This window comes from Tetrao urogallus (assembly GCF_951394365.1).
Source record: "Tetrao urogallus genome assembly, chromosome: 32".
NCBI classification, from domain to species: domain Eukaryota; kingdom Metazoa; phylum Chordata; class Aves; order Galliformes; family Phasianidae; genus Tetrao; species Tetrao urogallus.
In genome coordinates, this window is record NC_136845.1 from 477,025 (window position 1) to 619,644 (window position 142,620).

General features: G+C 48.3%; 7 protein-coding genes and 2 pseudogenes across 9 annotated transcripts; 4 read left to right on the top strand and 5 right to left on the bottom strand.

The window, feature by feature from the left end:
• Positions 1-400: 400 nt before the first annotated feature.
• Positions 401-1,363, bottom strand: LOC306956602 (olfactory receptor 14J1-like; the record flags this gene model as incomplete). The annotated part of the gene is made up of 1 exon (XM_079547876.1): positions 401-1,363. The coding sequence occupies one exon, from the start codon at positions 1,361-1,363 to the stop codon at positions 401-403; it is 963 nt and encodes a 320-aa protein (XP_079404002.1).
• Positions 1,364-19,744: 18,381 nt separating this feature from the next.
• On the bottom strand, positions 19,745-35,853 carry LOC306956579 (olfactory receptor 14J1-like; the record flags this gene model as incomplete). The annotated part of the gene is made up of 2 exons (XM_079547855.1): positions 19,745-20,020; positions 35,197-35,853. The coding sequence occupies 2 exons, from the start codon at positions 35,851-35,853 to the stop codon at positions 19,745-19,747; spliced, it is 933 nt and encodes a 310-aa protein (XP_079403981.1).
• LOC306956601 (olfactory receptor 14C36-like) lies at positions 29,336-30,299 on the top strand (annotated as a pseudogene). Its single transcript has one exon. The product of its transcript is annotated as an olfactory receptor 14C36-like (transcript).
• A 10,768-nt stretch (positions 35,854-46,621) lies between the features above and the next one.
• Positions 46,622-83,696, top strand: LOC306956580 (olfactory receptor 14J1-like; the record flags this gene model as incomplete). The annotated part of the gene is made up of 3 exons (XM_079547856.1): positions 46,622-47,164; positions 82,973-83,323; positions 83,658-83,696. 3 exons carry the CDS (start codon positions 46,622-46,624, stop codon positions 83,694-83,696), a joined length of 933 nt encoding a protein of 310 aa, XP_079403982.1.
• Positions 68,309-69,039, top strand: LOC306956607 (protein MANBAL-like; the record flags this gene model as incomplete). The annotated part of the gene is made up of 2 exons (XM_079547879.1): positions 68,309-68,461; positions 68,932-69,039. The coding sequence occupies exons 1-2, from the start codon at positions 68,312-68,314 to the stop codon at positions 69,037-69,039; spliced, it is 258 nt and encodes an 85-aa protein (XP_079404005.1). The 5' UTR covers positions 68,309-68,311.
• Positions 83,697-88,460: 4,764 nt separating the features above from the next.
• Positions 88,461-89,417, bottom strand: LOC306956581 (olfactory receptor 14J1-like; the record flags this gene model as incomplete). Its single annotated transcript, XM_079547857.1, has 1 exon — positions 88,461-89,417. One exon carries the CDS (start codon positions 89,415-89,417, stop codon positions 88,461-88,463), a length of 957 nt encoding a protein of 318 aa, XP_079403983.1.
• A 22,982-nt stretch (positions 89,418-112,399) lies between these two features.
• Positions 112,400-113,359, bottom strand: LOC306956558 (olfactory receptor 14A16-like; the record flags this gene model as incomplete). Its single annotated transcript, XM_079547837.1, has 1 exon — positions 112,400-113,359. One exon carries the CDS (start codon positions 113,357-113,359, stop codon positions 112,400-112,402), a length of 960 nt encoding a protein of 319 aa, XP_079403963.1.
• A 7,027-nt stretch (positions 113,360-120,386) lies between these two features.
• On the top strand, positions 120,387-121,678 carry LOC306956582 (olfactory receptor 14C36-like; the record flags this gene model as incomplete). The annotated part of the gene is made up of 3 exons (XM_079547858.1): positions 120,387-120,688; positions 121,049-121,280; positions 121,604-121,678. 3 exons carry the CDS (start codon positions 120,387-120,389, stop codon positions 121,676-121,678), a joined length of 609 nt encoding a protein of 202 aa, XP_079403984.1.
• Positions 121,679-131,898: 10,220 nt separating this feature from the next.
• Positions 131,899-132,862, bottom strand: LOC306956584 (olfactory receptor 14A16-like; annotated as a pseudogene). Its single transcript has one exon. The product of its transcript is annotated as an olfactory receptor 14A16-like (transcript).
• Positions 132,863-142,620: the final 9,758 nt, after the last annotated feature.

The window sequence follows — 142,620 nt, forward strand, 5'->3', positions numbered from 1 at the left end:
GCTCTTGTGGGGCCCCATCTGCAGCTCTGCGTCCAGGCCTGGGCCCACAGCACAGGAAGGGCATGGAGCTCTTGGGGCGGGTCCAGAGGAGGGCCACTAACATGATCAGGTGGCTGGAGCAGCTCTGCTATGAAGAAAAGTTGAGGGAACTGGACTTGTTAAGCTTGGGGAAGAGAAGGCTGCAGGGAGATCTCATTGTGGCCTTTCAGTACTTGAAGGGAGCTTATAAAGAGGAGGGGGGACAGCTGTTTATGATGGTGGATAGTGATAGAACAAGGGGGAATGGTTTTAAACTGAGAATGGGAGGTTTAGGTTAGATATTAAAAGTAAGTTTTTCACTGAGAGGGTGATGACCCTGTATTCTATGATAACATAGTCACGTTGAGGAAAAGACTGTGAATCATTTGTTGAGACAGATGAGAAGACAATCCCTGCTGAAATTTGTCCATGACATCATTTTCCTCACTGCATTCTTGATGTCCTGGTTCCGCATGCTGTAGATGAGGGGGTTTAGTGTTGGAGGCACCACCGAGTACAGAAATGAAACCACCAGGTCCAGGGATGGGGAGGAGATGGATGGGGACTTCACGTAGGCCAGAAAGTCAGTGCTGACAAAGAGGGAGACCACAGCCAGGTGAGGGAGGCACGTGGAGAAGGCTTTGTGCCGTCCCCGCTCAGAGGGCATCCTCAGAACAACCCTGAACATCTGCAAATAGGACACAACAATGAATATGAAACATCCAAGTATGGCAAGAACACTAACTTCAATAAACACAGTTTCCCTGTAGTAATCTGATGCTGAGCAGGAGAGCTGGAGGATCTGGGGGATTTCACAGAAGAACTGATCTACAGCATTGCCATGGCAGAGTGGCAGTGAAAACGTACTGGCAGTGTGCAGCAGAGCAAAGAGAGCCCCAGTGCCCCAGGCAGCTGCTGCCATGGTGGCACAAGCTCTGCTGTCCATCAAGGTCCCGTAGTGCAGGGGCTTGCAGATGGCAACGTAGCGGTCATAGCACATGATGGTGAGAATGCAATACTCTGCTGAAAATAGAAACAAAAAGAAAAAGACCTGTGCAACACATCCTGTGTAGGAGATGTGCCTGGTGTCCCAGAGGGCATTGGCCATGGCTTTGGGGAGAGTGGTGGAGATGCAGCCCAGGTCGAGGAGGGCGAGGTTGAGGAGGAAGAAGTACATGGGGGTGTGCAGGCGGTGGTGGCAGGCTACGGCTGTGCTGATGAGGCCGTTGCCCAGGAGGGCAGCCAGGTAGATGCCCAGCAAGAGCCAGAAGTGCAGGAGCTGCAGCTGCCGCGTGTCTGCTAACGCCAGGAGGAGGAACTCGCTGATGGAGCTGCTGTTGGGCATCTGCTGCCTCAGGGCACAATCACCTGTCTGAGGAGGGAAAAACAGGAAAATGTTACTTCATACCTCCCCAGGCAAACCCTTCTCAGTGTCTTCTGAAACCTTCCAGGCTATCTTCCTCCATTTTGCCAGATCTTTTCTGCTACATTCCTTGAGCTCTTGTTGCTGCTGGTTGATGTTTCCACGCTGCACACGTTGCTCTGGTGCAGGCTGTGGATGACTCAGGCCTGCTCTGCAGCAATGAAGTAACAGAAATACCGAATGATCTCAGATTAGAAACCTGAGATGTCAAGGAGCTTCCCACAACTTTCTCCAAACTGGTCAGCAGTGCTCTGTGGATATTGTTCTATTTTTTTCTAGTTGCCCCAGCACTCATGAGGAATGTTTTTAAGGTAGAAATCCTTTTGATCACTTTGAGACACTTTAAACAAAGTCTTTTTAGATCAGGGAGGCAAAGGCCATACCCCTCACTTCCAAGTGATCAGTGCTATATCTGTGTTTGTATCACTGGAGGATGGTCACAGTCAGGAGTTACCCTGACAAGACTCTGGGTGCTGGTAAGAGCAGAGCAATCCCAGTTAGATGGGCAGAACTCAAAGTCTCTTGATTTGCTCACTGTCCCAGAGGAGGATCTCAGCTCTCTCTACCTCATCAGGGACACTGCCATCCAGCAATGTTTTCTTGGCCTTAGCACCAAGGCATCTTCTCCATGGTACTGCTGGATAACACAGAACCGCCATGGCAGAGCTGCACCCTTGTGTAGGTTTGACTGCAGCCCAGGAGGAGCCACAGGAGCAGAGTCAAATGCCAAAAGCATGGGGTGTCTTAGAAAGAGCCATCTCATTCCTAGCCCTAAAGACAGTGTTTATCAGAGGGTGTCTAAGCTCCACTTGGATCCCCATCCCACACCCTGCTGAGCACTTAATGCAACTCTTAATCAAGTTCTCATGACACTAGGAATGGATGCCCAGGGTGACAGTGAAAATAGACAAAAGAGTTGCTGCAGGGAAGGTATCTGCACTGCAGGGATGGCAGTGAGGTGCCCATTTCACCCTCCCAGCCTTTGCAGTCAGCACTCTCCTCTCCCTGCCTGCCCATATCTCTGCTGCTTGCAGCTGTCGCTGCCTGCAGCTGCTTCTCGGACCCCACATCCCTTCCCTGGAGCTCACAGAGCACATCCCAGCCACTTTCTGCTCAGCTCTGCCCTGCAGTTCCCTACTGGCCCAGGGCCATCTTGGTGTGAGCTGGTGCCCAGGGCCAGGTCACTCAGACCCTGGTGACATTGGACATACAGCAGTGGTGATTTGTATGCATGGAGAGTCAATAAAGAAATTTTGCTGTGTGTCCTGGTAACCCTCGTTAAATGTGATGACACAGGATGCTTAGTCTGTTCCCTGAAATCACCACCTCTATTTCTATTCCCACAAAGGCAAGTGAAAAGAGAAAGCATAGGCTTATTATTCTCCCTCTTGCAAAGCACCCTTAGAAAAACCCGGTGCAGTATAGCTGTAATCCCCCTGCCCAGGCAGCAGCTGTGGCAGCAGAAGGCCCCTGCCCTGCCCTGCCCTGCCCTGCCCTGCCCTGCCCTGCCAAGAGGCTCCTTCCCCCCACACATCTCCCCGCAGCGCCCTGGGCAGCTCCCCGGGCAGGCTGAGTGCTGAGCCTGGCAGGCAGCAGAGTCCCTGCCCCGGCACACAGCTCCTGGGGCACAGCAGGGACCTGCTCTGCAGGACAGCCCTGGCACCTGGCTGCAGCCCTGGCTGCACAGCCTGCAGCTGTCCTGGGACACGCAGCCCTCAGGGCTGTGCTCTGAAGCTGCAGCAGGAAAGCCCTCAGCTGGAGCAGATCTTAATCCACAATGCAGCCTGAGCTGCAATGCGATGTTCCCAGCATAGTGATCCCTGCAGAAAAAGCCACTACATTGGCTGCAGCAAGAGACTTACCTTCTCAAGGGCTGTGAGCAATGCTCCTCCAGTGAGCTCACAGGATAATGTGACACATAGTCCGTGAGATCTCTTTCATCTGTCCTGTCACCTGCAGATCATGCTCCCAGCTCCAGCTCTGCTGCGTTCTGCACAGGAGCTGCTCTGGGCACAACTGTCTCTCTGCAGTGCTTCCCACTTCTATAAGCTCCTTGTTTCCCAGGAGCCCAGAGCAGCTCAGCAGCCAAGGATGTGATTTCCTACTCTCCCTGGAGATACCCATGTTTCTCCTGACCTGACAGCTCTTGCAAGGCATCAGGGTCGTCTCTGCAGAACGTATTTCAAAGTCAGCTCAATTAATCAACATATCCTCTGGATTCCAAAAGCACTGTTGTTCCTACAAGAAGAATTTTGACCATGAGAGAAACAAATGGCAAATCTGGAAACCTCCTTTCATGACCTCTAAGTGCTGCAGTAGCATTAAAGATTCACAGCACGTCTTAGGTTGGAGGGGGCTTTAAAGACAACCTAGTTCCCAGCCCTCAGCCATGGGCAGGGTTGCCAACCACCAGATCAGGCTGCCCAGCATCCCATCCATTCCAACCTTGAATGCCTCCAGGGATGGTCATCCACAGCCTCTTTTGGCAACATTTTCCTGTGCCTCTGTGTAAAAAATGTCTTTTTAACATCTAACCTCAGTCTCCCCTTTCAAATTCAAAAGGCACTTCCATTTGTTCTGATTCTAGCAGGCCATCTCACCATAACTCAGGGGTTATTCATCCCATCTGCTGGTGGAAACCCTGGGGCTGAAATGGGATCAGTTCCTCACAGAACCATGGGAGCTGGGAGTCCTCTTAGCTGAGTTCAGATGTGCACAATGAGGTGTCTGTGTGGGAGCCCCTCATCTGAATCCTTGGTCTCTGTTCAACAGGGCCTGCACTGCTCACACACAGACACTCAGCGATGACCAAGGTGCCTGGGGTGATCCCAGCTGTGTGCTGGTGCTTGTAAGCTGTGGTGGCAAATCTGTGAGACAGACACCTCCTTCCTGAGCATCAGCTGAGGGCCAGAAGGGAGGCATTCGTGGCCATCCTAAATGCCACCACAGCCCTGTGCTTAGGGCACCCAGTGTGCCTTTTGTGCTTGTCCCCATGGGGCATGTGGTGTTATTCTGCTGACCAAACGGATGAGCTCACAAGAGACGAGCCAGATCTTCCTCTCTGCTCCACCTGTGGCATACTCTGGAGTTCAAGGCATTATAAAGCTAGGACACGTCTACATTCTTTCACTGATGACACTTTCTTAGTTTGCTCTGGGCTCTCGTGTCAATGGCATCAGAAGAAGTGTAGGATCGTGCCAGTTCCCAGTTGACAGGAAGCTGGCAATCATTGTTCCAGATTTAAACAAGAGCAAGAAAGAGGACATAGGCAATTACAGAGCTGTCAGTCTCAATTCAGTACCTGGTATATTTATGGAAAAAAATGATGTTGGGAGTTTCTGAGAAACACCTGAAGGACGATTCTCTCAGTGGACACAGCCAACACAAGTTCACGAGGGGAAAGTCTTATTAAACTTAATGTCCGTTTATGACAAGATCACTCATCTAATTGACCAACGGAAGCCAGCTGAGGATATCCTTCAGGATTTCAGTAGAGCTTTTGAAAGGCTTTCTTAGATACTTCTTCTGGACAAATTCTCCTGCACAGGGCTAGACAGAAACATAATGTGATGGGGAAGCAGTTGGCCAGTGGGTCAGCCCAAAGAGCTATGTTAAATGGGGTTCCATCAGGCTGTGGATGGTCACTAGCAGGGTACCACAGGGCTCCATTTGAGGGCCTCTTCTCTATAATGTTTTCATCATGACTTGCATGCAGGGCTAGAAAATGGTTTGAGTTCATTTGCTGACGATACCAAATTGGGTAGAGCTGTTTCCTCAACGGAGGGTAGAGGAGATTTTCAGAGAGGTGTGCTCGAGTTAAAGAACTGGGTAGGCACCAACCACATGAAGTATAACAAGAACAAGTGCCTGACTTTGCACCTGGGTAAGGGCAACCCTGGACATACACACTGATCTGTGAATGAGACACTGGAGAGCAGTCCCACTGAAAGGGATTGGAGGTCCTGGTGAACATGAAATTCAAAGTGACTCAGCAGTGTGCCCAGGCAGCCAGCAAGGCCAACCATCCCCTGGATACACTGGGCATGGCATTGCCAGCTGGGTGAGGGAAGGGATTGTCCCACTCTGCTCTGCACTACTGAGGCCTCACTTGGATCACTGGGTGCACTTCTGGGTGCAACAGAACATAAAGGATGTAAAACTATTGGAGACTTTCCAAAGGAGGGCTCTAGAACTGAGAGATCTGAAGTTCAAAGTTTCATTGGGATTGACTGCTTGTTCAGAGTGGGCCGTTCTCACATCCCACATCCTGGGATGAGACACACTGCCCACATGGGACTTGGGCCTCACAGCATCCTTGCACCCCGTGCAGAGTCTGGCAGCTGCTGTCCCCTGCTCTTTCATTTGACATCACACAAACCTCCATCCCACTGCCCCAGGAAGGGCCCTGAGCAGGCATGAGGGACAGGATCTCCCTGCCAAGGCTCTGGGGATCAGGGCTTGGCCTTTCTGCTTCACAAGACAAAGGAAGCTTTTATCAGCATCACAGCCACCCAGTGCCTTGGGCTGCCTGTAATAATGGCTTCCAATTCTCTGCTCTAACAAGTCTCAGGGGAAGATTTCTTCTGAATGGCCCTCAGTGGGGCCCATTAATACTCCTAGAAACTTCACTGTTTCTTCTGACTTCGTCTTCTTGGGCACTTCATGCAATTTTCTCTGTGCACTGGACAACAACTGAGTTGTTGGACTCAGCAGCAAATGCCCTCTGTGGTCCATTACAACCTCCTGTGCCTTGTTCCTTCCTGTCATCTTCTTCAAGTGTTCAGAACTTGTTCAGCTCACTGGAGAGGTATCTGGAGAGAGCTTAAAGAGGAAGAGAATGATGGGCATTTAAGAAGTCTAGTTATTTATTTATTTATAGTTGTGTTTAAACAAGAAGTTAAAGCAGGACTTTGCAAATGATACTGATCCGGTATGTCCCCTAATGAACTTTGCTCTGTCGCTGTGTGGACAAATGTCCTCCTCAACTTCCCCACCCCATTTCTACTCACTTTCACCTCATGGGACTTGCATCACATCACATCACTCTTCTCCTCTGTAGTCACCCGGTCAGTGTTAAACCTCACTTGAAATAACTACCCTTGCATTGCTTAGAGAACCAGCAGCACATGGGTAACAAAAGATTTCTTTTGCCAGTTTTTTTTTTTTTATTTATTTTTTTTATTTCCCACAGATAGAAGGAAACATGATGCAATCAAATGAGCAATAAAACACAATGATCAACTGTATGCTTTGTCCAAACTGCATCTAATGAGGTTTGTCTTTACAGGGAATATTTGTACAAGAAATGAGTTAGGCAGAGATAGGAAGGGATAGATATAATGACAGCAAAGCAGGTGAGAAAAGAGTCCATTACTCTCCCCGAAGACAAGAGATCAGGAAGATAGTAGGGAGAGAGAAATCTGAGTGAAGAGCAAGGGATGGGGAAATCTGGAGAGCAGTGGGAAGAGCATGTGTCCAGATGGCCTGCTGAAAACATGGCCTGAACCACGGTCATTGATTTAGGAGAGCTAGAGACACCTCGAGGATGAGGGCCATTAAAAAAGCAATTAAAAAATAAAAATAAAAATAAATAAATAAATAAATAAATAAATAAATAAAAATAAAAATAAATAAAATAAAAATAAAAATGAAAATAAAAATAAAAATAAAAATAAAAATAAAAATAAAAATAACAGGCACAATATCCCCTGCAATATGAACATTTTCAGCTGAAAATTAGAGATGACACATGAGAGCATTTGAAGTTGAGAAGTGTTAACACACTTAACTGGATGATCTTTAGGGTCCTTCAATCCAAAACATTCAAAAATCCTACAATTCTTGTCAGCCTCTTCCAACACGGGATTCTGTTTGCTTAGGTATTCCCTGATCACCTCTTCTTTCTCCAACAGTACATCTGCCTTGCACCAACATTTCCCACCTGTCTCTGGCACCCAGGATTCCAAGAAGCCCAGACCAACTAATAAACTGTGAGGTCAGGAAGGAAATGAATGTCAGAGACTTTTCCATGTCCTGTCTCACCAGGTTCCCTGCCCCATTCTACTCTGGGCCCACATTCTCCCTAGCCTTCCTTTTGTAGACTGGACTGTATTTCTACAAGCCCTCCTTCTCTGTGATATGTCTGGGCTCATTCAATTGCGGTTGAACTCTGACTTTCCTAAACTCATCTCAGCAGGAACACTGGACAAAGACTCTGCATTGCTGCCAGGTGACCTCTTCTTGTTTCCACTTCCTGCACGCTTCCTTTCTGTGTTTGGGTGAGTCCAATGCAATCCATTCTCAGTCATGCAGGAATTCTGACATTTTTATTTGCCTTCCTCTTCCTAGGAATGGACTTATTCTGCTTGGAAGCCATGATCCCTATATTGTAACCCCATTTTTTGACCCCATTCCCCTCAAAGCCTTTCCCTGCTGTACTGTATGTCACAGAGAACTGAAGAAGCCAAGGTGTGCTCTTCTGAAGTCCAGGGTTGTGAGCTTGTCTTTTACCCTCCTTCAGACTCCTCAGCTCCACCATTCTAAGGCCACTGCAGCACAGGTTCACTTTCATCTTCACATTCACATTCCCCATCGGCCCTTCCTTGCCAGTGAGTTTGAGATCCAGCAGAGCACCTCTGCTCATTGATTCCTCTATGGCTTGGTCAAGGAGCTGCCATCTGTGCTCTCCAGGGATCTCCTGCATCGTGCATGCCCTGCTGTGCTGTCCCTGCAGTTGACACTGCAGTGAAAAAGGCCTCCAAATGGCCAGACAAGATAAGGCTCCCATCAGTCTGCACAGGGCACCTTCCACTTGCTCTTTCTGATCAGGAAGCCAGGAACAGACACTGCTGGTCTCCTTTGATTGCCATTACCATTTGCTCTGACCTGGCTGCTCTGCCATCCCCAGAAGTTCAGTGCACTCTCCCAGAGCTCAGTCAGCTTTCCTTGTCTCCTCACTCATCCGTCACTAAGTCTCTCTACACACTGTGCTACAGTCCAGTTGTGGAAGCCATTCAACCGTGTCCCTGTGGTCCAAACAAGAGCTCGGGCCTGCAACGGAGCAAAGATTTTCTAGCTCAGCTTGTGTTGGTATTCTTATTAGTGTAAAAGCACATAAAGAAACAAGCACCATAGTTCCTAGCATGGCTGTATGACACATCTATGGTACTTGTGTTCAGAAGGTGGCACACAGGCATTAGACCCACTGTGAGGCTCGGAGTTGTCCCAGCAGCACGGACACTCCTAGGACATGGCTTTCCTGAAGGCCCTGTGCTGCATTTGCCAGCAGCATGTGTGTGTGCTGGACCACCTAGGGAACTGGCCTGACACTAGGCTGCTTCTGATGCCATTCACGTGTGTGCCCACAGAACACTGAGAATTCATCAGTTGAAATAAATAAAGATGTGTGCCAGCTCTGTAGTGCCTTGAGATCCAGAATATTCAGCAGATGGAGAACAGAGAAAGATCCATCTCTTCTTTTGTGAGCTCAGCCATTCAGTCACCTGCGTAACTCTGCATTCACCATGGAGACGGGTAAAGAAGGTAAACTTGGGTGCCCTAAACGCAGGAGTCTGTTGTCATTTAGGATGGCTGAGAATACCTCTATCCTCTCTCTGGCCCTCAGCTGATGCTCAGGAAGGAGGTGTCTATCTCAGGGATGTCCCACAGACTGCACAAGCACTAGCACACATCCAGCAGCACCCTAGGCACCTTGGTCATCACCCAGGGTCTGTGTGTCAGCAACTGCCTCCCCGCTGAAGGACCACGGACTCAGAGCAGGAGCTGACATGCAGGCAACTCCTTGTGCACAACTGAAATGAATTCCAGAGGAATCACTGAAACTCTGGTGGGTCTGTGGGGATCAGAACCCCATTTCAATCACAGGGTTTCCATCCAGGGATGAGATGCTTGCACTGCCTCATCTGGATCACTGCCCTGCACAGGGGAAGTCCACTGTCCTTGTCTGTGTGCCCTTTCTGTTTCAGCAAACACTCTCTGGTAGGACTAACCATATGTCTGCAATCAGTCACTGTCCACTGGACGTTTAGTGGTTAATTCAGCAGATTTAGAAGTGCTATAATGACACTGTGGTCTTTCAGGAGCTGTTGGCCATGGAGACCCAGGGACATCTCAGGGGAGATCACTGGGGAAGATAGATATAACATCCTCTGCTGCTGAGCTGTTCTGGGCTCCTGGGACTCTGGGAGCTCCTACAAGTGGGCAGTGCTGCAGGGAAACAGCTGTGCCCAGAAGCAGCTCCTGTGCAGCACACAGCAGGGCTGGGGACTTGGTCTGCAAGAGACAGGTAGAGGAAATAAGGAAGAGAGCTGACAGGCTCACGTTAGGATTTGAGCTTATGGAAGGAGCATTTCTGCATTTCTCACAGCGCTTGATCAGGTAAGTCTCTCATTGCAGTCAATTTAGTGGCTTTAATCGAGGAATCACTAAATCTGGGACAGCCCATTGCAGGTCAGGGTGAAGGCACTCCATGTTTCTTTATTTTGGATAAAAACCGCCTCCAGCTGAAGGCTTGTGTGCTGCAGCATCAGAGCACAGCCCTGAGGGCTGCGTGTCCCAGGACGGCTGCGGGCTGTGCAGCCGGGGCTGCAGCCAGGTGCCAGGGCTGTCCTGCAGAGCAGGTCCCTGCTGTGCCCCAGGGGCTGTGTGCCGGGCCAGGGACTCTGACATTTGCTTCTCACCATCATGTCCTATGACCGCTACGTTGCCATCTGCAAGCCTTCCAACTTCCAAATCGCAAGGTCCTCCAACGGGACCTTGATGGTCAGCAGAGCTTGTGCCACCATGGCAGCAGCTGCCTGGGGCACTGGGGTTCTCTATTCCCTCCTGCACACTGCCATTACATTTTCACTGCCTCTCTGCCATGGTAATGCTGTGGATCAGTTCTTCTGTGAAATCCCCCAAATCCTCAAGCTCTCCTGCTCACAGTACTTTCTCAGGGAAATTGGGATTCTCCTTGTTAGTATCTGTTTAGCCTTTGGGTGTTTTACATTCATTGTTTTGTCCTATGTGCAGATATTCAGGTCAGTATGGAGGATGCCCTCTGAGCAGGGACGGCACAAAGCCTTCTCCACGTGCCTCCCTCACCTGGCTGTGGTCTCCCTGTTTCTCAGCACTGGCTTTTTTGCCTGCTTGAAGCCCTTCTCCATTTCCGCCCCATCCTTGGATCTGATGGTGGGATTTCACTATCTGTGGTTCCTCCGACACTGAACCTTGTTATCCACAGCATGAGGAACAAGGAGATCAAGCATGCCCTCAGCAAACTGTTGCAGCATGCAATGTCCCTGCTTCAGTTATGTGCACATCTTCCTCACACCGTTCCTTGTGATGGTTCTTTATATTTTACGTATGTATGACTTTTTGTCTGTTTGTGTTAAGTGTAATAGAGTAATCTTGGAAAAAAACATTGCAGTTTATTCCACTTCTTCTTTCCCATCTACTTCCCTTTTTCTCACACCAAGACCTCATGTAAATATGCAACCAGATTCCCCAAATAAATAAAAGACACTATAAAACCTTGCAAAAAAATACTGTTCCTTAGCTTTTCTCCCTTCCTACCTTGTCTGGATCTGGGGGAGGTACAGCCACAGTCAGCAGCACAACGCGCTCTTTTCATTCCGGGTCTCTTTACACTGCCACACTGCTCTCATGTCCTCGCATTTGTGCAGACCTGAAGGTCTTGTGTGTCTCACAACAGTGCTGTTGTCTCTACAGCAACACTCCGGGGCTGCTGCAGTCAACAATATGAACTGCTGTGTCACAGCTGGTCTCCTTGCTGGCACCACCATAACAAGAGGGGCTCATCAGAGCAGGACCAAAGAACTGGAGGCCTCTTCCAAAGCTGCTGTAAAGAATATATGTCAGGAGCTGCTCTATGACAAGACGCTGAGATCTTCTGGTGCTTTCACTGAGTCACGGGGGCAGTTTCAGAGTCCCAAGGTGATCTGTTATGGTCTCAGGGCAACATTGTAGCTTAACATGGAAGGTGGCTCAGCACCACACAGTCGTTTGCTCACTGCCCCCTTCCCAGTTGAATAGGGGAGAAAACTGAACTAAAGCCACAAAGCTGAATCTGTGGGTAGAGATATTATTTTGTAAGACAGAGAAAAAAGAAAAAGATAGTATTTTTAACATATGTATTTATGTATATATGATATATACAGTATATATTCATCTTTGGCCCAAGGAGGCTACGGATGCCTGATCTCCAAATGCATTCAAGGCCAGGCTGGATGTGGCTCTGGGCATCCTGGTCTAGCGTTTGGTGACCCTGCACATAGCAGGGGGTTGAAACTGGATGACCACTGTGGTCCTTTTCAACCCAGAACGGTCTATTCTTCTGTGATTTTATGATTCTAGGATTCCATTATATATATAATATATACTATGGTAACTAGCTCTTGAGTTCTAGGGAAAGAAGAAGAAGTGAGAGGCTGAGGAGCTGCTGGAAAGTGTTCTCCCCAATCTCCTCCATAGCTGGGCTCCCTGAGCACACAAAGCCAGGAGTGTAATTACGAATCATATCCACAGTATTACTTCCAAAACCCAATGACAACTGCAGAGCTGAATGTGCACAGAACGTTAGTTTGTCAGTTGACCACTTTATCTCAGTGCAAGCCAAGGCCAAACAGCACAGCAGAATAAAAACCCTAATCCAGCCCCCAGAGATGACAAACAGTGCATCAGGGAAAACAAGCAGCAAGCAAGGAGCTGTGCAATGCAGTGTCATGAGAAGGCTCAACGAGATCCATCATTAGAGAAAAAATCAGCGTCATGGCCTGCAGTTATCCGACTACCACAGAGCCCTGTGCTAACTTGCTCTGGACAGATCTGCTGCTATCTCAGCCATTGCAGCCCCACATCAGGCACCAAAATGACGGTGGTGGTCTAAACCAGCAGGTGGCTCAGCACCAAACAGGGCTTTGTGCACTGCCCCTTTCCACGGATGGATAAGAGAACTTGGAAAGAAAACAGAGTACAACACGTGGGTTGAAATAAAGCTCTTTACTAAGAGAGATAACAGGACATGTGCGACAGTTATGACAATATGTACCTCCATATAGAATCATAGCATCATAGAATCGCTCAGGTTGGAAAAGACTGGAGTAAGGTGTGTGTAAATCCAGTGTAAAATGCTATTAAAACCAGGATAAAAGTAGGAGTAAACTTGATGTAACATGTGAGTAAAATTTGAATAAAGAGTGAGTGAAATGCAGAGGAAATTGCAAATAAAACCCTGAGCAAGGCGTGGGCACACACGGAGTAAAGTGTGAGAGCACCCAGAGAAAAGTAAACCCGGAGTAAAGTGTGAGGTAACCAGATGTAAAGTGTGAGTTAAACCAGTGTCAAGTGTGCATAAACCCTGAAGTAATGCGTGAGTACACTTGGAATAGAGTGTGAGTACGCCAGGAGTGCAGTGTGAGTAAAGCCTGGAGAAAAGTAAGAGTAAACATGGAGAAGAGTGCGAGTAAAATTGAAGAGAATTCTGACTGAACTTGGAACAAGTGTGAGTAAGACTGCGAATAAAGTCTGATCAAACCTGAAATAAAACCTGTAAAGTAAAACAGTAAAACCTGGATTAAAACCTGAAGTAAGGTGTGAGCACACCCTGAGAACAGTGTGACTAACATTCTGAGAAAAGAAAGAGTAAACTCGGAGTAAACTGTGAGTAAAACAAAGACAAAGTGTGAGTATACCCGGAGTAGAGTGTAAGTACACCTGGAGTAAAATGTGTGTAAACCTGAAGTAAAGTGTGTATAGACCTGGTGTAAAGTGTTAGTAAACCTAGTGTAAAGTGTGATTAAAATCCCGTGATTTTGTTCTTGCCATGGGAATTTCCAGTCACAAGGAAAGCTGCTGAACAGAGTAAGGTTGAGACTGGAGTGTTCCAACATGGGCAGAATTGGCACAGACACTCAGGCAATTATATCAGGTAGGGGAGAGTCTGGAACAGGATAGAATGAGTGTGTTAATTTTTGAGAATATTGCCCTCCTATTGCCATAAAAAATACAGAACATGCCTGAAAACAATGGGTTGGTAACAGGCATTGCGTGGAAATGTAAGGAAGAAGAGTGTTATGAAGATTGTGAGCCTGGGATGCTCAACCAATGAATGCCAGGAGAGGCTTTACCTGCATCGGACTCAGGGTATATAAAGGGATGGATTTCAACGAGTACTTGTCAATTTCTCCCTTGTCAGCAGGGGGGGTGCATCCATTACTGCAATAATGCATAAACTGCTCTTAACCGAGATCTTTGCCTCATTAGAAATTGTTGATCTGGAGCGTGTTTCTCACAATTTGCTGCTGAAACCTGGGAAACAACAACGTCTGTGGTGAGCCTCCACTTCTAAAGCACAGCACAGTGTACCCCGCTCATTTTTCTGCAGCCCTGTGCGTTGGCTTTCATTGGGTTTTGGGGTCTTCCTTGGGCTTATGGTGTCATCTGTTGGGGTACCTGGTTAATCCTTTGATTTTGGGGGTCATGCTAGGAGTTGGGCTATTCATTTTGATGTTGGGGTTTATTGTGGAGCCAGCTGTGGACCCAAGGCTGTTTTTAAGAGGCAACATCTGTGAACAGCTGAGAGATACAAACGGACAGCAAGCACTGCAGTGTTGTATGACCTGATAACTCCTGGCAACTCTGTGCACAGACTAAGATAAGAACAATCCTGTGTGATTAAGTACTGCCTTGGAGGTTGAGGTCTGGGACTCTTATGTTTTATGTGAACATCTTGCAAAAGGGTTGCTTGATGGTACACCTCATTTCCTAGGACCGAGGCTTGGTGTGTGTGACGCTGCAGAAGGGAGGATTCTGCAGCCCTACAGCCATGGGTTGCTGAGAGAAATGGAGAAAAAGAGTTCCAAGTTGAGGGATGGTGAGAAAGCCCCCGAAGTAGTACCTGCTATAAGTCCTATGGGAAATATAGTGAAAAATTGAAAGAGAAATTTGAGAACAAGAGATAAAAAATAACAGAAAAGGATTAGAAACTGTGTGGCTGTGTGGCCTAAATAACCAATTACAGAGCAATCAGAATTTTGGTGAATGATAGGGGATATCATATATCCAAATGCTTTGGCCTAACCATTAACAAGAGAATTTTGAAATGAGTCCCATTATCTGACTCAATCCTTTCTGGGGTGCTATGTAGCCACAGGACTTGTTTCTCCAGACCCAATATGGTGTTTCGGGTGGTAGCATGGGAGATCCCTGTCTGTTTTGTACTGGGGAGCCCAGAACTGGACGCAGTGCTCCAGATGAGGCCTCACCAGGGCAGAGCAGAGGGGGAGGATCACCTCCCTCGACCTGCTGGCCACGCTCTTTGCAATGCACCCCAGGATGCCATTCGCTTTTTGGCCACAAGGGCACACAGCTGGCTCATGGCTGACCTGTCGTCCACCAGGACACCAAGGTCCCTCTCTGCAGAGCTCCCCTCCAGCACCTCATCCCCCAACCTGTACCGCTGCATGCAATTATTCCTCCCCAGATGCAAGACTCTGCACTTTTGTTAAACCTCATCCGTTTTTTTTCTGCCCAGCTCTCAGCCTGTCCAGCTCTCACTGAATGGCAGCACGGCCTTCAGTCAATCCTCCCAACTTCGTGTCATCAGCAAACTTGCTGAGGGTGGCCACCATCCCCTCATCAAAGTCATTGATGACGATGTTGAACAAGACCGGACCCAGCACAGACCTCTGAGGAACACCGCTGGTTACAGGCCTCCAGCCAGAATTTGCACCACCAACAACGACCCTCTGTGCTCTGCCAGTCAGCCACTTCTCAACCCACCTCACTGTCCACTCATCTATCCCACACTTCCTCAGCTTTGTTATAAGGATGTCGTGGGGGACAGCATCAAAAGTCTTGCTGAAATCAAGGTAGATCACATCCACTGCTCTCCCCCCATCAACCCATCCAGAGACAACATCTTAGAAGGCTACCAGGTTGGTCAAGCACGACCTCCCCCTGGTGAAACCGTGCTGACTACTCCTGATAACCTCCTTTTCTTCCAGTTGTCTGGAGATGACATCCAGCACAAGCTGTTCCACAAATCTGCTGTTGTTTTTAATATTCCTAATAGTATATGTATGGTATTTTGGACTAGAAAGCATATTATAGGGTTATTTTGTGTAGATAAGAGACCCTCAGCAAAAGAAAAACAGATTTAACAAACATCAAAGAAGCCAGGGCCTGCACACAAGGCTGGCTTGCCATGCTCTGTGGGTAGGTTGGGATGCAACAGCAGGGATGAAGACAATCCTCCCTATCCTACTTCCAAGTTAATCTGTATGCAAGGACGAGCAGACGCCCAGAAACATTGACCAAGTGTTGAATGAGCAAGCGTGAGAAGTGAAATAACGAGTAGTATATGCTTGGTTAGCAACAGTTGATCTTTAGCCAGTATCCATATGTTTAGTTGAGTGTCAGGAAGACTGTCAAGCACTCAGCCAATGAGGAACCAGGGGACAAAGAGATAAGCGTCAAGTAATAGGGCATAAAAGATGGAATGCTGTTTTCTGTGTGCTCTCCTGCTTGCAGGAGATCTAAGGGGCAGGATGGAGATCTCTGCTTTATCAGAGATACCGTCCTGATAAATTATTTGGATATTTCCTACAGTAGTTTTGTTCCCATTGCTGTAACCACCCCCATAAGGCATTTGTCATCATCTCAGAATCACAGAATCACCAAGGTTGGAAAAGTCCTTCAAGACCATCCTGTCCTCCAACCACCCATCACCAATAGTTCTCACTAGACCAGGTCCCTCAACAGAAATTCCAAACATTCCTTGAACATCCATGACTTGCAGATGACACCAAGTTGGCATGCCAATTTGCCAATTTTGCCAATTTGCCTATCAAAATGTCGATCTGCCTGGGGGTTGCATGGCCATACAGAGGGATCTGACAGGCTGTAGCCAATGGGATGAAGTAGAGAAGGGCCAAATGTTGGGTCCTGTGCTTAGGCCACAGCAATCCCAGGCTACAGGTGTGGGGCAGAGTGTCAGGAAGACTGTGTAAAGGAAATGGACATGTGGGGACTGGTCGACGCTCAGAAAAACATGAGCCAGCTCTGTGCCCAGGTGGCCAAGAAGGTCGATGGCATCCTGGCTTGTATCAGAAATAGCACTGCTAGCAGGAGTAGGGAAGTCATTGTCCCTCTGTACTCAGCACTGGTGAGGCCACACCTTGAGTGCTGTGTTCACTTTTTGGACCCTCACTGCAAGGAAGACACTGAGGCCCTGGAGCACGTCCATAGAAGAGTAACAAAGCTGGTGAGGGGTCTGGAGCACAAGTCTTCTGAGGAGCAGCTGAGGGAGACGGGTTGTTTAGTCTGGAGAAGAGAAGGTTCAGTGGAGACCTTATGGCTCTCTATGACTGAAGGGAGGTTGCAGTGAGCTGGGGGTCGGCCTCTTCTCTCATGTGACAGTAATTGGATAAGAGGGAATGGCCTCAAGTTGCACCTGGGGAGATTCAGGCTGGACTTCAGGAAATACAACATTACTGAAAGGGTGGTCAGGCACTGGAATGGGCTGCACAGGGAGGTGGTGGAGTCACTGACCCTGAAGGTGGGCAAGGAACATTTGGACGTTGTGTTGAGGGATGTGGTTGGGTGAGACCTATTGGTGATGGGTGGACGGTTGGACTGGATGACCTTGTAGGTCTTTTCCAACCTTGGTGTTTCTGTGGTTTCTGTGATTTCTGTGATGCAGCCCAGGATACGGTTGGCTTTCAGGGCTGTGAGGGCACAGTGCTGGCTCATGTCCAGCTGCCATCCACCAGGACCCACCAGGTCCTTCTCAGCAGGGCTGTGCTCCATGCTTTCATCCCCCAGCTTGTACTGGTAGTGGGGACTGTCACAACTCTGCTGCCACACTTTGCACTTGGATTTCTTGAACCTCATGAGGTTCTCCTGGGCCCACTGCTCAGCCTGACCGGGTCCCTCTGAATGGCATCCCGTCCTCCGGGTTTGTGGACCACACCCCACAGCTTGGGGGCTTCAGGACTGACAAAATAAATTATCTCTTTATGTTTGTGAGACCATTTTCTGTTGATATAACCACATGACAGGAAAATCCTCAAGTGAAATGTATGGAATTTTAATCAGATATTCAAGTAAGAAATTTGATCATGTCTCTTTAACAGACTCTCATAATCCCTATCTCAGCCCCTTCACTTCACACTCACACCTTATTCGTGTCATTGCTTATTGGCAGAACACACAGGTTTTGAACAAAGATTGTCAAGAGGGAAGTACAGGAAGAATAAAATCTCATCCGAAGTCTCTGCTGCACACTTTGAGACCTCAGTAAGAATCACAACTGCTGCCATCTGACCAGAGTGGTGTGTTAGCTTCACAAAAACAAGGTCAAATATCCCACTGGTTTTATGGTTTTTTGTTTGTTTGCTTGTTTGCTTTTGTTTATTTATTTTTGTTTGTTTGTTTTAATGAATATTGTAAGAACAATATATTAAATGAAATGTTTTGTTACTTCTATATTAACAATATTACATATTTTATGAGAGTCATAAGACATAGAATGGTTGGGTTGGGAAGGAGCTCCGAAGATCAGCAGGTTCCAATCCCCTGCCGCAGGGAGGGCCGCCGACCTGCAGTGATGAGAGCTGCCTCAAAAGTAATGCCACCATTTTATTAAGTTGGGCCATGAGATCAGAGGCGGATGTTGGAGGTATGGCTGCAGAGGCTGAACCTTCCCACCAGCGTCCCATTACATGTTGCTGCCGTGTGACAGATGGCAGCAGAGGGGCAGTCTGACAGAATGGCATCTGACATGGCAGTGCATATGAAGCAAAGGTGTGCCGCTGAATTCCTCCAAGATGAAAAAAAGTTGCACTCCTTGACGTTCACCAATGCCTGCTGAATGTTTGTGGAGACCAAGCAGTGGATGTGAGCAGAGCGAGGCAGTGGGCGATGTGTTTCAGCAGTGGTGACAGTGGGTCACCTTCGCTGGTGCAGATGGTGATGAGCATGGTATGCAGGCTCTTGTTCATCACTGGCAAAAATGCATAGCTAATGGTGGTGACTGTAGAAAAACAGTGCTTTGTAGCTGAGAATTTGCTCTATCCAATAGTGTTATGGTGCTCTTTGTGTCTGTTGTAGTTCCCATGGAAATAAATAGGAAGCCTTGCTTTTGAAGGAACCTAGGCGTATGCAGCCTGAGAAAACTTCCATTCACTAAATGTGGCCCAGGTGAGCCCAAAGGTTGGACACCCATGGGCCAAGGATGAGAGTGGGCAAGAGAGTAAAGGTATGGCTAGGGTACTGGAGTTCTGAATTTGGGCTTCAGGAGAAGCTTTGAGGTTCAGCATTGTTGCAGTGGATTCCTGTCAGGGTGAGGAATGCACTTCGAGGTACAAAGAAGGCTTAAGGTCTGTGGGTTTTGCAGTCTGAGTGAGTCACAGCAGCACCAACACTGCCTGAACCCCTCTTTCCTTTTCCATATCTTCATTTTTTCTGGCCAATCTCCTCTTCCCTCCCCTCCATCTCCCATCTCTGTTCTCCAGGCTTCTCCTGATCTCCCCATCTCATTACAGGCAGCTTTCTACCTACCAGCCTATGCTCCAGGATGGCTCCTACAGGTCCTGGGTAACTTTTGTCAGATCTTTGTACATGATTTCTCTATCACTGGTCATCCTGGAGACAGTGGAATCCTCTGTGTGCAGAATGGATAAGCCCTTAAAAAAGCCCCTGGAAACTTCTGAGATGAGAACCCATATCCAAGAACTTTTACAATGCCAGGTCTCAAAGGACTGAGGAAGAGGGTATCTCAGAACCAACGTGCAAACCAGGTGCTGCTGCTGGCCTGTCAGAGGCACTGACAGATGTGAGCCTGCAAGCACAGACCCCAGCCAGGAGCCAAGGGATGGCCCGTCAGCTATTGCAGGCTGAAGTCACCGCACAGTTGGATTAACAGCCGTATGCTTCCTGCTGGATTGTGGGTTTCTGAGAACAACTGATCCTGGCAGCTCCAGAAATGTCTCCCAGGAAGGAAGATAGACAAAGTCATTGCATGCCCTTTGTTTTGATAAGGTTCACAGAGAGCCCGGTTCCTAATGTACAGCATATCTGGGCGACACTGCACATGTACAAACTGAGTAGTAATTGATGTGGATAATGATAATTTTGGTGAAAAACATTAGAATGTATAATACAGAGAATAAAACATTCAATAAATTACACTGGCAATGAATACATAAACCAAAAGAAGACAGTTTGATACTTTTAAAATCTGCATTACAATTCCTAGACAGAAAAATTTGGGCAGCTCACTCATTTCAAAACACAATTGCTCAACAGTTTCCACAGTTCATCCTTGAGCTCCTGGTTCCTCATGCTGTAGATGAGGGGGTTCATTACTGGAGGCACCACCGAGTACAGAAATGACACCACCAGGTCCATAGATGGAGATGAGATGGAGGGTGGCTTCAGGTAGGCAAACATCACAGTGCTGTCTAAGAGGGAGACCATGGCCAGGTGAGGGAGGCACGTGGAGAAGGCTTTGTGGCGTCCCTGCTCAGAGGGCATCCTCAGCACAGCCCTGAAGATCTGCACATAGGAGAAAAGAATGTAAACAAAACACCCGAAGATTAAACAAAGACAGAAATCAATAATAATCCCATTTTCCCTGATGTAGTCAGGTTCTGAGCAGGAGAGCTGGAGGATCTGGGCCATTTCGCAGAAGAACTGTTTCACTGTATTGCCTTGGCAGAGAGGCAGTGAAAACGTGTTGGCAGTGTGCAGCAGGGAATAGAGAACGCCAGTGCCCCAGGCAGCTGCTGCCATGCCGGCACAAGCTCTGCTTCCAAACAGAGTGCCGTAGTGCACATGGCAACGTAGTGGTCATAGGACATTATGGTGAGAATAGAATACTCTGCGCCAAAGAAGAATTAAAAAAGAAGACCTTAGCAGCACATCCTGCATAGGAGATGTGCCTGGTGTCCCAGAGGGCATTGGCCATGGCTTTGGGGAGAGTGGTGGAGATGCAGCCCAGGTCGAGGAGGGCGAGGTTGAGGAGGAAGAAGTACATGGGGGTGTGCAGGCGGTGGTGGCAGGCTACGGCTGTGCTGATGAGGCCGTTGCCCAGGAGGGCAGCCAGGTAGATGCCCAGCAAGAGCCAGAAGTGCAGGAGCTGCAGCTGCCGCGTGTCTGCCAACGCCAGGAGGAGGAACTCGCTGATGGAGCTGCTGTTGGGCATCTGGGCGTGGAGTCCTATTCAGAGTACAGAATATAATGACAAGAATTTTCTCAGAGTCGCTCCTGCTATAATGTAAAACTTTTTCTGTTAGGACAAGGTTCGTTAGCTCCATTACTGGAAATTATTTTCATGAATCTCAGCAATCCAAAAGCAGAAGCTTAAGGTGCTTTTGCCTTCCTCTCATTTTCTGATCTTTCCCAATCTTGCTAGATATTTTCTTCTGTTTCCATGTTTCATATCTTCACCCCAACTGCTGTTCAAGTCTCCCGCCCCTAGCTCTGTGCCCTCAAATTTCTGTTAGGAAAAGCAGCCTTTCACAGTATAAGTGCATTATTCATGTATGCAGCAAAGGAAAGGAGAGGCCGAAAGCTCAATCCGTGTGAGTGTACGCAAAACAAATGATAGATGAAAGTACAGTTCAGGACTCTGTGATGTGTTTGATGTTGACAGCCTGTTTTAGATTTCTGCCTATAAAGCTTTTCCCTTTTCTCAGAACAGGAAATGGAAAATCCCCTCCTTTGTCTCTCCTCTTGCAAAGTGCTTCTGGAAATAATAGGGCATGCAGTGTAGCTGTGATTCCCCTGCCCCAGGCAGCAGCTGTGACAGAAGAGGGCTCCTGCCCTGCCCTGCCCTGCCCTGCCCTGCCCTGCCCTGCCGGGGGGCTCCTTCCCCCCACACAACTCCCCACAGAGCCCTGGGCAGCTCCCCGGGAAGGCTGAGTGCTGAGCCAGGCAGGCAGCAGAGTCCATGCCCCAGCACACAGCCCCTGGGGCACAGCAGGGACCTGCTCTGCAGGACAGCCCTGGGCACCTGGCTGCAGCCCTTGAGGATTTAGGGGATTTCACAGAAGAACTGATCCACAGCATTACCATGGCAGAGAGGCAGTGAAAATGTAATGGCAGTGTGCAGGAGGGAATAGAGAACCCCAGTGCCCCAGGCAGCTGCTGCCATGGATGCACAAGCTCTACTGACCATCAAGGTCCCGTAGTGCAGGGGCTTGCAGATGGCAACGTAGCGGTCATAGGACATGATGGTGAGAAGCAAATGTCAGAGTCCCTGGCCCGGCACACAGCCCCTGGGGCACAGCAGGGACCTGCTCTGCAGGACAGCCCTGGCACCTGGCTGCAGCCCCGGCTGCACAGCCTGCAGCCGTCCTGGGACACGCAGCCCTCAGGGCTGTGCTCTGATGCTGCAGCACACAAGCCTTCAGCTGGAGGCGGTTTTTATCCAAAATAAAGAAACATGGAGTGCCTTCACCCTGACCTGCAATGGGCTGTCCCAGATTTAGTGATTCCTCGATTAAAGCCACTAAATTGACTGCAATGAGAGACTTACCTGATCAAGCGCTGTGAGAAATGCAGAAATGCTCCTTCCATAAGCTCAAATCCTAACGTGAGCCTGTCAGCTCTCTTCCTTATTTCCTCTACCTGTCTCTTGCAGACCAAGTCCCCAGCCCTGCTGTGTGCTGCACAGGAGCTGCTTCTGGGCACAGCTGTTTCCCTGCAGCACTGCCCACTTGTAGGAGCTCCCAGAGTCCCAGGAGCCCAGAACAGCTCAGCAGCAGAGGATGTTATATCTATCTTCCCCAGTGATCTCCCCTGAGATGTCCCTGGGTCTCCATGGCCAACAGCTCCTGAAAGACCACAGTGTCATTATAGCACTTCTAAATCTGCTGAATTAACCACTAAACGTCCAGTGGACAGTGACTGATTGCAGACATATGGTTAGTCCTACCAGAGTGTTTGCTGAAACAGAAAGGGCACACAGACAAGGACAGTGGACTTCCCCTGTGCAGGGCAGTGATCCAGATGAGGCAGTGCAAGCATCTCATCCCTGGATGGAAACCCTGTGATTGAAATGGGGTTCTGATCCCCACAGACCCACCAGAGTTTCAGTGATTCCTCTGGAATTCATTTCAGTTGTGCACAAGGAGTTGCCTGCATGTCAGCTCCTGCTCTGAGTCCGTGGTCCTTCAGCGGGGAGGCAGTTGCTGACACACAGACCCTGGATGATGACCACTTCTGGCTCTTCCTGGTCATCTACCTGGCTGCCCTCCTGGGCAACGGCCTCATCAGCACAGCAGTAGCCTGCCACCACCGCCTGCACACCCCCATGTACTTCTGCTTCCTCAACCTCGTCCTCCTCGGCCTGGGCTGCATCTCCACCAATCTTCCAAAGCCATGGCCAATGCCCTCTGGGACACCAGGCACATCTCCTACTCAAGAAGTGTTGCCCAGACCTTTATATTTGCCTTTCTCATGTTAGTAGCAGCAGAAGGCCCTACCCTGCCCAGCCCTTCCCTGCTGGGGGTTCCTTCCCTTCACACATCTCCCCAAAGAGCCCTGAGCATCCGGCTGCACCTCTGTCTGCAGAGCCTGCAGTCGTGCAAGAACAAGCAGCCCTCAGGGCTGTGATCTGATGCTGTAGCACAGAAGGCCACACCTGGATCAAGTCTTCTTCCATGATAACGAAACAGAATGCATACTGCCTGACCTGCACTGGGATACTCCAGACTTAGTGATACTTACAGTAAAATCACTACATCGCTGTTTCTCAGGTAGCGAGCGCAAACGCTCCGGAGCGCTTTGGTGTGAATGCTGCTTTCGAGCCTGAGACCAAGAAGTTGCGACGCCAAGAAGGGGCGAATTCAGCTTACTGCTGTCCCACTGACGGGTGGTTTTTTCTCCGCAGCGCTGAAAGGCTTCCTCTCGCCTTGAGACGGAGACTAGCTCAAGACTCCTTGGACAGTCGGGCTTAGGATCTGGTGGCGCAAGAAGCAAAGTTTATTGTTGTTACAGGGTTTTTATATCTTTTAGCTATAGGAGTATACAATACTTAAATCAGATAACATTCAAGCAGATGACAGCAATACGTCATTATTTAATTAACTCTTTCGTAGATTATGATCAGTACAGTGATCAAAAGGCATTCTCTTCACAGAACATGTTCTGCTCTTGCTCACGGAATGAAGAAGATGTAAGTTACGATTGCCAGTTTCACATGGCAGTCCTTCCCTTTCAGGAGGGCCGCATGTTCCCTGTTTGACCTTTTCAGGCCAGGCAGGACTGTTTTGCTTAACAGTCCTCCTCATTCCACCCTTTTCTATTTTATTAGACCAGGGGTGGTGGTGGTTTGATTATTGTGTTTTCAATTTCCAATTTTTTAAGATTTATACGGAAATTTTGGAATTGATTTGTTGTTATTTTCATCAAGCACAGACAAGCAAGAATTCCTATTATTATCATTATGGCAATGACTATCAGCCCATAAATTCCTTTTCTAAATGATTTGAAAAACTGAAATGCAGATTTTAGAGCGCTTATAAATGTTGTAGTTTGAGTTGCTACTGAAAGATCTATATGGTGCGATGGTATCATATCATGAATGTGCTGTCTCAATTCACTAAGATCTAATGATGTGTTCGCATTATTCCATATGCCTTGAAGACGATCTTGTATTTTGTTCCAAGAAAATTTGATATTATTGTATTCAAGAGGAGTCACACAGATAGCTCGGTACTCTGCATGACACAAAAGAGATTCAAGAGTAGCAATAATTTGTAACTCTCTTCCCAGGGTGTCTAATGTATCCATTAAGGAATTGAGACGCAGTTCAATCTTTTCATCCCATGTAGCTTGATTTTGTAACGCTTTAGATACATTAATTGATAATTCATTACCATAAGCTGCTGTCTGAATACTAGTTATTAAAGAAATAGAAGCTACTGTAGTTACTGCTATGGCAGCAATGAGCGCAGCTATTCCAGCTATTATTAATCCAACCATTCGCTTAGATCTCTCTATTAATTGCAAAGTAGTTTCTTGGAGCATTTCCATTCCCTTGTCGGCATACCAATAATGTGTCAAATTTAGAGGAAGATAGACGTAATCAGGTTGCATTACTAACAAGAAGGAACTACTGCTACTATTAAGACAATTAGAGATTACACAATCGATACAACTCACTACGATATTCACGATTCTTGGCGGTCCGCTTAAAAAGGCATAAGGTTATGGAACACAAGCTCGCATATAAAACTGAGCTGTATAACTCTCTGCAGTCATTGCCCATTTATTATTTATTTGAATCCAAGTCAAGTTTAATCTTTTTGCTTTGATTTTTTCCATGGCTGCGACTGCTCTTCATAAATTAGAATAGAACGTATGATTGATTGTTTGTTGTACAAATTCCTGAAACCAAATTAATTGGTCACCCTTGATTTCCTATCGTATTCCAATCACGAATAGTGGAATCAATGCACACTGTTTCGTTAGCTCAACATGCTCTCCATAAAGATGCAAATTCTGTTTTTTGAGTGATTGTGCTTTGACATAAAGGAAAATTTAATGGAGGTGTTCCAGAATCTCTTGTCCCATTAGCTAAATCTATATAGAGAAAATTCAGAGCCCAATGAATTCCTGTTGAAACATTGGTATCCCAGTCTTGCTGCACTACCACTTTCTCACACAGGGATTGTGTTTGATTCATCTGAAAACATATTACCATATTTACTATAACTATTAACTATATTTAAAAAGTAATGCAAGTTGTAAGAAATAACAAACATTACATGTAAGAAAATGTCGTTCTATTATTTTCTGCTATAGCTGGGGATTTCCCAAAGTTTCCTCAAGGCATCCCTGAGCTTCTGGTTCCTCACACCATAGATAAATGGATTCACCGTGGGAGGTACCACCGAGTATAGAAATGACACCACCAGGTCCAGAGATGGGGAAGAAAGGGAGTGCGGCTTCGGGTAGGCAAACAAGAGAGTGCAGAGAAACAGGGAGACCACAGACATGTGAGGGAAGCACGTGGAGAAGGCTTTGTGCCGTTCCTGCTCAGAGGGCATCCTCAGCACGGCCCTGAAGATCTGCACATCGGACATAACAATGAACACAAAACAACCAAAGATTAAACAAAGACTAAAATAGATATTCACAGTTTCCCTGAGGAAGTCTGATTTTGAGCAGGAGAGCTTGAGGATCTGGGCTACTTCACAGAAGAACTGGTCCACGGTATTGTGTTGGCAAAGTGGTATTGAAAATGTGTTGAGAGTGTGCAGCAGGGAATAGAGAAGCCCAGTGCCCCAGGCAGCTGCTGCCATGCTGGCACAAGCTCTGCTGTCCATCAAGGTCCCGTAGTGCAGGGGCTTGCAGATGACAACAATTCCTGTTGAAACATTGGTATCCCAGTCTTGCTGCACTACCACTTTCTCACACAGGGATTGTGTTTGATTCATCTGAAAACATACAGGCATACCACCAACCTTTCCAGAATAATTAAAACGCTCAGAGAACTCTATTATATATCCATCTGAATATTGCCCCATAAACATTGTTTGATTGTTGTAAACCGGAATGTCCACAGATTCATCCCATGTTACTGGATGGATGATAGGAGGATTGGGTACAAATGCCCAATATGCTTCTGCTTTACAGCCATGATATAGGATCCACAAGGTACTAAGGATTAAGGCCACGAGTTGTATTCTCTCTTGCATCTTTCTTTCCCATGTCTGGTTTAGAGTCAGCCTCAGAATCTTCGTTCGCAGTTTTCCCATCCTTGTTTTCGGCATGACAGACATATCTCTCTGGTAGCCACCATGGTGAGGTTTCATCTGTAGGGAAAACACAAACGTATCCTCTGCCCCAATTTAGTACAGGATAAGGACCATAAATTTTACCGTCCATTGGATTTCTCCAATATACCATAGGTTTATTTCTTGTTTTATTACTCCAAAGTCTATCCGCAGCCGATTTTCTGTCATCATCCATTGTCAAAAAATTTAAAACAAATAATGCATGTGATAACATAGAGGACGGAGTATCTTTAATTCTCCATGTCCCCCTTTTTATTTTCTTTAGTTGAGTTTTCAATAAATGATTAAATTTATCTACTATACCTTGGCCTTCTGGATTATATGGAATTCCAGTTTTTACAGTGAATTTTAAAATAACGACAAAAGGTTGCAAAACCGCTACTTACACAAGCTGTCTTGATATCGGTTTTTAATGATTTCGGTGTTTCCATAACGCTAAAACAATGCAAAAGATTTTTGCATAAATGAGAGTTTTTCACCAGACAAGGCTGAGGCTACGGCAAAGTGAGAGAAAGTGTCAATTGTTACATGGACATAAGAAGATTTTCTAAAAGAGGGTACATGCGTGATATCCATCTGCCATAAATCATTAGGCATTAATCCTCAGGGGTTTACTCCAAAATGAGGATCTGGTAATAAAGGGGCACAAGAAGAACCGATCCGCATATTCTGAAGTCCAAAGCAAATATTCACCTCCGCTTAACACAGCCTTCACCAAACTTTTCCAGTCAGAAGGGGGAAGAATATTAGCAACTTTAAGCTCTTTCAGCTGTTTAAAAGGAATTGGCTCATAATCATTTAGTATGCCACCGTTTGCAAGTTGACGCTGTATGACAGGGAAAACTTGAGACGGAAAAAGTTGCCCAGAAAATTCATTTGTTGTTTCCCCAGCTTTCCTTGCTTCTTTGAGCGCTAATTGCATAGGGGATTGTTGCATAAGAAAAGCATCTACTCCAGGCGGGGGAGGCATTCGCCCTGCTCGAAAGGCAGGCGAAACAGCAAGGGAATCTGATCGAGCCTGATCGACTAACTGATGTGTCTGCACAGCGGCTTTAGCAGCCTTTAACGCTGGGAATACAGCCGCTAAGTCCTTATGGTAATATTCAGCAGCCTCTTTTTCTAACTCTCCCCAATCATCAGGGGGTAAAATATCCTTTGTTATGTTAGTGCCAGGAGGTTTACAAGGCGGCAAGTCGTTTGCTAATTTACAAATCAAAGGTTGCTCATACTGGGGAAGGGAGGGTGGAGGTGCCGATGGCATAGACGAAGGGATATGATCAAGAGATTTTGATCGCGATTAGGCAGGATATAACTTTTCTGTTGAGCGAGTGGTCCGCGGCCACTTCTCATCTCCCGTGTCTCCTCTGAGACATTCTTTTATTAGAGTCCAAAGCGTAAAGGTATCAATAGGTACCTTCTCAGGACCATGCACAGCATAATAGCCCTGGAGTCTTTCACCCATTTTATTCCTTGTTTCAATATTAATAGTTCCATCCCTGGGAAAGCAGGGGCATACTTCCTCTGTAAAATCTAAAAAACGACTAATCTGACCCCGAGTATCTTTTACTCCTCGGGCAACTAATAATGATTTCAGCACTGCAGAAAAAATGCCTCGTTCTGTACTTGCAGCTTGTCCCATTTTATTTAACAATCTGTCGAATTCCCTAGTCCTTACCTCCCTATTTCAACTTACCAACCGCGGCTCATGGGAGGAAGCGACGCCTTTGTCGTTTGGAGACCGAGAGTTCCCGGGTTTCGGAACCAAATGACGGAGACCAGCTCAAGACGCCTGGGACAGACGGGCTTAGGCTCTGGTGGCGCAAGAAGCAAAGTTTATTGTTGTTACAGGGTTTTTATATCTTTTAGCTATAGGAGTATACAATACTTAAATCAGATAACATTCAAGCAGATGACAGCAATACGTCATTATTTAATTAACTCTTTCGTAGATTATGATCAGTACAGTGATCAAAAGGCATTCTCTTCACAGAACATGTTCTGCTCTTGTTCACAGAACGAAGAAGATGTAACTTACGCTTGCCAGTTTCACATGGCAGTCCTTCCCTTTCAGGAGGAGCCGCATGTTCCCTGTTTGACCTTTTCAGGCCAGCCAGGTCTGTTTTGCTTAACAGTCTTCCTCAGCCTTGTTCGAATGTGCTCCCTCACTGCACACCACCTGGCGCGAAACGAACTTCCAGCTGCCTCTTTAGGGAGGCTTCTCCCCTCCACTCCTTTCGTCACTGAACGCAGAAGTAGAGCCACATAGAAGAATAAGGCAACGAACTGCCGCTCCGACTAAAGGCAGAGACATCCCGCTCGGACCCAGGCAGAGTGCATCCTCCACCTCCGTAACCCAGGCGAAGTCAGAAGCGCCCCTATCCGAATTGCGCAGAGAAGCTCGCGACTCAGAAAAAAGACACCGGCGTCAGGTCATTCGCCCTTTCTGGGCGGGCGGGCAACACGAGACTGCGGCTGAGGGCTGGAAGAGGCGTCCGGGGAGAAAAGCTGTTTCTCGGGCAGCGAGTGCAAACACTACGGAGTGCTTTAGCTTGAGTGCTGCTTTCGAGCCGTGCCGTGCAGTTGCGACGCCGAGAAGGGAGCATTAGGTTTGCGGATGTTCCTCGGACGGGTGATTTATTCTCCGCAGCGCAGCAGGGCTCCCTCTCGCCTTGTTCGAATGTGCTCTCTCACTGCCCAGCGACGAACGTCCAGATGCCTCTTTAGGGAGGATTCTCCCCTCCACTCCTTTCGTGAAGGAACGCAGAAGTAGAGAAACATAGAAGCAGACTGCAACGAACTGTCGCTCCGACTAAAAGCGGGAACAACCCGATCAGAGTAAGGCAGAGTGCATCCTCCACCTACGTACGCATGGCAAAGTCAGAAGTGGTGCTCTCCGACGTGCATAGAACAGCCCGCGACTCAGGAAAAAGCCGCCAGCGTCAGGTCAGTCAGGGCGGGCGGGCAGCACGAGACCGAGGCTGAGGGCTGGAAGCGGCGTCCGGGGTGCCTTGACTCATCACTGTCTTCTTTACTCAGACCAGGACACCGTGCCCAGGAACTGCAGATGCCCAACGGCAGCTCCATCAGCGAGTTCCTCCTCCTGGCGTTGGCAGACACGCGGCAGCTGCAGCTCCTGCACTTCTGGCTCTTGCTGGGCATCTACCTGGCTGCCCTCCTGGGCAACGGCCTCATCAGCACAGCCGTAGCCTGCCACCACCGCCTGCACGCCCCCATGTACTTCTTCCTCCTCAACCTCGCCCTCCTCGACCTGGGCTGCGTCTCCACCACTCTCCCCAAAGCCATGGCCAATGCCCTCTGGGACACCAGGCACATCTCCTACGCTGGATGCGTTGCCCAGACCTTTCTGTTTGTCTTACTGATGTGAGCAGAGTATTGCATTCTCACCATCATGTCCTACGACCGCTACGTTGCCATCTGCAAGCCCCTGCACTACGGGAACTTGATGGACAAGCAGATCTTGTGCTAGCATGGCAGCAGCAGCCTGGGCCACTGGGCTTCTTTATGCTCTGCTGCACACTGCCAGTGCATTTTCAATACCATTATGCCAAGGCAATGTTGTGGACCAGTTCTTCTGTGAAATCCCCCACATCCTCAAGCTCTCCGTCTCAGAATCATTGTACCACACGGAAATTGTGAATATCTATTTTAGTCTTTCTTTAATCTTTGGGTGTTTTGTATTCATTGTCATGTCCTATGTGCAGATCTTCAGGGCTGTGCTGAGGAAGCCCTCTGAGCAGGGACGGCACAAAGCCTTCTCTATGTGCCTCCCTCACCTGGCTGTGGTCTCCCTGTTTATCAGCACTGCCATGGTTGCCTACCTGAAGCCCCCTTCCATCTCTTCCCCATCCTTGGATCTGGAGGTGTCATTTCTGTATTCGGTGGTGCCTCCAGCAGTGAATCCTCTCATCTATGGCTTGAGGAACAAGGAGCTCAAGGCTGCAGTGAGCAATACATACTGCTTCAGCATCCATAAGACGCATGCCAACCTAAGAGGAGTCCCAAGGTAATTCTGTACTTTTTAGGACAATGGTTTGTTATTATTTGTCTTTTTTATTATTTTCACTGGTACAGCTTTGATTTAACGTGTTATTCATGGCGTGCTAAATTTTTGTAGTGTTTTAACGCACTCATCTCATGTAAATGTAGAACAAGGTGCTCTGTTGAACAATAAATGCAATAAATAAGACTGTAGTAATTCATTTCTGTCTGTTCTCATGTATTTCCATCTTCTTTGAAAATGGAAGAACAACTCATGCAAGAACAACTCATGTAGTGCATGGTCCAGCCGCCCAGCTGCAACACCTAGCAGCAGCCTCGTTTTCAATGGGGCTGCCTCTCACTGCCCAGTGGTTTCATCCTCTCATCTGTGTTTGAGATGGGGCTGAAGCTTCCCAGGCTCCAGTGACCACAGAGAGCAGCACGATGTGGTCTTTGCAGTGCTGCTCTCTTCTCACTTCCATCCCTCTTCCCCTTCCTCTCTACGTCCTTGTGGACACACGTGGACCAGGAAGGTGGCTCTGGACTTCTGCCACACCAGCCATTTGCAGCACTGACTGCATGTTTATGGCAGAGCTTTTTCCTGACGTTGTCTCCATGCTCCTTGTGGTAAAGCAGGGCTGTCTGCAGACCCCTATGTGGGACACTGCTGGGGTAGCACTGGGTCTGAAAAGCAGGATTACAGAGAAGTGGTGTGGTGCACTGAGGTCTGCCATGGGCACTTGTGCTGGGGAATTCTTCCCCACCCCGAACAACCTGTCCTGTGCAATGCAGGCACGGCAGGGCCAAGGCTGGACAGTGCAGTGATAGGCCACAGATTGGAAAACCAGCACAGTCATCAGGAGGTGGAAGCAGATGCTGTTGGTGCACAAGGAGCTGGACATAGCAGCTAGGGAAGTCTGAGGGTACATCACTACAGCCCGTGAGAGACTATAAGGAGATCTTAGAGGATACAAAGCCAGGGTCTGTGCTGTCATGCACAGTAGGGGGATGAAAGTGATGGGTGAAACTGGAGACATTCCACCTGAAGATAAGAAAAGTTTTTTCACTCAATTCAAGGCTCCTCTTGAGCAAGAAGCTACTGTCTAGTCCTGCTAGGATGAGTGCTTATGGGATGTGCTTCCTGTCCCAAATTGCCGCCTGCTGGACAAGCAGCCTCCTGAGACAAACAAGTCCACACCATCTGCATCACAACTTGTGCCTTTCAAACTCTGCTTTCTAAGAAAAATAGAATCACCAAGGTTGGAACCTTTGCTGTCATCTCCATCACTTTCACTCCGCGGACTGTCAGAGTTCAGGTGGGATATGTTGCTTTAAAGCCCTGTAGTGTTCGTACATAATGCCTGAGACAAAGTGTGCTGAAATCAGACCCTCTTGTGCAGACATGAAAAAAAAAAATATGAAAAAAAAGCGTGAAGATAAGATGATATAAAGCGGCAGCTTTACAGCTGAGAAGTCTGTGTTGGTTTAACAAGTGAGGGCCTCCACACAGCTCAGAAAAGGATCCACTACTGCCTAGATTCTTTTGCTGTTTTGTGCTGTCACTGGCAGAGGTCTTGCAAAGTCTGTTTGCATAGGACTTCACTATCTTGATGCTGGACAGAGGCTTTTATTCCAGAGTCATCTGCATTGGAGTGGGGTTTCCATTGTTCTAGCAGACCCTGGGTGATGATGAACAAGCCTGGGGTGCTCCTGGATGTGTGCTAGTGCTTGTAATCTGTGTGGGAAACATCTGAGATACACATCTCCTTCCTGAGCATCAGCTGAGGGCCAGAAAGGGAACAGAGGCTGTCCAAGAATACCTAACTGTCAACAGACTCCATTATCAAGGGCACCCAAGTGTGCCTTTTCCACACATCTCCATGGAGCATACAGAGTTATTCAGCTGGATACGGATGAGGCCTATGGATGGATGAGGTCCTAAAAGAAGAACTAGATTTTTCTCTGTTCTTCATCTGCTGCACATTCTGGAGCACAAAGCACTAGAGAACTAACAAACATCTTTATTCTTTAGCTGAAGAAACATCAGTTTGCTCAAGGTTCACATTAATAGCAACAGAAGTAATCTAGTATCGTGCCAGTTCCCTGCGGTTCCCAGCACACTCACATAGAATCATAGAATCACAAGGTTGGAAACGACCTGTAAGATCACCTAGTCCAACCATCCTCCCATCATTGTTACTACCACAAGCTACTGTACCTTATCTTGTAGCTCCTCATCCAGACATCCGTTGAACACTGTCAGGGGCGGCGACTCCACCACCTCCCTGGGCAGCCATTCAGTGCCTGACCACTCTCTGAGAAAAAAAAGTTCTTGCTTACGTCTACTCTAAATCTCCCCATGCTTCCAGCTGTTTCCTTCGGGTCCTGTTTGTTGCCGGGGAGAAGAGGCCAAATCCCTCTCCACCACAACCTCCCTTCAGGAAGTTGTAGAGTGCAAGGAGGTCTCCCCTGAGCCTCCTCTTCTCCAGACTAAACTATCCCAGCTCCCTCAAGCGCTCCTCATAATGTTTGTGCTCCAGACCCCTCACCAGCTTTGCGCCCTTCTCTGGACACTCTCCAGGGCCTCAATGTCTTTCTTGCAGTGAGGGGCCCAAAAGTGAACACAGTACTCAAGGCGTGGCCTCAGAAGAGCTGAGTGCAGAGGGATGATTACCTCCCTGCTCCTGCTGGCCATGCTATTTCTAATGCAGGCCAAGATGCTGTTGGCCCTCTTGGCCACCTGGGTATACGGTTGGCTCATGTTCAGCCAAGCATCAACCAACACCCCCAGGTCTCTTTCCTCTTCATTGTCATGCCGCGACTCAGCTCTAAGCCTGTAGCACTGCATGGGGTTGTTGTGGCCAAAGTGCAGGACCCGGCACTTGGCCTTGTTGAATCTCATCCCATTCACCTCAGCCCAGTGATCCAGCTTATCCAGATCCCTCTGAAGGGCTTCCCTACCCTCAGGCAGATCGACACTACTTCCCAACTTGGTGTCATCTGCAAACTTACTGAGGGTGCACTCAATCCCCTCGTCTAGGAAATCAGTGAAGATATTAAACAAGATGGTTCCTAGTACCGACCCCTGGGGGACACCACTTAAAACGGGTCGCCAGCTGGACTTAACTCCATTAACCATTACGTGCTGGGCATGGCCCTCTAGCCTGTTCCTTAACCAAAGAAGAGTATAATTGTCCAGGCCAGTTTCCCCAGAAGAATACTGGGAGAGACCATGTCAAAGTCTTTGCTCCCAAGGGACACATGCTACAAGTGTTCTGAACAGGTAAAAGTAACACTAGGCTGTGGGTTTTCTCACACTTTACTTATGGTTATCTCACAGTTTACTCCAAGTTTATTCTCACTTTACACTGGGTTTACTCACACTTTTTTTGGGGTGTTTTACTCACAATTGACTCAAGGTTTAATCACACTTTTCTTCCAGTTTACACTCATTTTACTTACTTTAATCAAACTTTTCTCCAGGTTTTACTTGCTATGGAAGTGTAACCATATGCATGGAAGTGTAACATAGCTATGGAAGAGTAACGTAGCTATGGAGTGTAACCGTAGCTATGGAAGTGTAACATAGGTATGGATGTGTAACGTAGCTATGGAGTCAGAAGACTGTGAGCCTGAGATGCTCAACCACTGAGTGCCAGGAGAGGCTTTACCTGCGTCGGACCCAGAGTATACAACGGAACGGATTTCACTAACTAGCTGTGCAATTTCTCCCTTGTCAGTAGGGGGTGTGCGCCCCTTCTTGCAATGATGAAGAAACTGCACTTCACAGAGATCTTTGCCTGATTAGAAATTGTTGATCTTGAGCACATTTCTCACAGTATCTAAGCATAAGATAGGCTCGCTACTGCTATGAAGATCTGTTTTGAAGCGTGTTTGTTTTCTAGCCAATTTATTGTTCAGTGGAAATGCCCTGAATACATGTGTTGGACTATAAAAACCTTGCATGGGAAAATAAAGGAGAGTTTTTGCACAAGAACCCTGTGTCATTTTGCTAGCCTGTGACAAGCAGCCCTTGTCTGATGGTGGTGGCAGCAGTGAGACAAACTCTGACACATTGGTGCATATGGCCTGTTCCTGCCTGCCACCTCACTGCCAATGGATGCCACTGGATGCCACTGTAGAGACAACAGGACGGCTGTCAATTCATATGAGACCCGAGGGCTACCGGGAGTGTAGAGGTACAATAGGAAAGCATGGAAGTGGAAAGAGAGCAGCACCTCATCTTGCCCTTGCCCATCACCGTGGCCCCAGCAAAGCAGCAGCCCTGAACTGGAAGGTAGTGAGGTGCAGAAGCCCACTGAGTAGCGAGGGGCAGCCTCCAAGGAAATTTGGGCTGCTGCTCCATTTGGCAGCTGGGCCCTTGGCCCCTGAATCCCTGCTGTGTAAGGGAGTTTCTCTTTCAGCTCTGGAGGAGAAGGGACGAAAAGTGAGCTGAGAGAAATAAATGTCTGCTGTCCTCTTCATTGTGTTTATGCACATGTACCTGCATAGTTCTGCAGGCACTTGAGATGTCTGGGTCAAAATACATACTGAACTATAATAACATAATTAAGATAACTATATTAAAAAGTAATGCAAGTTGTAAGAAATAACAAACATTACATGTAAGAAAATGTCGTTCTATTATTTTCTGCTATAGCTGGGGATTTCCCAAAGTTTCCTCAAGGCATCCCTGAGCTTCTGGTTCCTCACACCATAGATAAATGGATTCACCGTGGGAGGTACCACCGAGTATAGAAATGACACCACCAGGTCCAGAGATGGGGAAGAAAGGGAGTGCGGCTTCGGGTAGGCAAACAAGAGAGTGCAGAGAAACAGGGAGACCACAGACATGTGAGGGAAGCACGTGGAGAAGGCTTTGTGCCGTTCCTGCTCAGAGGGCATCCTCAGCACGGCCCTGAAGATCTGCACATCGGACATAACAATGAACACAAAACAACCAAAGATTAAACAAAGACTAAAATAGATATTCACAGTTTCCCTGAGGAAGTCTGATTTTGAGCAGGAGAGCTTGAGGATCTGGGCTACTTCACAGAAGAACTGGTCCACGGTATTGTGTTGGCAAAGTGGTATTGAAAATGTGTTGAGAGTGTGCAGCAGGGAATAGAGAAGCCCAGTGCCCCAGGCAGCTGCTGCCATGCTGGCACAAGCTCTGCTGTCCATCAAGGTCCCGTAGTGCAGGGGCTTGCAGATGGCAACGTAGCGGTCATAGGACATGATGGTGAGAAGAGAAATCTCTGCACCAAAGAAGAGTAGTAAAAAGAAGACCTGTGCAGCACATCCAGCGTAGGAGATGTGCCTGGTGTCCCAGAGGGCATTGGCCATGGCTTTGGGGAGAGTGGTGGAGATGCAGCCCAGGTCGAGGAGGGCGAGGTTGAGGAGGAAGAAGTACATGGGGGTGTGCAGGCGGTGGTGGCAGGCTACGGCTGTGCTGATGAGGCCGTTGCCCAGGAGGGCAGCCAGGTAGATGCCCAGCAAGAGCCAGAAGTGCAGGAGCTGCAGCTGCCGCGTGTCTGCCAACGCCAGGAGGAGGAACTCGCTGATGGAGCTGCTGTTGGGCATCCGCAGTCCCTGGGCCTGGAGTCCTGTTTAGAGTGCAGAAGATAATTTGAAGTTGAGACCATTCTCATCAACACTCCTCCTGCTACACTTTAAAACCCTTTCTGTCTTTTTCACCAATGTTCATTTAGCTCCATTACTTGAATTTAATATCCTGCATCTCAGCTTCCCATAACCAGAGGAAAGAAATGGAGCTTTTACCCTTCTCTCATTTTTAATCTTGTCCCATCTCCCTGGATATTTTCATCTGTTTCGTGTCTCATTTTTAACCCCAACTGCTTTTTGACTCCACAACCACAACCTCTGTGCCCTCATATTTTTTTTAGAAAAATCTGTCTGATTGCAGGATAAGTATATTATTCATGTCTGCAGACAACAATAATAATTTCAACTGGTTCCATCCTATGACAAATGAGAGGCTGAAAGCCCACTCTGTGTGACTATTCACAAAAGAAGCAATTGATTCAAGAAAAACTTGGGAGTCTCAGAGCTGTGTTCAAATTTGACAGCCCCTTTTAGATTCCTGCCTTCATTCTTTTCCCCTTCACTCAGACAAGGAAATGGAAAATCCTTGCCTTGCCTCTCCTCTTGCAAAGCATCCTTGGAAATACTCTGTGGTACAATGTAGCTGAGCTCCTGCTGCCCCAGGCAGCAGAAGGCCCCCACCCTGCCCTGCCCTGCCCTGCCCTGCCCGGCCGGGGGGCTCCTTCCCCCCACACATCTCCCCGCAGCGCCCTGGGCAGCTCCCCGGGCAGGCTGAGTGCTGAGCCTGGCAGGCGGCACAGTCCCTGTCCCGGCACACAGCCCCTGGGGCACAGCAGGGACCTGCTCTGCAGGACAGCCCTGGGCACCTGGCTGCAGCCCTGGCTGCACAGCCTGCAGCCGTCGTGGGACATGCAGCCCTCAGGGCTGTGCTCTGATGCTGCAGCACAGAAGCCCTCAGATGCAGCAGGTCTATTTTCATGATAAAGAAATGAAATGTATGCAGCCCATTTTTCAGTGAGGTGTCTTATATTTAGTGGTCCCTTCAGTGAAAGCCACTACGCTGCCTGCAGTGAGAAACTTACCTTGTCCAGGGCTGTGAGCAACGCTCCTGCACTGAGCTCACATTCTGCTCACACTGTACACATCCTGTAAGCTTTCTCCTCTTTCTCTCCTCTCCTCCTGTCATCTGCAGGCTGTGCTGTGCAGAAGAGCTGCTCCTGGGCACAGCTGTCTCTCCACAGCACTGCCCATTTGTATGAGCTCCCTGTTTCCCAGGAGCCTATGCCAGATCTGCAGCAGAGTATTTCACTTTCTCTTCCTCACTGCTCTCCCTGGAGATGCCCTTGGAGTTCTGTGGCTGGCAGCTCCTGATAGACAACAGGGTTATCTCTGCAAAACGTAAAGTCAGATGAATTAATCACCAGTAGACAGATTGATTCCAGAAGCATGGTTCATCCTAACAGATCATGCTTGCCTAGAAGCGCTGTGAATGCCTCACCTGGAAAGCTCTGTTCATAGCCCTTTACAAAGAGGACACACAGACAAGGACAGGGACCCTCTGACTTCCCCTGTGCAGGGCAGTCGTTCAGTTGAGGAAATCGGTGCAGGGGTCTCATCTCCAGGTGGAAAAGTGTGGGGTTGAAATAAGGTTCAGTTCCCCACAGACCCACAGGAGATGGGACTCCTGTTGGTTCAGATCAGATGTGTACAATGAGTTGTCTGCATGTGTGAGCCCCTGGTCTGCATCCTTTGTCTTCCTTCAGTGGTAAGTCGCTTGCTCACACACAGGCACTCGGTGATGACCAAGGTGCCTGTGGTGTTCCTAGATGTGTGCAAAAGTGCCTGCAAGCTGTGGTAGACAACCTCTGAGAGAGCCACCTCCTTCCTGAGCATCAGCTGGGGGCCAGACAAGGAATGGGAGTGTTCTTGGCCATGCTTAATGACATCAGATCTGCCAGTAATGGGCACCTGAGAGTGTCATTTTTCACCTCTCCCTATGCAGCATGCAGCATTATTCAGCTGACCAAATGGATGAGCTCACCAGATGAAGAGTCAGATCTTTCTCTCTTCCCCATCTATTGCATATGCTGGAGCTTAAGGAATTACAGGGCTGTGACACACCTGCATTCTTTCACTGATGATACTTCATTTTTTCTGGGCTCTCCTTTGAATGGCAGTTCCCTGGGGTCTCCAGTACACCCCCAGCCAGCTGGCAAACGGAGCTCAGGACCTTCAGGAAAGCCCTGTCCTGGTTGTGTCAGTGCTTGCTGGACAGTTGTGAGCCCCACAGTGGGTCTAGTACCTGTGTGCCACCTTCTGAGCACCAATACCATGGTGTAGATGCAAGGCTCAGCCAGGCTAAATCAAATAATGCTTCTGGCATGGGATGCTTTCTGAAGAGTCTTTACAATAATGATAATAGCACGAATATTAACTCAGTGAGCTGGAAATCCTTGTGCATTTGCAGTCCTGGGGTCTTGTTTGAATCCTCTATAAGCTCTCTCCTGATACCTCTCGGGTTTGCTGAACAAGTTCTGAACACCTGAAGAAGATGGCAGGAAGGCACAAGGCACAGCACGGCTCTTCAGGTTGTAATGGGCCCCAGGGGGGCATTTGCTGCTGAGTCCATCAACCTCCAGTGCACAGAGAAGATTGCACAAAGTGCTCAAGAAGATCAAGTCAGAAGGAACAGTGAAGTTTCTTGGAGTATTAATGGGCCCCACTGAGGACCATTCACAAGCAAGCTTCCCGTGGGACTTATTAAAGCAGAGAATTGGAAGCCATGATTGCAGGCAGACCAAGGCACTGGGATGGTGGCTGTGATGCTGAGAAAAGCCTCCTTTGTCTTGTCAAGCAGAAAGGCCAAGCCCTGATCCCCAGAGCCTTGGCGGGGAGATCCTGTCCCTCATGCTGGCTCAGGGCCCTTCATGGGGCAGTGTGATCTTAGAATCATAGAATCATAGAATCACCAAGGTTGGAAAAGACCTAAGAGATCATCCAGTCCAACCGTTCACCTATTCCCAATAGCTCCCACTAAACCATGTCCCTCAACACAACATCCAGCCTTTCCTTGAACACCCCCAGGCTCGGTGACTCCACTGCCTCCCTTGGCAGTCCATTCCAGTGCCTGAAGACCCTTTCTGAAAAGTAATACTTCCTCATGTCCAGCCTGAATCTCCCCTGCCGTAGCTTGAAGCCATTCCCTCTGGTCCTATCACTAATGACACGAGAGAAGAGGCTGACCCCCAGCTCACTACAACCTCCCTTCAGGAAGTTATAGAGAGCAATGAGGTCTCCCCTGAGCCTCCTCTTCTCCAGGCTGAACATTCCCAGCTCCTTCAGCCTCTCCTCATATGGCCTGTGTTCCAGACCCCTCACCAGCTTCGTTGCCCTTCTTTGAACACGTTCCAGGGCCTCAATATCTTTCTTGCAGTGAGGGGCCCAAAACTGGACACAGTACTCGAGGTGTGGCCTCACGAGTGCTGAATATAGGGGAACAATCACCTCTCTGCTCCTGCTTGCAACACTGTTTCTGATGCAAGCCAGGATGCCATTGGCCTTCTTGGCCACCTGGGCACACTGTCGGCTCCTGTTCAGCTGAGCATCAATCAATACCCCCAGGTCCGTTTCCTCTACGCAGTCCTCCAGCCACACCGCCCCAAGCCTGTAGCCTCGCCTGGGGTTGTTGTAGCCCAAGTGCAGGACTCGGCATTTGGCCTTGTTGAAACTCATCCCATTGGCTTCAGCCCAGCTCTCCAGCCTGTCTAGATCCCTCTGTAGGGCCTCGCTACCCCAGGCAGATCCACGCTTCCAGCCCATTTGGTGTCATCTGCGAATTTACTGAGGGTGCACTCGATGCCCTCATCGAGGTCATCCATCAAGATATTGAAGAGGACAGGCCCCAGCACCGACCCCTGGGGAACACCACTCACGACCGGTCGCCAGCTGGATTTGACTCCATTCACCACCACTCTCTGTGCCCGGCCCTCCAGCCAGCTCCTCACCCAGCCAAGAGTGCACCCATCCAAGCCTCGGGCTGCCAGCTTCTGCAGGAGAATGCTGTGGGAGACAGTGCCAAAGGCTTTGCTGAAGTCTAGGTAGACCACATCAACAGCCTTTCCCTCATCCACCAGATGGGTCACTAGATCATAGAAGGAGATCAGGTTGGTCAAGCAGGACCTGCCCTTCATGAACCCATGCTGGCTAGGCCTGATCCCCCGGTCACCCTGCACATGCCGCATGATCTCCCTCAAGACAATCTGCTCCATAACCTTCCCTGGCACCGAGGTCAGGCTGACAGGCCTGTAGTTCCCCGGATCCTCCTTACGACCTTTCCTGTAAATGGGAGTCACATTGGCAAGCCTCCAGTCTTCTGGGACCTCACCAGTAAACAAGGAGCGCTGACAGATGGTGGAAAGCGGCTCGGCTCTCACCTCCGCCAGTTCCCTCAGCACTCTCGGGTGGATCTCATCTGGCCCCATCGACTTGTGACAGTCCAGTTGGAGCAGTAGGTCTCTGACTGTTTCTTTCAGAATCACAGGGGGTTAGTGTGCTCCCCAGCCGAGATTACCAGGTCAGAGAGAGGAGTATCCTGAGGATAACTGGTCTGACTTTTAAAGACAGAGGTAAAGAAGGCATTCAGAACCTCTGCCTTTTCCTTATCCTCAGTGGTCACATTCCCAGCCTCATCCAGCAGAGTGGATATTCTCCTTTGTCCTCCTCTTAATGTTAATGTATTTATAAAAGAGTTTCTTATTCCTTTTCACCCCAGCGGCTAGGTTAAATTCAAGCTGGGCTTTTGCCTTTCTGATTTCACCTCTACACATCCTAACGACTTCCTTGTATTCGTTCTGAGTGGCCTGTCCCTCTTTCCACAGGCGGTAGATTCTCTTTTTCTCCCGGAGCCTCAAGAATAGCTCCCTATTCATCCACGCCGGTCTTCTTCCCCGCCGGCTCATTTTGCAGCTCAGGGGGACTGCCTGCTCCTGCGCCCTTAAGACTTCCTTCTTGAAGAGCAACCAGCTCTCTTGGACTCCTTTACTCGCTAAGACTGAATGCCAGGGGACTCCCCCTATTAGTCCCCTGAACAATTCAAAGTCCGTCCTCCTGAAGTCCAAGGTAGCAATTTTACTATTCCCCCTCCAGGCTCCACCGTGAATCAAGAAATCTATCATTTCATGGTCACTCTGTCCAAGACAGCCTCCAACCTCCACATCTCCCACCAAACCTTCCCTGTTTGTGAACAGCAGGTCTAGTGGGGCAGTTCCTCTCGTGGGCTCCCTGACCAGCTGTATCAGGAAGTTGTCCTCTACGCATTCCAGAAACCTCCTAGACTGCTTCCTGTGTGCTGCGCTGTACTCCCAGCATATGTCAGGGAAGTTAAAGTCCCCCATGAGGACAAGGGCAGGCGACTGTGCAGCTCGTGCCAGCTGCTTACAGAATACCTCGTCTGTCTCTTCATCCTGATTTGGAGGTCTATAACAGACGCCCTTCAGGGTGCCTGTCTTGTCAGCCCTTCCTCTGATCTTTACCCATAGGGATTCAACGTTATCGTCCCCAGTCATAATCTCAGTAGCGTAAAAGCATTCCCTAACGTAGAGAGCCACACCGCCACCCCGCTTTCCTTGCCTATCTTTCCTGAAGAGTTTGTAGCCATCCATTGCAGTGCTCCAATCGTGGGAGCAATCCCACCATGTTTCCGTTATGGCAACTAGGTCATAGTTTGCCTGCTGCACAATGGCTTCCAACTCTTCTTGTTTGTTGCCCATGCTGCGTGCATTAGTGTAGACGCACCTCAGCTGAGCCCCTTGCCTCTTACCTAATCCCAGTACCACTTCCCCAGTCTGCTCTCTAGCAGGCCTGGCTTTATCCCCTTCCCCCTTCCTATCTAGTTTAAAGCTCTCTCTACAAGTCCCGCCAGCTCCTGGGCAAGTATCCGTCTCCCTTTTGGAGACAGGCAATTCCCATCAGCAGACCCCAGGCCAGGTGCCGAGTAGACCGCCCCATGATCAAAGAATCCAAAATTTTTGCGCTTGCACCAGCCTCTCAGCCACGCATTTGTAAGATGGCTTTTCCTGGTCATCTCAGCGCTCATCCCCGCCACCAAGGGAATACTGGCAAACACTACTTGTATGCCCTCTCCATCAACTAACTTCCCCAGTCTCCTAAAATCATTTTTTATAATCCTCAGGCTTCTAACAGGGATCTCATCACTGCCAGCCTGAACTATCAACAGAGGGTAATAATCAGAGGGGCGGATAAGGCTGGGGAGTTTTCTAGAAATATCCCTGACCCGGGCCGCGGGAAGGCAGCACACCTCCCTATGGGTAGGGTCAGGCCGACATATTGGACCCTCTGTTCCTCTCAAAAGAGAGTCACCTACAACTACCACTCTCCTTTCTTTCTTGGAGGAGGCAGTCCTTAAACGCGGAGCTGACCGCCTCACCTTAGGCAAGCTCCCACGTTATCATCAGTCACCACTCCCTCTGGTTTCAGGGCTTCATACCTATTACAGAGAGGCACCAGGGAAACCGAGGTAGGTCGGGAAACTGGGGGTTACCTGCGACGCCGGGATGAGACCAGCTGCCATTCCTCATGTTCTCTCAAGCTGTCTCTCTGATGGAGGTCTGTGTGATGTCAAATGAAAGAGCAGGGGACAGCAGCTCCCAGACTCTGCATGGGGTGCAAAGATGTCATGAGAACCAAGTCCCATGTGGGCAGTGTGTCTCATGACAAGATGTGGGATGTGAGAGTGACCCAGTCTGAACAAGTAGTCAGTCACAACCGATCTTTGAACTTCAGGTCTCTCAAGTCCAAGGTACACGCACCATTTCCTCACTGGGATGTATGGCTCTGAGGTTGGCATATGTGATGCTAAACCCACATGCAGAGCTCCTTCCGGGTCCTTCACTTTGGATACAATAACCGCACGCAGCGCTACAGGCTTGGGCATGAGTGGCTGGATGACTGTGAAGTGGAAATAGACCTGAGGGTGATGGTTGATGCTTGGCTGAACGTGAGTAGACAGCATGCCCAGGTGGCCAAGAGGGCCAATGGCATCCTGGCCTGCAATAGAAACAGCATGGCCAGCAGGAGCAGGGAGGTGATCATCCCTCTGTACTCAGTGCTGGTGAGGGAGCACCTCGAATATTGTGTTCAGTTTTGGGCCCCCCACTACAAGAAAGATATTGAAACATGTCCAGAGCAGGGCAACAAAACTGATGAGGGATCTGGAGCACAAGTCTTATGAGGAGCGGCTGAGGGACCTGGGATTGTTTAGTCTGGAGAAGAGGAGGCTCAGGGGAGACCACACTGCACTCTACAGTCTCCTGAAGGCAAGTTGTGATGAAGAAGGGTTTGGCCTCTTCTGCCAGGCAACAAACAGGACCCAAGGAAATGGCCACAAGTTGTACCAGAGGAGGTTTAGGTTAGACATAAGGAAGAACTTTTTCTCTCTGAGAGTGGTCAGGCACTGAACGGCTGCCCAGGGATCTGGTGGAGACGCCGTCCCTGGCAGTGTTCAAAAGGCATCAGGATGAGGAGCTGTGAGATCTGGTTTAGTGCTTGTGGTAGAAATGGTAGTGGGAGGACGGTTGGACCAGATGATCTTACAGGTCATTTCCAACCTTGTGATTCTATGATTCTATGATTCTAATCTGCCTTGATCCATCATCACTGCCCTACTGCCCATTGTGACAGAACAGTGCATCTGCCATCACTGTGCTCCTTCTGTGCTCCACTGTGACAGCACACTAACTCTGACATCACAGTGCTCCTGGCCTGCATCCACTGGACAGCACAGTGACCCTGACATTACATTGTTCCTTCTCACTGCCACAGAACAATGACTGCAACACCACTGTGTTCATCACAGTGTGCTGTGACAACACAGTGGTGCTGAAATCACTGAGTTTCTCTCCCCTTTACAGTACAGAGACTCTGACATCACTGTAATACTGACCACTGCCACAACTCAGTAATTCTGACATCACTGCTCTCCGTGTCTCCAAGACATCACAGTGACTTGGAGTCGCTGAGCTCCTATCCACTGTGACAGCACAGTGACTTCAACATCATTGTGCTTGTACCCACTGTCATAGAATCCTGGCATATCCCACAATGGAAAGGACCTGTAAGGATCATCAAGTCCAACTTCTGGCTCCACACATCTGCCCTAAAAACAGACCATATGACTGCGTTGCCTTGTCAAGGAGTTATCTAGAGCAATCTGTGCTCGTGACAGAGGGCAGCAGGCCTGCAGTCCTACTGGCCTAAATAAATAAATAAAATGAATCAAAATAAAATAAAATAGTAAAAATAAAACAGCGAGAATAATCTAAGGAGGAAAGTCGAATTTACTAAATATGATACCAGAATGCAAGACAACACAATATTATAAAATAAAATTGGAATTTAGAGTATTAAATCAAATAAAATGAGAGAGTGAGTGTCTGAAACCAAAAGCCTGACTTTGAACTGAAGGTGCACGGCTGGGGAGCGCTCCCACACATGGGGCAGCAAGCAAGTGAGAGATCCCGGGGCTTCCTCCCTTATCTTCCTTATCTTCCTTATCTTCCTCTCTGAACTCAGAGTCCTCTGGGGTGCGCAGTTCTTCTTCTCTTCTGAGAGCCAGGTGTTCAGAACAGTCAGTCCACAGAACTGGAGTCTTAAATCTGCAATTCCCCGTGCTTTACATGATGTGGAATACCGATAGCAAGAATTGTAAAACCACCAGACCAGATGGAGCATTTGCAGCTTTGCTAGGCACACACCATCTGCTAGGACAAACAATGCTTCGGGAATCAGTCTATCTGCTGGTGATTAATTCATCTGACTTCAAAGTATGTTTTACAGAGATGACCTGTTGTCTATCAGGAGCTGCCAGCCACAGAACTCCAAGGGCATCTCCAGGGAGAGCAGTGAGAAAATGACATCCTCTGCTGCTGAGCTGGGCCGGGCTCCTGGGAAACAGGGAGCTCGTACAAACGGGCAGTGCTGCTGCGGAGAGACAGCTGTGCCCAGGAGCAGCTCTTCTGCACAGCACAGCCTGCAGGTGACAGGAGGACAGAAGGGAAAGGAGAGAGAGATCTCAAGATGCGTACATTGTGAGCAGCTGTGAGCTCAGTGCAGGAGCATTGCTCACAGCCCTTGACAAGGTAAGTCTCACTGCAGGCCATGCAGCTGCTTTTAGTAGAGGGATAACTAACTCTGGGATATCCCATTGCAGACCAGGCTGAAGGCACTCCATGTTTTGTTATCATGGAAAAACTTTGGCTTCAGCTGAGGGCTTCTGTGCTACAGCATCAGAGCCCAGCCCTGAGGGCTGCGTGTCCCAGGACGGCTGCAGGCTGTGACATGCGGAAAATCAAACCCTGTAGCCTGTAAGGATACAGAGAAGGTTATGTTTTATTGGCAATTGCACAAAAGCCCTGGTGCAAGGGGGATAATTCCTCCAAGCTTGCACACTGTCCAGAAAAGTTGTGCTACAGATAAAGGGCGAACTAATAAAAAATCAGTAGTTTCCCGGAATTCGGATGCATATTCATTATACCCCAAAGCATGCAGACCCTCCCCTGTTGCGCTTGCATAGTGGGTCATGAGTTGAAGAATTTGTTGTCTTTTTCCTGAAGGCTTCTGACCTTCCTCGCCATAACTCCTGGCAGAGAAGGGGGGGGGGGGCATCCCCCAAACTAGTTTTGTCTCACTCTTGTGGACATCTAATCACCTCCCTGCCAGACGTCTCAAACCTTATCAGTATGGCCTTCATCCCCCTCACTATCCCAGACCCTGTGCCTGCTATTCCCCTTTCTCTAACAAGCTCTACATTCCTGCTTCTACAAACTATCCCTAACTATCCCCCTTTATCCTCCCCCCTATTCTCAGTTACAGTGAATCCTTCTTTTTGCCTTTTGCTTTTCTTATGCGGCCCCTTTTCCACCTTTCAGGCTGTGCAGCCAGGTCTGCAGCCAGGTGCCCAGGGCTGTCCTGCAGAGCAGGTCCCTGCTGTGCCCCAGGGGCTGTGTGCCGGGCCAGGGACTCTGCCATCTGCCAGGCTCAGCACTCAGCCTGCCCGGGGAGCTGCCCAGGGCGCTGCGGGGAGATGTGTGGGGGGAAGGAGCCTCCATCACAGCAGGGCAGGGGCCTTCTGCTGCCACAGCTGCTGCCTGGGGCAGGGAGCTCAGAGCTACACTGCACCCAGAGTGTTTCTAAGGGCATGTTGCAAGAGGAGAGGCAAGGCAAGGATATTCCTTTTCCTATTCTGAGTGAAGGATGAATGAAGGCAGGAATCTAAAAGGGGCTGTCAACTTTGAACACAGCTCTGAGACTCCCAGATTTTTCTTTCATCAATAGCTTGTTCTGTGTACAGGCACATGCAATCAGTCTCACCTTTCTCAAAGGATTGAACCTGTTGAAATTATTGTCATTTTCTGCAGACATGAATAATGCACTTATCCCACAAACAGACAGATTTCATTAACAGACAGAGCACAGAGGTTAGGGTTGTGGGCTCAAAGAGCAGTTGGGGTAAAGATATGAGACATGAAACAGATGAAAATATCCGAGGAGATGGGATAAGACTAGAAAATGAGAGAAAGATTAAAGCTCCAGATGCTTCCTCTGCTTATGAGTAGTGGAGCTTCATGAAATTAAACGGAGCCAATGGAACATTTGCTAAAGAGAAAGTAAAGGTATTATAATATAGCAGGAGGAGTGACTCTGAGAATGGCCTTGACTTGTCATTATCTCCTGCACTCTGAACAGGACTCCAGGCCCAAAGGAACTGCAGATGCCCAACAGCAGCTCCATCAGCGAGTTCCTCCTCCTGGCGTTGGCAGACACGCGGCAGCTGCAGCTCCTGCACTTCTGGCTCTTGCTGGGCATCTACCTGGCTGCCCTCCTGGGCAACGGCCTCATCAGCACAGCCGTAGCCTGCCACCACCGCCTGCACACCCCCATGTACTTCTTCCTCCTCAACCTCGCCCTCCTCGACCTGGGCTGCATCTCCACCACTCTCCCCAAAGCCATGGCCAATGCCCTCTGGGACACCAGGCACATCTCCTACGCTGGATGTGCTGTACAAGTCTTCTTTATACTACTTTTCTTTGGTGCAGAGTATTCCATTCTCACCATCATGTCCTATGACCGCTACGTTGCCATCTGCAAGCCCCTGCACTATGGGACCTTGATGGACAGCAGAGCTTGTGCCAGCATGGCAGCAGCTGCCTGGGCCACTGGGCTTCTCTATTCCCTCCTGCACACTGCCAGTACATTTTCACTGCCACTCTGCCATGGCAATGCTGTAGATCAGTTCTTCTGTGAAATCCCCCAGATCCTCAAGCTCTCCTGCTCAAAATCCTATCTCAGGGAATTTACACTTATTGTGGTTAGTGCACTTGTGTTTTTTGGGTGTTTTGCTTTCATTCTTTTCTCTTATGTGCAGATCTTCAGGGCCGTGCTGAGGATGCCCTCTGAGCAGGGACGGCACAAAGCCTTCTCCACATGCCTCCCTCACCTGGCTGTGGTCTCCCTGTTTCTCAGCACTGTGGTGTTTGCATACCTGAAGCCCTTCTCCATTTCCTCCCCGTTCCTGGATCTGGCGGTGGCAATTCTCTACTCAGTGGTTCCTCCAACACTGAACCCTATTATTTACAGCATGAGGAACAAGGACATCAAGCATGCCTTCAACAAAGTGTTTCAGCATGCAATATCCCTGCTTCAGTAATTTGCACAACTTCCTCACATCGTTCCCAGTGATGGATCTTTATATTTTATGTATGTATGTGTCTTGCTCCAATTTATAGGAGGGAGAGGAGGTTCTTTTAATATCTGTATACCCAGCGTGAGATTAAGAAGCAACAGTTCAAATGTTGGTCCGACCAGTTTATTACAAATCTTAATCAGGGAAATGGGGAAGGGGAGGACGGACACTATTATGAATTAGGGTAATGGGGAAGGGAAGGAGGGCGATAGAAAAGAGAGAAAAGAAGAAGCAAGGAGTCTTTATAGGAAGCAAGAGGGACATAGTCACCACCATGGATCCAGCGTGGTTCGTAGTTCAGTCTTTGATCTTCAGTAGTGGTGGGTCGTCAGGCATTGTTGTTCTGTTGACAACAACCACGACAACCATGGTGATGATGGCCCCTTTTCCATGCTTTCGAAATGGTTGAGTCAGCTGTCTTTGGAGTGACAGCTCAAATCCAAAGTGGTCGAGTCAGCTGTCTTTGGAGTGGCAGCTTCTGGCTCTGGGATCTCAGCAGAAAGTCCTTTGTTCTCATCTTCCGGGCCTTGCCAGCAGATAGGAGGGAGCAGGGATGCCCATCTGCATCCTGTTTCTCACAGAACACAATGGTATCATTCCCCAATTTTCCCACACCTAGCTGGAGCTGTTTAGGCACAGGACAGATCTTCCGCCAGTGAACACTCCTGAGCACTCTCATCCGCTCTTCTACAGAGCAAGCAGCTCTGGAGGAAGGGGCTTTCAAATGTTCCCAAAGCGATATCGATTGTCACACGGTTAGCACCCATCACTTGCCTCCTTGACAAGTCACTCAGAGTCTTATCACAAGCAATACCTCAGGAAGCAAGCTTTGAGCCAAAAAACTAAGAAGGACTCTCACACCACCCCGTGGTTCAAAGATTGCTTGAAATGAAGCATAAGTGACCTTCCACAGTGGTGAGGAAAAGAAAAGGGAGAAAAAAAAAAAAAAAAAGCAAAGAAGCAGGAGGGAAGGAGGAGGGGGAGAAGGGGAAGCTAATCGTTACACAATTACTAGGAAAGATTTCTGGGCTTGGTTACAAATGTTGCCCTGATCTGCTGGACTTGTCCATCATCAGTTGAAGTGGTTACAAAGTACATGGAGGATACAACACGTTGTAGAAGTTGAATAAAACATGGAATCATACAAAGTACAAACACAAGAGTTGCAACAACATACAGTAGAGAAAATAGGATACGTTTGACCCATGGGCCATCTGGAAGCCAGGAAAAGAAATCAACGTCTGGGCCTTTCCAGCTTTGGACAGGAGCATGGGCTATTTTCTGTATACCCTGGGCAATTTAACAACTTCACCATTGTCATCAATCTTTAGACAACAATTAGAATCATTCAATTTGCCACAGACAACACTCAGTGATACCTCAGGAGTGGTGACACGAATGTTACATGATGAATAAAAGGTGGAAAGTGAAAAGAGTACATTTGACAATGACCATACATTTAACAACAACCAATAATAATAAATAAATTCGTAAAACAAACAGAGGTATTTGTGTCAGCTGCTTTCCCCACCCAGGAACTCCCAGTGTAAGCCAGGATCCAGATGGGAATTCTTCAGTAGAGGCTGTGGTGTTTATAAATAGCCATACAGTATTACACTTCAGTTAATTCACTAAAAGCGTATCTGGATAAATTTGACAATATGTGGACTTGCCATGTAATGTCTTCTAAGATGATTTTAGTGTCTCGAGAACTTTCCACTAGAGCATTTCCAAAGCAATTCAAATGCTGAGAGGCAAGTTCAAGTATTGTTACAGTCCACAGAACTTTTCACAGGATGGTGTGTGCAGGATACCCCCACAGTACAAACCATCAAAGAGGGGCAATCCCAGAAACATACACATCTCTTATGAAAACTTAGGCACTTTCCAACAACCATGTTTTGGATGGAACTCCTGGACTGGTGTGGCACTGAAAAGCATCAGTGCAAAGGGCTTTCTGATAGATTTCTTTTGTGACCACATCTAACAGATATCAGATGGGTCCCTTGATTCATTTCCCAGTTTGTTAGGAATTTGGAAACACTGTGGAGGAGTTACATGCAAATCATAATCAGTTTGGTAAAAAGGGGTGAAAGAAGGGGTCAGAAGAAATGGTATCACTGTGCAGGGAGTACCAGTAAGCCAGGATGACCTGTAAAAACCCTGAACCCAGGTGTGAAGTTTAACAGATCCAGGGACTGATACCAATCACCACCCACACCCACAACAACACAGAATGTAACTCTACTGCAACCAAAAAGTGCAATCAAGAGATACATTCAGTGTTCTAGCATGATTAAATCTTCAGTATTTCTTTCACAAAACACAAACGGTTAAAATCAGTTATTAGCCTTTTTGTGTTCTGTCAAGGTCCCACGGGGATCTTCTGTTAAAATAAAACAAGGCACCAACTTGCCCTTTTGGACTTGGTTAATATGGTTAAAAAATGAGGGAACAATCCAGTAAGTGTTGATTTCATATTCCTTTTTCGGGGTGTCTTTAGCCTTCCAAGCATATTTGTTAAGGGACTCCATTAAGGTTAGGGGAAACTGGCCTCTGGCTAGCTGAGTCAATCGACACAGTCTAGCCAGGGAGGTGAGAGTGTTTCCCTGGCTTATCAGCCACTGGATCGTGACTCACAGGGATAACTGGCAAGAGTGGTGAGGCCTTTGGACAGAAGGTGTTAAATCGAGGATCTTGTTTCCCTTTGTTGTGAGCTTTCTCATGCATCCACCCTTCACCGCCCCACCCCGCTCACATGGGAGGGGCGAAGACATCAGTTTTCTAATGGCTTGGAGAGCCGTTCAGGTTCCCTGGAAGAGACCCTAGGACCTGGGGTTTTGCTTTCCTCAAGATTTTGGAGCTTTTGTCCTGGCCACCAGTTAATTAATTTCTCTAACTTGACAGTGGGTAATCCATTCATCAAATCTCGTGGAACACCCTTTTGCCAGCCCAGTATCCAGAGACAATTACGCTTATGATCAATATTTCTCCTACCTGTTTTTACTGACAGTGAGACCCTTCCAGTCCTACTGAGCTTTGGGCTAGGAGGCCTGGGGGCAAGGCTGACTGCTGCAAGTCTTACTTCCCTTGGCTCAAATTTAGTGGAGGAAGAAACCACTGGCCCATATTTCCTTCCATAGTTAATTAACTCTTGGGCAACTTCTCCCCACATCCATGCTTTGTTTCCTGACTGCAGATGGTTGGGGGTCACAGTTCCTTCTAATGCTGGCTGGGCTCTCTCTCCCTGAGGCATTGCCTGTATTTTTCCTTGCAGTTGAATACCTATAGGTTTTAACGACTCTGGAAGCCCTTTAATTAAAGCAGTCATTCTCTCAGGATCAACAGGCATCATCATAGGTGATTCATGGTGTGGCTGCAGCTTTCTATCATACATCATTTGGAGACAAGCAGCCTTTTGAACGCTTTCTACTAACTGGCCAGTTGTTCCAATAATGGCAAGAGGGTCTCCCCTTTCTAAAGGGTTGAGACCACCTGCCCAATAGGCAGCCCTTTGTGTTAAGGACCAGGGAGCACGACTGTTGCCAGTAGTTAAAAATACTCCTGCTCCCCAATAACCTTCCGCCTCCTTTTCTGTTAGCAGAATCTGGTCTCCACCAGTGAGGCTAACCCTCCATACATACTCTGTTTCAGATTCTTTTGGAGAGCGGCTAAAATCTTTCTTCAATTTCGCTAGTTCAGTGGCTGAGAAGGGAATTTCCTTAACATTCATTTGAGGATCTAGATCTTCACTGTTATCAAATGTGTATTCAGTTTTTATCAAAGGACGCATCTGGGCTGGAGAGGCCTCTAATTTGTCTAACCTTGCCTTCATTTCTTTCAGTCCTTCTAGAGGATAGATTTTTTCTTGACGCAAACTATGAGTGATAATATCGCTATTATCTTTATACCTTAACTGTTCCTTCAGAGCCTCTAGTAAGAGAGCTGTATCATGCTTTTCATTTTCTAATTGCCTTTTTAGTTCCTTTGTTTGTTTCTGCAGAGTCTTGACCAGTTCCTGCAGCGACTCTATAGTTTGGGTTTCTGCCTTAAGTTGCTGGTCTCGGAATTCTGTGGCTGCAACCAGAGCAGAACCTAGTACTGCACAGATAAATGACTTTCCTTTTCCAGCTCGAGTAGGAGCATTCTTTTGCAGGATACTAATACGGTCCGAAACACTCTGCAAGTTATACCAGTTCTGCCGTGCCCAATCCATACCTGATAAAGAGGGTCGAGCATCATGTTTTTCTAAAAGATCAAATAATACATCTTCACTTTTCATGGTGGCAATGCTGTCGCTCATTTTTTCAATACAATGAAAGGCCTACACTAAGAGAAGTGTACGTATTCAAAAGCTCAAGTGACTCCTTATCTCCCCAGGGAAACAGACACTTTCCAAATGCTAATGCTCAAAGCACTCTTCCCTTTCTCTGAGGGGAGCACACAAAAAGGTCCAAATTTCACACTTAAGTTACAAGATACTTAAAATCGCAAAATCCAGAGAGGTCTTCTCGAGGAGGCAAACACGTAATCAAAATTAATTCATACGTCCCCGAGAGGCATACACATAAACAGCAAAGTTTCAGAATGCGGAGCGGTCTTCCTGGAGAAGGACTCACGTCTAAGTTTTCAAAAATATCGCTCCATGCAACTCCAGGAGGTACACACAGAAAAAAAAAAAAAAAAAAAAAAAAAAGTTTCAAACTATATCTGGAAGGACAACACTCACAGCGGAGACCTTCTTTGTTCTTATCCTTCTGGCCTTGCCAGCAGATAACAGGAAGCAGGGAGGCACCAACTTGCATCTTGCCTTCGCAAGATACAATGGTATCATCCCCAGCCTTCCATACTTAGCTGGAGCGGTTTGGCCACAGGCCAGATCTTCCGCCAGTGAACACTCCTGAGCACTCTCTTCCGCTCTTCTACAGAACAAGCAGCTCTGGGGGAAGGGGCTTGCAAATGTTCCCAAAGTGATATCGAATGTCACACGGTTAGCACCCATCACTTGCCTCCTTGACAAGTCACTAAGAGTCTTATCACAAGCAACACCTCAGGAAGCAAGCTTTGAGCCAAAAAAAACTAAGAAGGATTCTCACAGAAAAAAACGCCATATTTAAGGGGAAAAACAGGGATTTCTAGCAGAAAAAGCCATACAGAAGAGAAAAAATCCAGATTGTAGGGAAAAAACATGCATTTCTAGCAGAAAAGGATATATTTAAGTGGAAAAACAGGGATTTCTGGCAAAAAAAGCCATGTTTAATGGGAAAAACAGGGATTTCTAAGAGAAAAAGGCATGTTTAAGAAGAAAAACCCCAGATTGAGGGGTAAAACAGGGATTTCTAAAAGAAAAATCCACATTTAAGGGGAAAAACACAAGATTTAAGGGGAAAAACAGGGATTTCTAGAAGAAAAGGCTCTATTTAAGGGGAAAAAATGCAGCTTTAAGGGGGAAAGCAAGGTTTTATGGTAGAAATCCCCTGATTTAAGGGGAGAACCAGGAATATCTGGGAGAAAACCCCAGATTTAAGGGGAAAAACAGGGATTTCTTGCAGGAAAAGCCATATTTAAGGGGAAGAACCCCAGATTTAATGGGAAAAACAGGGATTTCTATCAAAAAAAGCCATGTTTCAAAGGAAAAAGCCCAGATTTAAGGGGAGAAACAGGGATTTCTAAGAGAAAAAGGCATATTTCAGAGGAAAATCCCAGATTGTAGGGACAAAACAGAGATTTCTCGGAGGAAAAGACGTATTTAATGAGAAATACCCCAGATTTAATGGAAAAACGGGGATTTGTGGTAGAAAACCCCAGATTTAAGGGGAAAAACAGGGATTTCTTGCAGGAAAAGCCATATTTAATGGGAAAAACAGGGATTTCTAAGAGAAAAAGGCATGTTTAAGAAGAAAAACCCCAGATTGAGGGGTAAAACAGGGATTTCTAAAAGAAAAATCCACATTTAAGGGGAAAAACACAAGATTTAAGGGGAAAAACAGGGATTTCTAGAAGAAAAGGCTCTATTTAAGGGGAAAAAATGCAGCTTTAAGGGGGAAAGCAAGGTTTTATGGTAGAAATCCCCTGATTTAAGGGGAGAACCAGGAATATCTGGGAGAAAACCCCAGATTTAAGGGGAAAAACAGGGATTTCTTGCAGGAAAAGCCATATTTAAGGGGAAGAACCCCAGATTTAATGGGAAAAACAGGGATTTCTATCAAAAAAAGCCATGTTTCAAAGGAAAAAGCCCAGATTTAAGGGGAGAAACAGGGATTGATGGTAGAAAAGCCGAGATTTAAGGGGTAAAACAGGAATGTCTGGAAGAAAACCCCAGATTTAAGTTGCAAAAACAAGGATTTTTAGCAGAAAAAGCCATATGTAAGGGGGAAAACCACAAATTTAATGGGAAAAACAGGGATTTCTAAGAGAAAAAGGCATATTTCAGAGGAAAATCCCAGATTGTAGGGACAAAACAGAGATTTCTCGGAGGAAAAGACGTATTTAATGAGAAATACCCCAGATTTAATGGAAAAACGGGGATTTGTGGTAGAAAACCCCAGATTTAAGGGGAAAAACAGGGATTTCTTGCAGGAAAAGCCATATTTAATGGGAAAAACAGGGATTTCTAAGAGAAAAAGGCATGTTTAAGAAGAAAAACCCCAGATTGAGGGGTAAAACAGGGATTTCTAAAAGAAAAATCCACATTTAAGGGGAAAAACACAAGATTTAAGGGGAAAAACAGGGATTTCTAGAAGAAAAGGCTCTATTTAAGGGGAAAAAATGCAGCTTTAAGGGGGAAAGCAAGGTTTTATGGTAGAAATCCCCTGATTTAAGGGGAGAACCAGGAATATCTGGGAGAAAACCCCAGATTTAAGGGGAAAAACAGGGATTTCTTGCAGGAAAAGCCATATTTAAGGGGAAGAACCCCAGATTTAATGGGAAAAACAGGGATTTCTATCAAAAAAAGCCATGTTTCAAAGGAAAAAGCCCAGATTTAAGGGGAGAAACAGGGATTGATGGTAGAAAAGCCGAGATTTAAGGGGTAAAACAGGAATGTCTGGAAGAAAACCCCAGATTTAAGTTGCAAAAACAAGGATTTTTAGCAGAAAAAGCCATATGTAAGGGGGAAAACCACAAATTTAATGGGAAAAACAGGGATTTCTAAGAGAAAAAGGCATATTTCAGAGGAAAATCCCAGATTGTAGGGACAAAACAGAGATTTCTCGGAGGAAAAGGCGTATTTAATGAGAAATACCCCAGATTTAATGGAAAAACGGGGATTTGTGGTAGAAAACCCCAGATTTAAGGGGAAAAACAGGGATTTCTTGCAGGAAAAGCCATATTTAATGGGAAAAACAGGGATTTCTAAGAGAAAAAGGCATGTTTAAGAAGAAAAACCCCAGATTGAGGGGTAAAACAGGGATTTCTAAAAGAAAAATCCACATTTAAGGGGAAAAACACAAGATTTAAGGGGAAAAACAGGGATTTCTAGAAGAAAAGGCTCTATTTAAGGGGAAAAAATGCAGCTTTAAGGGGGAAAGCAAGGTTTTATGGTAGAAATCCCCTGATTTAAGGGGAGAACCAGGAATATCTGGGAGAAAACCCCAGATTTAAGGGGAAAAACAGGGATTTCTTGCAGGAAAAGCCATATTTAAGGGGAAGAACCCCAGATTTAATGGGAAAAACAGGGATTTCTATCAAAAAAAGCCATGTTTCAAAGGAAAAAGCCCAGATTTAAGGGGAGAAACAGGGATTGATGGTAGAAAAGCCGAGATTTAAGGGGTAAAACAGGAATGTCTGGAAGAAAACCCCAGATTTAAGTTGCAAAAACAAGGATTTTTAGCAGAAAAAGCCATATGTAAGGGGGAAAACCACAAATTTAATGGGAAAAACAGGGATTTCTAAGAGAAAAAGGCATATTTCAGAGGAAAATCCCAGATTGTAGGGACAAAACAGAGATTTCTCGGAGGAAAAGACGTATTTAATGAGAAATACCCCAGATTTAATGGAAAAACGGGGATTTGTGGTAGAAAACCCCAGATTTAAGGGGAAAGGTAAAACAGGAATGTCTGGAAGAAAACCCCAGATTTAAGTTGCAAAACAAGGATTTTTAGCAGAAAAAGCCATATGTAAGGGGGAAAACCACAAATTTAATGGGAAAAACAGGGATTTCTAAGAGAAAAAGGCATATTTCAGAGGAAAATCCCAGATTGTAGGGACAAAACAGAGATTTCTCGGAGGAAAAGACGTATTTAATGAGAAATACCCCAGATTTAATGGAAAAACGGGGATTTGTGGTAGAAAACCCCAGATTTAAGGGGAAAAACAGGGATTTCTTGCAGGAAAAGCCATATTTAATGGGAAAAACAGGGATTTCTAAGAGAAAAAGGCATGTTTAAGAAGAAAAACCCCAGATTGAGGGGTAAAACAGGGATTTCTATCAAAAAAAGCCATGTTTCAAAGGAAAAAGCCCAGATTTAAGGGGAGAAACAGGGATTGATGGTAGAAAAGCCGAGATTTAAGGGGTAAAACAGGAATGTCTGGAAGAAAACCCCAGATTTAAGTTGCAAAAACAAGGATTTTTAGCAGAAAAAGCCATATGTAAGGGGGAAAACCACAAATTTAATGGGAAAAACAGGGATTTCTAAGAGAAAAAGGCATATTTCAGAGGAAAATCCCAGATTGTAGGGACAAAACAGAGATTTCTCGGAGGAAAAGACGTATTTAATGAGAAATACCCCAGATTTAATGGAAAAACGGGGATTTGTGGTAGAAAACCCCAGATTTAAGGGGAAAAACAGGGATTTCTTGCAGGAAAAGCCATATTTAATGGGAAAAACAGGGATTTCTAAGAGAAAAAGGCATGTTTAAGAAGAAAAACCCCAGATTGAGGGGTAAAACAGGGATTTCTAAAAGAAAAATCCACGTTTAAGGGGAAAAACACAAGATTTAAGGGGAAAAACAGGGATTTCTAGAAGAAAAGGCTCTATTTAAGGGGAAAAAATGCAGCTTTAAGGGGGAAAGCAAGGTTTTATGGTAGAAATCCCCTGATTTAAGGGGAGAACCAGGAATATCTGGGAGAAAACCCCAGATTTAAGGGGAAAAACAGGGATTTCTTGCAGGAAAAGCCATATTTAAGGGGAAGAACCCCAGATTTAATGGGAAAAACAGGGATTTCTATCAAAAAAAGCCATGTTTCAAAGGAAAAAGCCCAGATTTAAGGGGAGAAACAGGGATTGATGGTAGAAAAGCCGAGATTTAAGGGGTAAAACAGGAATGTCTGGAAGAAAACCCCAGATTTAAGTTGCAAAACAAGGATTTTTAGCAGAAAAAGCCATATGTAAGGGGGAAAACCACAAATTTAATGGGAAAAACAGGGATTTCTAAGAGAAAAAGGCATATTTCAGAGGAAAATCCCAGATTGTAGGGACAAAACAGAGATTTCTCGGAGGAAAAGACGTATTTAATGAGAAATACCCCAGATTTAATGGAAAAACGGGGATTTGTGGTAGAAAACCCCAGATTTAAGGGGAAAAACAGGGATTTCTTGCAGGAAAAGCCATATTTAATGGGAAAAACAGGGATTTCTAAGAGAAAAAGGCATGTTTAAGAAGAAAAACCCCAGATTGAGGGGTAAAACAGGGATTTCTAAAAGAAAAATCCACATTTAAGGGGAAAAACACAAGATTTAAGGGGAAAAACAGGGATTTCTAGAAGAAAAGGCTCTATTTAAGGGGAAAAAATGCAGCTTTAAGGGGGAAAGCAAGGTTTTATGGTAGAAATCCCCTGATTTAAGGGGAGAACCAGGAATATCTGGGAGAAAACCCCAGATTTAAGGGGAAAAACAGGGATTTCTTGCAGGAAAAGCCATATTTAAGGGGAAGAACCCCAGATTTAATGGGAAAAACAGGGATTTCTATCAAAAAAAGCCATGTTTCAAAGGAAAAAGCCCAGATTTAAGGGGAGAAACAGGGATTGATGGTAGAAAAGCCGAGATTTAAGGGGTAAAACAGGAATGTCTGGAAGAAAACCCCAGATTTAAGTTGCAAAACAAGGATTTTTAGCAGAAAAAGCCATATGTAAGGGGGAAAACCACAAATTTAATGGGAAAAACAGGGATTTCTAAGAGAAAAAGGCATATTTCAGAGGAAAATCCCAGATTGTAGGGACAAAACAGAGATTTCTCGGAGGAAAAGACGTATTTAATGAGAAATACCCCAGATTTAATGGAAAAACGGGGATTTGTGGTAGAAAACCCCAGATTTAAGGGGAAAAACAGGGATTTCTTGCAGGAAAAGCCATATTTAATGGGAAAAACAGGGATTTCTAAGAGAAAAAGGCATGTTTAAGAAGAAAAACCCCAGATTGAGGGGTAAAACAGGGATTTCTAAAAGAAAAATCCACATTTAAGGGGAAAAACACAAGATTTAAGGGGAAAAACAGGGATTTCTAGAAGAAAAGGCTCTATTTAAGGGGAAAAAATGCAGCTTTAAGGGGGAAAGCAAGGTTTTATGGTAGAAATCCCCTGATTTAAGGGGAGAACCAGGAATATCTGGGAGAAAACCCCAGATTTAAGGGGAAAAACAGGGATTTCTTGCAGGAAAAGCCATATTTAAGGGGAAGAACCCCAGATTTAATGGGAAAAACAGGGATTTCTATCAAAAAAAGCCATGTTTCAAAGGAAAAAGCCCAGATTTAAGGGGAGAAACAGGGATTGATGGTAGAAAAGCCGAGATTTAAGGGGTAAAACAGGAATGTCTGGAAGAAAACCCCAGATTTAAGTTGCAAAACAAGGATTTTTAGCAGAAAAAGCCATATGTAAGGGGGAAAACCACAAATTTAATGGGAAAAACAGGGATTTCTAAGAGAAAAAGGCATATTTCAGAGGAAAATCCCAGATTGTAGGGACAAAACAGAGATTTCTCGGAGGAAAAGACGTATTTAATGAGAAATACCCCAGATTTAATGGAAAAACGGGGATTTGTGGTAGAAAACCCCAGATTTAAGGGGAAAAACAGGGATTTCTTGCAGGAAAAGCCATATTTAATGGGAAAAACAGGGATTTCTAAGAGAAAAAGGCATGTTTAAGAAGAAAAACCCCAGATTGAGGGGTAAAACAGGGATTTCTAAAAGAAAAATCCACATTTAAGGGGAAAAACACAAGATTTAAGGGGAAAAACAGGGATTTCTAGAAGAAAAGGCTCTATTTAAGGGGAAAAAATGCAGCTTTAAGGGGGAAAGCAAGGTTTTATGGTAGAAATCCCCTGATTTAAGGGGAGAACCAGGAATATCTGGGAGAAAACCCCAGATTTAAGGGGAAAAACAGGGATTTCTTGCAGGAAAAGCCATATTTAAGGGGAAGAACCCCAGATTTAATGGGAAAAACAGGGATTTCTATCAAAAAAAGCCATGTTTCAAAGGAAAAAGCCCAGATTTAAGGGGAGAAACAGGGATTGATGGTAGAAAAGCCGAGATTTAAGGGGTAAAACAGGAATGTCTGGAAGAAAACCCCAGATTTAAGTTGCTAAACAAGGATTTTTAGCAGAAAAAGCCATATGTAAGGGGGAAAACCACAAATTTAATGGGAAAAACAGGGATTTCTAAGAGAAAAAGGCATATTTCAGAGGAAAATCCCAGATTGTAGGGACAAAACAGAGATTTCTCGGAGGAAAAGACGTATTTAATGAGAAATACCCCAGATTTAATGGAAAAACGGGGATTTGTGGTAGAAAACCCCAGATTTAAGGGGAAAAACAGGGATTTCTTGCAGGAAAAGCCATATTTAATGGGAAAAACAGGGATTTCTAAGAGAAAAAGGCATGTTTAAGAAGAAAAACCCCAGATTGAGGGGTAAAACAGGGATTTCTAAAAGAAAAATCCACATTTAAGGGGAAAAACACAAGATTTAAGGGGAAAAACAGGGATTTCTAGAAGAAAAGGCTCTATTTAAGGGGAAAAAATGCAGCTTTAAGGGGGAAAGCAAGGTTTTATGGTAGAAATCCCCTGATTTAAGGGGAGAACCAGGAATATCTGGGAGAAAACCCCAGATTTAAGGGGAAAAACAGGGATTTCTTGCAGGAAAAGCCATATTTAAGGGGAAGAACCCCAGATTTAATGGGAAAAACAGGGATTTCTATCAAAAAAAGCCATGTTTCAAAGGAAAAAGCCCAGATTTAAGGGGAGAAACAGGGATTGATGGTAGAAAAGCCGAGATTTAAGGGGTAAAACAGGAATGTCTGGAAGAAAACCCCAGATTTAAGTTGCAAAAACAAGGATTTTTAGCAGAAAAAGCCATATGTAAGGGGGAAAACCACAAATTTAATGGGAAAAACAGGGATTTCTAAGAGAAAAAGGCATATTTCAGAGGAAAATCCCAGATTGTAGGGACAAAACAGAGATTTCTCGGAGGAAAAGACGTATTTAATGAGAAATACCCCAGATTTAATGGAAAAACGGGGATTTGTGGTAGAAAACCCCAGATTTAAGGGGAAAAACAGGGATTTCTTGCAGGAAAAGCCATATTTAATGGGAAAAACAGGGATTTCTAAGAGAAAAAGGCATGTTTAAGAAGAAAAACCCCAGATTGAGGGGTAAAACAGGGATTTCTAAAAGAAAAATCCACATTTAAGGGGAAAAACACAAGATTTAAGGGGAAAAACAGGGATTTCTAGAAGAAAAGGCTCTATTTAAGGGGAAAAAATGCAGCTTTAAGGGGGAAAGCAAGGTTTTATGGTAGAAATCCCCTGATTTAAGGGGAGAACCAGGAATATCTGGGAGAAAACCCCAGATTTAAGGGGAAAAACAGGGATTTCTTGCAGGAAAAGCCATATTTAAGGGGAAGAACCCCAGATTTAATGGGAAAAACAGGGATTTCTATCAAAAAAAGCCATGTTTCAAAGGAAAAAGCCCAGATTTAAGGGGAGAAACAGGGATTGATGGTAGAAAAGCCGAGATTTAAGGGGTAAAACAGGAATGTCTGGAAGAAAACCCCAGATTTAAGTTGCAAAACAAGGATTTTTAGCAGAAAAAGCCATATGTAAGGGGGAAAACCACAAATTTAATGGGAAAAACAGGGATTTCTAAGAGAAAAAGGCATATTTCAGAGGAAAATCCCAGATTGTAGGGACAAAACAGAGATTTCTCGGAGGAAAAGACGTATTTAATGAGAAATACCCCAGATTTAATGGAAAAACGGGGATTTGTGGTAGAAAACCCCAGATTTAAGGGGAAAAACAGGGATTTCTTGCAGGAAAAGCCATATTTAATGGGAAAAACAGGGATTTCTAAGAGAAAAAGGCATGTTTAAGAAGAAAAACCCCAGATTGAGGGGTAAAACAGGGATTTCTAAAAGAAAAATCCACATTTAAGGGGAAAAACACAAGATTTAAGGGGAAAAACAGGGATTTCTAGAAGAAAAGGCTCTATTTAAGGGGAAAAAATGCAGCTTTAAGGGGGAAAGCAAGGTTTTATGGTAGAAATCCCCTGATTTAAGGGGAGAACCAGGAATATCTGGGAGAAAACCCCAGATTTAAGGGGAAAAACAGGGATTTCTTGCAGGAAAAGCCATATTTAAGGGGAAGAACCCCAGATTTAATGGGAAAAACAGGGATTTCTATCAAAAAAAGCCATGTTTCAAAGGAAAAAGCCCAGATTTAAGGGGAGAAACAGGGATTGATGGTAGAAAAGCCGAGATTTAAGGGGTAAAACAGGAATGTCTGGAAGAAAACCCCAGATTTAAGTTGCAAAACAAGGATTTTTAGCAGAAAAAGCCATATGTAAGGGGGAAAACCACAAATTTAATGGGAAAAACAGGGATTTCTAAGAGAAAAAGGCATATTTCAGAGGAAAATCCCAGATTGTAGGGACAAAACAGAGATTTCTCGGAGGAAAAGACGTATTTAATGAGAAATACCCCAGATTTAATGGAAAAACGGGGATTTGTGGTAGAAAACCCCAGATTTAAGGGGAAAAACAGGGATTTCTTGCAGGAAAAGCCATATTTAATGGGAAAAACAGGGATTTCTAAGAGAAAAAGGCATGTTTAAGAAGAAAAACCCCAGATTGAGGGGTAAAACAGGGATTTCTAAAAGAAAAATCCACATTTAAGGGGAAAAACACAAGATTTAAGGGGAAAAACAGGGATTTCTAGAAGAAAAGGCTCTATTTAAGGGGAAAAAATGCAGCTTTAAGGGGGAAAGCAAGGTTTTATGGTAGAAATCCCCTGATTTAAGGGGAGAACCAGGAATATCTGGGAGAAAACCCCAGATTTAAGGGGAAAAACAGGGATTTCTTGCAGGAAAAGCCATATTTAAGGGGAAGAACCCCAGATTTAATGGGAAAAACAGGGATTTCTATCAAAAAAAGCCATGTTTCAAAGGAAAAAGCCCAGATTTAAGGGGAGAAACAGGGATTGATGGTAGAAAAGCCGAGATTTAAGGGGTAAAACAGGAATGTCTGGAAGAAAACCCCAGATTTAAGTTGCTAAACAAGGATTTTTAGCAGAAAAAGCCATATGTAAGGGGGAAAACCACAAATTTAATGGGAAAAACAGGGATTTCTAAGAGAAAAAGGCATATTTCAGAGGAAAATCCCAGATTGTAGGGACAAAACAGAGATTTCTCAGAGGAAAAGACGTATTTAATGAGAAATACCCCAGATTTAATGGAAAAACGGGGATTTGTGGTAGAAAACCCCAGATTTAAGGGGAAAAACAGGGATTTCTTGCAGGAAAAGCCATATTTAATGGGAAAAACAGGGATTTCTAAGAGAAAAAGGCATGTTTAAGAAGAAAAACCCCAGATTGAGGGGTAAAACAGGGATTTCTAAAAGAAAAATCCACATTTAAGGGGAAAAACACAAGATTTAAGGGGAAAAACAGGGATTTCTAGAAGAAAAGGCTCTATTTAAGGGGAAAAAATGCAGCTTTAAGGGGGAAAGCAAGGTTTTATGGTAGAAATCCCCTGATTTAAGGGGAGAACCAGGAATATCTGGGAGAAAACCCCAGATTTAAGGGGAAAAACAGGGATTTCTTGCAGGAAAAGCCATATTTAAGGGGAAGAACCCCAGATTTAATGGGAAAAACAGGGATTTCTATCAAAAAAAGCCATGTTTCAAAGGAAAAAGCCCAGATTTAAGGGGAGAAACAGGGATTGATGGTAGAAAAGCCGAGATTTAAGGGGTAAAACAGGAATGTCTGGAAGAAAACCCCAGATTTAAGTTGCAAAACAAGGATTTTTAGCAGAAAAAGCCATATGTAAGGGGAAAAACCCCGGATTTAAGGGGCAAGACAGGGATTTCTAGAAGAAAAAGCCATATTTAAGGGGAAAAATCCCAGATTTAATGGAAAAACAGGGTTTTCCAGCAGAAAAGTCCATATTTAAAGAGAAAAACCCCGGATTTAATGGGAAAAACTGGGATTTCTGGGAAAAAAAAACCCAGATCTAATAAAAAATCAGGAATTTCTTGCAGGAAAAGCCATAGTTAAGGGGTAAGAACCTGAGATTTAATGGGAAAAACAGGGATTTTTGGCAGAAAACCCCAGATTTAAGGGGAAAAACAGGGATGTCTTATAGAAATATTTTGTTTGTATATATTAAGCATGATGTAGTGATGTAGAATAAGTGGGGGATTGTCATGGTTTTGTGCTTTGGGTTATCAGCATTCCACACCATCTCATCATGGCATGCACTGGCGGTTTGGCTGCTGATGCTCAAGTTGCGGGTGCCTGTCTGGAGGAGAAGAAGAACCACGTTTCCCCAGGGGGCTTTGCGCTCAGCAAGGACACACAGCTCCTGGCCAAGTCCCCTGATGTTCTCGTCTTCGCCTGCACTTCTCCGCCTGCTTTTCTTCCTGGGCTCAACTGGACCGCAGTTCTCACCTCAGCACTGTGGTGAGGCCTATCCACCTTTCAGACACACTCTCTCTCTCTCTCTCTCGCTCTCATTCTATTTTGCTGATACCATATTTAGTAAATTAGTTTGTTGCACCTCAGATCGTTGCCACTGTTTTTAATCATTTTGGGATCCCGTTTCCCTTTTCCGGACCCGCGGATCCCTCCGCCCCGCTGGTCATGGAACCGGGCCGAAGCAGCCCATCAAGCACTGACATTGAGGCATCTCCACTTCAGAGCTGGATAGAGAGCGGGCAGAGAAAGAAAAGGGAAGGGAGGGGAGAGGAGGAGAGGGGAATGGAGGGGAAGGAAGGAAGAAAGGGAAGGAAAAGGGCACTGTGAAGGGGAAGAGAAGGAAGAGAAAAGGAAAGGAAAAGCCAAGAGAAGAAAGGAAAAGAAAGGAAAAGGAAAGAGAAGAGAAAGAAGGGAAAGGAAAAGGGGGAGGAAGGAGAAGGAGAAGGAGAAAAGTGGCACGGCTCCGGCGCCATCCGAGAGGAAGCCGGCCCCACTCCACCCTCAGGCCCCGGCCGCCCGGCCACTCCACCCTCAGGCCCCGGCCGACCGCCCGACGCGGCAGGCGGTTGCTAGGGCCCGGGCCGGAAGTGCTTCCTGCCGGCGGAGAGCACTTCCGGGGCGGGGCGGCGCGGAGCGGTGAGCGGGGCCGGGAGGAGCGGCTCCGTGCCGGGAACCGGGTCGGGCCTCGGCGCGGGGGCATCGAGGGGCGCTCGGGGGGGGAGCTGGCGACTTTGCGGGCCGCGCGGCCTCGCGGGGGCTGCGGGTGCCGGAGCGCAGCCCGGGGCGAACGGGGCGGCTCCCGGGCGGCGGCAGCGCCGCGCTCCGTCGCGCGGTGGGAGCCGTCGCGCTGCGATCCGGTGCCGTCGCTCTTCGTTTGGACGTGGCGGGGAAGCCGGCGTCTCGCTCGCTCTCGCTGAGCGTCGTTTGCGTGGCGGTGGTCCTTGGAGATGGCGGCGGGGAAGCGCGGGGCTCCGTCCGGATGGCGAGTTTGGCTTTTGGCCTCGCTCGGTGGAGTTTTGCTTTCGGCCCGGAGTGCGCCGGCAGGAGGCTGTGGGTGGCGGGGCCTGATGGTGCGGCAAGGATGGCGACGGGCTCCTGTGGCTGCGGCGTCGGCCGGCCGGAAAAGCGTGACTGGAGGCTGATTCCTTTTCTGATTGCCTTTTCTGATGCGTTGTTGTGCGTTGGTGTTTCAGGTGTGTGAATGAGGACTCCCCGCTGGAATTTGTGCCGAGCAAAGCTGGACGAGGAGTGGATCCACACGCCTGGTGCTTCTGTTTGAGTGGGGGAGGAGCGGGCACGGCTGAAGGTTTGTCCCTGGCTCTGGATGTCAGTGAGCGGGACGAGTGCGGGCTGAAGTTCTGTGTGATTGTCGGGCTGCGTGCAGCCAAGGAGCTGGCTGCAAAGGAGGGAAACGGAGTATTGAGGAGCGGTTAGTGTGTGTTAGGTTTGGGTGTGGATGCAGCGGGGGCTGAGTCAGCTCCATCAGCTCCTGGGGGCTGGGGCCGAGCCCGGTGCGTGGGGCTGCGCTGGCTGCAGGAGGGCTGCGGGGCCGGGGCAGTGGTGTGGGTGCAGCACATGGGGCCGTGAGAGGGCGTGCAGCAGGGAGGGCGTTGGGCCCGAGCCGCGCTCGTGTTTGTCGCAGCACAGGGGCTGCAGGGGATGGCAGGAGCGCAGAGCAGAGCGGGGAGAGCCGGGCTGTATGAAGGCCAGGGCATGAAATCTTGCCTTGGCAGCTACGTAGCTGCTGAGCTTTTGCCCCAAGTCTTCAGACTGTGGGCTGATAAGGCTCCGCAGCAAAGGCAGCCGGGCCCTCCTGATACTTGGGGGTTAGGACAGGGTCTGTGTCTTTCAAGTCAGTGTCAATCAGTGTCTTTCAAGAGCACAAAGCAGTGAAGCCATTTATTGCCTGCGTAGGTGATCTTCTCCAGGCATGTCCATTGGAGATGTGCAGAATGAGTGTGGACAGAAAGCAAACGGAAGGAAGGGGAGGGGAGCGGAGGGGAGGGGAGGGGAAGAAAGTAAGAAATGAAAGGAAAGAGAAAGGGAAATGTGAAGGGGAAGAGAGAAAGAGAAAAGGAAAGGAAGAGAAGCGAGAAGCAAGGAGAAGAAAAGAAAGGCAAAGGAAAGCAAAAGGGGGGAAAGGGAAAAGGCAGAAAAGGAGAAGAAGACAAGTTGCGTGAGGCCGGCGCCACCCGAGGGGAATCCGGCAGCGGCCCCCCCCAGCTCCCCCCCCGCCTCGTCCAGGCCCCGGGCCGCCCCCAGGCCGCCCTTAGCAACGTGACGCCGCAGGCGGTTGGAAGGGCCGGGGCAGGAAGTGCTTCGTGCCGGCGGAGAGCACTTCCGGGGCGGCGCGGCATGGCGGCGCCGGGCCGGTGAGCGGGGCCGGGAGGAGCGGGCTGTGTGTGCTGGGAGCGGGGTCGGGCCTCGGTGCGGGGGCATGGAGGGGCGCTCGGGGGCGGAGGTGGCGGTGCTGCCGGCACGCAGAGGCGATGCGTGCGGCGCCGGCGAGTGGTGCGGGGTCGGGGGGCAGCTTCCTCTCAGGGAAGGCCGTGCGAGTGCGGAGCTTTGTTGGTGTTTCGGGCGTGTGAAGGAGGAGGCCCCGTCGGGCCTAGTTGTCGCCAGCAAAGCCCGGGCGGGCAGTGGAGCAAGGCGCCCGGGTGCTGTGTTGGCCGGCGGGTGCGGAGCTGGAAGAAGGTTTGTGAAGACGTGCTTGCTGTGGACGTCCGTTGTCGGGACGAGCCAGGGCTGCAGTTGTGTGTGATTGTGTTTGTTGCTTGGGAGAGCTGCTGCCTTAGTAGGCTGGGGGGGGAGGGAGAGGGAGATTTGAAGAGTGGCATCAGTCAGGAGCACGGCACGTTTCTGCGTGCTTTGCTGATGCTGTTGTGTGGGTCCCCGCGAAGCATGGGTGAGCCAGGGTGGCCCCGTGTGTGTGTGCCAGCATTGTGCGCGGGTTTGGAATGGAGTCAGAGTGATTGTAATGCAGATGCAGCTGGCGGTATTGATGGTAGGGAATGGTTGAATCCCCAGGCGTGAGGCGCAAGAAGAGGCGCTGGGTGCTAAGGTGGAAAGCGGAGCTTGTGTGTGCCAGGAGGCAGGCGTGGTGAGGTGCGCTTTGGAGCGTGCTGTTGTTGGCGCTGGGCTCGGGAGGCCCCTGAACATGGCGCTGTGTGGTGCGTGTCCCAGCCCCAACAGATTTGCGTGTGGAAGAAGGGAGAGGATGAAGGAGGCCGAGGGCCCTTTTCTCGGGGCCGGCTCCTCTGTGTCCTCTTGCTTGCCGGAGAGAAGGGCTGCCCGCTGGGCACAGGGAGTGCCTTCTAGCTGCCGTCCCGTGCCCTGTCCTCCAGCCCCCTCCTCATGCTATGTGGAACGCCATTGCCAGCAGTGCGGCTGCCATTTTAGAACCTTCGCCTCATCACAGCCGTCACCTTGGTCACCGCTGCCCCAGCCAGCGCACTCGCTCTGAGAGCTCTGGCAGCCATGCCAGCAGCGAAGAGAGCGAGGGGCGAATTTTGCCCAATTTTAAATGGGAAGAGGGAGCTTGGCTTCCCAGAAGCGAAGAGGAGGAGGGGGGCCGCCTTGAAGATCAAGCGGAGGAGGGGGCAGAGAGTACGTTTCCATCGCGCCTGGACCAGCGCTGTGTCCACCTCCGTGGAGCCCATGGAGGTGGATCCCCCTCCGGATGAGCCCATGGAGGTGGATCCACCTCCGGATGAGCCCATGGAGGTGGATCCGCCTGCGGCACAGCTGGCCTGGCACCACACCAGCGTGCCAGGCCCCGCATCGGCGCCGTCCCACCGCCGCTGGTCCAGGCGCTCGGCTCCCTACCCGCTGCGCGGCCCCCGCCCCCAGCATTAGCTGGGTGGCATTAGTTTCCATCAGCTCCTCCTCCGAGCCTCCTGTGGAGCCAAGTTCTCCTCTTCCCATTTAAATGCTGCAGGAGTTCTAGTTTAGTTGTTGTTTTTCTTGTTGATTTTAGTGTTAAGGTTAGTGTTAGTGTTAGGAGTAGGTTATTGTTCATGTTTTAGAGTTAGGCATAGGTTACTTGTAGTCTTTTAGTGTTAGGCATAGGTTCCTGTTCATACTTGACAGTTAGGGGTCGATTGCTCGTGTCAGGTGGAGGTGAGCAGCGCTCACTCGGTAAGCACACGCCTGATTGCTCATGCGAAGACATGAGTGCGAGTGCCGTGAGCACGGAGGCGCGATGGCATCTTGGATGGATTGAATTTGCAGCTTGTGACTTTTGTGTTGCAGACCGTCGAGGAGCAGAGTGTGAGTGGCTGCGACATTGCGTTGGGCCTGAGGAGAACAGTGTGTGCCTGTGTCTCGAGCATCCTGCGTGGCCGTTGCCAGGTAGGTGTGCCTTCCTTTGCAGTAAGCAGTGCTTAGGCGTGAGCCCAGCTCACCCCCCTGTCCTCAGCAGCTGGGCTTTCTGCGTGCTTTATTGCTGTGCTTGGTGCCGTACGGCACAGCAGCAGCAGGAAGGCCGTGAACACGTACGTACCCAGGTAGATGCAAATGTGCAAGTGATGGTATGAATACTGTTGTTGTTAGTGTTGGTGAGACAGTGGTCGTGCGTGTGTGATCAAGCTGAGGGAGAAGTTGATTCTTGCCTGTTCAGCTGTTGCTGAAATGCAAGTTTGGCGTCCCTCCTTGTGGTTGGGTGGGAAGAGCAAGGATATCTTGAGAGCACGTCTCTGAGTCAGGCTGGGAGTTTTTGCTAGCAGGAAGTCACAGCGTCGGAGCGCAGGAATGGAATGATGGCTCTCGTTTCCCCCTTGTAGAAAGCAGCCTCCTGGAGAGCAGCAGAGCAGCAGGCTGTGTGCGCTATGGCCGCTGAGCTGCATTTCTCGCCCCCTGAGATCCCTGAGCCCACGCTGATGGAGAACGTGCTGCGCTACGGCCTCTTCTTTGGAGCCGTTTTCCAGCTTGTGTGCGTGTGGGCCATAACCCTGCCAGTTCCCAAGTGCCCAGAGACAGTAAGTAGCGCTCTGTTTGATAGAGGTTGCTAGCAATGCTGAGGAAATGGGCTGGGAGGGAACCAGCTGGAGCCGTTGCCTACGGTAGCGCGCCCCGGCATTGCTGAGAGTGCGGCAGTTTGTTCTGTGCTTCCTTGGGCGTGCGTGCTGTTGCTGGTGGCACGCAAGGAGCCTGGAGGTGCAAGCTCATCTTATCGTCGTGCTGCTGCGGCTGCTTCTGTGGGCTGTGAGTGGCAGGCAGGGCGTCCCCCTGTGCAGGGACTGCCTTGCAGGCAAGGCCTGCAGACTGTAGCTTCCGTGGGATTTTGGGGAACGAGAGAGAGGTGGAGTTTGTGTTGTGCCCTGATGTCAGGAAGGCAATGTGCAGCACTGGCAGCCCAAGCTGCCCAGTCAGGTGACTTGAGCTCCCAAGCGAGCTGTCAGGCAATTGTCAGAAAGTTCCCTGACTGTTTGTGAATTGATTCCTGTAGGACTGGGACGGCTTGGAGTCTAAGACTTGGGAGACGGTGAAGAAACCAAAGGCAAGTGCTGCACAGCTAAGCAAGAAAGCCAAGAAGGAAAGCACAAAGCAACGGTGAGGGCTTGAGCGATAAGCCTCCAAGGCCAAAGGAAGCAGCGGGAATGCTTGCTGAGAGGTGCTCCAAAGGCAGCGGACGGTACGTCTGGTTTTGTGGCGTGGCCGTGCTTTCCCTTGCACGGACATTGGAGAGGAACTGAGGAAGCTGGAAGGGCTTCTGATGCGTGCCAAACAAATGGGACTTTGCCTGTGCGGGATTTCATGTCTGGCAAGAGCTGGGCACGCCGCATTCCTTCAGGGTCCTTCAGCTCGATAGCTGTTTCAGAATGTTGATGATGAGGTGAACTTACCGCATGTGGTTGGTCATGAGCGGTGTCCAGGCTATTTTATTTTCTGTTGACATATCTACAAAATGCAACCGAAATCCGTTTGTTTAAAATAAAAGGGAAAGAAACCTTTTACACCTGGTGCTGCCTCTTTCAGTAGCTGGTCCAAACATGCCTGGCTTGGGCTGGCAGTGGCAGGGCGATGAAGCGGCCGGCTTCACGTCCCTCCCTGGAGATGGAGCTGCTTTTCCCGCGTTTCCATGTTGGTCTTGCCAAGTGGTGGCCTTTCAGCCCAAGCGTAACTGCTAGCGAAGCGTGTGAGCATCAGCTTGCTCTGTGAGGACTGAGAGAAAGAAAAGGAGAGGAAGCAGCGCGCAAGGAAGACAGGTGTCCCTGCACTCAGCCCCTTGAGCTTGTCTCTGCAGCTTGCCTGGTGTCTTTTTCAGCCTTCGGTAGCACTGACTGTTCCTGCTTGCCTGCCCCTGCGGGCAGCCGTGGCCTGCACGTCAGGCTCCCGTTGAGCCGCGAGGAGTTCGAGTGCGGGTGGGCTGGTGTGAAGAGCAGCGCTGGGAGTGGGGCAGGAGGAGAGGGCAGGGTTGGAAGGGACCTCCAGAGATCATCGAGTCCAACCCCCTGCCAAAGCAGGTTCCCTACACCAGGTCGCACAGGTCGGCATCCAGGCAGGTCTTGAACATCTGCAGAGTAGGAGACTCCCCCACCTCCCTGGGCAGCCTGTTCCAGTGCTCCGTCACCCTCACTGTACAGAAGTTCCTTCACACGTTGGTGCAGAACTTCCTATGCTGCAGTTTCCGGCCGTTTCCCCTTGTCCTGTCTCCACTCAACACTGAAAAGAGTCTGTCCTCACCATTCTGCCCCCCACACCTCAGATATTTATAGACCTGGATCAGATTCCCTCTCAGTCTTCTTTTCTCAAGGCTGAACAGACCCAGACTTCTTTCGGTTTGTGTATTTATTTTTTGTGTAATTTTTTGAATATTTTTTTCTGTATCTTATGTATTCTAATATTTTCCACTTAAATGCAATTATCCACATCAATTACTGCTCAGTTTGTACATATGCAGTGTAGCCCAGACATAGTGTACATAAGGAACCAAGCTCTCAGTGAATCTTAACAAAACAAAGGGCATGCAATGACTTTGTCTGTCTTCCTTCCTGGGAGACATTTCTGGAGCTGTTAGGGTCAGTTGTTCTCAGAAACCCAAAATGCAGCAGGAAGCATATGGCTGTTAATCCAACTGTGTGGTGACTTCAGCCTGCAATAGCTGACTGGCCATCCCTTGGCTCCTGGCTGGGGTCTGTGCTTGCAGGCTCACATCTGTCAGTGCCTCTGACAGGCCAGCAGCAGCACCTGGTTTGCACGTTGGTTGTGAGATCCCCTCTTCCTCAGTCCCTTTGAGACTTTGCATAGGAAAAGTTCTTGGCTATGGGTTCTCATCTCAGAGGTTTAAACGTTTCCCTGAAAGTTTCTTTCCATTTGCCTCACAGAGGTAGGTGGGCACTGCCTTCAGGATGCCCTAGGATAGCTGACGTATGCATGAGAGTACAGGAAAGGTTTCCCAGGACTCTCAGGAGACATTCTGGAGCATGAATTTGCAGGTAGGTCCTCCTGCAGAAGTTTGTGTCCTTCTCCTTCCTGAGTAAGGTGCCACTTCCATCTCAGGAATGGAACAGCCAACAGAGGTGAGACAGAAACTCTTCAAGAAAAGGCTCAGTGTTGCACTCAGAGACAGAATTCAGTGGTGTGGTGGTGGTGTGTTGAGCTGAAACTCAACCCCATTGCCCCTCAGCCTTGCAGCTCCTTTGACTTGGTGACAGTGCTGCTGTGTGGCTGCAAACACAGGCAAGGACACGCAGTGGGCACTTCTGTCACACAGATTGCTTCCACCACAGCAAGTCTGTCGCTAATGGAGATCTCCTCATGGTGGTGCCTGAAGGCTCAGAGCTTCTTTGAAAGTTGCTGCCAAGAACATTCCCAAGGAATGGACTGCACAGGTTCCCACACTTAACTCTCCTACTCATGCTAAAACCAAGCTTTGTTGATAACATTCAAAGATTATATTTAATGCTTGCCCAAACTGCAGCCCACATCAAAACACTAATCCATAATGCTTGTCCATACCCTAATAGTGTCCTGAAAACCTTAGCAGAACACCAAGCCCTCTCACTGAACCTTTGCTTAATCTCTGCCACATAAAATGAGTTCTAACCCTTAATTCCTATCCTGAACACCCAACACCCACAGAGCCTGCTCCTGTGCTCTGCCCTCCTCACCTTCAACCCCTTCCCTAACCCTAAACTTTGGGTACTTGGCTGTCCAGGGCAGAGCAGGAATCATGGAGTCTTTGAGCAAATGCGTGTAATGCAGTGATGAATGTGAGGTGATGTATGTACAGGAGGTGATGTGACTGATCAGCTTGAGGCCATCAGGAGGAGGTGGGTAGGAATGCTGCCATGAGCTCAGCTCTACCTCAGGACCTCCTGGGCCTGCAGGTGGCACGAGGCTGTGAAGGTGGCTGTGAGATCACTTGTGTGTGTGGAGTTGACAGGCCAGCCCCAGAAAGGCATGGTGTGCTGCCTTCTGCCTGAAGCAGCTGTTGGTCAGCCCTTGCCTTCTGGCTGGGATCTGTGCATACAGGATCACATCTGCAGTGTCCCTGAGAGGCTGACAGAAAGTGCCAGGTTGACGTGTTGCCTGTGGGATCCTCTGTGCCTGAGCACCTGGTAGGGCCCATAGAGGAAGAAGGAGGTTTGTGTGAGGGATTGTGATGGCTCGTCTGTGTGAGTGCACAACTCGATAGCAGGAGGCACATGACTTGGTTGTGTCTGTCCATGAAACTGGCAGGTGCTTTGGAAGATGATGGTGAGGTTCTGTCACAGAGTTATCTAGATCAGTCTATGCCCGTGACAGGGGGCAGTAGGCCCCTGGCCCCCCTCCAAGCCCCACAAAATGGGAAGGGTGAAGGAAAAGAGATAGGAAGATGGGAGCTGGGCTCAAGGAAGGAAAAAAGCAAAAACAGCAGCAATGATCTATGGAGGAAAACTTATTTTACTATGATATTGGAATGCAAGATAACACAGTATCATATAATCTAATTGAAATTGAGACTAATAAACCAAGTAAGATAGGAGAGAGAGAGAGTTCCTGAGTGAGTCAAACCTGAAAAGCTTGGAAGGGCTAGGAAAGCACCTCCAGCATCCACTGCAAGGCAGCAAGAGAGCGCCCCATCCAAAGGGCCAGATCCCATGCCTTCAGTAATGTACAGGGACAGGAACCTGGAATTGCAGCATGAGCACTTTAACTCCCAGTGCACTGCTTGATGTTATGATGTGGAATGCTGAAAACCAAAAAACACAAAACCATGACATTGGAGTTACCTCTCTTTATTCCAAGTTTAATCGCACTTTGCTCCAGGCTTACTCACACTTTACTCAAGAGTTACTCAAACTTTTCCTTAAATTTACCCACACTTGACTCTGGGTTCACTCACTTTTCTCTGGGTTTTACTGACACCCTACTCTGGGTGTGCACACCCTCTGTTCCAGGCCTACCCACACTTTACTCTGGGTTTTTCTCACACTTTATTCTGAGGTTACTCACATTTAATCCTGATTTATTCAGAGTATTCTCTGGGTTTTATACACAATTTTCCCCAGGTTTGCACAGTCTTTACTATGGGTTTACTTTTCCTCTAGTCTGGGTGGACTCACACCTTACACTGGCTTTTACTCACACTTTACTCCATGTTTACTAACACTTTAGTCTGGGTTTTCTCACACTTGACTTGGGCTTACCTCACTCTTTACTCCAAGTTTACTTGCACTTTACTCCGAGTTTGCACAGGTTATTCATAACTGTGACGCATGTGCCACAAGTAAACAAGCCAAGAGGATGAAACCTCTCTGAGGGGAAGGGCGATGGCAAAAGTACAAATATGGGGAGGCATGTGTCATGGTTCTATGTTTTTTGTTTTTGGGTTTCAGTATTCCACATCAAAACATCATGTAGTGTACGGGGCATTAAAGTGTCACTGCCCCAGTCCCAGGTTCCCATCCCTGTACATTACAGCAGTCACGGGATCTGGCCCTTCCGGGTGGGGGGGCGCTCTCTTGCTGCCTTGCAGTGGGTGCTGGAGGTGCTTTCCTGGCCGTTCCAAGCTGTTCAGGTTTGACTCGGTCCCGGGAACTCTCTCTCTCTCATGTTGTCTGATTTATTAATCTCAATTTCAATTCAATTGTATATATTGTGTTATCTTGTATTCCGATATTACAGTAAAATAAGATTCCCTCCATAGATTGCTGCCGCTGCTCTTTTCCTCCCTTCCTTCCTTCCCATTTTTTGTGGGACTGGGTTTGGGGGGGAGGGCAGAGGCCTGCTGCCCCTGTCACGGACATAGATTGATCTGGTCAACTCCGTGACAGATTTTTGGCACCCAACGTGGGGCTCGCTGCTTTTTAGCTTTTAGAATGAATCTCTTTTTCTCTCTGCTCTTAGAGAGCTCTGTTAAGGAGCATTATCAGTGGTTCAGGTTTCTGTGCTGGAAAACCTGACTTTGAAAGATTAGGCGTACTGCCAGTCTTCTGGGATATTTGTAAACTTTGAGCACTACTTAGTCTGGGTAGTGCATTTTTTTTTTCTTTTTTCTTTTTTTCCCCTCCTCTTGTTAGCTTCAATTCATTAACCCTTTTTTTTAGCAAGCACCAGTGATGAACCCACTCGTTTTTCTGGGGGTGCTGGGTAAAGGATTAAAAGCAATGGTGTTACTCACAACCTACTGGCCAATAATCCATCTCACACTTGTGTGTTGTGGAATTGCATTCATATATAACTACCTAAGGGCACTGATGGAGACACCTATATTTTACCTATATGCAATGTGGTATGATTTGAACTTTCACATCTACATCCCGGAAGGAATGGCTAATTTCACAAACAACTACATCCCAAATGGAATAGCTAATTTTACAAACAACACAATGTTCAGACCAGTCTCCAGGTTTTCTTCTCGGTTTGTCAAACGTTTTTTGAATCCTGAATTAATACTCATGTGGGTGTGCATGTCATCAATTTTCCTGAATGTATTCCTATGCATTCATAATAAGGGGAAGGAGTCTCCTCCAAAACTAGAGAATGATGACTGGCAGGGAATATGGAGAGGTTTAGGAAAGGTCTTAGAAGCATGGGGACCCGCAGTGTCATGGGATTTTACTCTTGAACACCTGTGGGATCCTGAGAAACTAAGCCAGTATTTGAGTCAGGGACGATGCGGCTTACATATATCTAAGGAGGTACAACTTATTGGGGGTTTGGCTTGTGCTTACCGTGCCCTATATAATGCCGTTCTGGAGAGAGAGAGTTTCCGAGCTGAGGTTCAAGCCAAAGGGGAAAATCCCCAAGTCAAATCTAATCAATCACAGGAGACACCAGTAACAATACCAGTTGCTCCTGTGGAGGGCAAGAAATGGAAACGAGTGTCTTCGCGTCTTGAACGAAAAAGAGAAGAAGAGGAGGAGGAGGTGGAGGAAGATCCAGGGGAGGGGCCCTCCTCAGAACCACCACCATTGCTAAAGGCAAAAGGGAAAACTAAGAGACATGCAGAAGAAAGTGATGAAGAGGAAGTCTCTATTACTACTCACCGGCCTCTAAAGATGACTGAAATCCAAGGTTCAAGAAAGGAGTTTACACGGCACCCGAATGAAACTCTTGTTTCCTGATTGGTTCGCTGTTGGGACAGTGGGGCCCATAGCTTATCTCTGGATGGTAATGAACCTCGCCAACTAGGTGCCATTGCCAGAGATCCAGCTATTGATAGAGGAATTAGTCGATGTTCGGATGAAGCTGCCTCCCTCTGGGAATGAGTGTTAATAGCCGTGAAGGAAAAGTATCCCTCCAAAAACGGCTTGAAGATTGCGATGAAAAAATGGGATACAGTTGAAAAGGGTATCCAGTATTTGAGGGAAATAGGCGTGGTGGAAATGTTGTATGACCCTAACTTTGTTCCTAACACTCATGCCAAGACCACGACCCTGAAAATGTGAGGACGACGCCTGAGTTATGGCAGAAACTCGTGACAACAGCACCAGACAAATATGCTTCTACTCTAATGTCAGCGTGTGACAGATACAACGAACAACAGAGAACGCCCTTAGTTTATGAATTAATTCATAAAAAAAGAATTACAAGGCAGATCAAGCACCAGTGCAGTTGCTCCAGTTACCACAAGAAATGAATAAAGGGGCCCTGCCCTCAGTCAAGGGGGGGGGGAAGGGATAATAGAGTATATTGGACTGTGTGGATTCGATGGCCTGGCACATCAGAACCACTGAAATATAAGGCACTGATGGACACGATGCACAGTGCACTCTGATGCCCTCAAGTCATGAAGGGACAGAATCAATCCATATTTCTGAAGTGACTGGGGGCTCTCAGGAATTGACTGTGTTGGAGGCTGAGATAAGCCTCACTGGTAAGGACTGGCAGAAACATCCTATTGTGACGGGCCCAGGGGCTCCATGTATACTAGGTATTGATTATCTCAGAAGGGGGCATTTCAAGGATCCTAAGGGGTATCGATGGGCCTTTGGAATAGCTGCTGTGGACACAGACAACATTAAGCAGCTGTCTGTTTTGCCTGGCCTGTCAGAAGATCCATCTGTTGTGGGGCTGCTGTGAGTAAAAGAGCAACAGGTACTGATAGCTACAAAAACGATGCACAGACGGCAGTACTGCATCAACAGGGATTCCTTGCTCTCCATTCATAAGTTGATTCGTCAACTAGAGAGCCAGGGAGTGATCAGCAAAACTCACTCGCCTTTTAACAGCCCCATATGGCCAGTGCGTAAAGCCAGTGGAGAATGGAGGCTGACAGTGGACTACCGTGGCCTGAATGAAGTCACACCCCCACTGAGTGCTGCTGTGCTGGACATGTTAGAACTCCAGTATGAACTGGAGTCAAAAGCAGCCAAATGGTATGCCACCATTGGCATTGCTAACGCCTTCTTTTCCATTCCTTTGGCCAAAGAATCTAGGCCACAGTTTGCTTTCACATGGAGGGGCATTCAGTATACCTGGAACCGTTTGCCCCAGGGGTGGAAACACAGCCCGACCATTTGCCATGGGTTGATCCAAACTGTATTGGAACAGGGCAGTGCTCCTGAGCACCTGCAGTACATTGATGACATCATTGTGTGGGGCGATACAGCAGAAGACGTCTTCACAAAAGGAGAGCGAATAATCCAAATTCTTCTGAGTGCTGGTTTTGCTATTAAGTGAAGCAAAGTGAAAGGACCTGCCCAGGAGAATCAGTTCCTAGGTATAAAGTGGCAAGATGGCCGTCGTCACATCCCGACAGATGTGGTCGACAAAATCACTGCTATGTCTCCACCCACTAGCAAAAGAGAGACACAATCTTTTCTGGGTGCAGTGGGCTTTTGGAGAATGCATGTTCCAAACTACAGCCTCATTGTAAGCCCCCTTTATCATGTGATGCGAATGAGAAATGAGTTTACATGGGGCCCTGAGCAGCAGCAGACTTTTGAACAGATTGAACAGGTGATAGCCTGTGCCGTGGCCCTAGGGCCAGTACGGACGGGACAGGATATAAAGAACATGTTAGGAAAGGCAGTTTGGGTTCTTCCAGCTTCTGGAAAGGGCAAACCTCTCCATGGTACAGTTTTTGCACAGGGACCAGGATCCACTTGGTGGGTAATGCAGAAGGATGGGGATGTCCAATGTGTATGACAAGGAAACTTGATGCTGGGGGAGTGCAGTCAGTAATTCTATGTATATATATATAGCCATGTGTGTGTGATGCATTTTAATCATTTTTTGTTTGTTTGCATATATGTATATATATTTTAAGCATGATGTAACGATGTAGAATAAGGGGTGGAATGTCATGGTTCTATGTTTTTTGTTTTTGGGTTTCAGTATTCCACATCAAAACATCATGTAGTGTACGGGGCATTAAAGTGTCACTGCCCCAGTCCCAGGTTCCCATCCCTGTACATTACAGCAGTCACGGGATCTGGCCCTTCCGGGTGGGGGGGCGCTCTCTTGCTGCCTTGCAGTGGGTGCTGGAGGTGCTTTCCTGGCCGTTCCAAGCTGTTCAGGTTTGACTCGGTCCCGGGAACTCTCTCTCTCTCATGTTGTCTGATTTATTAATCTCAATTTCAATTCAATTGTATATATTGTGTTATCTTGTATTCCGATATTACAGTAAAATAAGATTCCCTCCATAGATTGCTGCCGCTGCTCTTTTCCTCCCTTCCTTCCTTCCCATTTTTTGTGGGACTGGGTTTGGGGGGGAGGGCAGAGGCCTGCTGCCCCTGTCACGGACATAGATTGATCTGGTCAACTCCGTGACAGATTTTTGGCACCCAACGTGGGGCTCGCTGCTTTTTAGCTTTTAGAATGAATCTCTTTTTCTCTCTGCTCTTAGAGAGCTCTGTTAAGGAGCATTATCAGTGGTTCAGGTTTCTGTGCTGGAAAACCTGACTTTGAAAGATTAGGCGTACTGCCAGTCTTCTGGGATATTTGTAAACTTTGAGCACTACTTAGTCTGGGTAGTGCATTTTTTTTTTCTTTTTTCTTTTTTTCCCCTCCTCTTGTTAGCTTCAATTCATTAACCCTTTTTTTTAGCAAGCACCAGTGATGAACCCACTCGTTTTTCTGGGGGTGCTGGGTAAAGGATTAAAAGCAATGGTGTTACTCACAACCTACTGGCCAATAATCCATCTCACACTTGTGTGTTGTGGAATTGCATTCATATATAACTACCTAAGGGCACTGATGGAGACACCTATATTTTACCTATATGCAATGTGGTATGATTTGAACTTTCACATCTACATCCCGGAAGGAATGGCTAATTTCACAAACAACTACATCCCAAATGGAATAGCTAATTTTACAAACAACACAATGTTCAGACCAGTCTCCAGGTTTTCTTCTCGGTTTGTCAAACGTTTTTTGAATCCTGAATTAATACTCATGTGGGTGTGCATGTCATCAATTTTCCTGAATGTATTCCTATGCATTCATAATAAGGGGAAGGAGTCTCCTCCAAAACTAGAGAATGATGACTGGCAGGGAATATGGAGAGGTTTAGGAAAGGTCTTAGAAGCATGGGGACCCGCAGTGTCATGGGATTTTACTCTTGAACACCTGTGGGATCCTGAGAAACTAAGCCAGTATTTGAGTCAGGGACGATGCGGCTTACATATATCTAAGGAGGTACAACTTATTGGGGGTTTGGCTTGTGCTTACCGTGCCCTATATAATGCCGTTCTGGAGAGAGAGAGTTTCCGAGCTGAGGTTCAAGCCAAAGGGGAAAATCCCCAAGTCAAATCTAATCAATCACAGGAGACACCAGTAACAATACCAGTTGCTCCTGTGGAGGGCAAGAAATGGAAACGAGTGTCTTCGCGTCTTGAACGAAAAAGAGAAGAAGAGGAGGAGGAGGTGGAGGAAGATCCAGGGGAGGGGCCCTCCTCAGAACCACCACCATTGCTAAAGGCAAAAGGGAAAACTAAGAGACATGCAGAAGAAAGTGATGAAGAGGAAGTCTCTATTACTACTCACCGGCCTCTAAAGATGACTGAAATCCAAGGTTCAAGAAAGGAGTTTACACGGCACCCGAATGAAACTCTTGTTTCCTGATTGGTTCGCTGTTGGGACAGTGGGGCCCATAGCTTATCTCTGGATGGTAATGAACCTCGCCAACTAGGTGCCATTGCCAGAGATCCAGCTATTGATAGAGGAATTAGTCGATGTTCGGATGAAGCTGCCTCCCTCTGGGAATGAGTGTTAATAGCCGTGAAGGAAAAGTATCCCTCCAAAAACGGCTTGAAGATTGCGATGAAAAAATGGGATACAGTTGAAAAGGGTATCCAGTATTTGAGGGAAATAGGCGTGGTGGAAATGTTGTATGACCCTAACTTTGTTCCTAACACTCATGCCAAGACCACGACCCTGAAAATGTGAGGACGACGCCTGAGTTATGGCAGAAACTCGTGACAACAGCACCAGACAAATATGCTTCTACTCTAATGTCAGCGTGTGACAGATACAACGAACAACAGAGAACGCCCTTAGTTTATGAATTAATTCATAAAAAAAGAATTACAAGGCAGATCAAGCACCAGTGCAGTTGCTCCAGTTACCACAAGAAATGAATAAAGGGGCCCTGCCCTCAGTCAAGGGGGGGGGGAAGGGATAATAGAGTATATTGGACTGTGTGGATTCGATGGCCTGGCACATCAGAACCACTGAAATATAAGGCACTGATGGACACGATGCACAGTGCACTCTGATGCCCTCAAGTCATGAAGGGACAGAATCAATCCATATTTCTGAAGTGACTGGGGGCTCTCAGGAATTGACTGTGTTGGAGGCTGAGATAAGCCTCACTGGTAAGGACTGGCAGAAACATCCTATTGTGACGGGCCCAGGGGCTCCATGTATACTAGGTATTGATTATCTCAGAAGGGGGCATTTCAAGGATCCTAAGGGGTATCGATGGGCCTTTGGAATAGCTGCTGTGGACACAGACAACATTAAGCAGCTGTCTGTTTTGCCTGGCCTGTCAGAAGATCCATCTGTTGTGGGGCTGCTGTGAGTAAAAGAGCAACAGGTACTGATAGCTACAAAAACGATGCACAGACGGCAGTACTGCATCAACAGGGATTCCTTGCTCTCCATTCATAAGTTGATTCGTCAACTAGAGAGCCAGGGAGTGATCAGCAAAACTCACTCGCCTTTTAACAGCCCCATATGGCCAGTGCGTAAAGCCAGTGGAGAATGGAGGCTGACAGTGGACTACCGTGGCCTGAATGAAGTCACACCCCCACTGAGTGCTGCTGTGCTGGACATGTTAGAACTCCAGTATGAACTGGAGTCAAAAGCAGCCAAATGGTATGCCACCATTGGCATTGCTAACGCCTTCTTTTCCATTCCTTTGGCCAAAGAATCTAGGCCACAGTTTGCTTTCACATGGAGGGGCATTCAGTATACCTGGAACCGTTTGCCCCAGGGGTGGAAACACAGCCCGACCATTTGCCATGGGTTGATCCAAACTGTATTGGAACAGGGCAGTGCTCCTGAGCACCTGCAGTACATTGATGACATCATTGTGTGGGGCGATACAGCAGAAGACGTCTTCACAAAAGGAGAGCGAATAATCCAAATTCTTCTGAGTGCTGGTTTTGCTATTAAGTGAAGCAAAGTGAAAGGACCTGCCCAGGAGAATCAGTTCCTAGGTATAAAGTGGCAAGATGGCCGTCGTCACATCCCGACAGATGTGGTCGACAAAATCACTGCTATGTCTCCACCCACTAGCAAAAGAGAGACACAATCTTTTCTGGGTGCAGTGGGCTTTTGGAGAATGCATGTTCCAAACTACAGCCTCATTGTAAGCCCCCTTTATCATGTGATGCGAATGAGAAATGAGTTTACATGGGGCCCTGAGCAGCAGCAGACTTTTGAACAGATTGAACAGGTGATAGCCTGTGCCGTGGCCCTAGGGCCAGTACGGACGGGACAGGATATAAAGAACATGTTAGGAAAGGCAGTTTGGGTTCTTCCAGCTTCTGGAAAGGGCAAACCTCTCCATGGTACAGTTTTTGCACAGGGACCAGGATCCACTTGGTGGGTAATGCAGAAGGATGGGGATGTCCAATGTGTATGACAAGGAAACTTGATGCTGGGGGAGTGCAGTCAGTAATTCTATGTATATATATATAGCCATGTGTGTGTGATGCATTTTAATCATTTTTTGTTTGTTTGCATATATGTATATATATTTTAAGCATGATGTAACGATGTAGAATAAGGGGTGGAATGTCATGGTTCTATGTTTTTTGTTTTTGGGTTTCAGTATTCCACATCAAAACATCATGTAGTGTACGGGGCATTAAAGTGTCACTGCCCCAGTCCCAGGTTCCCATCCCTGTACATTACAGCAGTCACGGGATCTGGCCCTTCCGGGTGGGGGGGCGCTCTCTTGCTGCCTTGCAGTGGGTGCTGGAGGTGCTTTCCTGGCCGTTCCAAGCTGTTCAGGTTTGACTCAGTCCCGGGAACTCTCTCTCTCTCATGTTGTCTGATTTATTAATCTCAATTTCAATTAAATTGTATATATTGTGTTATCTTGTATTCCGATATTACAGTAAAATAAGATTCCCTCCATAGATTGTTGCCGCTGCTCTTTTCCTCCCTTCCTTCCTTCCCATTTTTTGTGGGACTGGGTTTGGGGGGGAGGGCAGAGGCCTGCTGCCCCTGTCACAGACATAGATTGATCTGGTCAACTCCGTGACACTACCACAGCTTGCAGGCACTGTTGCACACATCTAGGAGAACCACAGGCACCTTGGTCATCACCGAATGCCTGTGTGTGAGCAAGCAACTTCCCGCTGAAGGAAGACAAAGGATGCAGACCTGGGGGTCACACATGCAGACAACTCATTGTGCATATCTGATCTGAACCAACAGGAGTCCCATCTCCTGAGAAAGCTTATAGGATGCTTATGGTGTGAACTGGTGGTGAGCTCACTGGAGGAGCATTTCTCACAGTTTTTGAGAAGGTAAGTCTTTAGCTACAGGCAATGCAGCTACATTTTCTTGGAGGGATCACAAAATCTGGGACATCCCATTGCAGATCTGGCTGAAGACACTCCATGTTTCCTTACTGTGGAGAAAGACCTTCTCTAGTTGAGGTCTTCCTTTCTCCAGCCTCAGAGCACAGCCCTGGGTGCTGCATGTCCCAGGACAGCTGCAGGCTGTGCAGCCAGGGCTGCAGCCGGGTGCCCAGGGCTGTCCTGCAGAGCAGGTCCCTGATGTGCCCCAGGGGCTGTGTGCTGGGACAGGGACTTTGCTGCCTGCCAGGCTCAGCACTCAGCCTGCCCGGGGAGCTGCCCAGGGCGCTGCGGGGAGATGTGTGGGGGGAAGGAGCCCCCCGGCAGGGCAGGGCAGGGCAGGGCAGGGGCCTTCTGCTGCCACAGCTGCTGCCTGGAGTAGGGGGATCACAGCTACAGAGCATCCCGGAGTGTTTGCTAGGGCACTTTGCAAGAGGAGAGACAAGGCAGGGATTTTCCCATACCTGTCCTTAGGCTTTCAGCCTCTTTTCTCCCAAAGGATTGCACCACCTGAAATTTCCGTAATTCTCTGCAGACATGAATAATGCACTTGTCCTGCAACCAGGCAGCTTTCTCTAACAGAAATTTAAGTGCACAGAGGTAGGAATGGGCACTCTGAGTGCAGACGGACAAAAGATAGGAGGAATGGAAATATATCATAGGAAGAAAGTATCCAGGAGGCTGGGATATGATTAGGCAATGAGAGGAAAGCAAGAGCTCCTTCATCTTCGACTTCTCAATGGACGGTGAAGCTCATGTAAATTCAAGTTGTGGAGTTAAATGAACCCTGTCCTAAGAGAAAGAAAAACTGTTATAGTATATGGGGAGGAGTGTCACTGAAAAAGCTCTTGACTTGTCGTTATCTTCTGCACTCTGAACAGGACTCCATACCCAGCAGGAACTGCAGATGCCCAACAGCAGCTCCATCAGCCAGTTCCTCCTCCTGGCGTTGGCAGACACGCGGCAGCTGCAGCTCCTGCACTTCTGGCTCTTGCTGGGCATCTACCTGGCTGCCCTCAGATCCTCAAGCTCTCATGCTCAGATGACTACCTCATGGAAACTGGGCTTATTGTGTTTAATCTCCTTGTCTTTTTTGGCTGTTTTGTATTCACTGTTGAGTCCTATGTGCCGATCTTCAGGGCCGTGCTGAGGATGCCCTCTGAGCAAGGACGGCACAAAGCCTTCTCCACATGCCTCCCTCACCTGGCTGTGCTCTCCCTGTTTCTCAGCACTGCCATGTTTGCCTATTTGAAGCCACTCTCCATCTCCTTCCCATCCCTGGATCTGGTGATTTCATTTCTGTACTCGGTGGTGCCTCCAACACTGAACCCCCTCATCTACAGCATGAGGAACCAGGATCTCAGGGATGCAGTGAGGAAAATGATGCCCTGGTCACATTTTAGCTGAAATAAACTTCTCATCTGTCTCCATAAATATCTCACAGTCTGTTCTGTTACAGGCCTGTATTCTGTTTTTTCTGTTTGTATTTATTTTTTATTTATATTAATAAATACATTTTTCTTAGCTGTTCATATACATATGTGTGTGTGTAATTATCATTAGTGGTTACCATGTTCCTAAACATGTGTTTGGATTCCAACCACTTCTCTGAGTCATCAACCTGCTGTATTTCTCCTGGAGCCCATATAAACTCCGGGTCAGTGCTGACTCTCTGACAGCCTGTGTTCCATCTCTGTATCTGCAGGCAAATGAGAAGCCAGCAGGCTCCATGGAGCTGAAATAGGCTGGATTCGCAGAAGGGATCAATGTATTAGAATAAGGACCAATATATTGCATTAGCAAAGGGAATCAGTGTGTGCTCATTCTAAATCTTCCCAGTTTAGCTTTGCTTGGTGTGTGAACAGCCCTGTTTTTATCACTTCTGCTTTGCACAAGAACTGAAATCACTTTTTTTTGCCTCCACCAGGTGCAAGGACTTGTTCTTGAGCTTGGTATAAACTTTTGGAGATACAGTGCACCAAGGTACAAAGTGGCTGGTTGTGGCAAAACAAGCAAGGGAAATTTGCCAAACTGGGGGAAAAGAGCTAAAAGGTGAGCCAGGATGCACCATGATGAAGAGGAAGATGGAATAAAGGGGACGAAGTAGGTGCTGTGAGAAGGAGGACATGCGGTGTCGGGCTGTGCTGGGGGCACATCTCTGTACCACTGCACGCATGCTGCCCCACACAGTGCCTGCACTGAGCTGCCAGGGGCTGCCTGTGGGGTGGTAGAGCCGGGCTGTCCTGCAGAAGGGAAGGCACACAGAGCCTCATGCTGCAGGGCTGGGACCCCAAAATCACCCTGGAAATCAGCACCCAGCTGTGCTGTGCTCATCTTGCCTGGCTCCCCCTGCCCCCTGTGCTGCTCTGTCACTGCCCCTCCTCAGCAGGATCGGGGTGAAAATAAAATTAAACAATTCCTGAGTCGTGGCATAAAGGTGCTTTATTTCTTTCCTTGCTTAAAACCCCATGACAACAAATGGTGTGTGTTAATGGCTACATATCAAATGCAGGGTTTTTTGTTTGTTTGTTTGTTTTTCTTTTTTCTCCACACTTTGTAACAGCTATTGAATTCAGCGTTCCTTTCACTTTCATGTATTATTGAAACTACACATAACCCACAACACATTTGACTCATACTTTATGTAATTCAAATGATTTCCAACACAGAAATCTGCTCACCATTATTTAGGATTTCACATCCCTCTCATTCCTTACCTACTTACTCTAATCCAAGTTACATGCCGTGTTTGTGTTTAATATTTGACAAGGAAGGCTTGTTTAGGAAGGCTTGCTTATAGTTGACAAGGAAGGCTAAAGCCCGCCTGGAATTAAATCTGGCAAAGGGGATAAAGGATAATAAGAAAGGTTTTTTCAAGTACATTAACAGTAAAAGGAAGACTAGGGAGAATGTGGCTCCCCTGCTAAGTGACGGGGGGTGTGCTGGTAACGGGGGATGCTGAGAAGGCGGAGATACTGAATGCCTTCTTTGCTTCTGTTTTCAGTGAAAAAGCTCCCACTCGGGAATCTGAGACCCTGGAGGTGAGTGAGAGGATCTGGGGAATGGAAGACCTCCCTTCTGTCAGGGAAGAGGTGGTCCAGGAGCGCCTAGGCAACACCAATGTTCACAAATCCATGGGACCTGATGGGATTCATCCACGGGTGCTGAGGGAGCTGGCAGAGGTGGTTGCTGAACCGCTTTCTGTCATCTTTGAGAAGTCTTGGAGGACGGGGGAGGTGCCTGAAGACTGGAAGATAGCCAATGTCACTCCGGTCTTCAAAAGAGGCAAGAAGGAAGACCCAGGCAATTATAGGCCAGTCAGCCTCACCTCTGTCCCTGGAAAGGTGATGGAACAGCTTGTACTGGATGTCATCTCCAGACAACTGGAAGAAGAGGAGGTTATCAGGAGTAGTCAGCACGGGTTCACAAGGGGGAGGTCGTGCTTGACCAACCTGGTAGCCTTCTATGATGTTGTCTCTGGCTGGGTGGATGGGGGGAGAGCAGTGGATGTAGTCTACCTTGATTTCAGCAAGGCATTTGATACTGTCCCCCATGACATCCTTATAACAAAGCTGAGGAAGTGTGGGATAGATGAGTGGACAGTGAGGTGGGTTGAGAACTGGCTGACTGGCAGAGCGCAGAGGGTCGTTGTTGGTGGTGCAGAGTCCGGTTGGAGGCCTGTAACTAGCGGTGTTCCTCAGGGGTCTGTGCTGGGTCCGGTCTTGTTCAACATCTTCATCAATGACCTTGATGAGGGGATAATGGCCACCCTCAGCAAGTTTGCTGATGATACGAAGTTGGGAGGATTGGCTGACACGCCTGAAGGCTGTGCTGCCATTCAGCAAGACCTGCATAGGCTGGAGAGCTGGGCAGAAAAAAACCGGATGAGGTTTAACAAAAGCAAGTGTAGAGTCTTGCATCTGGGGAAGAATAATTGCATGCACCGGTACAGGTTGGGGGATGAGCTGCTGGAGGGGAGCTCTGCGGAAAGGGACCTGGGTGTCCTGGTGGATGACAGGTTGGCCATGAGCCAGCAGTGTGCCCTTGTAGCCAAAAAGGCCAATGGCTTACTGGGGTGCATTAAAAAGAGCGTGTCCAGCAGGTCGAGGGAGGTGATCCTCCCCCTCTACTCTGCCCTGGTGAGGCCTCATCTGGAGCACTGCATCCAGTTCTGGGCTCCCCAGTACAAAAAAGACAAGGATCTCTTGGAAAGAGTCCAGCGGAGGGCCACGAAGATGGTGAAGGGCCTGGAGCATCTCTGCTATGAGGAAAGGCTGAGTGAACTGGGTCTGTTCAGCCTTGGGAAGAGAAGACTGAGAGGGGACCTGATCCAGGTCTATAAATATCTAAGGTGTGGGGGGCAGAATGGCGAGGCCAGACTGTTTTCAGTGGTGAGTGGAGACAGGACAAGGGGAAACGGCCGGAAACTGCAGCATAGGAAGTTCCGCACAAACATGCGCAAGAACTTCTTTACAGTGAGGGTGACGGAGCACTGGAACAGGCTGCCCAGGGAGGTGGGGGAGTCTCCTTCTCTGGAGATGTTCAAGACCTGCCTGGATGCCGACCTGTGCGACCTGCTGTAGGGAGCCTGCTTTGGCAGGGGGGTTGGACTTGATGATCTCTGGAGGTCCCTTCCAACCCCTACAATTCTGAGATTCTGTCAACAAAGGCTCAGAATCTCCTCTGCCTGCTCCTAGCTTTCGTGGGCTCCCAGAAGCTGCAGCCCTGCAAAGTACCAAGCAGAGGGCTCATTCTGACCACTCTCACAACTGGATCATGATGCTCCAGCTGCCACCCAGCAGCCACAAGCCTGTCTAAGGGTTATCTTTGGGCTGATGGCCAGCATGAGGGGTGAGAGACTGTCTCAGGGACATGTGCTGGGGACAGGGACTGAGGAATAGCAGCATGGTCACAGAATCACAGAATCATAGAATCACAGAATCACAGAATGGCCAGGATTGGAAGGGACCTCAAGGATCATGAATCTCCAACCCCCTGCCACAGGCAGGACCACCAACCTCCCCCATTTAATGCTAGACCAGTGTCACGGAGTTAACCAGATCAATCGATGTCCGTGACAGGGACGACAGGCCTCTGCCCTCCCCCCCCACCTCAGTCCCACAAAAATGGGAAGGAAGGAAGGGAGGAAAAGAGCAGCAGCAACAATCTATGGAGGAAAACTGATTTTACTATAATATCGGAATACAAGATAACACAATATATACAATTGAATTGAAATTGAGATTAATAAATCAGGCAACATGAGAGAGAGAGAGTTCCCGGGACCGATTCAAACCTGAAAATCTTGGAACGGCCAGAAAAGCACCTCCAGCACCCACTGCAAGGCAGCAAGAGAGTGCCCCCCCCCCCCCACCCGGAAGGGTCATATCCCATGACTGCTGTAATGTACAGGGATAGGAACCTGGGATTGGGGCAGTGACACTTTAATGCCCCGTACACTACATGATGTCTTGATGTGGAATACTGAAACCCAAAAACAAAAAACAAAACCAAAAAAACATAGAACCATGACAACCAGTCTGCCCAGGGTCCTATCCAACCTGGCCTTGAACACCTCCAGGGATGGACGGGGCATCCACAGCCTCTCTGGGCAGCTGTTCCAGCACCTCACCACTCTCTCTGTAAAGAACTTGCCCCTTACATCCAACCTAAATCTTCCCTCCCAAACCATTTCCCCTTGTCTTCCAGTTATCTAGCCTTTCAAAGAGTTGATTCTCCTCCTGTTTGTAGGCTCCCTTTAGGTAGTGAAATGTTGTAATGAGGTCACCCCGCAGCCTTCTTTTCTCCAGGCTTAACAAGCGCAGCTCCCTCAGCCTGTCTTCGTAGGGGAGGTGCTCCAGTCCCCTGATCATCTTCGTGTCTCTCCTCTGAACCCTCTCCAACAGTTCCCTGTCTTTCCTGTATGGTCCAAGAGCTCCTGGTTATGCTTGCCTCTACAGAGAGAAGTCATGCTCAGATCAACTCCCATCAGACTCCATCCTCCCATGATTTGTTTGGCCTTTGATGGTATCTGTGCTGGCCATGCTGGTCAGGGTGGGAAGCAGACCCAGATGGACAGACATGAGAGTTGCTAAGCCCTTTCCTGGAATTCCGTGGATGCAAAATGCTTGGAATGACAATGGAGCTCTCTAAATGCACGAAGAGTGTACAGGCATGGTTAACATCAACCCTTCTCTAGATCTCCTCCCCCATGCCTGCTGCATTCCCACAGCCTCCACAGAGTCCGCTGGCATCTAATTTGCCTGCAGATATGGAGATAAAACAGAGGCTGTGAGAGCATCAGCACTGACCCTGAATTCATACAGACTCCTGGAGAAAGACGCATGTTTAAGAACACAGTAATAACTAATAAAAATTTAAAATATATTATATATATATATATAATGCAGGATATACATACAAATGTAAAACAGCAAATGGAATGTATTTATTAATATAAAAAAAATCTATAATATAAGCATGAAAGAAGAGAATAGATTATGAGTCATTAGCAAAGAGAGATGAGAATTTTATCTCTGCTGAAAATTGTCCATGTCATCATTTTCCTCACTGCATCCTCGAGCTCCTGGTTCCTCATGCTGTAGATGAGGGGATTCACTGTTGGGGGCACCACCGAGTACACAACTGCCACCACCAGGTCCAGGGATGGGGAGGAGATAGAGGAAGGCTTCAGACAAGCAAAAAAGATGGTGCTGAGAAACAAAGAGACCACAGTCAGGTGAGGGAGGCATGTGGCGAAGGCTTTGTGCTGTCCCTGCTCAGAGGGCATCCTCAGCACAGCCCTGAAGATCTGCACGTAGGACACAACAATGAATACAAAGCACCCAAATAAGACAAGGATACTAACCACAACAAGACCAACTTCCCTGAGATAGGATTTTGAGCAGGAGAGCTTGAGGATCTGTGGAAGTTCACAGAAAAACTGGTTCACAGCATTGCCATGGCAGAGAGGCAGAGAAAATATGTTGGCAGTGTGCACCAGCGAATAGAGAACTCCACTGCTCCAGGCAGCTGCTGCCATGGTGGCACAAGCTCTGCTGTCCATCAAGGTCTCATAGTGCAGGGGCTTGCAGATGGCAACGTAGCGATCATAGGACATGATGGTGAGAATGCAATACTCTGCTGAGAACAAAAACAAAAAGAAAAAGAGCTGTGCAGCACATCCTGAGTAGGAGATGTGCCTGGTGTCCCAGAGGGCATTGGCCATGGCTTTGGGGAGAGTGGTGGAGATGCAGCCCAGGTCGAGGAGGGCGAGGTTGAGGAGGAAGAAGTACATGGGGGTGTGCAGGCGGTGGTGGCAGGCTACGGCTGTGCTGATGAGGCCGTTGCCCAGGAGGGCAGCCAGGTAGATGCCCAGCAAGAGCCAGAAGTGCAGGAGCTGCAGCTGCTGCGTGTCTGCCAACGCCAGGAGGAGGAACTCGCTGATGGAGCTGCTGTTGGGCATCTGCAGTTCCTGGGCATGGAGTCCTGTTCAGAGTGCAGGAGATAGTGAGGAGACCATTCTCAGAGACACTTCTCCTGCTGTACATTATTTTGTTTCTTTCTCTCAGATCAGTATTCATTAACCTCCATTACTTGAATTTGATTTCATGAAGTTCAGCATTCCGTAAGCAGAGGGCAATTATGAAGCTTATGCATTTGTCTCATTTTTAATCTTATCCTATCTCCCTGGATATTTTCATCTGTTACCCTGTCTCATATCCTTAACTTCTCTGCTCTTAGTGCACCCCATCCCAACCTGTGTGCACTTAAATTCTGTTAGAGATAGTTGCCTGATTGCAGGATAAGTGCATTATTCATGCCAACAGAAAACAACTGTATTGAAATTTGGTTCTATCCTTCAAGGGAGGAGAGGCTGAAAGTGAACGTGTTCAAGATTGACAGCCCCTTTTAGATTTCTTCCTCAAATCCTTTCTCTTCCCATGGGAGTAGGAAAACCCCTGCCTTGTCTCTCCTCTTGCAAAAGTGCCCTTAGAAACACTCTGGCATGGAGTGAATCTGTGATCCCCCTGCCCCAGGCAGGAGCTGTGGCAGCAGGAGGCCCCTGCCCTGCCCTGCCCTGCCCTGCTCTGTTTGGGGGACTCCTTCCCCCCACACGTCTCCCCGCAGCGCCCTGGGCAGCTCCCCGGGCAGGCTGAGTGCTGAGCCTGGCAGGTGGCAGAGTCCCTGCCCCGGCACACAGCCCCTGGGGCACAGCAGGGACCTGCTCTGCAGGACAGCCCTGGGCACCCGGCTGCAGCCCCGGCTGCACAGCCTGCAGCCTTCCTGGGTCACGCAGCCCTCAGTGCTGTGCTCTGACTCTGCAGCACAGAAGCCCTCAGCTGGAGCAGACCTGTTTCCATGATAAAGAAACAGAGCTTATGCAGCCTGATCTGCCATGAGATGTCCAAGTTTTAGTGCTCCCTCCAGTAAAAGCAGCTGCGTTACCTGAAGCCAGAGACTTACCTTGTCAAGGGCTGTGGGAAATGCTCCTGCAGTGAGCTCACAGTCTGCTAGCATACCTCACTGCCTGTAAGCTCTCTTCCTTCTCTCTTCCACCTGCAGATCATGCCCCCAGCCCTGCTGTGCTGTGCAGAAGAGCAGCTCCTGGGCACAGTTGTCTCTCTGCAGCACTGCCCTTTGTATGAGCTCCCTGTGTCCCAGGAGCCCAGAGTACCTCAGCAGCAGAGGATGTCATTTCTGTCTTCCCTATTGATCTCCCCTGAGATGTCCCTGGATCTCCACGGCCAACAGCTCCTGAAAGACAACAGCGTCATGACTGTACTCTGAAATCTGTGTAATTAACCACCAAAATTCCAGTGAACAGTGACTAATTCCAGACATACAGTTAGTCCTAGCAGTGAGTGCTTGCTGTAACTAAAAGGATGAGGACAGGGAGGGGTTCCCTGGGTTAGGCAGTGATCCAGCTGAAGCAATGCAGGCATCTCATCCCTAGATGGAAACCCTATGGTTGAAATGAGATTCAGCTTTGCAAGGACCCACAGGAGTTTCAGGGATTCCTCTGGTTCAGTTCAGGTGCACACAAGGAGTTGCCTGCATGTGAGCTCCTGCTCTGAGTCCTTGGTCCTTCAGCTCACACACAGACCCTGGGTGATGACCAAGGTGCCTGGGGTGCTCCTGGATGTGTGCTAGTGCTTGTAAAGAGTGTGGGAAATCCCTGAGATAGACACCTCCTTCCTGAGGGCCAGGGAAGGATTAGCAGTATTTTTAACCATCCTAATTGAAAACAAACCCCTGCATTTATGGCATCTCAAAGTGCATTTTTCACCCATCTCCATGGAGCAGGCAGAATTTTGCAGCTGACTAAATGGCTGAGCTCTCAAAAGAAGAGCTAGATCTTTCTCTGTTCTCCTTCTACTGCACATTCTGGAGATCAAGGCACTACAAAGCTAACACACATCTTTATTCTTCAACTGACAAAACATCAGTTTTCTATGTGTTCTCATGTGAATGGCTTCAGAAGCAGCCTGACATCACGACAATTTTCTCGGGTGTTCAGTATATTCACACGCAGCTGCAAACAGAGCATAGGCCTTCAGGAAAGCCATGCCCTAGGAGTGTGCATGCTGCTTGGACAACTCCAAGCCCCACAATGGGTCTAATGCCTGTGTGCCACCTTCTGAACACAAACACAATAGATGTAGTATACAGCCACGCTAAATCTAATGATGCTTCCCCATAAGGTTGTTTCTTTGTGTGTTTTTACACTAGTAGAACACCAACACAAGCTGGGCTAGAAATGTTGCAGGCCTGTGTTCTTGTTTGGACCGTAGGGACATGGTTAAATGGCTTCCACAATTGGACTGTAGCACAAGGGGCATACAGAGTCTTTACGATGGATGAGCGAGGAGACACGGAAGTGTGAGAGTGCACTGAGCTCTTCGTGTGAATGGCAGAGGAAGCAGGTCAGAGCAAATGGCTTCTTGATCAGGAAAAGCAGGTGGAAGGTGCCCTCTGCAGACAGATGGGAGCCTCATGTTGTCAGGCCCTTGACCCCTTTGGGGGCCTTTTCTAATCCAGTGTGTGCTGCAGGGACAGCACAGCAGGTCATGCACCATCCAGGAGATCCCCGGAGAGCACAGATGGCAGCTTCTTGACCAAGCCATAGAGGAATCCAAGAGGAGAGGTGCTCTGCTGCATCTCGTACTCACCAGCAAGTTCAGCAGATATGGAGGGAAAAATCAAAAGATTCTAACTATTCATGCCAGACAGACCCTCTTGACACGATCATGAGACGTCTGGCTTGTACACCTGGCATGGATGTGAGCAGATGCTATAAAGACCATTGGCAAACCTCGCCAAAACTGAGGTGGCTTGACAGAGGTGAGTGGCAAGGAACCATGGGTTTGTGTGCGACAAAGGAGCAGGCGGCGGATTGCCAAATGATGGAGGAGTCCATCACTGATGCATGGAACCCGCTTTATGCTCCCCCAACCAGGAGAAGACGAGGGAGGTGGCCTGCACAGAGGAGCTGAGCGCCAACATGGAGCTGCATCGCGCAGAAATGGTTTCACAGCAGCTGGGGGCAGGGCACGGAGGGCGGCACATTGCTGAGCGGCTGCTGGCAGAGTGCTCTGCAGGGATGGAGGCCCTGATGGCTCCTTTCTTGTCAGGGAGAGTGAGACATTTGTTAGGGACTGTGTTCTGTCCTTCTGGCACCATGAGAAGTTGCGGCAGTGTCGCATACACTGGCGGCAGCATGCAAACAGCCACTAGCTCTGTGTGACTGACACCCAAGTATTTGACAGCCTGCACGACCTCGTCACTACTGCTGGGAGATGCCGCTGAGGTATAACAGACTTGAGATAAGGCTGTCAGAGCCGTGCCTCGGTCCAGCACTCAGCAACACAGACTGGGTGCGCGGGATGGCACAGGAGGGACGAGCCCAGCTCCAGCACCCTCTCCTTCAGGGCAGCATGGAAGACCCAGCACTGCCACTTGCAGCATGAGGGTCATGTTTAACAAAGCACTTGACCAAGTGCATATTGTTCAAGTGCATGGCACACAATAAAAGTTTTTGTTCTGCAGTAACAACGGAGTCTGTGTTTAATTGCCACAGATAAACCTTGATCTTACTTGCCCTCCATAACCTGTGTCTTTCCCAAACCTTTTCATCTCCCAAACTTCACAAAAAACCAAAAACAAACAAACAAAAAAACCTACTTAACATAGTTCCGCCTCCCCCCTCCAAGGTTTCCAGGGCTGACAGTGAGATCTTGGGTTTCCTAGATCTCTGCAAATGAAGGCTTATTCTCACTTCCAGTGTTCTGTCCTTTCCCCGTTCACAAGTAACACTTTGCTTTTGACAGGGTAGTGCAGGGGATGCGTTAGCCTCTGGCCCCCAGTTCTTCCTCTCAGAGTTCTGCTTACAAGCTGTGCGGGGGGGCAGTGCGGGGGATGCATTCTCGTGCTGGTGCCAATCTACTTTGGCTAGAGCAGATCACCGACTTTAAGATCTCTAACTCAGTTTTTCCTTTATCCTTTTTCTGCTTTGTTTTCCACATTTCCACTGTTCATACCCTCAATTACGCTTCCACGTACCATCAACAACTACACCTCCACATACCATTGAAACAGTCTGTCCTACTTCCTTCAGAACCTACAAATCAAACAATACAATTCTTTACTTTCCACAAACACTAGCACTTGGTTGCATGATTAGAATCCTCAATTATAAAAACTGGTCCCACTACTTCATATATGTTCCTGGTTTCTTATTTGATATTCCCCCTATCTCATCTGCAAAGTCTCTCCTGTGAGCTAAAATACAACACAGGGGTCTTTTTTTATTGTTTTGTTTTTGTTTTTGTTTTGTATCTTTCTAGACACTCCTAGACCTAAGGGGACTTCCCTAAGAGGATATATTGAAATATTAGTAAGGTTAGTGTTAGAGAAAGGAAAATTCTCCAGGTCCCATCTGCATCATTCCAGTTCCCTCAGTATTTAAGAATGTGCAAACTCTCTCTAGGACCCTGGGAGGATCAGCAGCACAGCTACTCCCTGCCTCTGCAGAGACCACTGCCACTTGTATTACTTTAGAACCTCAAGGAGGGGGGAGTTTTTAAGGGATCCCATTTATGACCTTTCTGCTTCTCTCCTTTCTCTTTTGAACTTTGACTCTTTCTTGTGAGGAACTATTTTACTTTTTTTTGCTCCCATTAAACAACATAAGCCAACTCTGTTTCAGAGAAAAGAGTCTTACTGTTTACATACAAATTCAAAGTCTGACAAACCCAATTGCTGTCAGACTCACATTTTGGTCAAAATGTTTTTCTATGTAGTGGCTCTCTAGGCTATGTCTGTACACAATATTTAAACATCTTTTTCCTGTTCTTGTCCCCAGTTTGGGGATTATTTTCCAATTCTGAAGCTTCTTTCCTAAGAGGCTATCTTTAGGCACAATTTTGGGGACCCTTTTTCCCTGCTCTCAGGAGCTCCTATTCCCCATCCCTCCAGAATGCTGCTGTGAAATCCCCAGCTCACAGGTTACCACACTCTGATTCTCGGATTTGGGGCCAATCCCTCTGGAGCACCTTGCTCAGATTCTCGGATTAACAGAGGTGCACTGCTGGCACTTCAAGTGCACAGGGTACCGCACACCAGCAGCTCCCTCCTGATACTTTTCCTTCCACCAACAGCCACTCTGTGTGTCCCTGGCCGTGCCCCTCACAGGACAACAGAGCCACCGGTCGGAACTCAGCACTCGTTTCTCACTGAAAGCGCGTCTCAGTCACACACACTCAAGAGTCTCAACCAACACCCAGGGCAAGAATTAAGTTCCCTTACCTTGGTCCGTCCTTGAAATTACCAGGTCGCAATGGCCGACACCGGTGCCTGCCTGCCCCTTGGCTTTCACACAGCCCGTCCTTTATGTAACAGTCTCGGTTTCTTATTGGCCGTCCCAAGGAGTCCCCTCACCACCCAGACAGGACTGCTAAAATTAGCGGGGTGCACCTATCCTGTCCAGGGCAGCGAAGGAGACCCCCAAGAGGTGATAATGATCCCGGACGAGCCCCCAAATTGTTGGAAATGACCAAACAATTTATCAGGACGGTATCTCTGCTAAAGCAGATTTTATTCGCATTGCAATGGTGGGACTCCTGCAAGCAGGAGAGCATGCAGAAAAAAGCGTTCCATCTTTTATGCTCTATAACTCCGCACTTATCTCTTTCTCCCCTGGTTCCTCATCGGCTGAGTACTTCAGGTTCACAATCTTCCCGCAGCTGAACTAAACATACGGATACTGGCTAAACATCAACTTTTGATAACCAAGCATACATTGCTGATTAGTTAACTTCTCATATTTGCTCATTCAACACTCAGTCACTGTTTCTGGACATCTGCTCGTTCTTGCATAGAGATAAACTTGGAAGAAGGATAGGGGGAACTATACTGATGCCTGCCTGTTGCATCCCAACCTACCCTCAGAGCAAGGCAATCCAGCCTTGTATAAAGGCCCTGGCTTCTTTGATGTTTGTTAAGTCTCTTTTTCTTTTGCTGAGGGTCTCTCATCCAAACAGAATAGCCCTACAGTAAGCTTTCTAGTCCATAATACTTTACCTATACTATTTGGAACATTTAAAAACCACTGCAGTTTTGCAAGCCAGAATTAATCACACTATTCAGCAACTATATTTCTAAAGTGTGCTACTAACATAGATGGTATTTCTACTTTTTCACATCACATTCGCATTTCTAAGGACAAGTTACAAAATACAAATACAATACACTGTGCTCTGCTTGTTCAGATCAATTTCCCCTTTTTAATATCTAATGCAGAAACAACATTCAATTCTACATTCCCCCCACACGTCTCCCCACAGTGCTCTGGGCAGCTCCCCGGGCAGGCTGAGTGCTGAGCCTGGCAGGCGGCAGAGTCCCTGCCCTGGCACACAGCCCCTGGGGCACAGCAGGGACCTGCTCTGCAGGACAGCCCTGAGCACCCGGCTGCAGCCCTGGCTGCACAGCCTGCAGCCTTCCTGGGACATGCAGCCCTTAGGGCAGTGCTCTGACTCTGCAGCACGGAAGCCCTCAGCTGGAGCAGGTCCTTCTCAGCAATAATGAAACACGGAGTGCCTCCAGCCTGATCTGCTGGTCTAACAGACCTCTCCTGGATACTCTTGTGTATTTTGCCCTGCAGCCAGAGGCTTACTGTGTTAAGTTCTGTGAGCGCTGCTCCTCCAGTGAGCTCTCAACGTTCTCCACCTCTATACAATGTGTCACATTTCTTTCCCTTCTCTCCTCTAGTTGTCACCTACCGGCCATGCCTACAGAGTCTTCTTGCACTGTGCAGAGTTGCTGCTCCTGTACCAGCAGCTACATGAGCTCTCTGCATCCCAGAAGCTTGGCCCAGCTCAGCAACAGAGGCTCAGCCCGAGGCCTCTCTTTCTCCATCCCATTGGTCTTCCTGCAGATGTCCCTGGGGCTCTGCAGGAAGACACTTAGGAAAATACTGAAGGAGTCCTTGATGTTTCCTCCTTCTGCTGTGCTGAGATTCTCCTTCCCAGGAGCGTCATTTCTCTCATCAGAGACAGTTTGGCAGGAGGGCCACCTCCCCTTGTCCCAACACAGACAGGACACTTGGGCAGTATAAGACAGGGATCACAGGTGCCAAAGCAGAAGGAAATGACTCAGATTCTGAGTCAGCTGAGGCACCTCATTCTGGGTCTGCAGTGCTGGGGCTGGAACAGGGCTCAGCTCCTCCCATACACACCATGTATGCGCATTCCTCCTGCATGTGCACAAAATGTCCTGGTTTAAGCCCTCATGGTAAATACTGGAGATGGAGATTAGCAGTGCGTTACTGTGATGCAAACACCAGTTGACAGCTCAAGTGAACTGGCAGCTGAAGATGTCCAAAGCATCAGCAGACATCCTTCTTCGCTGAAGCACTGAAGTCACAATAAAACTACTTTTATCTTTGCGTCCACCAGGTGCAAGGACTTTTTCTTGGGTTTCATATAAATTGTTGTGAGCTACGGTGTACCAAGATACAAAGTCGATCATTATGGCATCACAATCAAAGGAAACTTGCTAAACTGGGGAAAAGCAGTTAAAGGTTGGCCCAAAGTCACAGAGATTAAGCGGAAGGAGAAATAAAGGGGAGGAAGCAAGTGGTTCTACCACCACCTTAGATGCAATTGAGTATGCCCAGAGAGACATTAGCATATATTCGGGAATTTTTGGGGAAAAAAAATGAATACATATGCCAATGTATTGCATATGTATATGTTTTGCAAGTTGATGGGGTCAACAGGAAGGATAGACGCCAACAAAAGGGATAGGCTTATTTTACTGTCCATTTCAAAGTAATACAAAAATAAAGCTTGCCTATAGACAAAGGATAAGCTCAACAATGAAGAAAATAAGCAAGTTAACACATCTACTCATTACTACATGAGGTTAGAGATAGCGATTAAGAAAGAGACGTCACCAATTGCCCTCATACACATCATCCTGATCTGCAGTTCACGAAGAGCCCCAGTTGCAGCCAGGATCTGGAGAACCTGTCCTGCAACTGAGGAGTCCTACAGAGATGAGCCCTGCCTGTCAGTGAGGTCTCCAAAGTCACTGCAAGCAGATCCAGCCTTTTGGGCCACTCTGTGATTCTGTGATTTATTACAAGCTCTGTGCAACTAAGGGATGCTGGGAAGATGGGGAAGTTGATGATAGTAAAGAGAGAAATTCTAGCAAACATTTTACAGAGTGGGGAGATCACCACCAGGGATACTGTGACATCTCATTGAATTGCAGGGCCACAGTTCTGATGTAATGTGTAATGGAAAGCATCCTTTATTCTCAGAGCCAGATGCACGGGAGACTCCTTCCTCCTGATCGTGCATACCTGGCACAAAAGAGCTTCAGCTGATCTGCATTCAGACACTGCTTCAGCCCCTGGAGCTGCCCTATGGTAGAGAACAGCTGCAGTCTGCAATGAAAGCCCAGTCCTGGAAGTAAGGGGCTGCCAGGCACCTCAAAGCAGGTGAGCAATCGAGCCAAACTGCCAGCCAAACCAAAGGCAACATTAAAAGTGCCCCAAGAGCATCTTGTCTGCTGGATCCCCTCGGAGAATAAGGGAGCTGGTGGAGAGGTGTGTATAGAAGAGAATTAAGAGAATTACCAACGTGAAAGTCAGTAATCAAAAGGAGGCTGGGGAATTATTACTGCATTCAGAGGTCCACGCATGCAGAGCTATGGAGTAAGGTCACTTCATCTGTGAGGACTGGGGGAGAAATACAGCCCCAGTAAAGGGATATATAATAAAAGAGGAACAGAAAAACATCAGTAAATAAAAGGTAACGAGGATTACTGCAACATGATTAAATCTGTCTCCTGGATGAAAACAAATCCCCTTTGTCACGACCTTCCAAGCTTGTGCTTCTCTGCACGAGCAATGGAGGGCACTTACCTCGGGCTCAGAGCTGCTGCACCTCAGCTGCCGGCAGCCCAGCTCCGTGGAGTTGCATAGAGCAGCGGATGCCGGGTGCCCTCAGCCCGGAGCTGGCTGCAGGACAGCTTTGGTGCACTGCTGCCAGCACGGTGCTGCCCGGATGGCTTCCAGCTGGGCTCTTGCTGATTCACAGGGTGCCCCTCCGAGTGCTGCTGTCTGCGGAGCTGTCAGCTCCACCGCAGCCTTTTCCTACCCGGAGGGCCTGGGAAGAGCTCGACTCCCAGGCTGCTCTCCTACCAGGGCATTGCTCATCATCACATCAGATCACCACCCCAGGGGTTTGTGTTTTACCATGCTAACTAAGCACGGGTTTCTCTAAAGCATCTTGGCTTCCTTCTGTTGGGATGTGGCACAACCTTGTGCTCAGCCATTCCTACTTTCTTGTCTTCACGTTCCTTTACACTCCTCTCCCTCTTGAAGAAGTCTTTACAAGAGATTGCACTCTCTGCCTGCCCTACTCTTGAGGGCAGCATCTCCGTGCAGCTGGGTCACTTCTTCACTGAGCCCTGCCGATGGCAGAGTTTACACGTTTTAACTATGGAGCAAATGAGGCTCTTAATGGTGGAACAGCTCACAGCTACTCCTGGCATGAAGAAAGCTGCCGAACCTCTTTCTTCTGAGCTGAAAAGAATTCCTTTTCACTTACACTCTGGCGATAACTGGGCTCTTTCTCATCGCTTTCTGAGAACGTTCTTTCCTGATTCATCAATAGGTGCTCTTTTGAAGGCATCAGCATGGTTAAAAATTCCTCGTACCCGGTGGATGCAAAGATTAAAGTCATCTGTTGTGACTTCATTGCTCCTGTGAAACAGGATCGTTGAGAAAAGCAAGGCTGTTCGCACACATAGCAAAGCTGAACTGGAACATTTTAGAATTAGCATTCATTGATTCCTTTTGTTAAACTCATATTGGTCCTTAAGCCAGATCCCTATTGCTGAACTAGTCTTTGTCACACTCAAGGTCAGAGATTTTTTATGAAATGTCACTCTCCCTGTACTTCATCATTGACAGTAATTGTGCATAAATGTCTGTACTGTTAACAAGTGATGACATGAGTAAGGAGGGACTATAAAGCAATGATTGTTTTTCTCTGGTAAAAGAGGGCTTATGAAAGTCTGCTATAAAGCCATGATCAGATTTTTGATTGCAACTCTCTTCATTCCACTTGAAAAAATTGCAAGCAGCATTGGCTGCAAATATTTGAAAGTATAATGATTATTTATTTATGTATTTATTTATTGTAATCCAAACCTATTCTCAAATTCCTTTATCACAGCGAAGAACAAGGCAGATCTTTTATTACTCACAGAACTGCATTTAGCCAATGGATCCAAACGCATGAAGTGATCGGCCATAACTTGAGCTGGCACTGCACCATGCCCTCCCTGTCCCTGGTTTCAGCCCAGATCGGATTAATAGCACACCAGTGTTTGGTTGGTGGTGAGGGTGTTGAGGGCCTGGGCTGCTTAGTGGGAAGAGTCACCCCATGGTAGCATGGGGAAGGGAGTGCAGGCTGCATTGTGAGCTGTGCCAGGCCGCAGGTTGGACATGCCTGCCATAACCTACAGAAACTCCACCCAATGGGGAGCTCACACTCTTAACACCCTATGGACAAACATGGACACCTGTCAACCACATGGAGACCCCACAACCCATGGAAACCTCAGAACCCCACAAAGAACTCAACTCCTCAGGCCTCTGCCCCACTCAGCTACTGATCATCTCCCACTCCTGAGGCACTGTCTCTATGGTGATGGCCTCCTCTGAGGAGGATGGAATTTGGTAGATTGAAGGTCAATCTCCTCAAGTTTGTAGAGATTATTCCTGGGAGGTAAATTCCCTGCCCTGGTGTGTTTGGGAATTTGAAGAATCAAATGGCTGAATCAAAAATGGTCAATTTTAATGAAATAAGTCAAATGGTGATTGGAAGAAGGGTCACCTTACACTTCTCGGTCTATGGAAGAAATTCCTGCTGACAGTGCACTCATAGTCCACCAAGGGAAAACAAAAAGTAGAAACAGTGGGTTCAGTCTCAACGTTGTCCTTCAGAGACAAGGAATCAGAAATAATTGATCAGAAATATGGGAAGAATGAGTGAAAAAGGAACAACTTAGCCACAAGCGTACCAAATGTGATAATGTGCTGGTGTTGGCAAGAGAGGGAAACCGCCCTGGAAATGATTTTTACGCTCACTAAGAGCAAATTACATAGAAAACAATGTACACATTTCCACATGTGGGAATAAGGCTATAATGAAACATCCCATCCCAAATCTAGCATCTTCCAGCCCCATAATGGTCACACCCAGTGAAGGTGAAACCAAGTACCCAATAAGAAACTGTAAAAAACCGAGGTCTCCCTGAGTGATATAGAGCTCATTCAGAAACTCATCTTTCCCACATCCTCCATGGGCCGTGCTCTCTCAGAGCCTCCCCGAGATGGATTTCACTGTCCCTGGAGGTCCTGGAGAAGGTGATTATTGGTTTTCTTCAGCGCATCAAGGAACAGATCCTTGCAGGCAACATCCCAGCTTGGCATGAAGCTGTAGAGGAGCCGCATCTGCTCCTGCGGTGTGGGCATTCCTCGGATGCTCTGATACTGCTCATTGGTCAGGACGCGCCCATAGAGTTGGTCCAGGACAGGGCTGACTGATGTCACACGTTGGATCAGCTGCTCTCGGTGCTGCTCCACAAAATGCAGCCCTGGTATGGGTGAGCGGTTGGATGCTCATGCTCAGCAGGTGACATCCCACCTGCACTAGGGCTGAAGGACCCTCAATCTCTGCTTCTGCTGGACCCTCGCATGGCGTATCACCTCTCCTGCCTCAGCTGAGACTTTGGGCAAGGAGATAGAGTTTGACAATCTCTTGGTAAAGCTCATCCTAGTCCTCCTCATCTCAATCTCTATCTCGGTTTTGAAGATCTTCTGTCTGCTTTGGCATTGTGCCCTCATGGCCTCCCTCCGTGGGGCAGGTTGGTGAGGAAAAAAGGCAGCCCAAAACTCACCTTTTTGTTGGGCCTGGACAGAAGAGGATGGCTGGTGCTCTATGAGTGATGGATCTGCAAGGTTGGGAGGCAGGAAGAAGCAGGTTCATTGGAAATCCATGGGAAGCATTTTGGGGATGTGGCTTGTGACCTCATGCTGTCCCATTGGCCTGGATGTTGGACTGGGATGTACACATTTCCTCATGAATGTGTCAGAAGCCATGCTGAGCAAGAAAACCCTCTCTCCACGTTGGATGGGGAAAGACCTGGACCTCCAGGCCAAAACCACCACCCTAATGGATGAACAAACCTGAAAACAATGATGTGGAAAAGGCAACTGGTGGCTCGATGTCTCCTGGAGGAGAACAAGAAGAATGGAGGACATGAATTGAAGACAGGAGGTTGGGACACACACTGTGAGAGATGTTTGCACCCCTTCCTCCTTTTCCAAACTTGTATGCATCCTCAAGACCTCACCTGGGGCTGCATCCTGCCTCCCTACCTGCTCTCAGGAAGGTGGCCCAGAGCGGGCTGTGCTCCATTTTGCCCTCCTGTGACACCTTTGTCAAGGTGAGCTGCATTCCCTCCTGCAGGTCCTTGCTGTAGATCTCGGTGTAGAGCTGGCGGCTGCCTGAAGTCAGGTAGATGAATTTCAGCTCCTGGCAGAGGCAAGTTGGTGCATTAAGGTGAGCTCATAGTGATCATGATCCCTCATAGTGATCGTGAGGGGCAAGATCCAACATACTTGGGGGTTTATCTCTGCCTCAGAGGGACTGGACACACGGTACCGTGTGTTAAACTTCAGTGGCTGGGAGGTGTGAGGAGGTTTGTCCACCAGGAAGGAATGGCCCCGTCTCTTCTCGTCCTTCTCCACTGCCTGCAAAATGATTGTGTGGTGAGTGTGGAGACAAATGGTGATGGGAGAGACAAGAAGAGGGCAAGGAGACCAAGTGAGGAAGAAGAGCTACAAAGAGATCAGGAGAGCAGGGTCCCAGTAGTGCCTCGTGGGAGTCTGTTTGCCAGAGGTGCTTCACAATCCAAACTCTTCCAGGAGGCACCCATTTTTTGACTGCCTACATGTGACCACAAAACTGAATCAGAAACCAAAGCTGTGCTTACCTTTTCCAGTCCATGATTGTTGGGGATGAGGTAGAGATGAAGGGTGATGTCTGCAGCCCTGATGACACGGTAGAGCAGCACAAGGCAGTGCACAGGTATGAAGGGGAACGAGGCTGAAAGCAAGATGACACCCATAGGTGAGAAGCTGGGGTCTCTCAGCACTGCATGGAATGGCGTCACTGCATCAGGATTCTCCAGGCACAAGTTCCCATCCACAAGGTGGCCAATATGCATCCCAGACACGCTTAACTTCCTCTCTGTGAATGGACATAATGTTCACAGATTGACTCATCTGACTGGGGATCGGGTGCGTTGTCCCCCAGGGCTGTTTCAGTCACCGAGACTTCATCCTTGCTGCAGTACCTGAGAGACACAGGAAGTGTGGGAGGTGAATGGCCTCAACAGCACATGGTTCAGCACGGATGTCAAACACGGGTCCAGCCTCCATCCATTCAGAGGGGATTCCTGCAGGCAGGTGACTTTCCCAGAAGGAGTACTCATACTCAATCGTGGTGGCCATCCTCACTAAGAACTTGAGCTCTGTCTCAGTGCACCGGAAGAAGCCAGCCCGAGGAAAATGAGCTCTGCAGAGTGGTAGAAGGAGAGAAGAAAGAAAGGATCTTGCAGGCTGGACACTGGGCTGTGGGATCACCCTGTCTTTTTTTTTTTTTTTTTTTTTTTTTGTGGCTATTTGCTCAGGAGAGGGCACCTCCTGCTGTCAGGTGCTCACCTGTATATCTCTTTCTTGCCATCTTTGCCCCCAGTAATCTCTGGTTTCAATTCTTCTGCCCCGTCCTCCTGAGCAAGAAGCACAGAATCACAGACAGGTTTAAGCTCAGTATCAAGGCTGGTTTGGTTTAATGGATTCCTCATTCCTGGAGGATTTTAAGAGACATGTGGATGTGATGACTGGGGACATGGTTCAGTGGCAGGCTCATAGTAGTAGTTGGTGACTGGACTGGAACATGTGTCTCTTTTCCAACCAAAGTGATTCTACAAATTCTGTGATGCTATTATTCTACCGTTTTCCAGTTTGATGATGCTGTGACTGTTCAGACAGGTCTGCATTTGTGCTTTGAACTGATGATCTTAGAGGCCTTTTCCAAACTACATCATCCCATGATCGTATGATCTGGTCCAAACCTTCCTGCAGGGCTACCCAGAGTGTGTTTCTCAGACCCAAGTCCAACAGCATTTTGAAGAACCTTGGGGAAGGAGAGTCTGGAACCTCTCAGGGCAACCCAATGCTCTCAGGCTTTCTTCATGGGAGAAGTGCACAAGGATCTGAATCCCTGGTGAGCAATCACCAGAGACAGATAAGTGCGAGGCTGTCCTTGAAAACCACTCTGAAATAAGCAGGAGAGCACAGCACCTTACCTCTTGACTTGAGCATGCCATGCATGTGGGACTTGAGCCTCTGCCACTGCTGCTCTCCACATCAAAAGGCTTGTCTTCTGGATGTGCAGGAGTTGTGAATGGAAACAGCTTTCCCACCTGCTCTCTCAGTTTTGAGACTGTGCCGTAGAATGAAGCTGTAAGACAAGGAGTGAGCATTTATCTCCCTCTGTCCCCAAGGGCTGCAATGGCCTCTTCTTGACCCCCCTAAGTTGCCATTTCCCTCATTATACTGGCATCATTAGTGCATAAGAAAGGTCAAAAGGCAAGAACTATCCAGATCCTTGTATATCTTAAGTGCCAGGAGAGCCTGGCATTTGAATTGATCTTGGTTGACCTATGTGATCACTGGCTGATTGTAGGCCTCACACATTGCTTAGCTTACACACCGCTGTCTTATCATGATAAGGTAAGTCATGATAATGTATCTGTCAGAAATATTTCTGACTTTCTTAACCTGAAAAGCTCTGTTGGAGCTAGGTCCCTGACCTGCATGCAGAGGGAAAAAACAAAGAGCCCAAGCCAGGCCTGTTTTTGGAAGGCTGTGTCTGGAGGGATGGAAGGTGTTGTACGGAAGGTGATGTATTTCAGCAAAGGAAGTGACGGTGCTGAGCAGCTCAGAGCTCACCTTGTGTATTAGATATCCAGGCATCTGCAGGAGAGAGGAGATGGCAGTGAGGCAGAGAAATATAAGTGAGGTGATTGCTTTGAGACCCTGGGGAAGGCTGCTTGGAACAGAGCAAAATGGCTCCTAACTAAAGAAATGCAGTAAAGCAAAAGAATGCACTTGTGGCCTACGAGAGGGCGCCCTGCTGCACTGAGTACATAGCTGAAGGAAGGTAACCAAAAGCCAAGGACTATCTGGAAACTTGTCCATTTTAACCAGCGTTACTTCACAGAATGGCTCAGGAGGGGACACTGGGGAGATGATGCAGTTTAACAAAGGGATGATTGTGTTTAACAGTTCAGAACTCACCCAGATTTACTATCCAGCCTTCAAATGCTGAGGAATAGTGGGTCAATCCATCTCCTACAGATAGGGAACAGTGGTGAGTTGGATAAATCTAGGGTTAAAGAATTACCTCTGCAGAAATGTGGTCCAAGAATAAGACTTCCTCATGTGCTCTCTACATCCTCCACTACTTGCATCTGCAGCTGCTGAGTAATAGCTCCCACACAAATGCCTCCTGTCCCTCCCAAGTACAAAGGTGTGTAGATGTCCCTGTGATCCTCCTTTCTTTCTGAAGGCTTTTCTCAACTGTGAAGATAATTGAATTTCATTCTTACCTGCATACTGCAAGAAGAGGGAGAGATTATTTCTCCTCAGCACGTTGTACAGACAATATTTGGCTGTGGCATCCCACACTGGCACAAGTTCATAGAGCTTCTGCATTCTCTTCTGGTTGGTACTCTCCGCCATGATGCTATCATGCTGCTTGGAGCTCAGCACACCTTCCTGGAGGAGTTCCTCGATAGTCCCTCCCACATTATTGGCTCGCTGGATTATAAACTCTTTGTTCTGCTCAACAAACCTTGCCCCTTGCAGAGAAGAGGAGAATGAGTTCAGTCACTCAGTGCTGCCATGACCTCACCTCCCCCAGCTCACCTGTTTGCAGCGTGTCCAGGAGACGTTTGGCCTGGTGCACCTGTCCCATGGCTCTCAGCACATCCACTGTCACCTCTACGCAGTAGGACCTCCCATAGTGGCTGTACAGCAGGGTGGCAAGTGCAGCTGGTGACAGCCCTGCCACACTCTCCAGGTCAATGCGCTCATAGCCCTCCCTGGGCTGGAACTTGCTGAGTTCCCTTTTGAATTTCCAGAAGTCATGCTTCTCCAGGAACTTCAGGGTGTCCCACAGTAGACTTGTCACTGCGTTCTCTGTACTGCCTCCTGATGCCATCGTGTATCGCAGCTCTGGTGCGGAGAGGTGCTTGAGGGACTTTGGGGATGTGATTCTTAACAGCAAGAGGTTTTCAGGACAGCCAAGACCCCTCTCACTTGATTCTGTGGAGACACAAAGATTCTTTTGGGGATTCCTTCAGCATGAGGACTGGTTACAGTGCTGTGGTGATAATTAGAACTTTATTATTACATTAAAATTTAGGAGGAGGAATTACATAAACATTTTAGCAAGAGGAATCAGCTGTTAAACTTTTCACTGGCAGTCATTCCTGAGCCATCTGGTGGAAAGTGAGAACACGTAGCTGAATGATATCTATGTCATGCCATGAGCCACTGCTTATCTGACTTTGGGATCTTTGGCAAATTCAGGACAGACCTCAGGATTCTGGTTACAAGCCGACTGTCAGAAATGCACATACACAGAAATACACAGAGATAAACATTTTAGTAAGCAGCACAATTTTCCATTACATTCAATCTTGAGGCTGCACAGAGCAATTAGCATATCTTTCTCATTACCTTGAATCCTTAGTAGCTCCAACTTTTCACTTACCTGGATGACCTTTGGTAGGCCTGCTGCTCAACAGTGTGAAATTATAACTAGACTCAGACTTTACCTACAGAAGTCGCTCTTTTGGTCCTCAGAGGAAGAAGATGAAGATGTAGACATCCCTGGTCACCAAGGGCCCACAGGCATTGCAGCAGCTCAGCTCTGAGCCCCTCTTAGGGTGTGCTGCTGCAGGATCTTGTGGGCTACTTCTCAGTTTTACTTTCACTTCCTGATCAAGCACTGGTTGTCCCCACCCCTAGTGAGATAACACCTGGACTTTGATATTACTGAGGGGCGGAACCCCACTGCCAGCTGGAGGCTGGCCTGAAATGAATGTCCCCAGAGTCGGGTTATGCAATGGATGAGAAGAAAGTGGGATAACAGGTGAGAGACTGCTTCTTTGTGCAGCTGTGTGCCTTGGCATGGAATCAGGGAATGAAAGAATCAGAGAGGCAGAGAATCATCACTAGTATGCCCTCACAGCACAGAAAGCCAACAGTACCCTGGCCAGCAGGTGACCCTCTATTCTGTGCTGTGAGACCTCATCGGGAGTACTGCATCCAAATGTGGAGCCATCAGTGCAGGAGAGACTCAGAGATGTTGGAACACATCCAGAGGAGGGCCACAAAAATGATCCAAGGGATGGAACATCTCTTCTATGGGGACAGGCTGAAAGAGCTGGGACTGTGCAGCCTGGAGAAGAGGAGGTTACAAGGTGAGCTGATAGCAGCCTTTAGTACATAAAGGGGAGCTACAGGACAGAAGGGATCAGACTCTTTAGCAGAGTCTGTGGTGATAGGATAAGGGGAAATGGTCTCAAACTTACAGACAGGAGATTTAGGTTGATACAAGGAAAAAGCATTTTACAGTGAGGGTGGTGAGGCACTGGAACAGATTGCCCAGAGGTGTGGAGGATGCCCCATCACTGGAGACATTCAAAGTCAGGCTGGACCAGGCGCTGGCCAACCTGATTAAGCTGTGGATGCCCCTGTTCATTGCAGGGTTGTTGGACTAGATGGCCTTTAAAGTTCCCTTCCAACTACAAGAATTCTATGATTTAACTGAACACAAATGGCAAAAGCCTCAGTGGCACACAGGGCAAGTAAGGGCAATAATCCCTGATCCTAATTCCGTGTGTAGTAAGTGTTATAAACAAGAGGATATTTCTACAGTGAAGTACAACAGGGAGAAGTACGGAATGGTGTGACTTATCTGCCATGTAGGAAATTCACAGTGAATAACCTGAAATGTTTGAAGACAGTTGGGGTTGAAGGGTAAATTATCAAGTGTGGACTTAGGGCTAAGAAGGAGGAAATTAAAGGCTGACAGTGCTTCCAAGAAGAGTCTATCCTGAAAAAACCTTTATAGTCACCAGCTACAGAAAACAACAACAACAAACCCTGGTGGAAAACTGCACTAGTGAAAAGCATGCAGGTTGGCATAGCGCTGTCTGACAGTTCCTGGCAGTGAGGCCATGTGCAGCAGGCCAGGTGAGTTCTGTGGGGATGGAGTTGTTCCCACACCAATGCAACCCCATATTTAACAAAAGCCACCTGAAAGCACAGCATCTCCTTTCAGCGCATGTCACCATTAACAGCAGCCAATGGAAGATGAGTGAAGCTGGAGTCAAGTGTCAGTAAAACCCAGAGAAAGGACCGAGCAAACCACGAATAAAGTGAGGGTAAACATTGAGTAAATTGTGAGTAAAACCCAGAGTAAAGATGAGTAAAATCAGTAGTGTGGTTGTACACCCGGAGCAGAATAAGAATAAAACCAAGTAAAATGGAGTAAACCCAGTGTAAAGTGTGTGTAAACCTGGTGTAAAGTGTGAGTAAATCCAGAAGGAAAGTAAGGGTAAACCTGGAGTAATGTGTGAGATAACCCAAAGAAAATAGTGAGTAAATTCAGAGTTAAGTGATAGTAAACCTGGAGTAATCTGTGTGTAAACCCAGAGTAAAATGTGAATGCACCCTAAGAAGAGTAGAAGTAAACCCCTTGAAAAGTGTGTAGACTCCCTCTGTCTGAGTTGCCACCGTCTTCCTGCAGTAATCCCGCTGTCTTGCAGAGACCATGATGAAACCTGTGGTCTAAGACTGCCATGAGGAAAGCTGGTCTCCTGAGCCAAGAGGGACAACCCTTATACACCCTGCCACTTGGCCGCCTTCTCACACCCACAGCTGCAGCACCGTGGAGGCAGCGTGGGCTGTGCTCACACACAGACTTATCCTCCCTCTCTTCAGCAGGCAGCAACAACCCACTGTGCCCTGTGGCCAGAGGCAAGCCTCCCCCCAGGCTATTGAAAGGTTATCACCATGAGTCAAGTGTCGAGGTTAAGAGTGGGCAGTGCCAGCCCCACCCTTCATACTCAACAGCCTGCCTACAAGCTGCCAGCCTACCAGCACAAGTGCAGCATTGTTGCTGGCTGAAAAAACAGCCTACCCTGAAAGTGATCTACTTCAGGGTTTACTCACAGTTTACTCCGGGTTTACTCACACTTTAGACTGGGTTTTACTCACACTTTACTCCAAATTTTACATGCGCTTTACATCTTACACAATGAGCTCAGATGGGGAACCTCAGCCATCCAGGAATCCTAGAGGTGATCATTGACAGGCCTGGAGGTAAAAGTTTGGAACATTACCAGGAGAAGAAATATCACGTGCTAAAGAGTCCCCACCATACAATGAACTACCAGAAAATGAAAGGAAATATGTCCTGTTCACAGATGGATTGTGTCGTATTGTGGGGAAGCATCGCAGATGGAAATCTGCTGTGTGGAGCCCCACACGACAAGTTGCAGAGGCCACCGAAGGGAAAGGAGAATCAAGGCAATGTGCAGAGGTAAAGGCTGTCCAACTGGCCTTAGATGTTGCTGAACGGGAGAGGTGGCCAATGCTCTATCTTTACACTGACTCATGGACAGTGGCAAATGCCCTATGGGGGTGGTTACAGCAGTGGGAAGAAAATAACTGGCAAAGAAGGGGTAAACCTATTTGGGCTGCTGAACTGTGGAAAGACATTCCTGCCAAATAAAGGATGTGGTTGTAAAGGTGCGCCATGTAGATGCTCATGTGGCCAAGAGTCGGGCTACAGAAGGACAACAAAATAACCATCAGGTAGACCGAGCTGCCAGAATTGAGGTGGCTCAAATAGACCTGGACTGGCAGAAAACAAGGGTGAATTATTTCAGGCTTGATGGGCCCAGGATACCTCATGCCATAAAGAGATGCAACATGTAAGTGGGCTAGAGAACAAGGGGTGGAATTAACTATGGACACTATTGCACAGGTTATTCATGACTGTGACACGTGCCACAATTAAACAAGCTAAGAGGATGAAACCTCTCTGAGGGGAAGGGCAATGGCAAAAGTACAAATATGGGGAGGCATGGCAGGTTGATTATATCACCTTGCCATGATCTCACAGTGGTAAGTGTTATGTGCTCACTATGGTGGAGGCAACCACTGGGTGGCTTGAAACATATGCAGTACCCCATGCTACTGCCCAAAACACCATATTGGGTCTGGAGAAACAAGTGCTGTGGCAAAATAGCACCCCAGAAAGGATTGAGTCAGATAATGGGACTCATTTCAAAATTCTCTTGTAAACACTTGGGCCAAAGATCATGGCATTGAGTGCATTTATCATATTCCCTACCATGCACCAGCCTCTGGTAAAATACAAGGGGTTGTTCAAAACTATGGTGAAAGCACTGGGTGGCGGAACATTTAAGCACTGGGAGAAGCATTTGGCAGAAGTCACCTGGTTGGTCAATACCAGAGGATCTATCAGTCGTGATGGTCCTAACCCAATCCAGCTCCCTACATACAGAAGAGGGTGATAAAGTCCCTGTTGTGCATGTATACAGCATGTTGGGAAAAGCAGTTTGGGTCTTTCTAGCTATTGGAAGGGACAAATGTCTCCGTGGTACTGTTTTTGCTCAGCGACCTGGGTCCACTTGAGGGTGATGCAGAAAAATGGGGATGTTCAATGTGTACCACAAGGAAACTTGATGCTGGGGGAGTGCAGTCAGTAATTCTATGTATATATATGTATATAGACATGTGTGTGTAATGCATTTTAATCACTGTTTGTTTGTTTATATATATATATATTAAGCATGATGTAGTGATGTAGAGAAAGGGGTGGAATGTCATGGTTTTGTGTTTTTTCGGTTTTCAGTATTCCATAACAGAACATCATGTAGTGCACTGGGAATTCAAGTGTTAATGTTCCAATTCCAGGTACCCATCCCTATACTTCACAGCAGTCACGGGATCTGGCCCTTCCAGGTGGGGGGCGGTCTCTTACTGCCTTGCAGTGGATGCTCGAGGTGCTTTCCTAGCCATTCCAAGGTTTTCAGGTTTGTCTCAGTCTCAGGAACACTCTCTCACTCATCTTGTCTGATTTATTAGTCTTAACTTCAGTTAGATTGTATTATATTGTGTAATCTTGCATTCTGATATCATAGTTAATAAAGTAAGTTTTCCTGCATAGCTCGTTGCCACTGTTTTTGTTTTTGTTTTGTCTTGCTTGTTTGTTTTTTCCTTCCTTGATCCCAGCTCCCATCTCCCTTTTCCCTTTTCCCTTTTCCCTTTTCCCTTTTCCTTCCCATTTTGTGGGGCTGGGGGGGAGTGGGGGGGGGGACAGGGGCCTATTGTCTCCTGTCACAAGCATAGATTGATCTAGTTAACTCCATGACAGCAAGGAAAGAATGAAGAGATTTTTGCCTCAACCCGGGAATTGTTGAATTATGTTTTCCCCCATCCTGTTGAGGAGGGGCAGAGACAGAGCAGCATAGGGGGCATCTGGGAGCCAGTCAAGGTGAGCACAGCACAGCTGGGCGCTGAGTTCCAGGCTGATTATGAGGTCCCCAACATGTCCCATACAGCTCTCAGCCAGTCCTGTTCTGAGCTCTGCTGAGCTCTGGGCCAGGAGATGGACTGGGCCTGGCTGCCCTTTCGCCAGTGAAGGCACTGAGCTCAGGGGAAATGTGGAGTGGTCCCATTTCAGCCCTCAGCCCTCAGCAGATTACAGTGAAAAGTGCTGCTGGGAACCACTGGCATGAGAGCTGGGTCTGGTGGTAGCTTCCTTGGGCAGTGTCTCCTTTTTGTTCACACAACAGGAAGCTTTTCTGGATCTGTGCCCCGAGACACCCTGCTTCACAGCCCCACAGCCACGGGGTGGAGTCCAGGGCCTCAGGATCACCTCTGCCAGCTCCCTCCTCTTGTGGGCTCTCAGAGGCTGTTGTCCTTGCATGGTCTGAGCAGAGGACTTATCCTGTGAATGGTCACAACCAGATCCTGGTGCTCTATCTATCCCCCAGCATGCTCTTCTTCTACCAGGATTGACTTCGGTTAATGACCAGCATGAGGGTTGGGAGAGGACTTTTGCCTGGGACGGGGACTGAGCAACAGCAGCAAGGTCATAGGGGTCCTGGTTGTACTTGATTCTTCAGGGAAATTTCATGAGCACATCAGCTCCCATCTGAGACTCCATCCCTCCTCTGATCTGTTTGGCAGTTGATGGGTGTCTCTGTGCTGGTCGTGATGATCAGAGTGGGCAGTAGACCCAGGTGGACAGGGATGAGTGCTGATAAATCTTCTCCCTGGGAGTCTGTGGGTGTGCAAAATGCTTGGAATAACAATGGAGCATTTCCAAAGGCACTATGTGTGCGCAGGTATGCCTGAGGAATCTTTCTCCAGCCTCCTGTCCGGCACCTGCTGCATCCCCACTGCCTCCATGGTACCTGCTGACATCTCATTAGCCTGCAGATACAAAAGGATAACACAGAGCCTGTGGGAGAATCAGCACTGACCCAGAGTTCATATGGGCTCCAGGAGAAAGAGAGCAGGGTGGTGCCTCAGTAGAAGTACTAGGAAGCCAAACACTTGCTAACCACCAATGATAATCACACACACACATATATATGAAAAGCAAAGAAAAATGTATCTATTAATATAAATAAAGATTATAAACATTGAAAATCATAATACAGGTCTGCTACAGGACAGAATTTGAGTCATTAGTAGAGACAGATGAGAAGTTTATCCCTGCTGAAATGTGTCCATAACATCATTTCCTTCACTGCATCCTTTAGCTCCTTGTTCCTCATGCTGTAGATGAGGGGGTTCAGTGTTGGAGGCACCACCGAGTACATAAATGAAATCACCAGGTTCAGGGATGGGGAGGAGATGAAGGGCGGTTTCAGGTAGGCCAGAAAGTCAGTGCTGACAAAGAGGGAGACCACGGCCAGATGAGGGAGGCACGTGGAGAAGGCTTTGTGCCGTCCCTGCACAGAGCGCATCCTCAGCACGGCCCTGAAGATCTGCACATAGGTTAAAAGAATGAAAGCAAAGCACCCAAATACAGCAAGAACACTAACCACAAGAAATATAGTTTCCCTGAGGTAGTCTGATTCAGAGCAGGAGAGCTTGAGGATCTGGGGGATTTCACAGAAGAATTGGTTCACAACTTTACCTTGACACAGTGGCTGAGAAAACGTACTGGCAGTGTGCAACAGAGCATACAGAACCCCAGTGCCCCAGGCAGCTGCTGCCATGGTGGCACAAGATCTGGTGTCCATCAAGGTCCCGTAGTGCAGGGGCTTGCAGATGGCAACGTAGCGGTCATAGGACATGATGGTGAGGATGCAATACTCTGCTGAAAATAGAAACAAAAAGAAGAAGACCTGTGCAGTACATCCAGCGTAGGAGATGTGCCTGGTGTCCCAGAGGGCATTGGCCATGGCTTTGGGGAGAGTGGTGGAGATGCAGCCCAGGTCGAGGAGGGCGAGGTTGAGGAGGAAGAAGTACATGGGGGTGTGCAGGCGGTGGTGGCAGGCTACGGCTGTGCTGATGAGGCCGTTGCCCAGGAGGGCAGCCAGGTAGATGCCCAGCAAGAGCCAGAAGTGCAGGAGCTGCAGCTGCCGCGTGTCTGCCAACGCCAGGAGGAGGAACTCGCTGATGGAGCTGCTGTTGGGCATCTGCAGTTCCTGGGCACAAAGTCCTGTTCAGAATGCAGAAGATAATGATGAGTCAAGACCATTCTCAGAGTCACTCCTCCTGCTATACTATAAAACTTTTTCTTTCTCTTTGGCAAATGTTCATTTAGCCCCATTACTTGAATTTAATTTCATGAAGTTCAGCATTCCATAAGAAAAAGTAACTTATGGAGAGTTTGACTTTTTCTCATTTTCTAATCTTAGCTCTCTCTGGGTATTTTCAGCTATTTCTACGTCTGATATCTTTACCTCAACTGCTCCTAGAGAATCCAATTCCAACCTCTGTGCAGTTCAATTTCTGTGACTACAGAAAACAACAATAATTTCAACAGGTTCCATCCTTCGAGAACGGAGAGGCTGAAACCATAATCACAATGCAAGTGATTGAGAAAAGTACAAATCAGGAGTCTCATAGCTGTGCTCAAAGTTGACAGCCCCTTTCAGATTTCTACCTCCAATCCTTTCCCCCTCCCTGAGATAAGGAAAAGGAAAATCTCTACCTTGCTTCTCCTACAAATTGCCCTTACAAACACCCTCAGGAGCAGAGTATCTGTGATCCCCCTGCCCCAGGCAGCAGCAGAAGGCAGGGGCAGCAGAAGGCAGGGGCAGCAGAAGGCCCCTGCCCTGCCATGCCCTGCCCTGCCGGGGGGCTCTTTCCCCCCACACATCTCCCTGCAGCGCCCTGGGCAGCTCCCCGGGCAGGCTGAGTGCAGAGCCTGGCAGGCAGCAGAGTCCCTGCCCTGGCACACAGCCCCTGGGGCACAGCAGGGACCTGCTCTGCAGGACAGCCCTGGGCACCCGGCTGCACAGCCTGCAGCTGTCCTGGGACACGCAGCCCTCAGGGCTGTGCTCTGATGCTGCAGCAGGAAAGCCCTCAGCTGGAGCAGGTTTTTATCCAAAATAAAGAAATATGGAATGCCTTCAGCCTGTTTTGCAATGGATTTGGGACAAATTTAGTGATCCCTGCAGTAAAAGTCGCGACATTGCCTGCAGTGAGAGACTTGCCTTATCAAGGGCTGTGAGCAATGCTCCTCCAGTGAGCTCACAGCCTAACGTGCCACACTGCGTGTAAGATCTCTTTCTTCTGTCCTGTCACCTGCAGATCATGTCCCCAGCTCTGCTGCATGCTTCACAGGAGCTGCTCATGGGCACAACTGTCTCTCTGCAGTGTTGCCTACTTGTATGAGCTCTCTGTTTCCCAGGAGACCAGACTAGCTCAGCAGCCAAGAATGTGATTTCTTTCTCTCCCTGGAGATATCCATGTTTCTTCGGTGCTGACAGCTCTTCCAAGGCATCAGGGTCATCTCTGCAGAACATATTTCAAAGTCAGCTCAATTAATCAACACATCCACTGGATTCCAGAAGCAGGTCACCTAATTCCAAGCCCCAGCCATGTTGCCAACCACCAGATCAGGCTGTCCAGCATCCAATCCATCCTGACCTTGAATGGATCCAGGGTTTGGTCATCCACAGCCTCTTTTGGCAACATTTTCCAGTGCCTGTGTCTAAGAAATGTCTTCCTAAAACAATTTAAAAACCGTTTCAATTTGTCTAATTACTGTCAGACCATCACTTCCAAATCCTAAAAGTAGGCATCTCATCTGCTGGTGGAAACCCTGGGGCTGAAATGGGATCAGTTCCTCACAGAACCATGGGAGCTGGGAGTCCTCTTAGCTGAGTTCAGATGTGCACAATGAGGTGTCTGTGTGGGAGCCCCTCATCTGAATCCTTGGTCTTTATTCAACAGGGCCTGCACTGCTCACACACAGGCACTCAGTGATGCCCAAGGTGCCTGGGGTGATCCCAGCTGTGTGCTGGTGCTTGTAAGCTGTGGTGGACAATCTGTGAGACAGACACCTCCTTCCTGAGCAGCAGCTGAGGGCCAGAAGGGAGGTATTCGCGGCCATCCTAAATGCCACCACAGCCCTGTGCTTAGGGCACCCAGTGTGCCTTTTGCATCTGTCCCCATGGGGCATGTGGTGTTATTTTGCTGACCAAATGGATGAGCTCACAGCAGAAGAGCCAGATCTTCCTCTGTGCTCTATCTGTGGCATACTCTGGAGTTCAAGGCATTACAAAGTTATGACACATTTACATTCTTTCACTGATGACACTGTAGTTTGCTCTGGGCTGTCATGTAAATGGCATCAGAAGTCGTCTCAGGTCATGCAAGTTCCCAGTTCATAGGGAAATGGCAATCACTGCTCCAGTTTTCAATAAGAACAAGCAAGATTATCCAGGCAATTCTGGACCTGTCAGTCTCAAGTCAGTGCCTGGTAAAATTATGGAAAAAAATGATACTGGGAGTTACTAAAAAGTACCTGAAGAACAATTCTGTCACTGGCAGAGACAACACAAGTTCATGAAGGGAAGGTCCTGTTTAACTTCATATCCTTTTATGACAAGGTCAAATATTCAGATGAACTAGGGAAGCCATCTGATGTTATCCTTGAGGATGTCAGTGCAGCTTTTGATATTGTATCTCACAGAATTCGTCTGGGCAAAATGTCCTGCATATTGCTAGACAGAAATATAACGTGATGGGTGAGCAGTTGGCCAGTGGGTCCGACTCAGAGGGTTGCAAATGGGGTTCCATCAGGCTTGCAGATGGCCACTGGCAGGGTTCCCCAGGGCTCTGTTTGAAGATCACTTCTTTTTAATGGATTTGTGATTGAGTGCATGTATGGCTAGAAAATGTTTTGAGTAAGTTTGCTGCTGGTACCAAATAGGGTGGAGCTGTTGCCTCCATTGAGGGTGGAGAGGACTTACAGAGAGATGTGCTCAAGTTAGAGAACTGGGTAAGCACAAAATGCAGATGAAGTATAACGAGAACAAGTGCGTGATTCTGAACCCAAGTAGGGGCAGCCCTGGACATACACACTGACTGGATATGGGACTTTGGAGAGCAGTCCCAATGAAAGGGTTTCAGGGTCTTGGTCAGCATGAAATTGAATGTGAGTCAGCAGTGTGCCCAGGCAGCCAGGAAAGTCACCTGTCCCCTGGGATGCACTGAGCATGGCATTGCCGGCATTGGTGAGGGAAGGGATTGTCCTGATCTGCTCTGCGCTGCTGCAGCCTCACCTAGAACACTGGGTGCAATTCTGGGCACAACAGAACATAAAGGACATAAAACTATGGGACACTGTCCAAAGGAAGGCACCAGAACTGAGAATCTGAAGTTCAAAGTTTCATCAGGATTGACTGCTTGTTCAGACTGGGCCACTCTCACATCCCACATCCTGGGATGAGACACACTGCCCACATGGGACTTGGGCCTCACGGCATCCTTGCACCCCGTACAGAGTCTGGCAGCTGCTGTCCCCTGCTCTTTCATTTGACATCACACAAACCTCCATCCCACTGCCCCAGGAAGGAAGGGCCCTGAGCCAGCAGGAGGGACAGGATCTCCCTGCCAAGGCTCTGGGGATCAGGGCTTGGCCTTTCTGCTTCACAAGACAAAGGAGGCTTTTCTCAGCATCACAGCCACCATCCCAGTGCCTTGCTCTGCCTGCAAACATGGCTTCCAATTCTCTGCTCTAACAAGTCCCTGGGGAAGCTTGCTTGTGAATGGCCCTCAGTGGGGCCCATTAATACTCCAAGAAACTTCACTGTTCCTTCTGACTTGATCTTCTTGAGCACTTCGTGAAATCTTCTCTGTGCACTGGAGGTTGATGGACTCAGCAGCAAATGCCCCCTGGGGCCCATTACAACCTGAAGAGCCGTACTGTGCCTTGTGCCTTCCTGCCATCTTCTTCATGTGTTCAGAACTTGTACAGCTAACTGGAGAGGAATCAGGAGAGAGCTAAAAGGGGAAGAGAAGAACAGGCAATACGAAGTCCACTTATTAATTTTCATATTGTTAGATTTAAACATGAACTTAAAGCAGGACTTTGCAACTGTTATTGATCCAGGATGTCCCCTAATGAGCTTTGCTCTGTCACTGTGTGGACCAACATCCACCTCAACATCCCCACCCCATTTCTACTCACGTTGGCCCCATGGGACTTGCATCTCTTTTCCTCACAACACTGTTCTCCTCTGGAGTCGCTTGCTCAGTGTTAAACCTCCTTCGTACCAACTCCCCCCAGTTTTTGTCATAGAACGAGGTGCACATAGCTGCACATGGGCAAGGAAAGATTTCTCTTTTTTTTTTTTTTTTTTTTTCTTCTTTCTGCCAACAAACAGAAGGAAACATGAAGCAATTGAATGAACAGTAAAACACAGTGGTCAGCTGCATGCCTTGTCCAAGCTGCATCTAATGACGTTTGTCTTTCACAGGGAACAAGAGATATGTGCAGAGGTCTGTTGTTATTTAGGATGACCAGGAATAGCTCTATCCCCTGTTTGAGCTGATGCTGAGGAAGGAGGTGTCTATCTCAGGGATTCCCACACACTTCAAAAGCACTGGCACACATCCAGGAGCACCCCAGGCACCTTGGTCATCACCCAGGGTCTGTGTGTGAGCAACTGACTCCCTGCTGAAGGACCAAGGACTCAGAGCAGGAGCTCACATGCAGGCAACTCCTTGTGCACATCTGAACTGAACCAGAGGAATCCCTGAAACTCCGGTGGGTCTATGTGGAGTAGGATTCCATTTCAGTCACAGAGTTACCATCTAGGGATGAGATGCGGGCACTGCCTCAGCTGGATCACTGTCCTGCCCGGGGGAAGTCCACCCCTCCCTGTCATTCTCTGTGTGTCCTTTTTATTACAGCAAACACCTTCTGGTAGGACTAGATATGTCCAGTCATGTGTCTGGAATTAGTCACTGTCCACTGCACATTTGGTGGTAAATTCAGTATATTTCATACTATAATCATGATGCTGTTGCCTTTGAGGATCTGTTGGCCTTGGGACCCAGGGACATCTCAGGGGAGATCAGTAGGGTGGATAGACATGATATCCTCTGCTGCTGTTCTGGGCTCCCGGTACACAAGGAGCTCCTGCAAGTGGGCAGTGCTGCAGAGAGACAGCTGTGCCCAGGAGCAGCTCCTGTGCAGCACCAAGCAGGGCTGGGGGCATGATCTGCAAGTGACACAGAGAAGAAGGAAGAGAGCATACAGGCAGTGTGGCATGCAAGCAGACTGTGAGCTCACTGGAGGAGCATATCTCACAGCCCTTGACAAGGTAAGTCCCTCACAGCATGCAACATAGTGATTTTACTGCAAGGATCGCTGAGTGTGGGGCATCCCAGTGCAGGTCAGGCAGCATACATTCTCTTTCCTTATTATGGAAGAAGACCTGATCCAGCTGAGGGCTTCTGTGCTGCAGCATCAGAGCACAGCCCTGAGGGCTGTGTGTCCCAGGATGGCTGCAGGCTGTGCAGCCGGGGCTGCAGCCTGGTGCCCAGGGCTGTCCTGCAGAGCAGGTCCCTGCTGTGTCCCAGGGGCTGTGTGCCAGGGCAGGGGCTGTGCCACCTGCCAGGCTCTGCACTCAGCCTGCCTGGGGAGCTGCCCAGGGTGCAGACGTGGGAGACGTGTGGGGGGAAGGAGCCCCCCGGCAGGGCAGGGCAGAGGCCTTCTGCTGTCACAGCTGCTGCCTGGGGCAGGGGGACCACAGCTCCATAGAACCTCAGGGCACTTCTGAGAGTACTTTGCAAGAGGGAGAATAAAGCAGCAGTTCTATGTTTCATGGTGTGCTTTCCTGAACCTCTGCTTTCTGTTTTCGCTTCACTTGCCTCATTGAAATGGAGTTTATGATATTGAAAGAGGCTGAGACTCCTATACTATCACACTGAGGGTTATCATGACACACAACAAATTCCTTAATGGCCCCACCTTCCATACAAATCACTCCTGCCCTACGTCCAGTGTCACCATGGTCTGCATGACCAAACCGTTGGCTCCAGCCCCAGGGCCAGAAGGGGTCTACAGAGCACTGCTGAGCACACAGTGGCTGGCTGCAGGCAGAGACAGCTGCAAGCAGCAGAGATAGGGGCAGGGAGGGAGAGGAGAGTGCTGACTGCAAAGGCTGGGAGAGGGATATGGGCACCTCACTGTCGTCTCTGCAATGCAGACAGCTCCCTGCAGCACCAGCCTATGTGTCCATTCCTAGTGTCATGAGAACTTGATTAAGAGTTGCATTAAGGGCTCAGCAGGGTGTGGGATGGGGATTCAAGTGGAGCTTAGACACCCTCTGATAAACACTGTCTTTAGGGCTAGGAATGAGATGGCTCTTTCTAAGACACCCCATGCTTTTGGCATTTGACTCTGCTCCTGTGGCTCCTCCTGGGCTGCAGTCAAACCTACACAAGGGTGCAGCTCTGCCATGGCGGTTCTGTGTTATCCAGCAGTACCATGGAGAAGATGCCTTGGAGTTAAGGCCAAGAAAACGTTGCTGGATGGCAGTGTCCCTGATGAGGTAGAGAGAGCTGAGATCCTCTGGAACAGTGAGCAAATCAAGAGACTTTGAGTTCTGCCCATCTAACTGGGATTGCTCTGCTCTTACCAGCACCCAGAGTCTTGTCAGGGTAACTCCTGAGTGTGACCATCCTCCAGTGATACAAACACAGATATAGCACTGATCACTTGGAAGTGAGGGGTATGGCCTTTGCCTCCCTGATCCTAAAAAGATTCATTTAAAGTGCCTCACAATGATCAAGAGGATTTCTACCTTAAAAACATTCCTGGTTTTTTTTTTAGTGCTGGGGCAACTAGAAAAAAATAGAACAATATCCACAGAGCACTGCTGACCAGTTTGGAGAAAGTTGTGGGAAGCTCCTTGACATCTCAGGTTTTTAATCTGAGATCACTCTGTATTTCTATTGCGTTATTGCTGCAGAGCAAGCCTGACTCATCCACAGCCTGCAACAGAGCTCCTTGTGCAGCGTGGAAACATCAGCCAACAGCAACCAGAGCTCAAGGAATGTAGCAGAAAAGATCTGGCAGAAGGGAGGGAGGCAGTCTGGGAGGTTTCAGAAGACACAGAGTAGGGTTTGCGTGGGGAGGAATGAAATAACATTTTCCTGGTTTTCCCTCCTCAGACAGGTGACTGTGCTCACAGGCAGCAGATGCCCAACAGCAGCTCCATCAGCGAGTTCCTCCTCCTGGCGTTGGCAGACACGCGGCAGCTGCAGCTCCTGCACTTCTGGCTCTTGCTGGGCATCTACCTGGCTGCCCTCCTGGGCAACGGCCTCATCAGCACAGCCGTAGCCTGCCACCACCGCCTGCACACCCCCATGTACTTCTTCCTCCTCAACCTTGCCCTCCTCGACCTGGGCTGCATCTCCACCACTCTCCCCAAAGCCATGGCCAATGTCCTCTGGGACACCAGGCGCATCTCCTACTCAGGATGCGTTGCCCAGACCTTTCTGTTTGTCTTTCCGCTATCAGCAGAGTATTCCATTCTCACCATCATGTCCTATGACCGCTACGTTGCCATCTGCAAGCCCCTGCACTATGGGACCTTGATGGACAGGAGATCTTGTGCCACCATGGCAGCAGCTGCCTGGGGCACTATGTTTCTCTATTCCCTCCTGCACACTGCCAATACATTTTCTCAGCCACTGTGCCGAGGCAATGCTGTAGATCAGTTCTTCTGTGAAATCCCCCACATCCTCAAGCTTTCCTGCTCACAGTCTTACCTCAGGGAAATTTGGCTTCTTGTGATCAGTGCCTCTTTAGCATTTGGGTGCTTTGTGTTCATTCTTTTCTCCTATGTGCAAATCTTCAGGGCCGTGCTGAGAATGCATTCTGAGCAGGGACGGCACAAAGCCTTCTCCACGTGCCTCCCTCACCTGGCCGTGGTCTCTCTGTTTCTCAGCAGTGCCTTTTTTGGCAATCTGAGGCCCACCTCCATTTCCTCCCCATCCCTGGATCTGGTGGTGTCATTTCTGTACTCGGTGGTGCCTCCAGCAGTGAATCCCCTCATCTACAGCGTGAGGAACCAGGAGCTCAAGAATGCAGTGAGGAAAATGATGCCCTGGTCACAGTTTAGCACTTCTCATCTGTCTCTATAAATATCTCACAGTCTGTCCCATAGCACACCTATGTTATGTTTTTTAATGTGTGTAATACTTAATTATATTAGTAGATACATTTTTCTTTGCAGTTCATATATATATGTGTGTATGTAATTATCATTAGTGGTTACCATGATCCTAAACATGTTTTTGGATTCCAACCACTTCTCTGAGGCATCATCCTGCTCTTTCTCCTGGAGTACATATGAACTCTGGGTCAGTGCTGACTTTCTAACAAACTCTGTGTTCCATCTCTGTATCTGCAGGCAGATGAGATGCCAGCAAGCACCGTGGAGCTGAAACAGACTGGGTTAGCAAAAGGGATCAATGTATTAGAATAAGGACCAATTTATTACATTAGCAAAAGGAATCAGAGTGTGGTCATCCTAAATCTTCCCAGTTTAGCTTTGCTTGATTTGTGAACAGCCCTGTTTTTATCACTTGTTTCATGGAAGAACTGAAATCACTTTTTTGCCTCTGCCAGGTATAAGGACTTGTTCTTGGGTTTGGTATAAACTGTTTACAGTTATAGTGCACCAAGATAGAAAGATGCTAATTGTGGTAAAACAAGCAATGGAAATTTACCAAACTGGGGGAAAAGAGCCCCAGTGAGCCCCACGGTGAGCCAGGGTGCACGGTGATGAAGAGGAAGATGGAATAAAGGGGAGGAGGTAGGTGCTGTTAGAAGGAGGACATGCGGTGTCAGGGGCTGTGCTGGGGGCACATCTCTGTACCACTGCACGCATGCTGCCCCACACAGTGCCTGCACTGAGCTGCCAGGGGCTGCCTGTGGGATGGTAGAGCCGGGCTGTCCTGCAGAAGGGAAGGCACATGGAACCTCATGCTGCAGGGCTGGGACCCCAAAATCACCTGGAATTCACCGCCCAGCTGCGCTGTGCTCACCTTGCCTGGCTCCCAGGTGCCCCCTGTGCTGCTCTGTCACTGCCCCTCCTCAGCAGGATGGGGGAAAAACATGGTTCAGCAATTCCTGAGTCGTGGCATAAGGGTGCTTTATTCTTTCCTTGCTTAAAACCCCATGACAACAAATGGTGTGTGGTAATGGCTATGGATCAAATGCAGGGTTTTGTTGTTGTTGTTGTTGTTTTTCCTTCAGACTTTGGAGCAGCTATTGAACGCAGTGTCCCTCTCACCTTAAAATATTACATGAAACTACATCTAACCCACGACACATGTGACTAATATTTTATATAATTTAGATGATTTCCAACACAGAAATCTGCTCACTGTTAGGATTTCACAACCCTCTTATTCCTTACCTATTTACTCTAATTGAAGTGGTATGCTATATTTGGATTTCAGTTTTGTCCTCTCACGTCCTGAACTTTTTTCTTTTTTTTCCCCTCATATTTAACAATAACTTCCTAAGTTAACTCTGTGTACCAATTATTTCTGTTCTTTCTGTCAGACCAGTGTATTATGTCACTTTACTTCAGGTAAAGATTCACTTCTGAATGCTTTGGTCATTTGCTGAACTCCAGACCATTCCAATAACAGCTCTCTGGATCCCAGAGTGAAGGTCGATAAGTTACAGAAGCACACTTATCTACCAGGTGCCTGTTGTCAGCAAAGCAACAATCTAATAAACAATTTCTTTGTGTGTGCTGGAAAAAGATGTGTTTTGCTATAACACAGCCTTAGTCCTGAGATTTGCTATGTTTTCTTTAGCTCAATATTTTAAGGATCTAAATGAGAAGTCGTATTTTCCCAATACTTCATTAAATGCTGTAGCTCTTTATGGTCAGAATGATAATGTGGATGCTTTTTCAATACATCAGTTACACAGACCCATACAAATATCTACCTGGACTGTTGAAAGTCCTTTGGCATGGTGCCACATCAGATCCTTATCTCTGTGGAGAGATATGTGAGATGGATTTGAAGGGCTGCTTCCTGCTCTGCTCTGAGGAGCACATCAAGGAAGTGACCTGGGTCCAGGGCCTGTGACTCAGGCCTGCAGCCCACCTCACCGTGCAGAAGGGTTCTTCTCCCGGGGTTTTAGGGGTAGGGGTACTGAAGGAAAAGGAATGAAGCAGACCCAAAGGAGGGACAGGTGGCTGCAATGAGAGAGGGGTTAAAGGAGGGTGATATGGTCACACTCCATGCTCCATGTGGAGATGTGGAGAAAAGGATGAAGGGTTTGGAGAACCCGGAAGGTAGAGCTGAGAGAGAACAGAGGAAGGGTATTGAGGCTGCTTAGCAGCATGAGAAGCTCCATCCTTTAGGACTCTGGAGCAGATGATGAGAGAGTGGGGAAGCCCACAGGGGTGTAGGACAAGGTGTGCATGGCATGGAGCTTGGGATCTCTCCCAGCACTTTGTGGTGGCCACTGCCAGGCAGGAACAGATCCGAGTGGTCCCTGCTGAGCATGAGAAGAAGAACACAGATACACAGAGAGAAGCTTTGCTGAGGGCTTTATTGATCATCAGAGGGTGTCAGTAATCATCAGGGTCTTCATTGGTCATCAGGGGGCAACATTGGTCATCAGAGGGCAGCAGTGGTCATCAGAGGATGTCAGAGGGCATCAGTGGTGAAGAGAAGCCTTGTCCCTGCAGGGTTTGACCCCAAGGACTTAGGGCAGGAGGAGAAGGACTGGCAGCACCAACAGGCCCAGGGCAGGATGTGGGTCCCCTTGGGACAGCAGCCACAGCCCCTGTCCCACCTGCACAGGGACCCTTGGCCATCCATAGGGCACCCTGAGCTTGCTCCTTCCAAATCCCCTCCTCTGCACCGCCCCATAGAGTGCAAGGGAAGGTATGGAGGTGACAGTGCCCAGATCCCCCTATAACAGGCCAGGGACAGTCCCCTCCATACCATCCAGTTCCACCCCTGATGCCTGGTCCTCAGAGCTACAGGACACCGGACACCAGGGTCCCCCAAGTGCCCTGTGGGGTTGCAGGTGTCCCCATGCTGCTCACCTAGACACGCAGGGCCACGCGTCTCACACGTGGGGGATTCTCCTCTCCTCTGCTGAGCACGACCTGGGATGAAAGGAGGTGTTAGGGACACACCGAGGGTACTGGGACAATGGGACATGCAGGGACACACTGGGAGCACTGGGGGAAATGGGACACACTGAGATACCCTGAAGGTGCAAGGACCCATTGTGGGCACTAAAACACCATGGCCAAGGCACGGTCCTGTAGCCTGCTCAGCCCCAACTGCCCCCATTGCCTCCTTCCCCTGCCCATTGACCGCCCACAGCAGCAGGGAGCCCAACAGAGGCCTTGGGGCACCAGGGGTGTCTCCAAGTTCCAAGAAAACAGAGAGGACAGCAACACATCCCAGCCCCATCCTCATTCCAGGGTCACCCCTCAACTTACAGGACCAGGAATGTCAACGGCGACAGGTGGAGGTTGCTGGGGAAGAAGAGCCAAGGGGCAGCCATGAGGGAAATGTGAGACTGGGTGTCCCCACCCAAGACCCCTGTTTGTCCCTAGGGCTGCCCCTAACCCCATGGCTGCCAAGGTCTGCGTGCACCTCTGCCCATGGAGGAGCCCAGGATGGGGTTGGACATAGGGACAGGGCAGGAGCTTGGGGGGCCCAAAGTGGGGGGAATAGGGGTGCCAGGAAGCTTGGGTGTGCCAAATGGAGAGGAATGGGGACCTCAAAGAGAGGAGAATGAGGGAAAGTGAAATAGAGGGGATTGGGGACCTAAAGAGATGATGAGAATCAGGGTGCCAAAGAAAGGAGATTTGTTGGTGCCAAAGAAAGGAGATTTGTTGGTGCCAAAAGGATGGGACATGGGGATGCTAAGAGCGGGCATTTGGAGCCCCAAAGGGAAGGGATTTGGGGACCCAAAGCAAAGGGGACTAGAGTACAAAGGGAAGGAATTTGGATGTGCCAAGTTGAGGGGTGGCCTCTGGCAGGCAGGGACAGACCCCACCTGTCCCTGCAGAGCTCCTTGCAGGGCCACCCTTGGGTGCAATCAGTGTGGCTGCCCAGGCACTCACCACAACAACTTCCGAGTCCGGCAATTGCACAAGTGGCTGTGGGGAGAGGAGTAGGAAAGAGAGTGAGAGAGACCTTGGCATCGGGGACCCCCATGGCCAATCCCCTCCAGCCCCAGCCCACATCCCCCATGGATGCTTCACCTGAGCTTCCACTGTGCAGCACAGGGCAGCGAGGAGCATCACGAGGCTGAGCGCAGCTGCCTTCATCTTCCTCTGTGCTCTGGGAGCTGGGTGAGGCTGCAGGAGGCAAGGGCTGCATTTATCCTCCCAGTGTCCCTCCCACAACCCCCACATGCCCCTGGGTTTGGCAGGCTCCCTTGGCACAGATCAACCTGGCATGCAGTCATCCCCTGCCCCAGCCCCAGGGCACAGGAGGGAGCCAGGGATCAGCGGAGGAACACTGAGTGCGGGGATACCCATGGCATTGAGCCCAAAGCTCCCAAGTCCCTGCACCCAGCACACCCCCTCCTTTCTGTCACCCAGGACCACCCAGACATGAAGCCGTCCCCATATCAAGGCTTTGTCCAAGGATTCATCCCTGACTTCTCTTGAGTCCCATGAGGCAGCAAGGTGTGGGGCTGATAGTTGGGGGAACTGGGGACACAGCATCTGGGGACACTGGGAAGTGAGAGGGCAACTGGGATGTGGGCAGTGAGGAAATTATGGAGATACTTGGAAAGCAAGGGGACATGGGGATATGGGGGCATAAAGATACCGGAGCATCATGGGGATTTGGGGCATGAAGACATGGGAGCATCGTGGGGATATGGGGACATCATGGGAACATGAAAAGATCATGGCAATCTGGAGACATCATGGAGATATGGGGAAGTGGGGATGTGAAGCCAAATGGGAACTGGTTGTTGACAGGGAACTGGAAGTGCATAGATGGGCAGTGGCGACAGGTGGGTGATGGGGACACCTAGACACAGGGAGGCTGGCAATGTCCACTCAGTGCCTTTGTGATCACGGAGGAGGTCAGGAGTGAATAACAGACCTGGGCTATGGCAGACAGGTTTCCTCTTTATCTACTGCTGCCAAACACAAAGAGCATGACTTTTGGAATCATGGAATCTCAGAATCGTGGAATACCTGAAGTCACAGACTCATAGAATCAATGAGCCATGGAATCATAGAACCACAGAATCACAGCACCATAGAATTACAGAATCATGGAATCATTCAGGAGGGACGAGACCCCTAAGGTCACGTCAGGAGATGTGCCATGCTTTTTCTGCTCCCTTTAAATAGCCAACATCAAAAGTCACCATGTTACATCCAGAAATCCGTATTGCATATGTGACACAGCAGTAGTGCTGCCTCTGTCCATGAGGACAGCTGGTCATTCGGACACACAGGCAGGGAATCCAAGGCTGGGGGTCAAAATTGGCATTCTGTAGTCACCAGCTGTGTGCCTGAGCTTCAGTAGAACAAAGGTGTCCTATGGGTTTTGTTCCTGTCATGATACAGCCTCCTGGATAAAGTGAAGCTTGTTTTATCCAGACGAAAGGAAAGAAATAATAGAGCACTGATTAATGGCAAACAGCTCAAGGATTCTTCAAAGAAAGGTGATGTGCCAATATGAAGTGCTCCATTTGACAGAATAGCCAGCTGGTCACAGCTTTTCCCACAAATAAGAGAGCTGTTGTGGGTTATCTCTGAAAAGAGCACTTCAGTGTTTGCTTTGGGAATTGCCCAGAGAGCAGCCAGCTGGAAGAGCTTCCTTTGGGCTGATTCTGCTCTGTGCAGTACTTGTCAGAGCTTATCAGTGCTGCCTTATTCACTGTATTTAAATGCAACGTGGCATTTTTCCTACTCTGGAGTTCTTTTGGAAAGAACCAATGAATTGTCCGTGCTGCCATCTCTGAGGAATGCTGACTGAAGTGAGTAAGTTTCTAAGGTTTCTAGGATTCCAGGATTCTGGGTTTCTAAGATTCCAGGATGGGCTCCCATGGCCACACATACGGAGTTTGGCCATGCACTATGAGAACTCATGGCTAGACTAGGGAGTAGTTCAGGTTTTTTCAGGCAATAGATTGCAGATTCTTTGGGACTGCCAGTGACAAGCACAATCTGCAAAGCACGTGAGCTCCACAAAATATAGATATTTTTTCTTACAGTCAGCTTGCCAGGCTCCCCTGGTTTTACTGACAGATACGGCTGCAGGTCACCTTGCTCAGGGAACTGTTACGGCAGGGATTTTGCAGTGCATTCCCCCCTGGAGGTTTGTGTTCACACAAGACATAGAAATGTCAAGAAGTCACCCCTGGTAAATATTTAACGAGACCCCACAGCAAACAAGACCCCACCCTGCGGAGCCCAGCCTGCTCACCATGCTCCTGGGTCGCTGCGCCCCCTGGTGGCCGCCTTTGTATCTGCGGGTGAAAGGTGAGAAGGGCCTCAAGTGAAATTGAAAAGGCAAGAAGGCTTCAGAACGAGTGAGAATAAGGAGGGGGAAGGGGGAGAGTTAGAGATAGTTTATAGCAGTAAGACTGTAGAGCTTGTTAGAAAATGAGGGATGGCAGATGCTGGGTCTGGGATAGTGAGGGGGATGAAGGCTGTACTGATAAGGTTTGAGAGCAGCCCGAGGACATTTGGCAGGGAGTTGATGAGATGTCCACAGGGCTAGAAGAAACCAGTTTGGGGGGATGCCCCCCCTGAAAGGTCAGAAGATTACAACGAGAAAGGTCAGAAGCCTTTGTGAGGAAGACAAAAAATCTTCATCCCACAACCCACTGCGCACGTGCAAGAGGGGAGAGCCTGAATGCTAGTGAACTCTCGGGGGTGTAATGAATATAGATCCGAATTCTGGGAAAACTATTGATTATGCATGAGTTTGGCCTATATCTGTAGCACCATTTTTCCAAATGGTGTGCAATTTAGGTGGATCTATCCCCCTTGTACCCAGCATGCGCACAGCACTGAATAAACCAGACCTCCTTTGTAATCTTACTTGGGTTACAGAGTTTGATTCCGCACATCAATATCCCAGTGTCTGACTTGCAGCCCACATCTTGCCTTCTCAAGAGCAGCATTCTGCTCCTGCAAGCTGTGTCAGCTTTCCAGACAATCCTCTCCAAGTGTGTAGGGTTGCCTGGAGTTGTTGTGACCAAAATGCAGGACCTGACAAATGACCCTATTAAAATCAAAGTTTGCCTTGGCCCATCGAGGCCCTCTGCAGTGCCCTTCTCCCCTCAGGCAGATTAGCACTCCCTCCCAACTTGGTGTTGTCTGCAAACTTACTGAGAGTGCACACAATCCCCTCATCAAGATCATTAATAAAGATGATAAATAGAAGCGGCCCCAGTACCGAGCCCTGGGGGACACGACTTGCAACTGGCAACCAACTGGATTTAACTCCACTGACTACAACTCTTTGGGCCCCGCCAGTGTTTCACCAGCAGAGTGTGCTCCCATCCAAACAGAGGGCAGCCAGCTTCTCCAGAAGAATGCTGTGGGGGACACTGTCCAAGGCTTTCCAGAAGCCCAGGTAGATCACATCAACAGCCTTACCTTCATCCACTAAGCGGGTCACCTTGTCATCAAATGACATCATTCTATGTGGGAGGAAAAGTTATACAAGTCCCATGGGGCCAATGTGAGTAGAAATGGGGTGGGGAAGTTGAGGAGGACATTTGTACACACAGTGACAGAACAAAGCTCATTAGGGGACATCCTGGATCAATACCAATGCCAAGTGCTGGTTTAGATTCATGTTTAAACACAACTATAAATAAATAAATAAATAGATTTCTTAAATGCACATCATTCTCTTCCTCTTCAAGCTCTCTCCAGATACCTCTCCAGATTGCTGAAAAAGTTCTGAACACCTGAAGAAGATGACAGGAAGGCACATGGCACAGCACGGCTCTTCAGGTTGTAATGGGCCCCAGGGGGCATTTGCTGCTGAGTCCATCAACCTCCAGTGCACAGAGAAGATTTCACGAAGTGCTCAAGAAGATCAAGTCAGAAGGAACAGTGAAGTTTCTTGGAGTATTAATGGGCCCCACTGAGGGCCATTATCAAGCAAGCTTCCCCAGGGACTTGTTAGAGCAGAGAATTGGAAGCCATGATTGCAGGCAGACCAAGGCACTGGGATGGTGGCTGTGATGCTGAGAAAAGCCTCCTTTGTCTTGTGAAGCAGAAAGGCCAAGCCCTGATCCCCAGAGCCTTGGCAGGGAGATCCTGTCCCTCCTGCTGGCTCAGGGCCCTTCCTTCCTGGGGCAGTGGGATGGAGGTTTGTGTGATGTCAAATGAAAGAGCTTGGGGTCAGCAGCTGCCAGACTCTGTACGGGGTGTGAGGATGCTGTGAGACCCAAGTCCCATGTGGGCAGTGTGTCTCATCCCAGGATGTGGGATGTGAGAGTGGCCCAGTCTGAACAAGCAGTCAATCCCAATGAAACTTTGAACTTCAGATTTTCAGTTCTGGTGCCTTCCTTTGGACAGTCTCCAACAGTTTTATCTCCTCTATGTTCTGTTGTGCCCAGAAGTGCACCCAGTACTCCAGCAGCGCAGAGCAGATCAAGACAATTCCTTCCGTCACCCAGCTGGCAGTGCCATGTTCAATGCACCCCAGGGGACAGTTGGCCTTGCTGGCTGCCTGGGCACACTGCTGACTCATGTTCAGTTTCGTGTTGACCAGGACCCCAATCCCTTTCAGTGCAACCGCTCTCCAGTGTCCCATGTTCTTTTGTGTGTATGTCCAGGGTTGCCCCTACTGAGGTGCAGCATCAGGCACTTGTTCTTTTTACACTTCATGTGGTTGGTGCTTACCCTGTTCTTTAACTTGTCCACATCTCTCTCGAAGTCTTCTCCACCCTCAATGGAATCAACAGCTCATGCTAATTTGGTATCATCAGCAAACTTGCTCAAAACATCTCAAAGTCCTACATGCAAGTCATTGATGAAAACATTAAAGAGAAGTGCCCTTAAATGGAGAACTAGGGAACCATGCTAGTGACAGTCTTTTAGCCTGATGGACCCCATTTACTGCAATCCTTTGGTGCGACCCATTGGCCAACTGCTCACGCATCACATTATGTTTCTGTGTAGCCATTTGCAGGACATTTGTCCCAGAGTGATACTGTGAGAAATAGTATCAAAGGCTCTATTGAAATCCTGAAGGATAACCTCTGCTGGCTTCCCTTGGTCAACTCAATAGGTGATGTTGTCATAAAGGGCCATTAAGTTAAACAGGACCCTCCCCTCGTGAACTTGTGTTGGCTCTGACCAATGACAGAACTGTCCTTCAGGTGTTTCTCTGTAACTCTCAGCACCATTTTCTCCATAAGTTTACCAGGCATTGAAGAAAGACTGACAGCTCTGTAATTGCCAATGTCCTCTTTCTTCCTCTTCCTTAAAATAAGGAAGTTATGTTTGCCATCTTCCTGTCAACTGGGAACTAGCATGACCCTAGACTTCTTCTGATGCCACTCAAATCAGAGCCCAGAGAGAACTCAGGTGTCATCAATGAAAGAATGTAGATGTGTCATAGCTTTGTAATGCCTTGAACTCCAGAGTATGCCACAGATACATATATAGTGGAATCACAGAATCATAGAATCATATAATCATAGACTGGTCTGGGTTGAAAAGGACCACAATGATCATTCAGTTTCAACCCCCTGCTATGTGCAGGGTCACTAAACACTAGACAAGGCTGCCCAAAGCCACATCCATCCTGGCCTTGAATGCATCCAGGGATGGGGCATCCACAACCTCCTGAGGCTAAAGGTGGATATATACTATATATATATCATAGATGCATAAATACATGTCTTCATTCTTCTTCTTCTTCTTCTTCTTCTTTTTTTTCTCTCTGTCTTAATAAATCATATTATTTCAACCCACAGATTTGGCTTTGTGGTTTTATTTCAGTTTTCTCCCCCTTCCACCAGGAAGAGGGGGACAGTGAGCAAATAACTGTGTGAGCCACCTTTCGTGTTAAACCACAATACCATCCTGAGTCCATAACAGATCACCTTGGGACTGTGAAACCCATGACTCAATGAAGAGCACCAGAAGAATTCAAGGTCTTCTCAGAGAGCAGCTCCTGAGGTATATTCCTTACAGAAGATTTGTAAGAGGCCTCCACTTCTCTGGTCCTGCTCTGAAGAGCTCTTGTTATGGTGGTGCCAGCAAGGAGACCAGCTGTGACGCAGCAGTTCATATTGCCAACTACTGACTGCAGCCCTGGAGTGCTGCTGTAGGGACAACAGCACTGACATGAGACCTTCAGGTCTGCACAAATGCAAGGACATGAGAGCAGTGTGGCAGTGTAATGAGACCAGCAATGAAAAGAGCGTGTTGTGCTGCTGACTGTGGCTGTACCTCCCCCAGATCCAGACAAGGCAGGAAGAGAGAAGAGCTAAGGAACAGTATTTTTTGCAAGGTTTTATAGTGTCATTTAATATATTTGGGTAACGTGGTTGTGTTTTTACCTGAGCTCTTGGAGTGAGAAAATGGAAAGTAGATGGGTAAGAAGAAGTGGAATAAATACCAACGTTTGTTTTTTTTTTTCAAGATTATTGTATTACGCTTACACAAACACACAAAAAAGTCATACATACATAAAATATAACGAACCATCACTAGAATGATGTGAGGATGATGTGCACTATATTGAAACTGGGATATTGCATATTGCAACAATTTGCTGAGGGCATACTTGATTTCCTTGTTCCTCATGCTGTAGATAATAGGATTCAGTGTCGGAGGAACCACTGAGTAGAGAATTGCTACCATCAGATCCAGGAATGAGGAGGAAACGGAGGAGGGCTTCAGGTATGCAAACACCACAGTGCTGAGAAACAGGGAGACAACAGCCAGGTGAGGGAGGCACATGGAGAAGGCTTTGTGCCGTCCCTGCTCAGAGGGCATCCTCAGCACGGCCCTGAAGATCTGCACATAGGACACAACAATGAATATAAAACATCCAAGTACAATCAGGGCACTAATCACACTAAGCCCAAATTCCCTGAGATAGGATTTTGAGCAGGAGAGCTTGAGGATCTGTGGAAGTTCACAGAAAAACTGGTTCAGAGCATTGCCATGGCAGAGAGGCAGAGAAAATGTGTTGGCAGTGTGCAGAAGGGAATAGAGAAGCCCAGTGCCCCAGGCAGCTGCTGCCATGGTGGCACAAGCTCTGCTGTCCATCAAGGTCCCGTAGTGCAGGGGCTTGCAGATGGCAACGTAGCGGTCATAGGACATGATGGTGAGGATGCAATACTCTGCTGAGAACAAAAACAAAAAGAAAAAGAGCTGTGCAGCACATCCTGAGTAGGAGATGTGCCTGGTGTCCCAGAGGGCATTGGCCATGGCTTTGGGGAGAGTGGTGGAGATGCAGCCCAGGTCGAGGAGGGCGAGGTTGAGGAGGAAGAAGTACATGGGGGTGTGCAGGCGGTGGTGGCAGGCTACGGCTGTGCTGATGAGGCCGTTGCCCAGGAGGGCAGCCAGGTAGATGCCCAGCAAGAGCCAGAAGTGCAGGAGCTGCAGCTGCCACGTGTCTGCCAACGCCAGGAGGAGGAACTCGCTGATGGAGCTGCTGTTGGGCATCTGCTGCCTTTGGGCACAAGAACCTGTTTAAGGAGTACAAAACTCAAAGACTGAGATTGCTGCGTGCAAAATGTTCATTCAACCCCAATGATGGGAGCTACATTTCTTGAGGTTGAGTTTGCCTTGAGGGCTTCTGCACTTTTTCTCCCCAGGAAGCAGTCTTCTCCCCATTGGGACAGGGAAATGTGGTCATGTAGGGAAAGGTTTTCTTTTCAAAATGTGTCACAGGAAGTAAATTCTTATAGGGAGGTGCTAGTCAGCATCTGCTCACTCAAAGACAAAATTATTTGGTCACAGAAGCAAATTGTAGTGATAGTTTTTCTGCACTCCATCCTCTCACTCACTGTGTCCATGGAGTGTTTGTTGAATTGAGAAATTTGGAGCACTTCTGCTGTACTCAGTATGAATGCCTATGAGACCTGCGAGGCAAAGGGATTCACCTCTGTTTAGTAAAGGGAGAGAAAAGTAGAGAAAGGGGAGCTGGTTGGGCTTGTTTGAAATCGCTCTGAGCTTGTCAGTGTTGAAGATGGAGAATGATTATACTCCCAAAACATTGTGAAAAGAAGGCAGACACAGCTGAGAGAAAAGGAATCCACTGCCCATCACTGAATATTCTCCATTTCTCAACATACTTCAGCAGTGCCTCATCACCACAGCATTTCTGGGTGTGAGCTTCCTACAAGAAAGGTGTCTGCACTTCAGGATTATTAGTTAATGTGCTCAAACTTGATGAATTATTTACCCTTCTATGGAAGCAGGAGAGAGAAAAGTTGGCCTAAAATCCCTGTAATTGCTATTCTTATAGAAAGGTCTCTGGCAGTGCCCTGTGATGCAGAGTATCAGTGATCCTGCAGCCCCAGGCAGCAGCTGTGGCAGCCAAAGGCCCCTGCCCTGCCCTGCCCTGCCCTGCCCTGCCCTGCCCTGCCCTGCCCTGCCCTGCCGGGGGGCTCCTTCCCCCCACACATCTCCCCACAGCGCCCTGGGCAGCTCCCCGGGCAGGCTGAGTGCTGAGCCTGGCAGGCAGCAGAGTCCCTGCCCCAGCACACAGCCCCTGGGGCACAGCAGGGACCTGCTCTGCAGGACAGCCCTGGGCACCTGGCTGCAGCCCTGGCTGCACAGCCTGCAGCCGTCCTGGGACATGCAGCACCCAGGGCTGTGCTCTGATGCTGGAGAAAGGAAGACCTCAACTAGAGAAGGTCTTTCTCCACAGTAAAGAAACATGAAGTGTCTTCAGCCAGATCTGCAATGGGATTACCCAAATTCAGTGATCCCTTCAGGAAAATGTAGCTGCATTGCCTGTAGCTAAAGACTTACCTTCTCAAAAACTGTGAGAAATGCTCCTCCAGTGAGCTCACCACCAGTTCACATCATACGCATCCTGTAAGCTCTCTCCCCTTTCTCTGCTCTCCTGTCACCTGCAGGCTGTGCTGTGCAGAAGAGCTGCTCCTGGGCACAGCTGTCTCTCTGCAGCACTGCCCACTTGTATGAGTTCCCTGTGTCCCAGGAGCCCAGCCCAGATCAGCAGCAGAGAATTTCATTTTCTCTTCCTCACTGCTCTCCCTGGAGATGTCCTTGGAAATCTGGGGCTGGCAGCTGCTGACAGACGGGTCATCTCTGCAAAGCGAACTTTGAAGTCAGATGAATTAATCACCACTAGACAGACTGATTCCAGAAATATGGTTCATCCTAACAGATCATGCTTGCCTAGAAGAGCTGCAAATGCCTCACCTGGATACCACTGTTCCTGGCCCTTAACGAAAAGGACACACAGACAAGGACAGGGACCCTCTGATTTCTCCTGTGCAGGGCAGTCATTCAGCTGAGGCAATTGGTGCAGGTGTCTCATCTCCAGATGGAAAAGCCTGGCATTGAAATTAGGTTCAGTTCCCCCACAGGCCCACAGGAGATGGTTCTCCTGTTGGTTCAGATCAGGTGTGCACAGTCAGTCGCCTGCATGTGTGAGCCCCTGGTCTGCATCCTTTGTTTTCCTTCAGCGGGAAGTTGCTTGCTCGCACACAGGCATTCGGTGATGACCAAGGTGCCTGTGGTTCTCCTAAATGTGTGGCAACAGTGCCTGCAAGCTGTGGTAGACAGCCTCTGAGAGAGCCACCTCCTTCCTGAGCATTAGCTGGGGGCCAGACATGGAGTGGGAGTGTTCTTGGCCATGCTAAATGACATCAGATCTGCCAGTAATGGTCACCTGACAGTGTCATTTTTCACCTCTCCCCATGGAACATTCAGCTGACCAAATGGATGAGCTCACCAGATGAAGAGTCAGATCTTTCTCTCTTCCCCATCTATTGCATATGCTGGAGCTTAAGGAATTACAGGGCTGTGACACACCTGCATTCTTTTACTTACTTCAGTTTTTTCTGGGCTCTCCTTTGAATGGCAGTTCCCTGGAGTCTCCAGCACACCCCCAGCCAGCTGGCAAATGCAGCTCTGGGCTTTCAGGAAAGCCATGGTGGTGCCAGTGCTTCCTGGACAACTGTGAACCCCACAGTGTACCTGTGTGTACCTGTAGTAGTACCTGTGTGCCACCTTCTGAACATCAGTACCATGGTGTAGATACAAGGCCCAGCCAGGCTATATCACATAATGCTTCTGGAATGGGATGCATTCTGAAGTGTCTTTACATTAATGAGAACGAACATAAACTCAGTGAGCTCGAAATCTTTTGCATTTGCAGTCCTGGGGTCTTGTTTGGCTCACAGAGACATGGTGTGATGGTTCCCACCTCTGAACTGTAGCAAAGGGACTCTATGACTGATGGTCAAAGAAGAAAAGGATAGGCTGCTGCCCTCTGTGAGAGTGCACTGAGCTCTGCCTTGGGGTGGCAGAAGAGCCAGCTGAGAACTGATGGAAATGGCTCCAAGAGGAGTCTGGTAACATCTGTTCCTTGCTTCCAGATCATGAAAAACAAGCAAAAGGGGACTCAAAAAGACAAACAGGTGCCTCACATTTTCAGGCCCTTGTCCCACTCAGGGACCTGACTCTCTCCAGTACCTACTGCAGGGACAGCCCAGCAGAGCCTACAACATCCAGATCTCTGTAGAGCGCTACTGACAGCTTCTTAACCAAGCCATAGAGAAACCAAAGAAGACAGCTGCTCTGCTGCATCTCATACTCACCAGCAAGGAGGAAGTCGTTGGGAATATGAGTATCAAAGATAGCCTGTGCTGCAGTGCCCATGAGATGGTAAAGATAAGAATTCTGAAGGGAGAGCAAAAGACAGGTTCACGACTCTTGGCTCACACAAGCTCTCAACAGGCTCACACCTCTGGACATCAGGAGAGAACACTTTGCATTCTTCAAGTGTCTGTGGGGTACAGTAGAGAAAGAAAGCATATAGGAAGTGGTAACAACAAGTGGCCACCTGGCAGCAGTAGAGACTTTGTCCTGGTGTACCTTCTGAGATGAGTTTAGAAAGCCTAAAACTCAAACACAGTTGAATCTGCCCAGGCATATCTAAGACAATAAGGACTTGTAGAAAAATATATGCAGCAAAAGGAAGGCTAGGGTGAATCACAGAATCACAGAATCACCTGGGTTGGAAGGGACCTCAAGGATCATGTAGTTCCAACCCCCCTGCCTAGCAGGGCCACCAAACATACACATTTAGATCAGGTTGCCCAGGACCCCGTCCAACCTGGCCTTGAACACGTCCAAGGACGGGGCATCCACAACCTCCCTGGGCAGCCCGTTCCAGGGCCTAATCACTCTCCTTGTAAAGAACTTCCCCCTAACGTCCAACCTAAATCTTCCCTCCTTCAACTTGGATCCATTTCCCCTAGTCCTGCTATTGTCAGCCCTTTTGAAGAGTTTACTCCCCTCCTGGGTGTAGGTTCCCTTCAGGTATTGATAGGCTGCAATGAGGTCGCCCTGCAGCCTTCTCTTCTCCAGGCTGAACAAGCCCAACTCCCTCAGCCTGTCCTCATAGGGGAGGTGCTCCAGCCCCCTGATCATCTTAGTCGCCCTCCTCTGGACCCTTTCCAAAATCTCCATGTCTTTCTTGTACTGAGGGCTCCACACCTGGACACAGTACTCCAGATGGGGCCTCACAAGAGCCGAGTAGAGAGGGACAATCACCTCCCTGTCCCTGCTGACCACCCCTCTCCTGATGGAGCCCAGGATCCCATTTGCCTTTCGAGCTGCCAGAGTGCACTGCTGGCTCATGTTAAGTCTCTCGTCCATCAGGACCCCCAGGTCCTTCTCTGCCGAGCTGCTCTCAAGGACCACTCCTCCCAGCCTGTACGGGTGCCTGGGGTTCTTCCGGCCCAAATGCAAAACTTGCATTTAGCCGTGTTGAACCTCATTAGGTTCACCCGAGCCCAGCTTTCCAGCCTGTCGAGGTCCCTCTGAATGGCATCCCTTCCTTTCACCGTATCAACCGCACCACTCAGCTTGGTGTCATCAGCAAACTTGCTGAGGGTGCACTCAATTCCCTCATCGATGTCATTAATAAAGATGTTAAAGAGCACCGGTCCCAAGACAGACCCTTGGGGGACACCACTTGTTACCAGCCTCCACCTGGACATAGAGCCATTGACCACCACCCTCTGTCTGCGGCCTTTCAACCAATTGCTTATCCATCGGGTCGTCCACCCATCAAATTCACTTCCCTCCAATTTGGAGATGAGGATGTGGTGGGGGACCATGTCAAAGGCCTTGCTCAGGTCCAGGTAAATGACATCGGTCGCCTTCCCTTCGTCCACCAATGCCGTCACTCCATCATAGAAGGCCACAAGATTAGTTAGGCATGACCTTCCTTTGGTGAAGCCGTGCTGGCTGTCTCGGATCACATGCTCATTCTTTATGTGATCGAGCATGTTGTCCAGGAGGATCTGTTCCATGATCTTCCCAGGCACGGAGATGAGACTCACCGGCCTGTAGTTCCCCGGGTCCTCCCTGCTCCCCTTCTTGTATATGGGAGTGACGTGACCCTTCCTCCAGTCGTCCGGGACCTCACCTGACAGCCACGACTTCTCAAATATGATGGAGAGCGGCTCGGCAACCACCTCAGCCAGCTCCTTCAGGACCCTGGGATGCACGCCATCCGGCCCCATAGACTTGTATTCATTCAGTCTAAGGAGGCACTGTCGGACTTGCTCTGCCCTTACAGTGGGGAGGGATTTACCTCCTTGGTCCCCACATAGAGGTTTGGGGATGCAGGGCTCAGGGACGTGACAAAGACTAGAATCCTGGCCACCAGTGAAGACCGAGGTGAAGAACTCATTCAGCACCTCAGCTTTCTCTTCATCTGTTGAAGCCAGTTCTCCTTTTAAATTTACCAAAGTAGGTACACCCGTTTTGGCCTGTCTCTTCTGGCCAATGTACCTGTAGAAGGTTTTCTTATTGTTTTTCATGTCCCTTGCCAAGTTATGAATGTGGGTACCTGGTGTGAAGGGCATGAAGGGCATGAAGGACATGATGAGTCCTGTGCTGCATGTGACCATCTAAAGCAAGCTCTGAAAAACATGAGAAAAGCTCAGTACCACAGTGTGACTCAGACAGTGCAAAGACTGAGAGATATGATGGACAGTTCTTTCTGGCGGGAAATTCTAGGGGCACCAGACTCTGTGCAAGACACCAATGGATCTTCTCTCATTTGTGAAGCTGTAAGTTCTGAAAGATGTTCATTAATGTCAATGAAACTGAAACAGTGGTCTGAAGACAAAGACAGAAATCAATAAAAGCATGCTAACACACTTCTCAACTGGAAGTATTCTCATGAGTCCTCTCTTTTTTTTAGGTTGAAAACACCAGTCTTTGAGGGGATTTGGTGTCTAATTCTGTTTTTATTTTTTCTTTAATACAGTGTTTTGCAGAACTGTGTCAGCAGGACACAGATGCTTTCAGGTACAGGGACACAGACAGTGGTGCCAGTGCCAATGCCCTGTGACCAGTGCCCAGCGTCCACCGCTGCTCTACTCTGCTGCGTATTTGATGTCCCTCATCCTCCAGGTGTCTCCAGCTCTCCTAAATCAATGACCATGGTTTAGGGCATGTTTTCAGCAGGCCATCTGGACACATGCTCTTCCCACTGCTCTCCAGGTTTCCCCCATCCCTTGCTCTTTGTCCCCTTGGGTACCTCCCAATGGCATCAGTGGACAAAGGGAAGGCAACTGATGTCATCTACCCGGACACTCACACAGCCTTTGACATGATCCCTCGCTGCATCCTTATCTGCAAATTGGAGAGAGATGGATTTGAAGGGTGGACTATTCAGTGGATAAGGAATTGGTTGGAAGGTCACAGGCAGACGGCTGTGGTCAGTGACTCCGTGTCCAGGTAGAGGCTGGTAACATGCGTTGTTCCTCAGGGGTTCATCTTGGGATGGGTACCCTTTCACACCCTTCTCAATGACAGAGATGATGGCACTGAGTGCACCCTCAGCAAGTTTGCTGATGACAGCCAGCTGAGTGGTGTATCTGAAACTGCAGAAGGAAGGGATGCCATCCAGAGGGACTGTGATAAACAAAAGATGGGACCTTGTGAAATTAATGAAGTTCAGCAAAGCAGTGTGCAAGATTTTGCACTTGGATCCCAGTAATACCAGGCATGTGTACAACTGGGGAGAACTCTTTGAGACTAGCCCTGCTGAGAAGGACTTAAGGGTTCTGATTGATGAAAAAATGAAAAATGTAACACAGGTCAGCAGTGTGTGCTTGCAGCCCGGAAGGCCAATGGGATCCTGGGTCCCATCCAAAGAGGGGTGGCCAGGAGGGTGAGGGTCTCCCTCAATTCTGCCCTCGTGAGGCCTCAGCTGAAATACTGTGTCCAAGTTTGGGGCACCCAGTACAGGAAAGTTGTGGAGCTTTTGGAGAGGGTCCAGAGGAGGACCACAGAGAAGATCCAAGGGCTGGAGTACCTCTCCTACAAAGACAGGCTGAAGGAACTAGGATTGTTCAGCATGGAAAAAAGAAGGCTGCAGAGAGACCTTATTGCAGACCTCCAATATCTAAAGGGAGTTGATAAACATGGAGGAAATCAACTTATTAGACAAGTGGATAGTGATAGGACAAGGGGGAATGGTTCTAAACTAAAGGAGGGGGAGGGAGGGGGGATTTAGATTAGATGTGAGGGGGAGTTGCTTACTGAGAGAGGGGCGAGGTGCTGGAATGGGTTGCCCAGAGTGGTTGTGGATGCCCTGTCCCTGGGGGCATTTAAGGCCAGGTTGGATGGATCCCTTGGCAACCTGATCAAGTACTTGATTGAGAAGCTGGCACCCCTGCCTGTGTTGGGAGAGGAGGAGCTGGGGGGTGTTCAAACTGAATGATCCTTGGGGTCATTACCAACCCCAGCTATTCTATGATTCTATGATTCTATGCTAAAGGCAAACTGAGCAAGTTCAGAGCACGACTGTGTGTTTCTGGGGGCAGATGTCAAGGGCACACTGACCAGTGTCCTGTTCTCCTCAGTCCTGCTGGTAAGGAGGAGTGGCTTGGGGACTGGACAGGTCCTGGGTGTCAGCAATTGTGCAGCAGTTATCAGCAACAGGGCTTTAGTTTCTAGGAACAGGAGATTTGTAGACAGGGAGAACCAATGCCCTGCAGTAGTGCAGGAGGGGGATTGGTTGACTGAGAGCTTCCCTGCAGCTTTGCCAGAAAGAACTTGGGCTCCTTGTGCACAACAAGCTCACCATGAGCTAGCAATGTGCTGTTTCTGCAAAGGAGGCCGAAAGCTGCTGGGCAGCAGTAGGACTAGCATAGCCAGCAGATCAAGGAGGGGATCATTCCTCTCAGTTCAGCACTGCTTACATCATTGGCTCACCAGTACATAGGGGTCATTGGCTTAGTGAAGCAAGACCAGCAAAGAGCTTCAAAGTGGACTGGGTTCACCTTCTTAAGAGGTGAGGCTATGAGAGCAGGGCATGTCCAGCATGGACACGCAAAGGCTCCAAGGAGAAATACCTTGACAGTGTATATAGACATCTGATGGGAGGCCTGAAGAAGTGGGAGCCAGGCAGTTCTCATTGATGCCTAGCAAAAGGACAAGGGATGATTGGCTCCAGATGAAACACACAACACTTTATCCAAGTCCAGGGAAGCATTTCTTTCCTGGGGGCTGCTGATCACTGGAACCGGCTGCCCAGAGAGTTTCCTTCCCTGCAGGTAATCAAAAGATGTGTAGACCCACTCCTGGAAATTCAAGTCCAGTCTACAACCCTATGTCCAGATGGAAGCCTGTGATTAATGTTGTCCTTGGGACAGGTGATCTGCACCATCTTTATGAATGATATAGACAGTGGGATCAAGTGTTCCCTCAGTAAGTTTGGTGATGGCACCAAACTGAAGGGTGCAACTGACACAGCGGAAGGAAGGGATGCCATTCAGGAGGAGCTGGATGGATTTGAGAAGGGGGCCCACATGAAATTACTAAGATTCAACAGGTCAAGTGCAGTGCATTGCACTTGGGTCAGAGCAATCTTGGATACTTGTACAGTGTGGGAGAAGATCTCATAGAAAGCAGCCCTGCAGAGAAGGGCTTGGGAATCCTGATGGATGAAAAGCTGGACATGAGCCAGCAATGTGCTCTCACAGCCCAGAAGGCCAACTGTGTTCTGGGCTGCATCAGATAGGATTGCCCAGCAGGGGGAGGGAGGGAATTGTCACCCTCTGCTTTGCCCTTGTAATGCTCCAGTGGAGTAGTGCCTCCAGCTCTGAGGTCCCCTGTTGTCAGCACTTGCGAAACTGCGAGACCCCCCCCCGCGGGGTCTGATGTGTTAGGCTCCCTCCCTGCTCTAATGATTGATGTGTGATGTGTGCCCCTAGGGGCGTAGACGAAGTAATTAGGCTATATAAGGTAGTGTTCACACGTAATAAACGCCATTTTGCTGCTCATCATATTGGTGTCATGTCAGTAATTGGCGCAGCTGTGGTCTCCTGGGAATTCGGAACGGACGCATACGGCAACAAGTGGTGACCCCGACGTGATTCCTGGGAGTGAGTCAGCTGTCTGCCGGAAGCAGGATCCCACTGAGGAGCGGTAAATTTAAATCCGCCGAGTAGTGGATGCCCGGGGACGGGGAGGAGTTGGCCATTACTCCTCGTCAGGCGGGAGGCTCAGAAGAAGGAGCCGGGATTCCCCTAGAAGACTAGGGGGAGACGCCAGAAGAGGCTAGGCATAAGCTCGGCCGAAGGCGTCATGGAAGCCGTTATAAAGGTGATTTATAATGCGTGCAAAATTTATTGCGGGAAAAATGTTCCTTCTAAGAAGGAGATTTCAGCAACACTTTCGTTGCTGGAGAAGGAGGGGCTATTATCATCCCCTTCTGATTTATATGATCCTGATAATTGGGATTCGTTTACTATCGCGCTTTCACAGAGAGCATGGTCTACTCAAAAAACAGCAGAGTTTAAGGTGTGGGGATTAATTGTAACAGCTCTTAAAAAGGCGAGAGAGGAAAAGGCTGCAGACGACCGTGCTAGAGAGCTCCTGGGGTTGGGGCCAGGGGGGGGTCTTGTCTCCCCTACAGGTTCGCTGGAGGGCAAGATGGCGCTGACTCCTTCGGCCTCACCAGAAACAACAACCCTGAAGATAAAGAAGAACGAAGTGAAGCAGGAGCAATCATAGCAAAAAAAGGAGGACCCACCTCCGTACCCGGCTCGCAGCATATATCCTTCGCTTAAGCCCTGTAGAGATAACAGGGAAAGGGGGTTGGTGGAGGAAAGCAGTGTAACTTCTAGTACAGTTGATAAGAGGGTCCTTGAGGAGAGAGAGATGTCTGGGGGAGCTGTGATACCACCTGTGGAATG